Source organism: Oryza glaberrima, chromosome 3 (assembly GCF_000147395.1).
Source record: "Oryza glaberrima chromosome 3, OglaRS2, whole genome shotgun sequence".
NCBI lineage: Eukaryota > Viridiplantae > Streptophyta > Magnoliopsida > Poales > Poaceae > Oryza > Oryza glaberrima.
Window position 1 is genome coordinate 10,944,937 of NC_068328.1, and position 118,515 is coordinate 11,063,451.

Genomic DNA, 118,515 nt, shown 5'->3' on the forward strand with positions numbered 1-118,515 from the left:
TCCGTTGGCGTCGAATAGCTTGCGAGCCCGGAGTGTACCTACATTTGAAAATCCAATGTTTAAAACATTTTAAAAACAAAATGAGGGAAATAAAATAACATTTGAGAATGGTAAGCTCATTTTACCTCTTTTTCGCTGCCCGAGTGGATCGCAAGTTGTATTGCGTGGGTTGCGTCCCCTGAGGCGCGTCGGGAAGCTGCGACATGTCTATCTCCTCAGCGTCTGGTGCGACGTAGTCCTCATCCTCCTCGTCGTCGTCGTCATCGTCGCTAGGTGGAGCCGGCGCCTTCCCCTTTCCCCTCCCTTGCGGAATGCGTGACGATGACGAGCCACCAACTTCTTCACGCTCTTCTATCCTGATGGAGTGTCGAGCAGTACTTGGACGCGCGGATTGAGGTAGTGGTGGTGGTAGTCTCCGCGGTTGGTACACGTCGTCCAATCCAACCGACCTGCAACCTAATCTTGCTGCAAGTTTCCGGCACCTTTGACGAACTTTCTGCATTTAAAAAAAAAAGAAATTTCTTAGGCATAACTCAAGTAATGCAAAGTGCTAAATAAATTTTACCTCTAAAACATTGCAGAGTGTGTTCTCCGTGTCCTCACCACCCCTCGGAGCTTGGAGGGCATGCCCCATTTCATTCACACTCCTGAGGAGCTCTCTCGACTGAAAGCGTGAGAAGATATATGTTAGGGTCTAGGGTGCAAATGGAAATAACTTTGACAAATGCAAGAAAACTTACGACTCTGTCTCTAAGTGGGGCATGCTCCGTTTGATATCCAACTCTAGTCCGGACATCATAGGGATTCCGCCCCTCATCGGATTCGCGGTCATCCTCTATGTCGGCTTCCGTCCAAGTAGGGCAGAGGAACAGTCTATATGTCTTATGCAGCCAACGAAGGTACTCTGAGAAAAGATGATTTTGGTGTATAGTCTTGATGTACCTGTCGTTCCTTCCGGCTGTCCTCCATTCATCAATGTATCTATTATGCTCTAGCCCCCAGTCTTTCACCTTCTTTGTTCTCACCCTGTCATACCTAGACAAGTAGAAGGTGATGAAACAATAGTGAGCATCGACAAGGGTTAAATGGTACAAAATTGAACATTGACAATGAAAGCAAACAAAGATAAGAAATATTTACTTGTGTAATTCAACTCCAGTTGAGATGTCCTCAACTGGCCAGTCTTGTTTCTTCCCGAACTGTCGCATGACATGGTGCGGAAGGTGGTACTCAACTGCCCAGAAACAAATCAATGGGCACTGGTACATGAAATAGTCAGAGTCTCGATTGCACATCGAGTTCAGGGTCAGGCTTGAAGCCTCATTTGTGTGGTATGGTAACCACTCAATCTGCAAAAGTTGAAGAGATGTCGTTGGTTAGTATCTCAATTAAAGAAGTAAATGTCTAACTAGAAGTGATATTGGAAGTACTTACATGTTGAGGCTGTAAGCAGTCCATCTTATTGACATAATGCTTGTATGCCACATCCTGGTGAGCATGTGCAGTGGTAGTACTCTCAAAAAGGTAGGCCACTGTCTTCTCCATGTCTGGCTCATTGTAGGGCCAAGGAGTGAAGCTTTGCCTCCACTTAGGCCTTCCAACCAGTAGTCTTAACCACATCCACAGCTGAATCAATAGCACACAACCACTCATGTAGGATGATGGTGCCTGACGACAACAGGCTTCACAGAGCTGTCTATATGTCCACGCCAACACTGCTGAGCCCCAACTGAAACGGCCCAGATCACCAAGGTTGGCGACCAAAGGAATCCATATCGCCGAAGCAATGTCACCCGCAGCATCAGGAAACAGAACCCCTCCCAACAAGTGCAAGATGTATGCACGGGCATAACACTCAACACGCCATGGCTCAGCGTCGTCGTCAAGATGTGAGAAGTTCTGACTCAGCCAAGACAGGGGTATTCCATTCTGCTTCTTCTTCCCCCCTTTCCCCTGCTCAATGTTCAGTGGAATGCCAAACAGCTGCTCCACTTGTGCACGCCATCCAGGAGTCTCTGTCCTGCCCGTCACGGCATGCCCCCGTAATGGGAGGGCCAAGATCATAGCCACATCCTGTAGAGTGATGGTCATCTCACCACTTGGGAGGTGGAAGCTGTGTGTCTCAGGCCTCCATCTGTCCACAAGTGCTGTCAACGCAGGAGCGTTGAACACTGGCATTCCTCTGCTCATGACCAAGGCCACCCCGAGCAACCCGGCCGCCCTTAGGTACGGGATGTACCTATCGTCGAACACTGGGGGGCATGAGCTCTGACTCGGAGCGGTTGAAGTACCTGCATTAGCAATTGTAAATCAATTAGTTAATATAATGTCAAATACACGCTACCGATACTTATGCACAAGTGAATCGATGCCGATTCATACCCTCCCCGCCTCGATCGCAGCCCCGCGATGATGGGCCTTGTAGTACGCCTCCAAGGCTGGGTAAGTCGGCGGTTGTCCCTCCTCGGCCATCCTACATGAAAAAGTAATAAATTCACCGTTAGTTACCAATGTGACATATATTAACAGAAAATGAATGCGAGAACATGAGTAGGAAAACAAAATATTTACCTCCCTAACACTTATATTTTTTTTTGGACTTCTTCTTTTTTGGACGCTTAGGACACTTAGTTTTCTTGTGACCCTCCTGGTGACACAACGAGCATCTATTTTGCACCGGCGCAGCATCAAGTTGAACGCATGAAGGTGGTTTCCTTCCAGAACCACCCAGACCCGAGTCCATTTTATTCTTGAATCGTTTCGATCTCCTCTTCCCTCTTGTTTTAATCTTCAAATTTGGGTCAGCAACAAATTCTTCACCGTCGGACAAGATCGATAAACCAGCACCAGTCTCGTGAATTCTCTTTCTCCACCAAGGCAAAAGCTAAAGGTACAAGTTGGTCCTGCACATCAGCTGATAATGCAGTCATCAAGGCACCACCGTATTTCCCAGTTAGGAAGGTTGCATCTATAGCTAGTACTGGCCTACAATGCTTAAAAGCCTCAATGGAAGGACCAAAGCACCAGAATGCACGCATAAAAATTTTCTTGGTCACTCCATCAATGTTGACAACCCTATCAGGATGAGTATCGATGTGGTAGACCATACTGGAATTCCTCTGCTTAATGGCTTGCAGCAAAGTGGGCAAACGGACATACGCTTCACCCATTCACCGTAAATGAGCTTCATAGCCTCCTCTCGTGCCCTCCAAGCCTTGCCATACTTCACCCTATACTGGAAAACCTCAAGTATATACAAAGCTAACGTAGAAGCAGAGAGGGTAGGTTGCATTTTTATGGCGTTGCATAACCTATTTGCTATGAACTTTGATGTTAGCTGCCGGTGGCTCCCTGAACCTTCGGCGGTAGCACAACTATGTTCCTTACCTACCCGTGATATCCTCCACATGCCACTAGACCACTTAGTTGCATGGACCTTCCATTTGCACCGTGGGTTTTCACATTTAACAGTGTACCTCCTATTTGCGGCAGAATTGACAACACGGTATGGACGATGGTGCACGATGGCGTACTCCTGGAGCCATAGCTTCAATGCGACCATGGATGGGAACTCTAAACCCTTTCTAAGACCATCCACCTGGAATGGTTCTGGCAACTGATCTAGGTTGATGCCGCCATCTAGTAGTGCACCATGGGCATGTATTAGGTCCCTAAACTCAGGAATGTCCGGCTTCCTCCCAAACACCTTCTCAAACGCACGACATTCCTCTAATGCTAACTTGTCATTATTAGTAAGTGGATGGAATGGACGGTCATCATCAGAGTCTTCAGCAAATTCAACATCATATTGCTCAACACTTGCCTCCTCGTCAACATCATTTCTATTGACTTCTACTGAGACAGAATCGTGACCACCACTCAATTCGACATAAAAGTAATCATCTGGATTCACATATTGGCCTGCTACTTCTGTCGGGTATTCAGGGTTGACTCCGTACGACGACTAATGAACACTCGCCGACAAATGTTCACTTAGATCAAGCCCCTCTTGTACTAACTCCTTTTTCATCTCCCTCGTTGCATCCACATCATCACTACCGCAATGTCTCTTTGATGGTCCTGCCTCCCATAAATCATTTCCAAGCAAAGGTCTCTTCTTCTCTCCTTCCCCCTCCAAGTCTTCTCGTACCAACTCAGTCTTACTTGCACCCCCTCTACGACGAGAATAATATGTCACAAAATTCTTCTCAACGTAATGATAAGAAGGAGATTTGTTTAGATCCAAATTTTCTACGGTACGAACTAACTTTGATGCAAACACCTCTAGAGATCTAAACTGAGACTTTTTTACCAAATCAAAGTAAACTTCCCATTCCAACTGACCTATCACATTTAATATATACTTATGCCCTTGATCAACATCGTATCTCCCATAAAAACGAATCTCCACATTATCCTCGGTCCATCCAAGAACTTCTTTCACTCATGACCTTAGTTCATCTAGAGTTGGGTGGGTGGGAAACAAAATGGTCTTCAATGACATATCCTCAAACTCAACATGTGCACCAACTTAAGGTTCCACCACTCTACCACCGTAGTAAACACGAACAAGTCTATCCATCTACACCAAAAAATCAAATGTAACTTTGCAACAAAAATTAAATCTTCATTCCTAAACGTAGTCCAAACCGACATATTATAACCAATGCATAACTTAAATTGTCCCAAAGCTACTACTCCAAAAAAAATATTTAATCCACCTACAACTATCAACAAGTTTACTAGTGCATTACACATCAAAATATTACAAATACTCCGTCATACAACCCAACCTAGTTCTAGTTAACTATAATCAATTTATATAATGCAACCAAAATTTTCTCACCTTCATATAATTAATGGTTAAAAGTTTAACCTATAGACTATAGCATCAAGTCCATCAAATTAAAATTACTTTCATGCCTCAACCATAATTTTTCATCCATCCATCCAACCAAACCATCCAAAAATTAACATTACCACATATATGGTTAAAAAAATCGTGACACCAATGAGTACATTGCAAACATGTAGCACTACAACAAGCCAATCCTAAGAACAAATGCTAAAAATCATAAATTTGGGTAAAAAAAAGGGGTTCTAGGGTTACCCACCGATCTACAAATTCAACCAATAAAAACGAAAAAAAAGAGGGGTGAATGAAGGAGTCTACCTTTCTCTTCGATTTCCACAAAAAATCCCGCGAAAAATGAGTTCAAATGGAGTGGATTTGAGGTGGGGAGGTGAGGGGGAGAGAGAGGGGGAGAGCTGCTGCTGCTCAGCTCGGGCTGGTGTTTGGACGAAAATGGGAGTGGGGAGGAGATAGGTGGTGGGGCCCACGGGGTTTAAGGGGTCAGCCCACAGAGTAGGGGCGCGCCAGCCATGCTGGCGCCGTGGTAGGAGGGGCGGCGCCAGTGTGGCTGATGCCCCCATTCTGCCCAGTCAGCACCTCCACAACAGCCCTACTGCCACGGTGGCACGGGCACGGCGCCAGTGTGGCTGGCGCCGCCATGTTGGGGTACGGCACCAGCCACTCTGGCGCCCCAAAAAGGACCATTTCCCGTTTAAGTTTTCCTAGGGGTCTATTTGTAAAATAAGTTTTCAAAAAAGACCAAAATGTAAAAATTTCAGGTGGATTTTGATCCCTCGAGGGAATGTCCACTCGTTATTTATATGTCACTCAAATAGTCATGAAAAGTTTTGAAAAAAAATGAGAAGATGTATTAACATATTATATATCACTCTATAAACATGTAACTTCAAATTCAACTTCTACATCTCGCAACGAAAAAAAACAAATTAAACTACAACTGGTTAATGTATATTTACAGTCAAATTTGTTTTTTTCGTTGTGAGATGTAGAAGTTGAATTTAAACTTGCATGTTTATGGAGTAATATATCACATGTTAATACATATTCTCAATTTTTTTCAAATTTTTTCATTACTATTTGATTGACATGCAAACAACGATGGGACATCCCCTCAAGAGATCAAAATAGTTTTCCCTACTACTGATGTGTTAATATAAAACCGAAGAATAAACAAAAGGAGTTTTTTTTTTCTAGCTCCATAGCCGAGTTGTGTTAATATCTCTATTTCAAGGCAAGGCATCTTATTACTGAACTCTTAAAAGTAACCCTATGGTTGATGCCGCAATTAGCATATGCTTTAGCTTTGTTTAGCATTTTAATTACCATCTTGGCCTCAAACTAATATGTCACCAGAAACCTATCCCCGCTCCCCTTGACAACCAGATAAAAAAAATCTATTTCCTCTGTTCTATAATATCATATTCTACTAATATTCATTATATTATGGGACCAAAGATTAGAGTAATACTCTAATCTATACTCTCTTCCAGCCGGAGCGAAAGAGGAGAAACGAAAGCGATGACAAGTAAAATGCATTAATTAAAGATAGCTAGTGACGGCAGCAAGCCTCAGTCGAGCGCGACGCTTTAATTCTCTTTTATATTTTCTCCGGTAGCTCCTACGTAATCTAGGCGTATTATCTTTTTTCTTTTAAAGAAACTAAGTACAACACAGACGTCCATAACTGTAACACCCTAAAAATTCGACCGACAAAATCAAAACTCTAAAAATACGGATTTTCAAAAACTTTTTAAATTAATTGCATCATGCCGATCTTATTCGCCTATTTTATTTGGAATTGATTTCGAAGTTCATTAATCGTGAGTAGAGAATAGTTAATTAGGAATAAACCCTAAAAACAAATTGGTAAAATAAATATAATTAGGTGCGGATAGAAATAAATAAAATATTATCGCGACCATATTTGGATCAATTGAATTTAAATGCGATGGAATAAGAATTAACCCAAATTAAAAATTCAAATAAATTATATAAATAAAATATGAGCAATATTAATCTAGAGTAAATCCATTGATTGGAATGACACAAATATTGAGTAAACTTCATTTATACAAAATTTAGGATTTATAGAATCAAATTTAAATAATAAATAGGCTAAAATCGGGTTAAATAAGAAAAGATACTGTTCATTGCACTCTAGGTGCTCAACGTGGTCCCCTAACCCAACCCCTCCTTTTCCCCCTCTCTCTGTTGCCACCGTCACCACGCGCCGCCGCCCGACGCACCACCGCCCGTCGCGCCTGGCCGCCTCGCGCCCTAAGCCGCCGCGCGCCGTCGCCATCGTCGCCTGCCGCCATGCCGCCGTCGCCATCGCCGCCTGTCGCCGTCGCCATCCCATCGCCGCTGCCGCACCGCGCCGTCGCCATCGTCGCCTCGTGCCATGTGCCCACTGCCTCGCGCCCCGTGCCCCTTTCCCGTCGCGCCGTCGCGTCGCCGCGCGCCGTCGCCACCGCCGCTGTCGCTATCGCCGTCGCCTTCGCGTCCCGCCTCGCGCCGCGCGTGCGTCCCATCGCCGCCTCACGCCGCGCGCCACCACTGCCGCGCCGTTGCCACCACCGTCCCGTCGCCGCGCGCGCGTTCCATCGCCGCCTCGCGTCCCGCGCCGCCGTCGCGTCACCCGCCCCCCTCTTCCCTCTTCCCCTTACTCCCCCTCTCCCCTATAAAAGCTCCACCGTTCTCCCCTCTCCTCACTCCATCTCCCCCTCCTCTCCCTCTTCCCCTTCTCCACGCGCCGCCGTCATCGTGCCGCCGCGTCGCCGCCGCGCTGCCGCCCTCGTGCTGTCGTGCCGCCGCATTCGTGCCGCCGCGCCGCCGCCTCAGTGTGCTGCGCCGTGCGCCGTCGTCGCCGCCGCCGTCGTCGCCGCCGCCGCCGTCGGTGAGCCGCTGCCCCCCCCCCCCCTGTTTGTCGCCGTGGCCGCCGGGTAGAGAGGGAGCCGAGAGAGAGAGAGGAAGGGAGAAGCCGAGGGAGAGAAAGAAGAAGGAAGGAGGAGAGAAACCGGGAGGAAGAAAGAGAGAAAGAAAAAGAAAGGAAAAGAGAGAGAAGGAAAAAGAAAAGAAAAGAGAGAGAAGGAAAAAGAAGAGAGAGAAGAAAAATAAATAAATAATAGAGGGAGATTAGGGAAGTTTAGAAAATTTAAAATAATTAGACTTTAATTATTGATTAATTATAGTCGTAGAATTGCAAAATTTAATATAAATTATGGATTATTCTTGGTAATCTCTATAAGAAATTACCTCGCGGTAGTAATTTGGATGTAATTAATAACTAAACACATAGATGAATTCTTATAGATTATTATAGATTATTTTTGGGTAATCTCTATAAGTAATCGATTCACGGTAGAAATTCGGATTTAATTACTAGGGATTTTAGCCGTGTATTATATTTAATCATTTAGTCATAGACTAAATTAAATCGTACAATATTATAAGATAATTTTAGGATTTTGTCCGATATTTAGCCCGCGGTGGAAGTTTCTAACCTATTAATTGGATGTAATACTCGGGCTAATTAAATTAAAAACTTGTGCTAATAAAATACTTATACCACGAAATAGTTTAGGATGGATAAATTAAGATCGGATTAGCTCTATTTCACGAACAAAAATAGATAATGTAAGAAACCGACTTCCGCGCTCGATATCTTCTTGGATTTACTTGGATCTTTATTTGAATTCTAACCGAATTCAAATCGTTTCTTCGCACGTAACTATAGAGCCCGAGGGAGTTGCGGATCCGAGCGAGGACCAAGACCCGCAAGGCTTCGAGCAAGGCAAGTCATCACTATTCCTTGAACATGTTGATCCCAATTGCGAAATTATTTTGTTTATAAATAAAATTGCATGCAATGATGAACATCCTACTTGTGATTATGCCATGCCTTGATTATTGTTTACCCTTATTCCTTCGTAACCATGTTTACGTATGAGTCCCTAGTCAATTATGACAATTGCTTAGAAATGCTATTCTAGAATCATGCATACTCATATTTATCAAATGCTATATGCTTGGGCAATTACCTTTGGGAAGGTAATTGAGATGCGGCATGTGGAGACATGAGCGCCACATTGCCATGATGTTGATGACATGATTTGTGAAAGGAGAAATAAAATTAAACAATTATTTTCGACTGGGGCGGACGGAGGATTTGGGTGGTATCTGGAAAAGGCTAGTACCGTCCCTGGTCAATTAAGGACCGAGCCATGAAGTTAAGCATGAAACGACCCCCGTACAACCGTACTTCTCATATGGGTATAGACCTAGCGGATTAGATAGCCGAGCGGAGGCAGTATCCCTGCATAGATGGTTCACCCCTGAGTGAGGCAGGTGCGCTACAGTGGGACAGCTGTTAAGGTAGGGCCGAGAGGCGTGCCCTACATCGGTGTCGCCATTGGTAGGACTGCCATGAGTGTGAGAGAGAGAGAACTTAACTTGAACCATAATTTAATATGTGTGTGAGACTTCTCTTTCCCGGGAGCGCCAGAACTCCTCTCACTGCTAGAAACATGGACGCCTAGAGTGCATGAGGATTTAAGTTCATGGAGCGGGTACTGCCAATGCGAGGTTATCGAAAAGCTTTGCCGTGACGCGTCTCATGTGTTGGGACGAGGCTCATGTGTTGGGCAGTCACGAAGTGCGGGTAAAGTGTACATCCACTGCAGTGTGAGTAAACCAAATCTATTCGAATAGCCGTGCTCGTGGTTATTGAGCACCGGGACATGTATTACACTTGGCTAGACTCTAAATTCTTTAACTTGTGTGGGATGGGATATTGCATGATGATTTTTATGCTGATGGAGCCACTTCCTGAGAGGCGGGAATGTGGACGTCCTCAGAAAACCATGATGACTCAATGGCGGGAATCTATCCTTGGGATCACAATAGATGGTGGACAGAACCGTCGTTGTTTAATGTGAACACTGGTATTAAAACTTGATCAGTCTATGCTAGGTCCTAGGCTTGTGAAAAGAATTACAAAACTTGCTTTGCGCAAAAGAACCATAGCCATCCTTTGAATTCCCCTGTCATGTGCATTATTGCTGTGGTGGCTTGCTGAGTACGGTTGGTACTCACCCTTGCAATATACAAACTTAATCAGAGGTCGGAGATGAAGCTTCAGAGGATCCCTACGCTTACTACCAGGAGGGTGACGAAGACGATGGCGCCCAGTAGGTCTTAGTTACGGTTGTTGCCTGTGGCAATGGCGTGCCGCTGCCTTAACTCCGCTGCCTTATCTACTTCTGTTTTTGGAATGTATTCCGGACCGCTCGGTCCGATGATTTAAGACTATGCCTGCGGGCTTTTGATGTAATAATTTGCATTAGACTTTCGTGTATGTGCATTTGGTATTTCAGCTATGAACTCGTGTGTACCAGACTACTTGATCCAGGGAAATGGTACTGTTTACACGATTGATTCATGTTATAAAAACGGGGGTCTACAATAACCCATGCACACTTATCTTTATAAACATATATAAACACATCCTATCTATATGAGTACCTCTGAAAAACTAGACTGACATATCTTGAGATTGACGAAGTCGCCACGAACGTTTCGCTGTCGACAGATACATCGCATACCACTGAAAGAATAATTAGTCGTAAATACGAGTATCCGTGTTAAATTTAGAATTTGAACCCAGGTGAGTCGATTCAAGAGCTATACACTCACTTGGCATCTAGGCGTATTATCCTGATTTTACACGATAAAAAAAAACAATTGCATGTGCTCCATCTATTCCAACCCAAGTTTTATCCTAAATCAAACAAATATACATTTTTACCATTAATTTCTAAATATAGTTTAATAATATATTATGAAAGCTAAAAATATAAATCTTACGTTATTAAATTATATGGATTTGTAATATTGATGGTTGAAGATAAAAATATTGTTTCTTTTTGAGAATTACACGAAGGTAAAAATATTTGACTTACGAAAAATCATTATTTAAACAAAGAGCTAGCGTATTTGTTAGGTTTGTGCGCTGATAGCAACCTAACTGTTGTGTGTTTTTCCGATCTTTTGGGACTACTCGTTGATGCTTTAAATCTAGTACAATATACCATTGGCAGCATAACCCACACCACTACCTAACAATAATTTTTTGGGAAAAAATTATTTTAATAAAAAATCACAAAAATGTGCTCGTCTAAATATTTTTGTCAAAATAAGACTATCGAAGCACCATAGTTAGACAAGTCCCTATCAAATGGCGTCTGTTTGACAACGCGACCGATCAAATGACTGTTATTCGACTAGATCCTGTTGACCCTATCGAACGGTGTTCAATATGGCTCTATTTAAATACCGCAATTCGACATGGCCCTATTTTAGCAAAAATATCCTGGCGATCATCATTTTGGCAACTTTTCATTAAAACAATAATATTTTTTTTTAAAAAAAAAACTACCTACCCACATCTGAACGCACTTAACAGCTAACAAGGGCCAACCCACTACGGTTAATTTGTTTGGCCCCCATGGTTTCCTACAAAAATCTAAATTTAAAACTTATTTTCAAAATTAATAAAGTTTTTAATCAAAATTTATTTTTTATATTAGCATTTAAATAGTTAAGAAAAATATATAAAAGTTTTATCCATAAATTTTTCTTTCTAATATGTTGTGCGACATATTTTCAGTATTTGGTCAAAAACATCAGGGCCTTTGTTGATACCGACTTCTGCTTTAATACCGCCATGAATTTTTGCAGGAATGGAATTGTTTGACGTTTGATTTGCATTTCAAATGGGGTCTAACATGAGCAAGCAAGCAAGCAAACAAACAAACAAAATAGAGAGTGAGACTTTCCTTGTTTTCCAGAAACAATATATTTATCCAAATCATCCAATAGCACATGGTTGCGTAGGAATAAGGACGACTGTAGCAGAGATGGATCGCACGTTGATGTGTAGTTCCATTTTTATAATAAGGAGCATAATCATGTGCAATTATCTACTAGCGGTTAAATTAATGATAGTCTCGTATAGTGAGTTAAAAAATGATGAGCTTACTGTTGGGATACGCGTAGGCTACGATAGCATAAATTAAAATTTTCTATCACGTAAACCAGAAACCATGCAAGTATTAGATCATAGATCGTTACCACTCGACGCGCTGCGAAGCGGAAGAAAACGCTGAGAAGTCGAAGGAACTCTCGCGAAGTAGTGCGCGTCGATGTAGAGGAAGTAGTCGATCGCACCGGCTCGACCTTCTCCTCCTCGTGCGTTCTCCTCGCCGTACTCCCACACCGATCAGCACCGCAAACTAGCGGCACCTCTACCGGTATCCACACGTACAGGGACAAAACGCCAGGCGCAGATGTGCTAGCACCCGCGCGCGGCTAGGGTTTTGCTCAGGGAGGGAAGTGACGGCTAGGGTTTCTCACGTGATGCAATGCCTCCGCCGGTCACACCCCTCACGAATATATAGGATCCATCACTCGGGCCTCCAAGGCCCGTAGGATTCCTATTCGGATCCCTATCCGAATTAAGCTCATATTGGATCTCCATCCAATCCCCTTATTCCGGCCTATTAAGCGTGCGACCCTGTAGGTTCATGTATACTCGGCTGTAACCCGAAAACTCCTTTGCGGTCCACGCGCCAACAGCGGCCCCTAGCAGAACGTATTGACCCACCGGACATACATAAAGATCATATCAGCTGAACCTCTAGTGTATACTTGTATGAACCCCTTTGTCTCACGATATCGATTAAGCTCAAGGCTAGATATGTGCCATCCTCTAATAGCTTAATCATTCACTCGAACCTGTTAATAGATTATATAACTTGTGATTGACTCCTCAATCACCTTTGGCATGACCATGCACTTCCATAATCTACAACATCGAGGGGCCCAGAGATATCTCTCCATAGGAGGGGCAAATCTCATCTTGATTATTCATATCCCACTACATATTTCATAGCATATCCGAAAACTACTTTTATAACTACCCAATTATGGAGTAGCGTTTAGCAGTCCCTAAGTAAGCTACTACACATGTTGAGAATCATGATAATCTCAGGTCTAAGGATTCAACACCGACACTAAATGAGATCACTGATGACACAACATATATGGCTCTTGCAGTGTCTCATGTTGGGTCTATCCAACAACATGTTCACCAACATGTGTCCACATTATTACTTTGGTATCTCTATACCATGATCCATGAGACATGATCATCAATTAATACATGTGCTGATCATATAAACATATTTGTTCCACATATGATATTTGATCAGGGATTCTTTAGAAATAGTAACAAACAACATAAAGAGTCTCATGAAAGAATCATATATTTATTAACCAATAAGGAGTTATCTATTTCAAGGAACAATGTCGGATGAATATGTAAACATAGTATGTGATACAATCATCTCTATGATTGCCTCTAGAGCATATCACTGACACTTACTTCAGTCCAAATGATTAGACATTTAAACGGTGAACGTTGACAGTGTTGGAAAATTCTCTACCAGGACTGGTATTCGAATTGGACAACCACCAGCTTCAGGATTGAACATCTTTCGCTAAGTAAAGGAAATGCGTATGTATGCGACATAGAGAAATAAAATCTCTGACCCGTCTCTGATAGTGTTATTAACACATAGGAGTAGTAGTTTTTTAGAGGCATATTTGTTCGTTAACACGAATTGGAGGTTCGTTTAGTTCTATTCAATATTCATCTGAATATTCTGTTTTTTTTCATTGATACCTGAGTTACGTGCACGTACTAGCTTAACCACAGCATAATACTATATTAGGGCCCCTTTGATTTGGAGGAAAAACATAGAAATTTTAGAGGATTTCAATCCTATAGAAAAATTTCCTATGAAACCCTTTGAAACAAAGGATTGAATCCTATCTATAATCCTTTAAAATTCCTATGGAATGGACAATTCTATAGAGATTTTGGAGGAAATTTAGCAAGAGCTTCAACCTCTTGCTAACTTTCCTTTGAGTCTATATCTCTCATCCAATTTCTGTGTTTTTTCTATGGTTCAATCAAACGGTCGTTCATGTATTTTTCCTGTGTTTTTCCTGCGTTTTGCAATCCTCTGTTTTACAATTACATTCCTATCAAAATCCTACGTTTTTCCTATTCCTACGTTTTCTCAATCCTGCGATTCAAAGGAGCCCTTAAATATTATGAGTTGTGCAGTATACTTTTAAGACGCTCCTCTCTTGCATCGTTTAGCTATATATACCAAGCACGGTAATAGACACTAAAAAAATGCAAAATCTAGAAAATCATCTTTCTTTTATCCCTAGATACTCTCTCTTTTACGAGGAAAATTAGTATCCTGAATAAGCTAGGTAGTATTAAAACTCTTGAAAATCATACTCCCTCCGTTTTATAATGTAAGGCTTTCTAGCATTGTCCATAATCATTTAGATGTTAATGAATCTAGACACATCCCTCCGTTTCACAATGTAAGGCTTTCTAGCATTGTCCACATTCATTTAGATGTTGTATCTAAATGAATGTGGACAATGCTAGAAAGCCTTACATTGTGAAACGGAGGGAGTACCTAAAAGTTTTATAAATTTATGAAAAAATTACTAGATATGGGTGGAGATATGAAATACATTTTTACTAAATCTCAAATCCAAACTCAACTTTATCTGAGAAATAAAAATGATAAACTTTAAGTAATAGTACTTATTCAATATTTTTTTTGTTACCTCCAAATAAAGCTGAGCTTGAACTTGAATTTTGGTGAGAATGTATTTCATATCTACATATATCTTTATTAAATTTTCTATGAATTTACAAAACTTGTAACCATGATTTTCATGAGTTTCCACCACTTAACTCGTTTTCACCGGTCTTCTTTTATATAGTATTGTAGTATTTGTTTTTTATTTGATGTTTTTAACTAACCATATAATGAAATAGAAAGAGTAATAATTTTCTGTATGGTAACTAAAAAGATATACTCCATCCATTTCAAAATAACCGCAGTTATAAGTTTCCGTGTCTAATTTTAATCGTCCGTCTTATTTATTTTTTATGATTAGTGCTTTTATTGTTATTAGATTATAAAACATGAATAGTACTTTATGCGTGAGTTATGTTTTTTAGTTTTTTTCAAAAGTATTTTAAATAAGACAAACAATTAAAGTTGGACATGAAAATTTATGGTTGTGCTTATTTTAGGACGAAGGGAGTAATATTTTAGGACGGTTCTATGATATGTCACATCCATCTAGACTTCCTAATATTTTTGAACGGAGGGGGTACGAGCAAGATCCAAGAGAAAATATACGACAATGACATATTTGTGGTTTCTATAGCGACAAACCAACCCCTATCCCTAGCTTTGCTTCTCAAAACACAAATCCTTTTCACGATTCAAGGATCACCACTACAACACGCTAGGCTGACCAAAGAAAACTTTAGCTTCGTGCGGCCTGAAAAGCCATCCAATCCAATCCTAGATATCCACTACTGAAATCAGACCGCCAGCGACAGTGAGATTCAAGGGCAAAAGCCTGCAACAAGCGTAAATATCCCGAGAAAAATATTTTGTGAAATCTTAAAAATTATAAGTTCTCGTAGGATATATAAATAAACGTCTAAAGGCCTTGTTCAGATTATAGTCAAAATAAACCTTACCAAGTTTTGGTAATGCTAAAATTTTGGCAAGATAGCAATATTACTAAAATTTTGGTAGGATTTCTTATGTGTTGACCAAATTTAGCAACAAACTAAACGTGGATATTTTTTTGCAACTTTACTAAAAAATAGTATGATTGAAAATGACATTAAAGTGAATAGACCCTAAAATTTATCATGAGTAAATGAATAAATCTCAAACATCTTTATTTTTAATCTTACAGTATGTAAGTCATGCAGAGTGAGTCTACCTTAACTAGTTAGATTATTTGTGGTGGAACTGGTTCACTGGATTTAAATTCTAAACTTAACATGGATACTCCCATTTACGACTAATTATTCTTTTAGTGATAGACGGTGTAACTATAGACAACGAGGTGCTCGTGCTTCGTTAATATCAAAGATAAATTCTTTTAGTGATACGCGACGTAACTATCGATAAGTAATATGCGACGTAAACATCGATAGCTAAAGCCCGTAGTGACCATGTCAATATTAAAATATGCCGGTCCATTTTTCGGAGATGAAAATGCGCCCATGGTGCTCCGTCAATATTAAGATATGGCTGCTCAGTCTTTCGGAGTTGCAACCATGGTGACTTTATTTAAATCAAGATAAGCTAGCATAGTTTTTCAAATATGCTCATAGAGCTCAGATATGCACGTATGTTTTCATATGTGTGCGCGTGCTTCTTTCAAAAAAACGCAAGCCACAGCCGCTGACCGTTACCGGGTTCCGGGTCACTGGACCCGCCACCCAGGACCCGGTTTCCTCCTCTCCTCCAACGTGCGAGCCGTGACCCCGGGCACCGGGGCCCACTCCACGTCACCCGTGTATATCATCAGCACGGCGACCCACCTGCTCCGCTCCCGTGCGCTAGAGCCTCGTGCACCAGTGGCCTACCCGACAAAGTGGGCCCCACGAGACAGTGACCAGACACCGCGGTGCACGGGCGGGGGACGCTTCCTTCCTCCTCGGGCAAGCGCAAGCGCAGTGGCATGGCGCGTAAATTCGAGCAAGAGAGGAGCCCAAAAGCTTTACAAGTACAAGACGAGACGAGCCCCCCTCCTCTTCCCTCCCCTTCCCACCTTTCTTCCTCGCGCAACAGCAGCGGGGCGGGGGCGGGGCGCGGCTTGGCGCGACGCCGAGTGGCGCATCCCGTGATTTTGCCGACGTCTTCGCCGCCCGCGGGGCGGGGGGCAGCAGCAGGAGGAGGAGGAGGAGGAGGAGGGAGGCATGGGGAACGCGAGCGGGCGGGAGGAGGACCCCGCGGCGGCGGCCGGGGAGGGGGACGTCGAGGACTCGTCGGTCCGGTCCTCGGAGCGCGGCTTCCCGCCGTACGGCGGAGGGGGCAACCACGTACGGCGCGCGTGCTCGGTGGGCGTCGTCGGGGGCGGCGGGGGCGCCGGATCGCCGCCCGGGAGCCCCGGCCGCTCCCTCTCGCCGCGGATGTTCGTGCCCCAGGTCAGATCACGAGATCCCGCGCCCTCCCCCTCCGTTTGGTGTCTCGTTCGGTTGGCCCAGTGGTTGTGCTCGGGCGCGTGCGTAGTTTTGCCGGGGATGTGGGTTGGGGTGATGTGGAGGTTCGACTGATTAGGTTGGTCTGGCTAGGTCCCAATGCGAGGACTGGTAGCGATCTAGAAGTGGCTCGGCGTTATCATAATTCACTTGTAAATTGGTGTTACCCTTTCTAGGATAAACTGTGTGATCTCTGTGCTAGAATAGGGAGAAGCATGTACCGTCACGGAATGTTGGTTGTTTGATTTGGATAATTAGATGCCTGCTTGCTAGTAGTTTATATGATTGTTTGTGACTACAATGCAGCAAAAAAATCATCTTCAATTCACTATCATGCTTGCAAACTTTGATTGGTTATTCCTATGTGGTACATCGTTCGAGATTAGCTCCTTGCCAAGACAGTTGAACTGTGCAGCTCAAAAGGGAGGCTTCACTGTGGTAAATTATAGTTGCTTGGTCTTGTATTTGAAGAAAAAAAATCATGGGTTTTGCTGTTTTATTTGAAGCTCTGGTCATGCTTACAAACTGAATGATTATTTGTAGTATTCTCACTTGTTCCTTGTCTTGTGATTAATTTAGATGGTGTAATGTTGATGAGGGAAGTTCGTGATGTGAATGATGTTTCCGTGGGTTCATTTCATATGGTTTGCTCTCATTTACAGCACTTTCAGATAACCTAAATAAATCGATGTTTATTTTCAAAATGAATTGGTCTTGTTTACTACAATCCTATGTTTAGTTGTGTTTAAAAATTCGATGTTTTCAAATTTTAGATGCACTGGATAGTATGTTTGGTTGGGGCCTGGCTACATAATGTATAACTTTTCTAATACTTCTGTTAGATTAGATTGATGTTCCGTTCACCTTCCATCAATTTTTCTAGAGCACCATCTGTTGTTCCTGAAGATGTATACAAACCTAATTTCCTTTTATGCTGTGTTTCTTGATGATCTTATTGCCCGTGAAATCTAAATTTGTAGTCCAAAACAATCTTTTTTTTACATGCTACTCAATTATTCATGTGAAATAGTAAAACTGCGATAGCATCTCCCTTCCATCATCAGTGCAACTGTGCAACATCCTGCACCACCTCACACACAAAGATATGCTTTATTATGTGAAATGACATTATTACAGTAGATAAGACACTGCCAAGGTATGCCATTTCTTTAATTAGTTCAAATACAGTATCAATATAGTCACCAGTAAACGCAATTAAGAATTAGCTATTTATTGTTGCTTGAGCTGTTGTGTTGAATATTTTAGTACTGTTGCCATTTTATATCCCTTGGATTTTGTATGCCGTGCCACTGTTTCAACTACTGCGGTTGATTTCATAATACTAGCATATTAGTATTGGTGGTCATTGATCAACAGATTAATTTATGACTGATTGTCCCAAATAAGTAAATATGGGGAAAATATCTTCTTTATATTATAGAATTGTCTATAGTTTTTACCTAGATTTAGTGAATCTTTTTTTTTTCTTTTCCTTGAAAATAGGTATGTACAGTCTTTTCTTTCTTTCTGTTCAACATGGCATTCAGGCCAGCAGTGCTATCGCTTGCTTCATTTCCTTAAGAAACCCGGGATCTATTCTTACATTCTTGTGGTATTCATATTCCCCCATTGCTTTCATATTTGCTCTTGCTGCTACTTGGGTAGTTTTTGTTCTAATCATTGGGCAAATGACAGTTCAGTTTTTTTACCTATACTCACAGGAGTGGTCTATCTTGCTGCATTTTCTTAAATATGTATACGTGTGCAAACTCTAGATCTATGATTTACATTCTTCTTATGTTTCCATATTTCTTTCACATTATTTTTGCTTCAAATTGGACTACTCTGTTCAGCAACACGAATGGTAGTTCCATTATTTTTCCTTTTGTGACACGACGGTTCTGACTTTGGCATGTTATATTCTTTCATTCATATGGCACCAATTTTGTGTGGTCTGTAATCATATTATAGAATGAGATTGGTGTACATCATAGCTTGTATGACGAGTATACTTGTTATAGGAATATTTTATATTCTGACAATACTTTACTGCTTATGTCTTGATTGCATGTGTTCCAAGATCATTTTTCCATCTGATATAGGTTTTAGTAACTCTTACAAATCACACCATGCCCAAATACAATTTTGACCATGATATTTCTGGGCATGCTATTTGGTTCATTTCTCATCTCTTTACTCCAAAAGTTCTCTGGTATACTGTTGTCCAACGCAAATTTTGTCATCTGTTTTGTTCAGAATGATTAATAGGTTTTAATGTGTTGAGTAAGAACTTTGTCAGTATATTGACTACTACAATATTGCAGACACCTGTGCCTCCACTCCAAAGAGCAGCTGATGTAACTCCAGTGTTCAACCGGATCTTAATGAATGAACAAGAAGAGGAATTTGATGGCCCCCCTCAAAAGGAAATTCCTGTCCTGATCGTGTGGACGCTTGGAGGAAAAAATGTATCTGTTGAAGGATCCTGGGATAACTGGAAATCAAGGTATAGCAATCAACTTTAAATCTCTTTTGGTAAAAGGGCAGCATCAGAATACAAGAACTTGATTCTGATAGTGTTTATATGTACATTTCAGGAAACCCATGCAGAAATCTGGGAAAGATCATTCGCTCCTGTTGATACTTCCATCGGGAGTTTATCGTTACAGATTTGTTGTAGATGGAGAAAGGAAATGTCTTCCTGATCTTCCTTGTGAAACTGATATCATGGGCAATGCTGTTAACCTTCTTGATGTTCATGTGAGTATATTGTTCTTTTGCACCAGCGATCTGAATTATGGTCACTGATAATAGAAAAATGCTAGTTTTGATGATGAAACTGATCATTCGAAGCACAACTTCATTTAGCTTAATCCAGGCGCTATAGGCTGTTCGCCAAGCGCTTAAACTGATAGGAGAGCTTGCGAAAATGCCTGCCTGTATAAAATTTTGTTCATTTCTGGTTCATGTATAAGCTTTTGATAAACATCTTAATTTTTTCGCTGGATAAATATCTGCACTTTCAGGCAACGCTAAACAATTTACTCCCTCCGGGTTGATAATACTTGTTGTTTTGGACAAGGGCACGGTCTTCAAAAAACAACTTTGACCACTATTTTCTATTATCATATGTATAGAAGTGTTAACAAATATATGATTTTATTGAAGTACTTTTTAAGACTAATCTATACATATAGTCACCATATTTCGAAGACGAATGTTTTAGAAATTATTCATAATCAAAGAGTTTAAAGTTTGACCTCACCCTTATCCAAAACGACAAGTATTATCAGCCCAAAGGGAGTATATAATTTCATAAGCCACTGCTAATTTAGACAAGCCGCTGTTCTTCTGAAACAATTAAATTACATGACTTCAGCAGGCAATAAGGCATTCAGAATGACTAGTAAGGAACTCTTTTGACACTTAAAGAATAAGAAAGAAAGATAGGACTCTTTATATGCTTTTTCCCTAGCACATTAAGCCAGCAATTGAACTCTTGGCATGTTCTGTTTTGCCCCTTTGTTAAGATTGTACATTATGCATTGTTTTGTTGATGGTGTTGTCATATATGTAGGATTTTGTCCCTGAAAGTGTTGAGAGTGTGGCAGAATTTGAGCCTCCCCCATCCCCAGATTCTAGCTACAGTATCCAGGCACCCGAGGAAAAGGATTTCTCAAAAGAGCCACCGGTTCTTCCATCCCAACTCCATCTGGGTGTTCTCAACTCACAGAACTCTGATGAAAGTTGTGCACGGCCCCAGCACATAGTCCTCAACCACCTCTTCATCGAGAAAGGCTGGGGTGCCCATCCGCTGGTGGCCCTTGGTCTAACCCACAGGTTTGAGTCCAAATATGTAACCGTCGTCCTGTATAAGCCCATTGAACGATAGCATAGTCGCCCCCATGAAGTCGAAGTTAGCTTGACAACTCACTGCGGAACCAACAAGGGCGAGGCCTCGCTTCCTGTAAAAGCACTTCAGGTTCAGGAGTATTTCCGATAACTTGCAGGAACTTTGGTTGGTGTTGTACATGATGTACCATCATGATGTCTGGCGCCCTGGTTTGTTTACCTCCGAGGGGCCAAAGCATCCTGAGTTTTTACATATCAGCATTTCGTTGTTGTTATCGATGCTCAAGGTATGAAATGTGTAGAAAATACCACTTAGAACCGTGGAAATCCACAGAAATCTTAGGTGCCAGAGTTAGATCTTGTGATCCATAGATTCTTAATTATTTTGAACGATGCTGTTGTTTGTTCTTAATGTAATAAAAACAGAGGTGCTCATTTTACTACTACTAGGTGATTTTCCAACCTAGTGCTGTTGTTAGGCTCGAAAAAGCAGCAAAATTATCCGCAGTGTCATCCTGTTCCGCACCGGCTGGAATACTAGGCTGCTTCGCCACTTCATAAGTCGCTGCAAGAGTAGTGTGCATCAAGTTTGTGCGCGCACCAGCAGAGAAAAGGATTGTGCGATGGGCGGCGACACTCACACCTGTCGTGCCTCCGGCTAGCTGTTGCAGACGCGTAGTAGTGGCAGTTTTGGTTAAAATTAACTGGGGAATTCAGTTTGGTTCAGTCAACTGGGGAATTCTAGAAGGCGTGCCTGGCGATGGCGCATCTCCTCCGGTGTTGGGAAACAGTTGGCGACGGTAAAAGAACCAGAAAAGGGGAGCCATTGCTGCTGGTAAGAAGTGTCAAATCTCTTAACACTCCACGGCCCCTCCATGATGCTCCATGTTGGTGCATTGTGCACTTGTGCAGTGCCTCCCCTCCCAACCTCCCATCCCATGGTGAAAAAGAAAAGGAGCGCTGCCGGGGCATCCACGTGGGGTGGTAACCAAGGAGTGCAGCCGCAGCAGATGCAGCAAAACCCAATCGATTGGAGCGGATCATTTTAGCGTCGCCGCAGTGGCTGACTGGCTGGATGGCGGCACGCCCATCAATGATGCCTGTCTCCTCACGCCCTCCGTCTGCCGCACTGCCCCGCGCTGTCTCGAGTGCACAGGGCAACCGTCCTCGCCTCGCCCACTCCCACTCCTCTGCTCCATCTCTTTCACCATGATTCGGTCCGGCCCACCGTGGCGCCGGGGGCTGAATGAATGAACGTCGACGTTATAGTACGTATACTCGGTCGGCAGGGGGGGACCACCCCCACCCCCCCCCCCCCCCCCCCCCCCCCCCCCGGCGCTCGCTGTCGCCATCGGTCGCTCGTCGCCACCTCGCGCCTGTGCGCGCGTGTGCTGCTGCCTCCCGGGCCGCGACGAACGCGGCGGTACGTGCGCGGCTAGGCCATGCATAGCTACCGCAACGCAAACCGGAGAAGCATGGCGCGCGCCAAGGCAGCGGTGAAAACTTTGTTGCTCGTTCCCGCGCCCTCCGTTGAAAAGGTTACGTCTAATCGTCTCACACCTAAGCGACGATCTCGCCGTGAGTAATTGCTCCAGAAATCACAAAAGCGAACAGTGACATACTGCTCTCTACGCTGCAATTATTGGTGCGCTACTCTGGCAGGATAGGGAACTATCGTCGGCGGCGTTTCATGCAGTTTTAGGGGCAGCCGTACGTGAGACTAGATAGGTTCATCGATCGTCTTATAGCAAGTTTAATATTATAGCCCACTACTAGCTGTAATTCATTTATAACCAATCTAATACTAATTCATACCATAGTTGTTTACTATACTATTAATACTTGGTCCCACATATCATACACACATCATGTCTTGGAGTCCGTGCTACAGCTGGCTACATATCTGTAGCCCGCTGCTTTTCTCTCTCCTCTATTAGCTCATTAAAATATGTTTCTAGCTGGCTTATAGCCTGCTATTGTACATGCTCTTACGGATCTAATCACCACGTACATTGTCCGATGAGGTCTCAGGAAGAGGTAATGTATTATGGATGCATCCTGTGCAGTACTAGTAGCTGTGGTTAATATGCGTTTAGATTCACGTGTTAGTGTCTATTGTACTAACAGAATTGTAAAGAATCCCTATTGAATGTGCATTATACTTAAGCTATCGATTTGAATTTAGATCATGTGCAGTATTGTTGATATAATAGCAGTAGTTTATATACGTGGTTTCATATCTATATATCACTGTATTACTAGTGGTATTGTAGACAATCCCTATTGAATGTGTTTTATAGCCATCTATTCTGAGGGTTGCTTCCACCATTTCATATTATATATAAGACACTTTAACTTGTTTACTAGTCAAACTTTTTTGTGTTTGATTAAATTTATATAAAAGTATAGCAACATTTTCAACATAAAACAAACATATTATCAACAATATATACAATATTAGATTTAATGAAATTAAATTGATGTCATAGTTGTTACTAATTTTGCTATAAATTGATCAAACATTAAAAAAAAGTTTGAAAAAAAGAGTAAAATGTATTGGTGGTACACAAACTTATTAGGTGGATGCAATTTAGTAAATAAACATGTAAAATGCTTGTTTGCATGAACTTGTTTAGTTCGTGCGAACCAGAACCAAAATGGCTTGGCAATGTTAATTTTACGAAGGTGATGTTGATTAGTAGGATGTAACATGTATACGTGTAATGAGTATGCATAAAACGTGATATATTTATAAATTTGGTCTCTACTTTATTCTTCAGTGGAAATGATGAATTCCATATATTTCTAATCCTTATATCAATGCTTGGTTTTTCCTACTTTTTTTCTACGATCACTATATCACATTTTATCTTTTTATTGAAGAGGTGTATATCTAATAGCAACCTTCTCTGATATATGTTTGCGTAGTATCCTAATCAAGCCCTAAATCAATAATAAGGTTAGCCATGCAGTATCTTTTTGGCCTTTCTCTGCAGGCATCAGATAAGTTCATATATCAAAACGAGTATTTACAAGTTCGTGCAATAGATTGCACTCACCTGACAAGTTCATGTGTCGTCGATACAATTTACTAAGAAAAAAAGTGTCTCTTTTAATATGAAAGGGATTGAGTAATCTGGAAGATCAGGAATGCAAATGAATTGTATTGCGAAATCACTTGCGACCATATTTAGAAATCTGATCCCTATAATCGCGGTCCCATATCGGTTTGTCTGACTGCCCTCATTTCTTCGTATATATGCCCTCATGCTAGATAGCTTTTTCAAGGATAGCTTCATGAAACCAGGATATATTGGTGCAATTGCAGGAGTACAAAACTGAGCATAGCTGTCTATCATATATCATTACTGGTGTTTTTAGCATTATGGATTCTATATCTAGTAGCCGACCAATCGCTCGACCATAATAAAATCGAAATATCGAATGTAGAAAATGGAACACACGGTTACGAAAACCATTGAAACTTAACAGATAGACAGAGAGATGTTCTTGAACCCTTCTCCTTTGCATCCTTCTGTACTTTGTCATGACTCATGATCTCAGCATTGAATCATTGTTTTCTTTGTACGCTGTGTTTAATTACTATAGGTAGAAATTTCGGCACAAATTAATTAGAGAAAAACAGTAAGTCTGCGTAGTTGATCGCGCACATTAAGATGCAATGAGTGTAAATACATAGAACAAACCGTACAAGACATACTACAATCGTACTACTCCTTTCTAAGATAAACACACAACCACTCTACTTAATGTGCGCTAGAAATTAATATTCGACGATAGTCACGCATTATAACGTTTAATTAGCACTACTATAACACTCCGGAGTATGTACTGAGTACATTATACAACGGTTATTAGCACTGTAAGTTCATTAACTGACTGGAGAGTGCTAGCGTCCGGGCGAGAAGGAATCGTTCGGCAGCTCGCCCGACATGTCTGTTGCGCTAACCGGGCCGTTACCACCGAGCGCTACCGGACACCGCTGCACAGTCCCGCAGCCGGCCGGCACGCTCTCTCTCGCTGGACGCTGGCGCGCTCGCGCCCCCAGTCTTAGTACGTTCACGTACTCCTACTTTCCGGCCGGACTCGCGCCCGGGACGGCCACGGGCACGGGCCACCTTAGTAGCTCTCGCTCTCGCTCTCTCGCGCGTGCAAGTCTCACGGAGATCAGCCGGGAGATCGATCACCGCTCACCGAATCATCGCACTCACCCGGTCACTCGTACAGAAACACGGCCGGTACAGGTGCCGCGCCTACACCTACAAGTATACCACGCGAGATCATGGGCAGCGTACTTGCTCTGTTCCGTGCACGCGCGCCCCGCGGTACAGGTCGGCACGGGTGCTATATATATGTACGTTGGACCGTGGCGCCATGTACCGGCCGCGTACGTGCGTGCGCGTGCGGTGGTGAATGAATCAATGAACTGGTGGCTTGCCATATCGACCTCTCCGTCCGGTTGGTTTCAAAAAAAAAAAGAAAGACCTCTCCGTCCGGTGCGGCGGGGCGTGGGCGGTACGTACGGATGCCCGGTCCAAATTAGCCTAGGATTCGTTTCGACCTCGGAGTGATGGAGACTTTTCTTTTCTGCATGCCCAGCCACCCCAGCCACGGCCTCTTTCGCTTTGCTTTTACCCACTGTACGTATCCACATTCCTCACCGTCTCCTAGCTCCTCGTTAAATGCGGCCGGTGCGCTGCAATCCCCTGGCCTTTTCCTCTCGCACAAAAGAATCGCAACACATGATCAAAGCTACCTAAAGCACTTATCACCAGTACGTACTGGGATCAGTAGCTAATAGCTGTGTGTAATCCCCAAAAGGGGCACTCATCATCCTAGTACTCTCTATATAGTAGCGTACTGGCTATGTGCATGGCCGGTCTAAGTTGGGTTACTGCCGCAGAAAGGAAGATAGAAGGAAACCATATATATACGCATCTTGTAACAGCCCGAGGCTTCCATGTAAGTTTATAATCATGTACAACCGAGCCAAATCTACATACTCCATATACTTGCAGAGAAGGTGTAAACTTGAAGCTAAAGCAAAGAAAAGAACAGCAAACGCCTCATCATCCTAGTTCATGCCGGGGGCTGATATAGTAATTAAGTAGGAGTACCCCGTAATTAACCAATGTGTAGTGAGTTGTGTACTTTCGCCTGCCCCGGGCCCCGGCTAGACCCAAGCATTCCAAGACAGCACTGATGTAAAATCCGGCAACAAATATACCACTGTCAAGTGGTTGCGAGCTCCACGGATCGACGCACATGATTGCGATCATTATTCCTTAATCTCCACACTAGCTAGGCCCTCCCCATTCAAGCCTGCGTGCAGTAGCAGTAGCACTCCCTGTTCCCTGTCACGTTTAATTAATGTCACCTTAATTAACTATTACTCCAGCGCTGCACTGCCTGCCCTGCCTGGTGTGTGTGTGCAACGTTAACGCAGCTCAGCTGCTGCCTCCACTGCAAGCTAGCAAAGCGGCTTAGCTAGCTGCCACACTGCAGCAGAGTGCAGTTTAACTCGGATACACCCGGGACACTTCGCCCAGCTTTTGTCCCGTCTCTTCTAACACCGATGAATACCGGAGATGCCCTTCCCATTATTGTGATTGCCGCGGGGAGCAGCGGGGGCGATTCGGTCATTGCGCGCCACTCCACGCGCGGATTATAATGTCACCCACGCGCGGCCACGCTTCGCTTCGCTGCTTCTCGCTTGGACGTCGTTGACGGCGGCGGTCAGGAGGCGGGGAGCTAGTGCAATGCAGCCGCCGGAGTCAACCCATCGCCACGGCGCGTCCTCGTCCTCATCCGGCGCTCCGCGGCGGCGGAGCGTCGGGTGCATGGCCGGTCTCCTCCGCCTGCTCTCGCCGTACCACCGTAGCCACCACCGGAAGCGCCTCACCGCCAAGAACGCCGCGCCGCCGGTGGTCTGCACTCCGCCGTCTCCACCGCCACCATTCAGGCAGAAGGTGCCGGTGGCGACGTATTCACCTTCGTCGCAGGGACAGCCGCCGCAGCAGCAGATGCATCCAGCGCCGACTCCGGTCCGTCGGCGGCGCTCCTGCGACGCGCCGCGGAGCCCGACGATCGCGCCGGAGCACCGCCGGGCCAGCTGCGACAGCCCCCGCCCGACGCCGCCGGCCATCGTCGCCCGCCTCATGGGCCTGGAGGAATCCGCGCCGCCGTCTCCCGCCGCGACGACGCCGCGGCCACTACCGACTCGACCCCCTCCCCCTCCCCCGGAGACGGCGGCGGAGAAGCGGCGGAAGCTGCTGGGCGCGCTGGAGAAGTGCGACGAGGACCTCAAGACGCTGCGGCGGATCATCGCCGCCGTCCGCGCCGCCGAGATGCGCGCGGCCGCCGCGTCCGACGCCCCGCCGACTCCAGAAGCCACAGGGAAGGGATCAGACAACCGGTGGAAGGACGACGGCAGCCGCGACGTCGATCCGTCGCCGTCGCCGACACCGCAGAAACCGCGGTCCGAGGAGCACTACCCGAGTCCTGACTCCGTGCTGGACGCCATCACCTCCCCGAGATTCCCATGCAGGAAGCGGTCGTCTCCCTGCACGGATCTCGATGCAGATCGCAAGCTCAGCTGCGGTACCCCCGCCGTCGGATCGAAGATCGTGAAGCCCTCTCGCACGCTCGTTTTCTCGGGTACGTACACGCCGCACCTCTCCATGCTGATACTGCTCACGTATTGCATTCGCGAAGTACTCCATCAAGTTGTTAATTTTTTCCAAAGTACGGTAATTAGTGACAAGTCAACATATTTATGTATAGGCGACTATTGCAAGATCAAACCATGCAACGAGCTGCACGCCGTCGCCATGTACCACCACCCGGTGGTGGCCATCGAGGCCATACCGAGGTGGATACCGCCGCCGCCGCCGCCGTCGTCGGAGATCAGCTGGCGGCACCGGCGACGGTGGGGCCTCGAGGCGGCGGCGGCATCCGGGCGGAGCCGCGCGATGGCGGAGAGCGTGGGGGAGGTGTGGGGGCATGGCGCCGACGAGGAGCGGCACGAGGCCGGCCGTGTCGGCGCGGCGCTGGAGCGCGCAATCCTGCACGACCTGGTCGGGGACGTCGTCGCGGAGATGCTCGCGCAGTCGGCGGCGCCAACGCCGCACCCGTTCGTCCACGGCGCCGGCGCCGCCATGTGCAGGAAAAGGCTGGTCTTCTGATCGAGACAACCAAGCTAGGAATTGAACCGCTACAGCTAGCGCGCGTCTGCGAGTACGTCTCCAAGTCCATCTCCATGGGTGTCAGCCACTGACAAGCCCATGATCTCATCATGGCCGCCTTGAAAGAAAAGGATTCGCGACGCATTTGGCGTAGTACACGCCGTTGTAGGTGGAGGGCAATAAAAGTGATGCAACTCTTCACAAAATGTGGGAACTGCCTGTTGCTACTACCGTCCCTACGAGGATGGATTCTAATATCTCGGATGGAAGTCCACTCGTTTCTGTCATGTCACCTAAATAATTATAAAAAAATTCTAAAAAAAATCACAAGATAGATTAATATGTAATATATCACTTCACAAACATGCAAGTTCAAATTCGACTTCTACAAGTTGTAACAAACATAACAAATCAAACTCTAACTAGTATACGTATATTCACAGTCAAATTTGTTATTTTTGTTATAATTTATAGAAGCGAATTTGAATTTGCATGTTTGTGAAGTGATATATTACATATTAACCTATCATGTCAATTTTTTTAAAATTTTTTTATAACCATTTAGATAACATACAGGAAACGGATGGACGTCCACCCGAGAGTTTAAAACAGTTTCACCGTCCCTACCGATCGATGAGGTGAGGGCTCTACTACAGCTGCCCAGCAGGCAAGCAGTACCAACCACACAATGAAGCAACTGACAACGGGCTCGATATGATTATGCTAGCTGCCAGGGTCTAAGTACACCAATAATCGGAGTAATCAAGATTAGTACATGAAACTTACTACGCTATAGTACTATTCCATGAGTGGTACAGTACAGTTTTGTCTGGATTTCTGAAAGTTCATCGAGATATGGAATATGTTCATTAGCCTTCATTTTTATTTTTTATTTTTGGTAAGAGTCTGCTCTTTCTTCCCTTGTCATAATCCTCAATTTCTGACGGCAAAATGCGGATTGCAGAGTGGCATGAGAAATGTTTGGGTGTGGCTAGGTAGCTTGGCACAGTTCAACAAATCTGAGAAAATATACACCACATTTTGTAGGAGTATTCGTTTGTGGGAGTACACCCCCCCCCCCCCCCTCTGTTTGTGAAATAGTAAAAAAAAAAGAAGTGCAGATTCTGAACAAAAGAAAAGAAAAGGGAGATGCTTGGAATTCAGTGATTGCAGCTGGTAGCTTAGGTGCACGGCAGGGCTAGGCCAGCTGATTGGAATATCCTGTACCTACGGCCTGTGGTTGCCTAGACTTTGCTCCATGCTTGCAGCGAGCTTTTGCGATAACTTTGCACGATGTGTCCTCCTATTCAGGGACCAAATATTTACCGTGCCATTGCCGCCAAAAAAACATCAGTACTGGCCTGCTAGTATCGTCGTATGGTGCAGGAAGCTAACGGCCAACCAAAGTGCTAGTGTACTATACTGTTTTGACTGCTTGCCTCGACAAATCTTTCTGAATGAGCATGACAAATACTGTTACTTTTTTTTAAGGGCAAGATGCTAGTTAAACTTCAGTCTTCTCTTCAGGAAAACTTCAGAGAATCTTCCTATTAGAAGAGCAGTGATCAGTGCATGCTTGTGGAGAACTAACTGGCCATGTAGGGCAGAAAAGGTGCGTTTGTGAAATACTGAAATGTGAAGTAAGTAGCCTATACTGAGTAGTAGTAGTTATTAAGAACTCATCACTATGAATTGTTAATTTCAAGAACATTCAGAACTTGTGGTGTGCTGGGTATGTATATGAGATCCGGAGGTTGAGTGGACAGTGCACCTTCTCGGTACAATGATACTGAATTCACGGAATAATGTGGAACCGCAAGTCCGCAACTCTGCAAGCTTACAAGTAGAACTTCTTGGCAAGTTGAAAGTTACTAGTACGTACAGATTTGCGGTATAGAGCCTTGAAGAAACCAAAAAAAGCGAAAGAAAGAAAAGAAAAAGGGAGAAAAGAAGAAGAGAAAGCGAAAGAGAGACGTTGATCAGGTCCAGGCGTCCAGCCCAGCACCGAAGGCTCTCCGCAGCTAGATCTGGGCCCATTTGCTACGGCGAAAAAAGACAGGGATGTGATCTTGCTAGCTTTCGCCAAAGAAAGCTACCACGTGCATTGCTGCCCATTTTACTCGCCGCTTTGGACGCTTTCACCGTGCTTCTCTGCAGGCTGCGATGATTGGCCATGATTGACTGCAGCGGTGCGATCTGCCTGCATGTATAATCTCGCCTTGACCAGATCCCAATCCTCCCTGCTGATGTTGCCGGAGCAAGCGATCCAAATCTCCTCTCCCAGGCTTTTCCCAAAGAAAGGTGAAAGGATGCAAAGCGACCGACCGCCATGAGCGACCTCGCGACTCCTTGCTCTCTGATCAAGAAGTTCGAAGCCTCAAACAGAGAAGAGGAAGGGCTCGTGGGCTTCTGGCGATGTCAACTTGGGCTACGTTACGTTCTATTCCTGACAAGCGACAACGGCATGATGGGCCGGCTGAACACACTGGCCCGGGGCCCATCAGAAGTATTTACGATCTGCGCTGGTGACGTGGCACCGGCCGGATTTGCAGCTTTGAATAATTTTTTTGGAAAGTGAAAAAATAAAAGAGGGAAATCATCACTCCGCGTCCAGACCGCGTCCGGGGTAGTACGGTAATCTCCGGCCTCCTGGAAAACTGACACGGAGCCGGTCCCTCTTTTGGAAGTCATGGGCAGGTTGACTGTACCACATGGCAGCACGTTCCCGCAATTCACAGGCCTTGCCCCTCGACGTTGCACCGTGTGACCAAAATGTCCTCGCATGTTGCCCTGTGTCCTACTTGCTCGGTGCTCGGTATAATGATGCCATCCATGCACGTCATACATATATAGAACTTATACAAGTCCAGATAAAACATAACACCGCGGAGAAAAAAAACGCTAGTAAGAGCCAAATCATGATGGATTGATGGGGTGCACATGTATATACATACCTTCAGACGGAAAGAAGATATTCATGCACTACAAATGTTACAAAATCACATCCTAACATAGTACCAATGACGTGGCTTCTTCAACACCACCGCGCGAGCCAGCGACGGACTCGCGCGCGTCGTCGTGGACTCGTGGCGCCCATGTCGCGTCGCGGTCGGTGACCGCTTTGCCCGTCGCACGTTGCGAGCATCGCAACGCGTCCTCCACTCCAGCCTGTGCCAACGAGACGAGGGACATTAGGAAAGTACAGCCGCGCATATCTTGGTTGATTGATCAGGAGGAGACGGGGGAGCGAGAGGGAGAGAGAGGAATTGAAGGGGGGGTAGTTTGGGGAATTCGCGGGGGCGCGACGTTAACGGGAGGCGTGGACGGCGGAACGGGCCGGTCGGGGAACGGGCGGGCGGGTATAAAGGCCGGCGAAATTCCCCGGACGCGAGGCGACAGATCGCTCCCAGCCATTCTCTCCGCGACGGTCTCGTCTTCCCCACCCCTCGCCTCCTCGCGCGCTCGGTGAGAGAAGCGAAGAAGAAGAAGAAGAGGAGGAGGAAGAAGCCAGGCTAAGCCCCGCGGCATGGCGGACCAGCTCACCGACGACCAGATCGCCGAGTTCAAGGAGGCCTTCAGCCTCTTCGACAAGGACGGCGATGGTAAAAGAACACCCTCTCCTCATCCCTGTTCTTGCAGCTTGCTGTTATTCTGGATATCCATGTCGTTGTAGCAGAATATTTTGGGCGTTCTTCGCTAACCGCTCGAATTTTGCATCGCTGTCTTACACTGTGCGCACTACATAATGTGAAGATCTCGTGTTACGCTTAATCTGGAAAATTTACTCCGAGAATTTTACCGAGCTGTAGAGCTTATTGGGTTAGATTAATTAGTGGCTTCCCTTAAAGATGAAACTGCAACTGTTGCGATGCGCCGCAGCGGCTTGGCATGTCTCGAGATGGGGACCTTTGTGTTCCTCTGCTTTTGCCATTGGATCGCGGATCCGGATGCCTTAGATCCGATCCCAGCGTGCACAAAATTTTGACACGTTGAGAACTAGAAATAATGTAGTTTCAGGATGATTATAGCAGATGGATGGTAGACTAATAGATCCAAAGATCTTTAGCAACGGAGATTAAGAACTATTTTCAGAGTTTACGTGTTCATAGCAGTATTTGCCATGATTATTATATATAGATTGCATTTTGATGTTCATCTGAATTATGCTCTGTGAAAAGCATGAATTTGTAAGGATTACGTGGTTTGTTTACATTGGGCATGTTGCATAAAACCTGGATGATCATGGCTTAGTTGTCAAGCTCGACATAATAATTTATCGGATCGGGTGCAGTTTGATCTGTTCCTACATGTCTTTGATGTAGCTGTTAGTTAGTTGTTTGCTTTAGTTGAAAGCATGTGCTAACTAATGGAATAGTCACTAGTAGCAATGTGAAGATGATCTGAAATCTGTCCGTGATGTCACATTTGGCAGGTTGCATCACAACCAAGGAGCTGGGAACCGTGATGCGTTCGCTGGGGCAGAACCCAACGGAGGCCGAGCTCCAGGACATGATCAACGAGGTCGACGCGGACGGCAACGGCACCATCGACTTCCCGGAGTTCCTCAACCTGATGGCACGCAAGATGAAGGACACCGACTCGGAGGAGGAGCTCAAGGAGGCGTTCAGGGTGTTCGACAAAGACCAGAACGGCTTCATCTCCGCTGCCGAGCTCCGCCACGTCATGACCAACCTCGGCGAGAAGCTGACCGACGAGGAGGTCGACGAGATGATCCGCGAGGCCGACGTCGACGGTGACGGCCAGATCAACTACGAGGAGTTCGTCAAGGTCATGATGGCCAAGTGAGGCACCACTTCCCCTGCCGATGATGGCATAGTACCCTGGGAGGAGGAAACCGTGCATTGCCGTATTAGTAAGGGGATGCAAACACTGGTTTCAGTCGTCTTCCCTGATGAAGAAAACCGAACCGTACTAGTTGTAGTTGCTGAACATTTTTCTATCTCTCCAGTCTCTCCGGTGTGCCATGGAACTTCTTGCTTGATTTTTCTGTGTGAATCTGTTAAGGCTTGCTCTGATCTCTCCGAACCCTGAATTGCATTGCAGTTGAGTCCCGTCTTTTTGTAGCACTGTTTTTCTTTTCCGTCAGATCTGATCGGATCATTTTTAGCATCATCCATCAATGAACAGGCAGTTGCTTTCCGTTGCCGTTATCCTATTGGTTATTCAGATTGTTTTGGACCTCTTGGTTGAAAAGTCAGGTCGCATGTGAAGCATCTCGGAGTGTCTGGCTGGCTGCTGCTATGTTCGGTGAAGTTTGGCCGGGTTTCAGTTTTGGTTATGGTAGGTAGGTGTTCTGAATCGTGATTCGTTTTGTCCATCCAGATGGCCTCTCTGAGACTCTGACCTCGTTGGGGTGGCTGTCTTTTTCGTCAGAGGGGCGGCCTGGCCTGCTTTGCGCGCGCGGTCTTGACTTAGTCGCATGGTCCCATGGAGGACATGTGTGTGTTGGCATCGAGGCTCAACTGGTGCAGTGGTGCTGCGAGAGCACGTGTTTTTGGTAAGGATTGGATGCGAACTGCTTTCGGGAGAGAGGGAGACAGATAGACTAGAACAGTTAGGAATAAGTCTATTTTTCATCCTTTATCTTTTACCTAAGATCGAATCATCTTCCTCAACTGTAAAACCGGGAATAACACCTCCCCTATCCTAGGCCTCACCTGAGTCAATTTGCATCGGTTTTAAAGGATCGGGGAGGTGTTATACCCGGTTTTATGGTTGAGAGAGACATTTCTATCAAGGGTAAAAGATAGGGTTAATTCGATCCATGCGATTGCAAATATGCCATTTCATATAAATGCTATTATAATTCGTCTATTCGTAACCGTGCCACTGAAATTTTACCAAATTGGAACCGTGCCACTGCCGTCACATTTTGCATCCATCTCCTCATCTGCACGTGGGACTCACACGTCAAGATTCATCTTATTCCTTTATCCTCCCCTCTTCTTTCTTTCCCACCTCTCTCCACCACCTCTCAACCTCCCCACTAGTCCATCCCATCCTCTCCTCCCTCCTCACTAGACGCATTGAGTATGGAGGGTGGTGCGAGGGCAACTGTGACGAGGTCAGCGCGAGGGCGGGAACGACGACGGCAACCAGCGGCGACGGTGGAGGAGCAACAGCGATGGGGGCGGCGGGAGCAAAACCCTTGAGCAGCGCTCGGATCGGTTCAGGGTGCACGTCTTAATGCACAATAGCGGCATCCCATTGCGCCCTCCCTGCGCGCGCCGCCATCCTTCCTCTCTAATGACGAGGACGATGACGCCTTCATGTCGTCATCACCCACCGTGGCCCTCTCCATGCCTTCCTGGCTTGCGGCTTTGAATGCTAGGCGGCTGGGCTGTTTGGGGTGGTGGTGGCGGGCCTCCCTCCACTCTGGGTCCTAGGAGGTCGCACAACCGGCCTAGGCCTAGGGTCGGCACTGGAAGGAAGAGAAGGGAAAAGAGATGGGTGATGAGGTGGGTTTCACTGCATTTATTTAATTTTTAGTCAAACACTCATTGACATGTGGGCCCTGCAGTTTTTTTCTAACTTTAATTGTCACGACAACGCCACGTAGGCATCACGTCAGCCAAAACCATTGTCCAAACCGCCTTAAGACTTTTATTTGTACTGGTTTTGGAAGTTGAGGGATGCATCATATCTAGTATTGCGATTCAGGAATGAATTTTAGACTTGACAACTAATTGAGAGACCTAAAGTAAACTTATTCCATTTCGAGCACACTGCTCAGCTCGAACTCATCGCAGAGCTAAAAGAGAACAAGAATCGAGCTACCGAGACGACGGAGCCAAGCAAACGTTGTTGGAATAAGTCCGTCCTACGTCCCTCAACTATAGGCCTGGCCGAGTTTGATTACATCCTTCAATCAACTGCAAAACCGTTTACTGTTTAAACATAATCAATTTACCTTCTTAAGTGGTTTTATTCTTCATGGCACTTTAAATGTTGAGAAAGTCTATATACCTAGTTTTACGGTTGAACCGTAGAAGAACGTGAATCAAACTCCGCCTATAGTTGACGGAGGAGGCTAGACTTATTCAAATGTTGTTTGAAACTCACAAACTGTCAGCCCGTTGCATTGCGGCATCTGATTGTGTCCCGTTACAACCTTCCGAGGCCACAGAATAAATGAACTAACACGGCGACAAGCTCATCCACAGCAGACATCGCGCCCGTTGTTTCATCGGAGCAGCCTACCTATCAACGAACCAACGAATCTTTCCCTCTCTTTTCTTCTTTCCTTTTTCTCTTGTTACAAAAACCTACTCTACGGCGAACACCCCATTGATGATGGCAGAGCAGCTATGTACACGAAGAACCGGTGCCCCGAAAGCCATGGCAAAAACCACGTTCACGCCGCGGCGCCGTTGCCTTCGACCTCGCCGTCGCACTTCCAGACCACGTCCTTGAGCTGGGTCGACAGGGTTCTGTAGAACTGTTGTTTCACAGCAGAATTGATTTTGGTTAAACTTGTCAGTAAATAGCAAGTTGGAAATAGCGAAATTTCCGGTGTCAAAGAATGGCACCTTTTGGAACTCCAGAGTGTCCCCCTTTGCCTTCTTGAGCTCAACCACATGTAAGGATGGAGCTACTTGGAAAACCTATTATTGGTCATAAATCTCAGTGAACAGTGGTTCCTTGATGTTTTCAGTATTTTGTTAGAATGGGGTTTCAACTTACCTCAGTTGCAACATTGAGATTGCCTTTTCTACCTGCTTTCAGGTTCTCCATACGCATCTGGAGTGAACAAACACAAACTTAGTAGGACTCGAGGTATGGAAGTCGGTTGTAAGAACTTTATTTCCTGATAACTTTTGATGTATGTGGGAGTAGTAAGAGAAGTTTCTCTGTGCACATAGTAGGCTATATGAATACCTTGTAATTTTTCTTTTGAATATCAAATCCAAGTGGCTTTGCAGCTTCTTCAATCTTGGTGATAATTTCTTTTGGAGGACATTGTGATGTGAATCTTGTCTCTCTTTTATACTCCTGTAACAATATTTGCACTAATAAGTCCACTGCAATGATAGTTTTTAAAATACTTCACAAAAACAAACTGGTTCTGAAAAATGGGGAACTATAATATTGAAAGGGTTATAATATACTTTACTAATTGGAGCAGAATTATCTGACCTTTTTTGCCTCGAACAAATTGTCCAGATTCAGCGCCTGATTCAGTGAAATGAGTTCAAACGCGTTCATAGAGGTAGGCTGATCTTCAGTTTCTTCTTTGACATGCCGGTCCTGTTAATCGGTAAATGTATAAAAAAAAAGTTAATCCTCTTATTCCTACCACAAGAAGCTGAATGTTTTGAAATAAATAGTCCAATTGACTCACTTCGGAGTCTCCAAAAGCAGCATCGACATCGTCAAAACTAGTTTCATATTTCTCGTCAAATACAGGCGGTTTGTAACCCTTTTTGAACCAAGGATCTTCCAGTATTTGAGAAATGGTGATCCTCTGCACAAAATTCAACAATGGCAGAAATCAGGTAAATTGGGGTTCAATGACTACTTTTTGGAATTGAAAAGGTTAACAGAACGACTCGGTTAAACAATAAAAGATGCAAGGTTGTAAACAAATTTCATTTCAATGTGAAAGATCCACCTAGTCATAGACGCATAAAACCACATTCATTCCACGACTGATTATTGCTTGCTCAAAATGCTTGTAGTTCTGTTTAGATATGTTTTAGCCTACTGTATATCTGAGTCCTTTGAGCAATAAGATCTCAAAATTTATACGAAGCTTACAGTTGTAGGGTTGGGATCCAGAATTCTGGTGATCAGCTTCTTAGCTCCAGTAGAAAACCAAGAGGGACAGGTAAACTGAGCTTCAGAGATCTGTGATCGAGAAGAGAGTAAGAAAAAATAATTGGCATTCACAAAACCTGGGTGTTTTGTATAGTTTTTGTATGTATTACCTTTTTATAAAGAGCAATGATGTTGTCATCCTCAAATGGTAAAAACCCAGCAAGCAGAACATAAAGGATTACCCCACAAGACCAGATATCTGCAGCTGCCCCATCATAGCCTCTGTCCTCAATCACCTACAGGAACAGATCAAACACTATGTTAGAAATGTTAATGTAGTGCCAATGTGCAATCAACATGTGTAATACTAATCTACTATGACAAGAAAAAAAAGATTACCTCTGGAGCAACATAATTAGGAGTTCCACATGTCGTGTGCAGCAAACCGTCCGCCTGTATAGGTGAATTCAATAATATCAGACCAGTGATAATTTAAAAGGCCAAACAAGAACAACAACGCAACTATTATTGAGAACATTATGATACCTTCACTTGCTCGGTTAAAGCACTCAAACCAAAGTCAGATACTTTCAGGTTTCCAGAAGCATCAAGCAGCAAATTTTCTAACTGAAAACGCATGTTAAAGATCAGCATATGCTCATAACAGTTGTTGCTCACTTGTTCATGATCAGGACGTTAAGCCTTTACCTTCAAGTCTCTGTGGTACACACCCCTACTGTGGCAGTAGTCAACTGCATTGATAAGTTGTTGAAAGTATTTTCGTGCTTCCTCCTCCTTCAACCTTCCATTAGTTGCCTTTGTAATTGGTATATAATGTCAGTTAAAATCAACATAACATGATAATATACCATGAATCAATATTCTGACATCGGGCAATCCTTTCATAAGTTTTAGATCTCAAATTGGCACTTACAATGATTTCAAAGAGCTCTCCTCCAGTAACATATTCCAGAACAATGAAAATTCTTGCTTTACTTCCCATGACCTGAGGTAGACATATTTTTCAGCCTAAGGTTATTACTGTTGGCATGAATAAACATATTTTTAAGAGGTTTGATAAATCATGAAGTGCAGGCCACTTTGTGACTTTACCTCGAACAGCCGAACAACATTAGGATGCTTTACTAACTTCATAGTACAAATTTCACGCCTAATCTGCATTGAATTTAGAATGGTATGAGCATAAAAATATCAAATAAATAATTTCTTCCTTTCAAAAATGTATATGTGATTTGTTCCTTGGAATTGCACATATGTAAAACTATACATTTGTGTTATGAGTTCTAACCACAACTTTTGCATCTGATGTTATTCTGTGTCTAAAATCTCTATGGTTAGAACAGTATAATGAAGAGCAAAGCCTATTCAATGGAATTGAGAACATGAACATCCATGTGGCATGGGCAAAACATTTCTTGAATTGTACAAAATGAGGTCCTTTCTTTTTACTTCAACTTTTCATAAAGTTGACAGCAATTAGAAACAGCACAAGGCACCAGGAGGACATACTGAGTTGGTAATATGACTTCAACTGGAAGATCACCATTTGGGTATATCTCGATGTCATGCAAATATGTACGTAGTCATGTGGACACGGAATCATTCTTAATTGAAGTTACATCTTCCTATGCTCCCATGCTGGCACGGCAACATCCAAGGAAGAAAATTTTTTCTTCAGTTTTGTTCCTTGATACAAAGATGCAAGTTGATTGTAGTAAATGTTGATGAAAGAAAATCACATATTTCAATTACACATGTGGTCAATTACGTAAGAAACATACATTTTTTTGGGAGGTAAACTTTGTTGACTATTACAAATGATGGTAAGATTGGCTGTATGGTTTACTGAAAGCGATATAGGAAACTTCGATTTTTGACCACTTTATTCCTAGTGGACTGTTTACCTCAAAAAAGGATATTCCTGGTGGACTGAATCACAGAGGTTAGTCTGATATATGAATTAAAGATATTGGACGAACACAGTGATTGATAAAAAAGCTGATGCAATGCCTTATAAGGGAATTGATTGAGAATTGCTCCAAAAAATAAATGCCTGAGAATGACCTGTTCAACCAATCTGTGCTTCTGAACCTTCTCCTTGTCAAGGATTTTGATAGCAACTGGTTCGTCATTTTCAGTGTTCTTCGCAAACCGGACCTTTGCAAAGGTTCCTTCTCCAATGGTGCGCCCGAGCTCATACTTCCCTACACGGCGCTTCACCTTTGGAGATAATGCAGCCCTCTTAGCCCTATACATCTTCCAACAAATGAAGGTTCCTAGGAACCTTCAAGTTATTCAAGTACCTGCAAGTATTCAATAAATCAGGCTATGAAAAGGATTTACTTAACATTGGACAATTAGACATTGAAATGTCAAGGAACAAAAGCCATAACTAAATCATGATATATGAGAGAAAATTCAGAGAAAATTGGGACAGCCTGACACAAAGTGTGTTGTCATATCTATCGCAAAAGGCAAGTGATATTACAACTTGAAAACCTGAACTATATATGGTGGCGAGCTAGATCTGATCACACAAACATGTGTTTTAGAATGGTGGCGAACTATATATGTGTTTTGGATCTGATCACTACAGTATCAGTGATACCGTATCACAGATGCAGCAGAAATCTTGAAGCAACTGTTCACATGGACAATTCTACAGAAGATGGGTATCAAGGACTCTCAATAGATCTCTTTAAAAAAAATGAAGAAAAAACTACGGAGAATACTGTATCCAGGTTGGTAGCAAGAATTGATTAAAACATCTTAGGAAGTTAGAACTGTTGAGAGTTCTTCAATAGACATACATACAGCTGATAGTAAAATTCACAATTTGACAAGCAATAGTATACATAGATTCACTAAGAACTAACAAGGAGTACCGGTACTCGGCATATCGACAAATTTAGTTATTCATCCTACTGTAATTTAATCATTCTATTTAAAAAACCGGAAGTACATTTCATGAAAAGAATATTCTTTCAGGAACCGGTCTGCCACAAGGAAAAAGGAAAAAAAGAAAGGAGAATGAGGTAGTCATTTGTAAATTCGAAATTTTAGTACCAGGAACAGTAAACAACACCTGATGAAAATATATAAAATGACCAAACAACTCCAAAACAGCGGTGCTAAATTAACTTTGACTTTATCCACATAAAAGATGGCAATGATTAATGACTGATGACAGAAGCTGAGCTGGAGATGCAGCATCTCTGAGAAAACGCACATGCAAGTGCAGCCGAAAGGCAAAAGGACCAGCACAAGGTTATCTTTTGGAATGACTGCATCACTACTAAAAACCTCAAGATCTGCAAAAAGTTCCCCGGCCTTTCGCAAGTAAAACATCGATAGCATCCGACAGAAGCACTGCCATATGTTCAATCATGCAAGTACATGAAAGACCGCATAGGGGAAATCACCAGTTGCCGAATGATGATATGCTATCAGATGGCACTTGTACAGAATCACTAGAATGCAAAACAAAATATCGTCCAAAGAAGAAAAAAAAAGCACTTGTACAGAAGTCCAGATATGTTTTGCTGAAAGAAAAAGGAAAAGCACGAGGATAACTGTTATCTGAAGGGCAAAGACATAATGAGCTGGAAATGCCGAGAACACGCATCCTTCACAGGACAACCGAAATGCAAAAGAAATACACACCAGCAAGCACCTAACTCTTCCCCCAACCCATCCAAAGCAAGCCAGAATCTCAGAAATTGTCCCAACAAGAAGGTCCTAACATCCCCAGAACGCAAAATTCAACCACCACAAAGCCATAGGAGATAGACAAATTCATTCAGGCTGAGAGACACCGATCAACCTTACCTTCAACTCAGAGACCAGCCGGAGCAGCAGCTGGACAGCAGATTCAGTTCTCTCAAGAACAGGAGGAAACTGAGCCAGGTTGGAGGAGCAGAGGAGGATGGAGGAGGGGGGGTGGTGGTAATAAGGGAGGGGGGGGGGGGGGGGTCAAGCATGGGGTGGGGTGGGGGGAGGATGACGTGTCACGTATCGCGGAGGCAGAGGTTAGCAGCGGCAACCCACCGGAAAAGGACAGCGAGGCGAGGCAGCAGCACAGGCAGATGTTTGTTCATTTGCTTTTCGCTTTGCAGGACTTTCATCGGCTCTTTCAGTTCTCAAAGGCTGCATGCCTGCATGGCACGATGATCCTATCTGGTCGCTGTTCTGGCATTTTCGACTGCTTGGTGAGAACCGAGAGGCAGCCACTTCTCTCACAGCGGGAAGCCACGAAGAACTCTGACAGTTTACAATGGCCTTCGCTAGTAAAGTTAATTAATTACTACCTTAAACTTCGTTCAGTTAACAGTCTTTCGAATCCTTACTGCATGCCGTTTCAATTATTACGGCAAAAGCTCAAAATCTTCAGATATCTATTTAGAACCAGTACGAGTTTCAAGTCGCATGCGTGGACAGTTTTTCATTCTAAGGGCAAGGTTAATAGTGTAGTTAATTGTTAGCTCCAAAATTGTACACGTGTTTATGATCTTTTACTTGTGCACAATTGGCTATACAGTTATTTTATTGTTTAATGAACCCAAGCTATTTCATCACATTCTTTTATGTACTACTCCCTCTGTCTTATAATATAAGGGATTTTGTGTGGATTTAACATATTCTAGTCTCTCTTTCTCCTTCGCAAACTAGTAGAATTATTGATGTGGAGTCCATAAATACATGCACCAGTATAGAACTTACCTTGGAGCATGTGTATAGTCAGTGGCAAAATAGTGTCGGCTCACAAGTCACAACCTCTTTCTACTTAGTCTGTGTTTAGTTCCATACCAAAATTAAAAATTTGAATAAATTAGAACTATGTGACGGAAAAGTTGAAAGTTTGAAGAAAAAAGTTGGAATCTAAACATGGTCTTAGCTATCTTCCGGCTCATAAGTTTGCTAGCGTGGACAATTTTCTAATTACTTATAGTGTTCTTGTGTTGATTGGCACGTGTCAGGTGCATAGATATACTCAGGTACTCCCTCCATATAACAACTATTAGCCTTCAAATTTTTTCTCAAAATATAACAACTTCTTCAGACATTCCATTCTTAACCAATCATAACCCTTTATCATTTAATTTTCTCACCTACCTTCAATTCTCAACCAATCACAACTCTCCACCATTTAATTTTCCCACCTACCTTTAATTTTTAACCAATCACAACCTTCACCATTTAGTTCTACCTATTTTCTTAATAACCGTGTTCAATTTTAAAACTCCTTGTATTCTGAAATAGAGGTAGTACTACTAGAACATATAATAATCCAGAAAGCTCTCGTCGATGCTGGACATAGATTATTAATTATGAATATCCACTTTACTACTATATAGATAAGCTAAATATTTTAAAAAATAAAAATAAATACTGCTTAGAATGTCATAAGCAGTACGGGAGAAAAAATTCCAAGAAAAGATACTCTTTTTTAGAATCATAGAGTAAATAGTGCACGACAATAATATAGCAGAGAAGCTTAAAATAGCACAGCCGAGAGTCCTCAGTAATTTTCTATGGGACCTAAATTGAATGGAATGACATAGTCAGGTATACTAAAACTAAATCCCATAGTCCCTTGAAAATAAGTGCAATCCTAAATTGAATTTCCTCAGGTACCCATTGGCACTAGCCGAGCCTTCAAAGTACTGATTTTGATCGTGTCGTTAGCACTCGGCAACAAAAGTAACACTACTACAGCACCGATTTTCCCATGCGGGCTAGCCAATTTTCACGTGCGGGTGGGCACCCGCACGCACCCAATCTAGAAAAATCACGATTTTTACATGCGGGTGGCGCGCCTGCACGGAGAAAACAATGGAAAAAAAAAGAAAAAAGAAACCCTAACCCTAACCCTAATCCATCGCCGCCTAGCCGAGGCCCGCCGCCGTCGCCCCCTCGCGGTCGCCCGCCGCCGAACACATCACAAGAACACACATCACAAGAACACATCTCACAGGAACAAATCACACACAAAAATCACAAATAACAAAGAGAGGAGGGGGAGAGATAGATCCGGTCGCCGACGCATGCTGCAGCTCCGCCAGTCCCCCTCCCCTCCGCCGGATCTGCAAGGGAGGGGAGGAGAGCCATGCGCCATCGGCCGGATCCGCCGCCCCCTCCCCCGGATCTGCAAGAGGAAGGAGGGGAGGGGGCGGGTGCCGCCGGATCCGCCGTCCCCAAGCCTCCCCTCCGCCGGATCTGCACGGGGAGAGAGGGGAGGGGGCGCACGCCGCCGCCGCCACGCCGCCTGCTCTCCTCCCGCCTCGCGTCGCCGGATCCGTCGCCCCTTCCCCTGGATATGCAAGGGGAAGGAGGGGAGGGGGTGGGCGCCGCCGGATCTACCGCCCCCAAGCCCCCCTCTGCTGGATCTGCTAGGGGAAGGAGGGGAGGGGGCGCGTGCCGCTGCCGCTGTCGCCCGCGGCAGCCGCTGCCGCTCTCGCCCGCCGCCGCGCGCTGTGCTGTCGCTGTGGAGGGGAGGGAGAGGGAGGGAGGGGCGCGCCGTGCACTGAGGGAGAGAGAGGAGAGGAGAGGAGTGGAGTGGGAGAGAGGGAGGTGGTGGGAGGGTTAAATGCGGTGGGCCTGTGCGGGGTGTGTGGTTGGCTTAAGCCACCCGCACGGGATATTGCGTTTTCCCGTGCGGGCGACAGCCTGGAGCTTGTCCCCTATTTTTCCATGCGGTTCCACTTACGAACCGTATGGAAATCAAAGTAGTGATCACACGACAACTGAATTTTCGATTTCTTTTTCTATTGCTCAAAACAGTTACTAACTTCTGTTTTGCTTTTGTCAAAAGAAAAAAACTTTTGTTTTGCTTCAACGATGAAACGTGCTATTCCAAGGTGAAGCGTGGCACCTCGAGAAGCCATCGGATGGAAAACATGGCAGAGGGATTATCGTTAAGCAGCTGCACGACTTCTGATAGAGATATGGAGTATATTAATTAGATTGTCAAGAACTAACTGAATTATTGGACTGTATTAATGAATCGTCGGGATATCTTTTGGATTACGATTATAGAGGGGGAACACATCAGGTTGAGTTTTAAGGCAATTAAGGCTGAGTTTTAAGTGTGACGGGCTGAAAAAAAAATCCCTTACTCCGTCGGTCTCACTATAAGTGCACTTTTAGAAGTGTGAGAGAAAAATACTCGAACGCATCCTATTAAATAAGATAAGATATGGTAGGGACAGTGTAGAGGATAAGATGGAGATAAATTTGAATAAAATGTGATAAGTAATATGGTAGGATTGCATTTATTTTATGATAAAATTTGAATAAAGAATTGCACTCATTTTGGAATTGAGGTAGGATTTACTATTAGCACTTTTTCTGAAGTGCTAAGCAGCATGTTTCATGTAAAAGTTTTCTATATAGAATCTTTTAAAAATGTAGGATTGAAAAAACGTAGTAATAAAAACACACGATTTTGATAAGATTGAATATATAAAATAGAGGAATACAAAACGTAAGAAAAAAAGAGAGACAATTGCTCCTTTGACCCTATTCTGAAGTATAACTACTAATTTGACCCTGCTTTTCAAATCTGGAGTTGCTGTTTGGCTTTGGTTTCATCACACCGTTAGGGTTTCATTTAGAAAATAGGAAAAAAAAATTATGCCACAATGGACCAAAATACCCTTGCACACATCAATATTCTCTTATCCTCTCCCTCTCATCTCTTTCACCGGAGCTTGTCTCCCTCTCCTCTTTCTCGCCAAAATGGGAGGGATAGCGGCGGCGGCTCGACGAGGAGGAGGAGCGGCGATGGCTCGACAACGCAGAGGACGGCGGTGGCATGGGAGGGATGGCGGTGGCTCGACGAAGAGGAGGGTCGGCGGCGGTGGTTCGGCGAGGAGGAGGAGCGGCGGCGGCGGCTCGACGACGAGGAGGGGCGACGGTGGTAGGGTGGATCCGGCAGAGGCGAGGCAACCAGGTGACGGATCCGGCGGATGCGTTGTTCTGCGGGGAGGGAGGGAGCGCCGGCGCACGGAGCAGCGGAGCTAGTGGGCTGAGGGAGGAGTGGTGGCTGCCGCCACCGCCGGTGGTTTTCATCGTGCCGAGCTGACGCCGCCCCTCCGCAACCGCCGCCGTTGGTGGATTTCCTCATCACCAAGCCGCAACTGCCACCGCCGCTCATCTCCGCCAGCGGCGGCTCTCCTCGTCGCCGAGCCGACGCTGCCACTCCATTGCCGCTCCTCCGCCGCCGCTCCTCCCGCCGCCCCCCATTGCCGCTCCTCCCGTCGCCATTCCTCCGCCGCACCCCGTTGCCGCTCCTTGGCGGCGCGGTGACCTGCTGCTTGACATTTTTTTTTCATTTTTTTTGGTAGACATAAATTTGCACAATGTATTTGTGTTTGAGGCAATATATACTGATAAGTGTAACTGTCGACGTTTGGTATCGCGACTACGGTATTTGGATGGTATGGGGATCATCGGTACCAGGATATATGCGAGATTGAGGTAAAAGAGATGGAGATAGGGATTTTTATACAGGTTCGGACCCCTTATCTGACAGGTAATAGCCCTATATCCTGTTGGCCGAAGCCGGTGTTGCTCTTTATTCATCTGGATCACACAAATACAATATCTGGGATAACTTATCTAACTGTCATCGACTTGACGGCTAGATAACCAACTCATAGTCGATGACAGGGTAGTCTTCCTCCTCGAATCCGTACTCGGCGAGATCAGAGATGGTGCTAGATCCCTCTTGCCGGCCTCCGTAGGCGCCGGATGGGGTATGTCTAGGCTAATCTCTGATGTTGATATTTGGCGGCGTATTGGTTTGTATAATGTGTGTCTATGGTCGGTGTGTCCCCTCTCCTCCTAGGGGGCTTGTATTTATACCCATAGGTGCCCCCTTGTCCAAGTAGAACTAGGGAGATAAATATGGATACGATCTGAGTAGGCCTTGTCGTTTCCTATAGAACTCTACTCGTTCTTCCTTATCCAGAACTCCTTCTATATACGAGGTTTGTTTCCGTATAAGACATGGTATGTGGTGGGCCCTGCCGATTTAGTCAACTACTATTGGGTATGTGGTATCCAAAACCCTAATAGTAATAAAAAAAACTTTGAGAAACTGGGTTAAATTCATAAGGGTATAAATGGAACTTTTGTCTTGAGTTAACACCGTCATGTTGCCTTCACGGAATAGGGCCAAGTTCCATCTTCGTTTCAAAATAAAGAGGGTCAAATTAGCAAACTCTAAAAAACAAGGTCAAATGTAGTTAGTCTTCAAAATAGGGTAAAAACGTAATTGTCCCTAAAAAACACTAGAACAACCGTTGATACAGATAGCATGAAAAGTATAGAAATAGGATAAGAGGGATGAACTTAGGAAAATTTCCAAGAGGAAAGCTACAACACTTTGCATCGAAGGGCCAGATAGGGAAAATTCTTACAGGATCTACGAAATTACTTCACATATCTTTTGATACAAATGAACCCTAAAAGTTTCTTTGAAAAATAAATAACTATGTTATATAATTTTTAATAATTGATATTCAATCAATCATATATTAATTGCTTATCTCATTTTGCATGTCACCAAAAAGCGAGGGCAAAACTGCCCTCAAACCATCTTTTCAGAAGTTCTGCCAAACCATCTTTTCAGCATATCAACGAACCTTAAGCACGTCGATTTTGGCACACTGGCAAAGCTCTCCCACATATACACAGAACCTATCTTTATCGGAGAAGAGCTAAATATGTTTAGGATATGTTATTCCTCCTTTCCCAACTCATATCTTTTTTTCGCGCGCAAGCTTTTCAAATTGCTAAATGATGCTTTTCTTTTTTGAAAAATTTTCTATATGAAAGTTGCTTAAAAAATCATATTAATCCTTTTTTTAAAAATAGCTAATACTTAATTAATTATACGCTAATAAGTCACCCCGTTTTACGTACGTGTGGGATTAGTTCCTAACAACAAATGCCAAGAGGAGATAATTGGGGTAATCCAAATTGTAAGAAAGGCAAATTAATTTACTAGTCCAAAATAAAAGGACTGGGCGAAAGATGCTCCAAAGTAAAACTTTGGTAAAAATAAATTCCAATCTACCAGTTTCAATTTTCTTGTTGAGATCGAGACAATAACACACTATTTGTATTGCTAAAAAAATGCATTAAAAAACATTGTCCACAAAAGAAAATTTTCATTGGAAGCACCTGAATAACAACAGCAGAGGATGCAGTAAAAACTTGCTGCACATTGACCAGCAGCATGCGTATCATTGGACCCCATTTCAACCGGCGAAAGTTTTTCACAAGCATGTCGGCAACTCGGCATATCACTTGGCAGATAGCACAGCACTTTAGAGCTAGTTTGGATCATGTAGCCACATGCATTGGCAACCAGGCGGGGAGCATGGCCATGGCCGATAGTCTCACGCTGCCAGAATTGAGAAAAGGCATGGACACAAAACTGTCAGAAAAATACGTCTACAGTAAAAAAAAACTATTTCTGTGGTTGATTGACAAAAATACCCCACAGGAAAAAGACCATGAAAAAATCAATTTATTTATCGGTTTTCACACAGAAAAATAGTTTATGACGGTTATTTTTGTGGGGTTTGTATAATTTCATTTCAACATTTGTGGAACTTCCCTAAAAAAAATTCCCTAAAAAAAACATTTGTGGAACGAACCGATAGAAAATATCACAGCCCACAGGTTTGCTCTCAAGTCGAATGCAATACGTTCTGAGTCGCATGACCACTCTAGCTAAGCTTGTTACCCGTACGTGTAGAGAAAGGGCTCTCAAACACACAAGTACACAACGTAGCAGCTGCTGATCGCATCGCTTTTCAGTATTAGGCCAGCCAGCTGCTCTCGCAATCGCAGCTGTACGGACGTACACACATACATGGTTCGGCTTAAAAATCTTTCCTGCCATTCCGTTGCGATCGATCGAGTCCATGGTGGTGGTTATTTTCCTTTTCCTGGCCAGTCACTTTGTCGCCAATTTCCTTATTTCTGGCGTGTGCGCTGTGATGCTTTTTCCCTGCCATTAGTATGTCGAGATCTCGCGTAAGCGAGCAAGCAAATCTTTTCTGTACGCTTCTGCGATCTGTAATGTATATATGCATAGGAGAAGAGATAGAAATGGAATGCAAGAACGAATGACACTGGCTTGACAGATAGAGGGAGAAGGGTAAAACAGAGGAGATGAATGTTGATATTTTTGGCCGCGGCAATTGCTTTTGCCTTTCTCCGGTCGCTGCCTATCCTTGTCGAGCTACTACTTGCTGGATCGTGGTCGAGGCAAAGTTGGCAGTTTACATTTAACGTTGTTGAATTTCTGGTAGAGATTAATGGAGATAATTCGTGAAGCTGAAGGAGCATGCAACGTCACGGTCGCAGCCTGGCTCCGCGCCAGGTTACACCTGAGTCGTCCGGAGTAGGAAGTAGGAAGCTTCCTCGCAGCTGCGTGCATGGCCCTGCATGCAGCAACGGAATGCGTGGTGGTGAATCGGACTGATCAGGCTCCATCCATATCTATTTTCGCTCTGGCATTCTCCCGAAATGAAAAAGATCAGGAAGATACACACAATAAACTCGTGAACGAGAGTTGTATATACGTGTTACGGCTGCTAGCTTAGCTCAGGTGGACAGGTAATAGCTTAGCTAGTTATAGCCTGATCATTTAATTTCGTGTCTTGACAGATCGATCGGGAGTGGGAGTGGGCATTACGTTCTTTTTTTTTAAAAAAAAAACCGTGGGCATTACGTTCTGAGACACGACTCCTAATCAATAGTGCTTGTCATCCTAATTCAAATGCAGCAGAGCAGCAGCATTTTGCCAAACACAGGATAGTAGCGTGGTAGATCAGTAACGTGACGGCCTCGCACGCGCGGGTGTGTGTTTAGTTCATGTCAAAATTAAAAGTTTAGTTGAAATTAGAATAATGTGATGGAAAAGTTATAATATGTGTAGAAAAGTTTTAATATAATGAAAAAGTTGAAAGTTTGAAAAAAAAATTTAGAACTAAACTCGGCCCAAATCGGCTACGCAAATGCAGCCGTAGTGCCGTACCCCCCAACCACGAGCGCACGTACGCTAGGATTACCAGAACAACCGCCCTTTTCGCCGTTTGTTGCGTCGCACACCGGCTCGAACTGGACCGGGGCCCAGGGCACAAAAACAAAGTACCAACCGACTAACGAGACCGAGGACGTCGCGCTCGGCCGGATGCCGGATGGGGCACAGTAGGCAGAGGCAATCGGGAGGGGGGATCCGCGAGGAAGCTTCCGCGCAGCTGCGCGGGCGCAAGCGGACGAGCGGTGCGTGCCCCCGTCACGCAACGCAAGCGGCCGCGCGCTCCCGCGGGCGAAAAGGACGTGGGCCGAGGCCGGCCGCGCGTGGCCCACGCGCGCCCTCGCGCCGCAGCTGGCCGCACGGCCGCTCGCTTGCCCATCAGCCTATCACCCCGTATTCGTCGTACGGTTGGCTCGTCCGCCTCACCCCTATCGACGGCAGGGGAGGAGGTGAGGGAACGGCTCGTCGTGCTTATCTCTCCGCGCGTAAACATACGGCATCTCTCGGTCGGCAGCGCGGCGGTGGAGACAGGTTTTTTTTTGTTTCTCATGGCTGTGTACGTGTGGCCCAGCGTGGCGCGGCATCGGCGTGCACGTACCGCTGATACGATCGATCGATCGGCGAGCGCCAGGACTGACGGGCGCTAGCTAGGCTGTGTGCCGCACTGCACCACTGCCTCCAGGCTCCACCTTTCGGTTGCCAAGGTAGGTGCAGCCGAGTAGAGTCCGCGTTCGAGTCGATTGAGCTCTCTCCTCGATCGAAAGGAAAATAAAATATCGACCAGCAGCTAGATGGAAAAGTCCAGTCCGAATTAGTGAAGCGCTACCTACCGAGCTTACCGTAACCAGAAAATCTACAGCTAGCTGGGGTCTTTGCTAGCCGTGGAGCCGGGCGATGGAGAATGTGGACCAAAAAGTTCCTCTTCCTGCATCGATCTCAGGTTTGCAGTCTTCTGCTCGAACAGATCTACGCCCAGCCACAAGCCGGTACAGACGGATAAACTGTTCAGATTTTACATCACGGTCGCAAAAGCTAGCCAAGCAGCATCACGCTACCCGAATATGCCCAACGATATGGGCCGACTGTAACATGCTGACATCCAGCAGAGCGGTGTGCGGCGCAGCCTTTTTTTTCGCTGCGGACGTAGTACTACTGTTGCAGTTTATTTTTCCGGCCAGGGCCAGAATTGCAATGGACAACTGGACAAGACGGCTGCCACGTTCAGTGAGGCAATGTACGAGAATCCCATCATGGCGTTCAACTATACTATCAACATGGAGAGGCCATCGATCCTTCGTTACGTTACCCTGATTAATTAGTCCGGGCATCGTTCCTTTGAATCCCTGCAGGAGTCTCACTGCATTTCAACTAGGCTAGCTAGGAGTGTACTGCACTGTACGTCCAATGTATTGATGGAGCTAAGTTATTAAGCCAGTGGTATCGTCGATACCGGACGACTAATAGCGTTTTATGATGGTCGATAAATATACTTGAACATTGACGGCTATCTGCAATGGAGACGTCAGCGATTAAACCTGGATGGTCGCCCGACCTAACCTAGGAGCTTGCTTCGCTGCTAATATAGCTTCAATTTATTGCAATAAAGTCACTGCATTACGTTACACTGTTTTTGCATAGTTCAATTGAAATTGAGCTTCAATTTATATGCCAATACGTCGACAATATCTCTTGTTCTCTTTGAGTTCATCGGTAGGTCGACTGTCCACCCTTTTGTGCTAACAAGCCATTTTTTATCCATACATGTCCTCGGTTTCTCCCTAAAGAAACACTTCGGTATATAAACTTAATTAAATTTGTCTACTACTCTTATCAAATCTGTTCATGATTCTCAAAATCCCTGCCGTACCTATTTTGAACAAACATTTGTGCAAATATTAAAGGAACGTCGTCTACGGGACAAAACCGTTTTTGGTGCTAGATCAAACTAATCATGTCACACGGACAAGCTTCCAAATAGCACGTCCAAATCACATCCAAAGCATGTTCCATGAGCACAAGCAATTAATATGGCGCATCCACGGCTTGAATACATTATACATGTTCCATTATATATACTTTATCCGTGTAATAAAGTTACAAAAATATGCTTGCACGTTCACGTGCAAGGCGACCAGATCATGTTAGGATGCCACCGAATCCGGTCAAATTAGAATTTTTTTTAGAAGGTCCCAGCTTTTGATTGAAAGCGTAGAGATAGAAAATTAGAAAATGTCCGTGGTCCACAATTGATTTTGTGCTGGTGCCGTGCAGATCGTTGCATGCTTTATCTTACTAGATCTGTCGATTCCCGTCATGGAATTTCCAATTGCTTGATAGAAATCCTTTACCAGAAAAGAAAAAATAATATCACAAAGAAAAAAACAGGAGAGAAGAAGAGAAGAAAGGCACGATCTAATTTGAGGGAAACAATAAGCAAGGGGTGTACCCTACTTCGGGGCATTGGGCTCAGTAGCAGGAGAGGACATGGAGCTTTTCCACTTGTCTTTGAGGGCCCACATGTCCTGCAGAGAAAAGGCAAGCCACATGGACATGGACCTGTACTGGACTGGACGTAGAGCCACACAGACGGGGGCCCATTGTGCTTTACGGATTGAGATCAAATCCTGTTGGTCCTGCAACTGCACAATAAGTACATAAATTTTGACAATTTAATCCTTTATAAAAATAAATGAACCACCGCCAGAACTTATTTCAAATCTGCCCTTTTGTTCAGCGCCACACCTCAGCGTCAAATAGCATGGAGCTGAATGTACGTTGGTACGCTGACTTAGCCTTCCATCCACAGTGGCACGGCATTCAGCGTTGCTTGACGTGACACTGAGATATCTAAGTTCAGCGCCACATGATTTGGCGTTGAAAAAGAGAGTCATTTTTAAAATAAGTTTTAGTGCCGGTTTATTTGTAAAATTAGTTTTTCCAAAGTGTCAAATTGTTAAAATTTGTGCAATAAGTACTGCAACTAATCAGTTCCGTTCATATTTTGAGTCGTTCATATTTTGATCTAACGTTTCACATTCATTGCTACAAGACGTATACAATATAATACTCACTCATTCACAAATTGATCATCATATAAGTTTATGCATCAAGACCAATGACAATTTAAATCACATCAATCAAGACACCATGCACACATTCTTCCACAATGCATCGATTAAAACCCCATACCAATTATATCCTAGCACGAACATATTCTTTCATACTACATTAATTGTATTCCGATGAAATCCGTGCTCATGCAGTTATATAATGATCAATTTGAGAAATTTTGAGTTCAATTTCATGATCAAGGGACCGATGTATGGACCATTCCAAGGGCGTAGGGAATAGAATGATCACCTCCCATCCATTCCCCATGGGTACAGAGTTACTTATTGGTGAAATTCCTTTCGATAACTAAGAAGTATCTTTCCAATTAAAAACCTAAAAGTGCTGATAGGAAATAAGAGCTTTGACTTGTGATTGGCATTTCATCTTATTAGCTGCCTCCGAACTTATCTTGCGCTACTAAGAACCCCGCCAGGGTCTCCAATCAATTTGGAAAGGAGGGAGTAATATTTTTGCTACAGTAAAATGGTGCTACAGTGACACGATGATCTAGGCCCCTTGCTTTCTCATCATGTGGTACCAGAGCAACCGCTTAAGTTGTAGTTATATTCGCAACTGCACTGGATCCTGATCCGTGTGTTTACGGGCGCATGTTCACTTTGCTACCACTTTCAACTCTACCAAAACATGTTACTAAATTGCTATAAAAATGTATTACTAAAGTTTGGTAGGGTAATAAACTAAGGGCTTGTTCAGCTGTCATTCTTGCGGCAGCGCTACGGCTACAACGCTTGTGTTGTGTGGATCCAGCTAGCTACCATGTAGCTGCAGAAAATACCAGCCGAACATACCCTAAGCATACTATTGCTATTGTTGTTTTACCAAAATTTGGAAATACCAAATTATATCAATATTTGACAAAACGAAATATTGGTAAGTTTGATTTTGGCAATAAACCGAAGAAGCCCTGCATTGCAGGCAAAGCCTCTACTCGAGGGCAATGCTACAGTATGGGTGACAGCCTCTCACGGTCACGAGATGCTACAGTATGGATCGCTCTGCAGGCTGCATTTCAGGTTTTCGTTTTTCCGATCTCTTCATCAGATTATTACGATGACTTATTTGCTCTCTATCTCCAAAAGTACATATCTTTTAAGAAATCTTCTGATGTACCTAAGTTTATTTCTAAAAATATTTAATTTAATTCATTCATACAATCAAGTAAATAATCCACTGTAGTAATCTCTGAATAATCCGTTTCAAACTAGATGGGTAGCTGAAGTAGCATCTAACATGGCGTAAAAGCCTCAAAGGTCATCCTATTTGAAAACAAAGCACTGATATCAAGTAAATTCCACAAAATCTCATACATTTTGGGTTTAAGTTGTACAAAACCATACGAGTTTTGACTTTTGACTTGTTCCACATAACCACATAATCCCTCCGTTTCACAATGTAAGTCATTCTAATATTTCCCACATTCATATTGATGTTAATGAATCTAGATATATATGTGTGTCTAGATTCATTAACATCTATATGAATGTGGACAATGCTAAAATGACTTACATTATGAAACGGAGGAAGTATATTATAATTCTATAGTTTCACAAAATCACACCATTAACTAATTTTTCTTTGATCTACTATACATATAAATTCTAAACCTATAACTGAACTAATGAGTTCATTTAATCCATCGTATAAATATTGTAGCCATCTAAGTTAATTGTTTTTCTTATGCTACAGCATTAAGTTAAATTAATTAATTATGTGGTCCTGTGAGACCTTATGACTAAAATACGTAGGGTTATGATATACATCAAAACTATTATTGTTTTGTGTAACTCGAACCAAAATACCTAGGGTTTTATAGAGTTTACTTTAAGAAAAAAAGTCAATTCTCATTTGAAATGGAGTAGCACTTTCTGCCGAATACATGCTGTGATTATCTAGGTAATGAAAGTAGCACTCTATAAAGTCAAAATACGTGCTACTCCATTTAAAATGAGAATCGACTCTTTTTATAGAGTTCTCATGAGTTCAAATGAAGTCAATTCTCTAGGTGGTACTTCCTCCGTTTCATATTATAAGTCGTTTCACTTTTTGACTACTTGAAGTTTTTTAGGTTTGACCAAGTTTATAAAAAAAAACAACATTTATAACACCAAATTAGTTTTATTAAATTTAACACTATATTTTTTTATAATATGTTTGTTTTGTATTGAAAATGTTAATATATTTTTCGATAAACTTAGTCAAATTTTAAAGTGAAACGACTTATAATACGAAACAGCTAGTAAAGTCGTTTGACTTTTAAAGTCAACATACGTACTCTCTCCGTCCCAAAAAAAGGCAAACCCTGGGTTTTCGTGTGCAACTTTGACTGTCCGTCTTACATGAATTTTTTTTAATTTATGTTAGATGATAAAACATGATTAATATTTTATGCGTGACTTGTCTTTTTAAATTTTTTTATAATTTTTTTAAATAAGACGGACGGTCAAACGTTGGGCACGGAAACCAGGGTTTGTCTTTTTTTTTTGGGACGGAGGGAGTAAGGTTTTATAGAGTTCAATGCGTGCTGTGATTATTTAGGTAATGAAAGTCTAACAGCTAGTAGCTCCATGGCATTTCAACGGCTACATCATCTTCTCCAAATGTATAAAGCACCACATTGATCTCTAATTTGTTTTCACTTTCTCTAAAAAACTAGAGAAGAATGGCATTCCAGTTAATTATATCATCACAAGCTGCCAGCTGATATTGCCAACGATTTGAAAAAAGTTTAGTGCCGAATATGGTACCATTGTACATGGAACTTTAGCTGTTCCATCTCTTCCCTTATGTTTATAATATTTGGCTAGACAAATCATGTACAAGCTTCAGCACAATTAAGATAAGCTAGATACAAATTATACACGTTGACAATATGAGGGGCTTACAGCATAAAAATGATCCTGTCTGTATAAGTTCAACACCAGTCTTGCCTGGTGAAAAAAATGGAAGTTCTTGCTCCACACTTCCACAATAAATGGCGAACATTACCACATCAATAATAGTCTACTCCTTCTTGGTTTTGCTTTCATCTGCTTCTTCCTCTATCTTCTTGGGTTTAGTTAATAAGGTCACGACCCATACTCCTAGCAAGGTTGCTTGGAGGGGTGCAAGCCAATATACAAGTAGGTGGTCGAATGTTGTGTGATCCCCTCGAGCATAGGCCCAAGCAAAAGCCTACAATAAATAGCAAAGGGAAAATTATTAGATATTTGTAAAGGGGATTTTACTGTATCAAAAATTTCATTCAGCAAGATGACAATGCATGCCAGGTATATTTCTTTTCTAAAAAATACATGTCAGAATAATTTCATTAAAAAGTGCATGTCAACTTAGCAATACCTCTAATAGCATCACGATGATTCTTTTGCAAGAATGCATACGTACATACAATGGTATACCATTTAATCAAATCTAGCAGAACGTGTTTGCAGACAACAAAATTAGCGCCAGCACATATCTGTGGATTATACTTCCAATTTGGTTCAGGCAGAAGATACGCGCATTTGCTGGCAGTTTAAACTCAAGAATTTCGTTTCTGCACCAGTCACATCTTAGGTGTAGAAAGTACTTACAGATGCAGGGTTCATGACTCCTCCAGTTATATCTGAGCTAAGGAGATGAAATGTCATTTTCCAAATGCTCGAGATCCATGTCTTCATAAAGAACCCTTTCATCGCCTTCTTCTTAAGAGTCACCGACACTATAACAACCATGAAAGTTGCCAACCCTTCAGCTAACGCTCCATGGTGAACTCCAACGCTTAACGGAGCTCCTTTGCCTACTTTAGGGAGAGCTGCTCGGATGAGCTTCACTCCAAGAATCGACCCAAACACCTGATAAACAAAACAACAAGTACATTAACGAACATGCAGATCTACAAATCAGCATGTCTATAACAAACAGGCTGCTCAATCAAAGCGATTGCCAACATCACTAAGCATTTTTAGCCCTCAAAAGTATGAAACATCCCACCTCCACCATCAATTAGTTAGACCAAATAACTCTGTTCTTCCCTCCAATTCAAATTTCATGTCAAAAGTAACAAAATCTTGTTCGTCCCCTTCCCTCATTCGTCTAGGGCACAATAAGACTATTTTCTCAAATAATTGAATGTGAATGATACACAATTCGCTTAGATTCTGATCAAAATGAGTCTAAGACAGTTAAAACATCTTACCGACTAGATGAAAATATGTTAAACTTTGTAGAAATTCTGGATGGATTTGGGTTGAAAATATTATGAAAATGATATGAGAACTGATGATATAGCATACTTTTATATTGAGCTTTAGAATGTAACAAGTTTTAATGTAATTAGTATGTTTGCATGTTGCGCTTGAGGTGTTTAGTGAGTTGATGTATCATGCTTGCATATTAGGCTTTGGTATGCTTGCATAATAGTTGCTATTCTTACATATTGAGCTTTATACGCTAAGTGGGTTGTAACTATGGATTTGGCAAGAAACGTGTATTATATTCTAAATAAAGCAATGTAAATGGATTGATCAAAGAAGAGTTAATCGTGTCACAAATAAATGCACGATGTAATGTGTTTAAGTTGACCGGATGACCAAATGAGCTTATAGTTCCACAAGTAAATGTACCATTATATGTAAATCAAGCAGGTACTCCCTCCGTCCCACAATACAAGCGATTTTCTGTCCCACAATGGGATTTTCAGTTTTTGCTTGCAACGCTTGACCACTCGTCTTATTTAAATTTTTTTTGCAAATATAAAAAACGAAAAATTATGCTTAAAATACTGTAGATAATAAAGAAAGTCACAAATAAAATAATTAATAATTTTAAAATTTTTTTGAATAAGACGAGTGGTCAAACGTTGTAAGAAAAAACTCAAAATCTCTTATATTATGGGACAGAGGGAGTAGAAGACATGCACACATATGAGAGAGAGAGGCATAACCTGCGCAGGCATCCGTACGAAGGCGGCGAACAGGTAGAGAGAGGGGCCGGCGCGGGATGCGAGGGCACCGGCGAGGACGGTGAGCGGGTTGTAGGAGGCACCGCCGGTGAAGCCCTCGAGCCAGGCGAAGAAGAACATGTAGACGAGGGAGAGCGCCACCTTGACGGCGTCGGCCTCGGGGCGGCCACCGAGGCCGAGCACCCCGTACACGGCGAGCTTCACCAGCGCGCCCGCGCACACCCACATCGCCGCCACCACCAGGTCGCCCACCACCAGCCACGGCCGGATGCGGCCGCGCGACGGCGGCGGAGCGGGCGACATGGCCTGACCGGTGGGGGGGAGGGGAGGTAGGGCCGGAGCCGGAGCCGGAGAGGAGCTCGCTCTCGCCGGTGGTCGCTGCCGGTGGAGGAGCGATGGATGGATGGATGGATTCCTCTGCCGGGATTAAGGGAGGAGGGCGAGCGAGAATTTTAGAGGGTTGCCACCACAACGCTTCAATTTTTTTACTTTCTAAAATTGAGTTTTGAATTCGAGAGGGGTAAAGATTCTCCATGTGATTAAATAAGGAAACGAGTGCTGTGCATGTGCGCAGATTTTTTGCATGGACGAAGTTCACGGAAGAAACAGCGGAGAATATTTTGCTGATGTTGGTCGATAGGAGTACTTCCGTTTTTCTGCGCTTGCAGTTCATTTGCAAAACTGAAAAGAACTATCAAAATTTTGTCACGGTCAAATATTGAGTAAGTTTCGACGTTACCAAATTTTTGATAGTGTAGATTTCCTGAAGTTTATAAATTTGGCACAAGTTGGCTCCAATTCAAATAACTACTAAATAGTATCTAAAGTATCAAATAAATTTGTAAGCCGATAATTGGCATCAAACCAAAATTACAGAGAGAGAGAGAATATCATATAAAAAAGGAACGAATGTAAGTACAAGGCGATCACATACAAAAGGAACCAACGTGTAACGTACAGAGCGAAAATATATAGTACAAAACAAAAGGAACCAATGTTTACATTCTTAAAAAGACAGGGCAACAAAAAGATTCCGTTGCCGGGACTCGAACCCGGGTCTCTCGGGTGAGAGCCGAGTATCCTTACCAGCTAGACTACAACGGATGCTTGAGCGTGATGTTACAGGTATATCAAAGTTGTTTCTCAGCAATTCACGCAATGAGACAATGCTCATAGGCCCGGAGACGGTGAATACATGATAACATACACAACAAATACCAGGACTTTCACTGCTTCTGCAGACAGGCGAGCAGTATCTGTAGTTTATACTTATTCACAAATTTGGATTTCCCACACGGGAATTCCCCTAATGTCTATGCCATTACATTTCGCGCTGTATTCACATGCTTGAATGAAAGCTCGACTCCAATAGTGGGTATTTGTCTGTGTTGGTGTCCAGGAGGAGATCAAACGAGGTGAGGGAGTATGGATCCACAATGACACCCATCTGCTCGCCCGCGTTGGTTATGGGGCTTGCCGCCGGCACCACCTGTAGCATTTCACACCAAAGTTTAAGACCGACACTATAGGCCTGTTCACTTTGATGCCATTTTCAACCTTACCAAAATTTAGTAAAGTTGCCAATAAAGTGGCTACATTTAGTTTGCTGCCAAATTTTGGTAAATATATAAGAAATCCTGCCACCAAAATTTTGGTAACTATGCCAATTGGTAAGGTTTTTTTTGGCATCAAAGTGAACATGCCCTATAAACATTCATACACTGCAACTATGGGAGCTACGAAAGAACCATTCATCATCTCATATTTGGAAGTGCATTTTCATTCAGAAAAAAAAAATCAAATTTCAGTGAATCAAATAAATGTAGCAAACCTTGTCAGGCTGTTGGAAAGAGTTCTCATCCCGCAGCCAACCAGATGTAAGCACCGTCTTTATGGACCCGAATTCCTGAATGCCGTTCTCTAGTCCAGCTACAGCTATATTAAGATTCACAGCTTTGTTACCAAAATTGACAACCTGCAAGAGAGAATTTCCTGGCCGGTTATTTCAATTTCAGTTGTGTCAGCGATGTTCCTTAGTGGGATAGTAAAAATACCTTTATTTTCAAGTAAGTGTTTCCATCGTTAGAATTCTGCCAAGTGAGAGCAGATGCGGCCAATTGATCATAGTTTGACACCTGAATTGTCAAGGGATGAAGTGTTGCACCACTTGAGTCCTTGAAGAAGTGTAGCATCCAGTAGTTTGGACATCCATAGTGCTGCCATGAGTTGAAGACTATGGCATCTGGACTAAACCTATTCAACAGGGCATGCATCATTGGTAAAAGAACAGTTTATCATGAAGAACTACTATATACGTCTCTATCTCTAGAGATACTCCCATTCTACAGTTTGCCTATGAAGTAGGTGGGTTATCCAAAATTCATCCTGTCTTCAGTGGACAAATATGTAGCAGGGTGAGGAGATTAAAGTGTAGACAAAAGCTTGATTGGAGAAGTTGACAATTTACCCGCGATCGTTGTCATTTACAAAGAGTGGAGCACAACTTGCCATCTCGACCACATCACTGCACAGAAACAGCTCGCGAAACAAGTAAGCTTCCAATAAAAGCAAGTATCACCCAGGTGCCAAAACTAGGGCCTGTTCACTTTGATGCCAAAAAAAACCTTACCAAATTTTGGCATTGCCAAAATTTTGGCATAGTTACCAAAATTTTAGCAACTTGCCAAAATTTTGGCAGGATTTCTTATATATTTACCAAAATTTGGCAGCAAACTAAATGTAGCCACTTTATTGGCAACTTTACCAAATTTTGGTAAGGTTGAAAATGGCATCAAAGTGAACAGGCCCTAGAAATGCCATAAAAGAAGCAAAGGACCTGTTTCTTTCTAATCCAATGAGAAATGCAGCTTCTGCTAGAGCAGCTACTAATGTTCCTCGGCCAGCATCATTTCCAGTCACCGCATATTCACTAACAAATGCCTGCACAGTACACACAAGGCACATGACCAGTCAGTTGAAGGCATAAAATATGAGACAATAATTGATAGATAATACCTTGGGTCCACTGCGGGGTGTGCTATCAAACATTCTTGTTTTGGAAAACATATCACCAGATGATGTATAAACCTGCCACAGAGATAATGTCAAAGTCCACCTAAGGTATTCCTGAATTAAGATGAGATTTTGTCTAGGTAAAGACTGAGCAATATAGTAAATTACATGGACATCATATAGATCAGCAGGGTTGACTGCTGAAATGGAAGATATGTCACAGCTTGATATAATTTTGATGTCCGGGTAAGACGCTTTTATTGCAGAATAGAACTTCACGTATTTCTCTACAAAATGAGACAGGCACACGGTTCATCGGTATAAAAAACATAAACCAGCGCTTCTGATGATGTCAGACATGAGAGAACAAAACCTTTGTAGTACGGCTTTGAGCATTCTTGATTCCCTACTGAAATATAATAAAGCGGAAAGGGCTCTGGATGTCCCATTGCTGCACGAACTGAACCCCATGTAGTCTTAGGGTCTCCCCTAGCAAACTCAATGCCATCAACAACATCCTGGAACATGGCACACATGAAGAGATTGAAAGAGAAAGACATAACATGGTTTTTGTAATGTATTTGGGAAAATCAAATGACAAAAATATCTTCAAATGGAGCTATGTACTATAATAAATGCTTCCACCAAGATAAAATCTGTCATATTTTGCATAGTGTAACTAGGAAGTGATAGAATCAGCAACTATGCAAGAAACATGGCATCCATGCTGACATTTGAATTTCTTTTGTTATTTCCAGCTCTCAGGCATAAAGAGCATTTGCCTAAAAGGCATATGCCATTTCTCAATTCTCACAAGATTGTGCTTGTTGTAAGCATCTATTCTGGGATAAAGGCAGTCAATAGGCACCATTTTTTTTTTAATTTTGGCAGCTTAATACTGTGAAATGGTGAATGCAAGAATGTAGACAAAATGCACTTTGCACATGAGAGCATAAGCAATTTTACTTCAGATATCAGCCCTTATGTTTTTCGAAGGACCAGTTTCATAATAAATATTCGAGCACAAACCTTTACAAAAGCAGCTATTGTTGCAGATGGAATTTGTTCGTTAAGGCTGGCCCCTGCAACATTGAAAAGAATATGAACGCAGAAATCAAGGGTATATCACACCTCCAAATATCAATGAAACTTTTTATGCCTTTGCTTATTTTCTAGACACAAGACGTACCATCATTGATCACCCAAACTGGGCAGGCATCAAGGTCTTCTGCCAACTACAATAATGAAACAACGTGTATCAGCTTAATGGTTAGTTGATGCAATTATTTGGCTGCTTTCAGTTCTGAGCCAAGCTGGAGCATTTTACTTACTTGAAGGAACTCAAAAAAGCCTAGTCCATCATCAGTCCAATAATTCCAAACATCATTAAAGTGACCAGGTCTCTCTTCCCAAGGTCCAATGGTTTCACTCCACCGGAATGCGTTCAGTAAATAATTTCCCATGACATAGTTTCCACCTGCAGAAAAAAAAGAAACATATGAATAAGTGCATTATCAACACCAAGCAATTAGCAAACACAATATTTAACCATGATGGAGATTGCAATGCATTTTCTTAGTTGGTCCTTGAGTAACTTGGAGATAACAAAAAATTACATCCTTGTATTTAGTAAAAGAATGGCTCTATATGTAGGGAGATTTTCTTGTTAAAAGATTTCGTAACATATATTTTGTATGGATAAAATATAGATGTTATTCAGTGACAAGCTAATTATCGTTGTTTGCAAGGCACATGTGTGCAAGATGCCTGCATAAGCATGACTGCATCCAATTATTGAACATACAGAAATTACAGAGGAAAAAGATGCCTGCATAAGCATGACTGCATCCAATTATTGAACATACAGAAATTACAGAGGAAAATACACCTTTACATCATTGATCACTAATTTGTTACTTTTGAACCTGCCTGACAGTGTAATACTGTACTAGTGCAAAATACAGTTGGGGACAAAGTATTTGCAAGATGCATGCATTTAGTGCTCAAAGTGATTGGTTGGCTTCAGCAAAAAAAAAAAAAGTGATTGCTTGGCATGCAATCTTAATGTTGAGTATCTTTCTGTATATGCTCTTATAAATTAAAAAATGATTTAAAACAGAGGCATAATAACAGATCCTGCATAATACATTCACCTATATAAATGACTAACCTCAATGTAATATAAAAACACATAGATGACAAACCTGGAAATTTTAAAAACCGAGGCTTCAGATTTGCCAGCATAGTGGCAAGATCTTTACGAAAACCATGCCCCTGAGAGGAAAAATGATAAATATGTATACCGTTAAATCAATAGATCAAAAGTCCTTAACACCTTAGTTGGCTATAATTGAATATATTTTCTATCTCTTCTTCTTAGACCTTTAATTTTCAGTGCTAAAATGTAATTGTGATTATTATAGTTACCACTTGCATTTAGAAAAAAAAAAACAGTTTTTCTATAAATATGTTGACAAATTTCTTCCTCGGAATTTGTCGATTTTTCAACCGTTTGATGAACCTGAGGATTCGGGCTTTTGTTTCTCTGGACGTTCGCAGGCCACATGCGTGGCTCATGCACACGTAGATGACAAACGAAGGGCAGACATAGGGCGGCAGGGCATAGCCGCACATATCCTCGTTTGACGTTTGATGGCATGCATGAATGCCGTCCAAACACCGTATACTGGTAGATGACAACCAAGATTACGTTTGATGGCATGCACAAGTTCGGCCCGCACGTACGCGTCGTACAAACAGACATCGTGAGTTAGCGATCCCTCTTTCGCGTGAGCAGTGCCCTAACGTAGGTTTTTTTAGAGTTACATCTCAATTACATACAAGTTACATTGTAGTTACAGTGTAATTACAATATAATTATACTGTATTTACATTTGACAAATTTTTAGGAGAAAATTTATCGATAAATGTATAGATAGACCCTCAGAAAAAAAAAGTAAACTAATATAATTACATGACAGTGACAACATAACTTTATCTAGTGAAAATTCCTGGCTCCAGGTTGTGACATATTTAGATATACTAGTAATATGCACATGCTTTGCAACGAGTCAGGCCCATATAGTTGGATTGGTTGGGTGGGTGAATTAAGGATAAAGCACGGAGTAGGCCCATATAATTGGGATTGGCTAGGTGGGTGGATTGAGTAGAAAGTATCGGATCCTGTGGTGGTTACGCACACACGAAGGAGCGCATGGCCTGCTGCGCATGGTGAGAAGGGGACGGAAGGAGGATGGCTGCGCTTTTAAAGTAGTAGAGATATGACAAGACAAGTGACAGATAATTACTAATTGCGTGATAAGATTTACTGTTGTTCTGTGCTTCTCATAAACTCCTGTGGCTGTATGGTTGTATGGTGGTAAAATGCATACCATTTCTGCCATAATTCCAGAAAGCAAAAGGTAGCAGCATAAAAAAGAAGTTACCATATAAGTGTCTGATGGCATAACTGATACTTGGTCAAACCAAATTATGCCATTTTTGGTGGTTGTAAGTTGCAGCCTTGAATTAGTATTTCTTTCACTTGACTGCAAATCAAACTCAACCTTTGTCCATCCTGCAAAATCTCCCTTCTCAGCCCTACAAGAAAATTTCATACACGTGTCATTCATTTTCACTATAAGAGGCACATAGGTAATAAATTCAGAATTCTCGGTAATTGAGTGATATGATATTTCTTACGTGATGGTATGAGTGGCTAGATTTTGAAGACCATCTGAACTTGTCAAAGAAACTGCCAAATCCACTGAATCTGATGACCTAATGTACATGCTAACTTTGTAGACCTTTGTTTTTTCAATGTTCTGCAGCAGAGGGAACAATAGAAATTATTATCATTATACTGGAGACAGGTCTACATAGTTCATATGTCAAGGTGGGAAGGACGAGTCAAGGAATGGCCATGTTCCATATAAATGATAATATGGCGTGTCACTAGCATGTAAAGAATCCATGGGATGTAAAATTATCTAACAAACATTTAAATGCAAAATTTCATGTTTCCTTTCAAAGATATTCAATAGACCATACTATAGGCATATGGAAAAGTTCAAACTGTCACACGAGATTCAGAAACCAACTGTTCGCTTGTATTAGATAAGATCATACCATGCCCCAGTAACCAGGATTATAGATACCAACACCTCCTGAAGGGCAAGCATTAGTTCCGGTAGCTCCACAGAGTACTTCCATGCGAAGTGCAATTGGGTTACTGGCAAAACATGATGACCTATCTGTTTCCACAATTATATTTGACTCATCTCCAATTATCAACCATGGGTCAATATTTGAAGGAGTATTAATGCCACCAGCTTCGAAACCTGTAACTTGGACTGTTAGAAATTTGCACAGAAAACATAACATCATAAGGAAACAGAGAAATCCAGGGCTGAATCTTTAAACCATTCACTAAACGAGATCTGAACAGCCAGTAACCAGACCAGTATAGTAAGGGAAAGCAAAGGAGAATCATAGCCCTACTGCAATAATTTTTCTCTGAAAGTCAACTATAAGCAATACACCCTCCGTTTCACAATGTAAGACTTTCTAGCATTGCTCACATACATATAGATGTTAATGAATCTAGACATAGATTCATTAACATCTAAATGAATGTGGTCAATGCTAGAAAGTCTTATATTATGAAATGGAGGAAGTAGCATATACAGAGGAACAAATTGATTGACTTATTAAACTATTTCCAGTGATACACGAAAGGGGGACTGAGACAATGAACATTTTTATCAGATAAACAGAAGTGCCTGTTATATTTCTCAGACCTAAGACAGCAGATTCCATTACCTCTGTTGCTTACAAGCTCTGCCCACAGTCCACCAGCCCCGGCATGGTTGAGCTCCTACAAGTAACATTACCAAGAATCTTCATCTTAAAAGTACTAAAACTAAGTAGATCACAAGTCTATTCTACAAGTTTTGTTGTCATGGTCTGAAAAGCCGAACCAGAACAGTGTAATCAATAAATCTACTTTTATGTACTAGTTTCAGTGCAAATTAGTTCTCACCTGTAGTATCAAAGTTTATCAAAATCAGCATACACTAATTGAACTGGACAGTGGATTTGTTGCATTTTTACAAGCTGTGAATTATGCACAATATGATGCCCCTGCTACAAAGGATGCAGTTGACAATAGCTATTATCCACTAAAGAATAGCAAGTTCTTTGGCATTACTGAAGCATTCTTCTTATGGCACATGGCTCAAAAATGAAACAGCTACTCCAAAGCAATGTATGCACCAACGGTTGAACAATAAGCTCACCTCAAAAAAGATGCCGAACATTTTGTCAGGGATCGTCCGACCATTCTGGGATGAAGCATCCACACTCAACTGTGCAGTTTGACCGGTAACCAGCCCAACAAAGAGCACCTGAGACAGGGCGCAAACGAGAACCAGCATGTGGAACAATGAGGAATCCAAACGACCTCTCCGAACACCCATCCTGACCTGTCACAGCTGAAACCAAAGCACTAGCTCAATACAAGTTCTATGTGAACAAAATACATATACTGCAAACCCAAGAGCGTACTATGTGTAATTATCATGGACAGCAACACTGAAAGAATATGATATAGCAAATAGCTCAGACAAGTACAGCATGAGTAGAAGTAAAACCAACACAAGACAAGAAGAGACGTTAGCAACAACAGGTTGCTGACATGAGCATCCCATTTGCAGTTTACTTCTTATAGTTTGCAATGGGTCGCCGGCAAGCAACACGCAACTGTCGTTTTCTCCATCCATGTAAGCAATACAACCTAGTAGGAAAATACTGTCTGCATTTCCTCTCTCGAATTTGTAAGAATCAACGTTAATTTGGAAAATACTGTATCCATGTAATTCACACTTGGGAAGAAATTAAAGTTTTCGGATTTGCGGGCATATAAAGTTATCAGATTGTGAAAGTGCATGTAGCCTAGTGGTTGCAGTGACCTTAGTAGCACCTAAGGTCCTGAGTTCAAATCTCCATAGGAGCGAATTTCAGATTGGGTTATTTAAGGGCTAAGTTCCCTATTGGATAGGCTAAGTTCCTAATTAAAATGGCTGCATGTATCCGGTGCCGGGTAAAAAATACCTTCTCTTAAAAAAAAACTTATCAGATTTAAGTTATCAGATTTGTAGAGCATATACCACTAGATTTCGAAGAGTAGTGCATGTGAGAACTGGTTTATACAAAAAAAGCAAACAAACGGTACTCGGATAGTACAGGCATTTCTGCAAAATAGAGAGAAACCCGTGCCACGTAGACTCTTTGACGGCGTTGACGCAAACAAAAAAAGAAAATCACAGCGCACAGTAGAACTGTACGCTGTATCCACGATAAATCTGCGAAGGCAAGTGCGCGCGTGACTCCATGAGTAACATTGAAGCAAAGAATTCCCTTAATCCCCGTCCTAATCGCGATACTTAAACCAAAGCGTCGCCTCCGAAACAGCACCACGCACTCCGGCACTCATCGCAAAGAGCAAAAAAAATAACAGCAAAAACAGACGAGCCGCGCGAGGAATCGGACGAGGGGGAGAACCTTTTCGAGGGCCGCGGCGCCACCTCGTCAATGCCGGATTGGGGCGAGAGGGGGCGGCGCGCCGGAGGCGGCATTTCTAGGGCGACCCCGCGCCTCGACGTCGCTGTCCGGGGCAGGCGGCCGTTGGGGGCGGCGGCGCCCGTGGGATCGCGATCGAACGGGTGGACTTGGCGTTGGGGGCGCGAGCGGGAGGGCCGCCTGGACTGGGAGGGTGGAGGGCGTCAGTTGCGTTGCTTGCGAAGCCAACCAAAGTCGTCGTTGCTCACGCCGCGAGCTTATCGCAGATTAGCAGTGAGCAGGTCAACTTGCGGTTGAGTGGGATTGTATTGTTTTTATTCTAACAAAGAAAAAAAATATATTTTTTGTTTTACTCACTCTATTCCAAAATATAAGCATTGGTCTTGTTTGGATCCTCCGAGCTATTAAATAGCCTCTCGGAATTCTGCTATTTAGGAATATTAAACGTAGATTGCCGACAAAACCGATTCCATAACCCCTATGCTATTTTGTGAGATGAATCTAATGATGTATATTAATCCATGATTAGCGGCTGATTACTGTAGTATCACTGTAGCAAATCATGGATTAATATACCTCGTTAGATTCATCTCGCAAAATAGCCTAGAGGTTATGGAATGTGTTTTGTCAGTAATCTATGTTTAATACTCCTAAATAGCAAGATTTCGGAGGGCTATTAAATAGTTGGACTCTAACACGGTCTTCGTGATACTACTTTAACCAACAATATCTATAAAAGTGTGACGTTTTAAATAAAAAGAATTGCATATTATAATAGTTTGTTTAACATTAATTTTACATGATTGATCTTTTTTTCTTTACTATTAATAGTCAAAGTTAAAAATGTTTGACTTGTCACTGTTATAAAAAATGCTTATATTTTTTGGGAGAGTATCTTATAAGGTAGGATGTTTTGAATTATACATATATATATATATATATATATATATATATATATATAATAATTTCTACTATTATAAAAATTGAAGATGTTTCCGCTGATACTTTGGTACGTCGTTCGTATTTGAGTTGGTTTTTAAGTTCGTTCACTTTTGAAAATACATAAGCAGTCGTATAAGAAATCTTTTTAAAACCTCGCATGTTACTTGGGATAGGAGTTGGATTTCTAATTGCTTCATAATTCTTGCCAGGCCATAAGAAAGCAACGTACAAGATATACATCATCCCAATTAGAGTTCAGAATTAGATATCAATACTATAAAAACTAGTTAGGTGTCCGTGCGTTGCAACGGGAAAAATATAACTCTTTAAAAAATTTTACGATTCATCATTGACAAACACTCAAGTCTATAATTTGACCTTGTCAAAAGTGAGTTCTAGGAGGGGAGAGAAGATTTTCCACCAGATGGCATTCACTAATTTGTTCTCCCAGTAAAGAAATTTAACATATGGATTTGATATGGAGCTATTTCTAAACTCAGATATATATGAAGATGAATAGAAGGACCATGCATTGCAGATTTTCAGGGGATAGAGATGGAGATAGAAGAGTATGGTATTTTCACCAGAGTTCAGTGATACCTTTGGGGCTCTGGCTTTATCATCTTATTGTGTATATTTTCATATAGTTAGGAGTCAAAGTTCAATATTTCAGTTTATACTTCACTTCTTTCCGCCTTTTATTTTTCCATATGATGATGGTTTCGGCACAAATAGCCAGAACCCACACATTGAGTATGAAATTAATTTTCTTGAACAAGCACACACTTCTCCTTGTGTTTTACAATTGCCTCGAGTGCAAGTTTGTGAATTTTGACTTTCTTAAAATCATTATGCATATCAAAAATTTGTCATGGTACAGAAAAATAATTGGATGGTAGTGGCCAACATACTATTATTCTTAGGTCACCATTGTTTATGGTTCATTCAAATGGTTTTATATTAGCATAGAAACGATGCCTGACTTCAAAAACCCTCCTGAACTACCATGTTATTAAACACCATCTCCATAATCCATGCTAAACTGAATTACAACAACATTCTGAAATTAATTTACCAAGAGATAAAGGTAAAAGCGTAGTGGATATTCTGAAATATCTGAACTTGAGGTGCTAAACAGACATATATTAAAGACTTCACATAACCTCTCGACTGCAAGTCGTAGAAAGATTAATAGAATTACAAAAATAAATCTGTTACTTGCCTTTCAAAATGATTGAGTGTTGTCTCTGCTAGTTTACTGGCTGAAGAGAGTACCAACTAGCACAAGAACAGATTTTCCATCAGAAGTTCAGAGAAATGTTGTTTCACCGTATCATGTCAGAGAAAACTTCAGCAGATTCCCAAGTGCATGTCCTGAACTTCCGCTTGATTCTTCCTGGACCTACGCTTTCCTGGGATTGAAAAATGGCATGCACATCTCATGATCAATAATATACACAATTTAAATCAGAATCATGTACATCTCATGGTCAACAATATACACAATCTAAATCAGAATAGTTTGCGCTCTCATCGATCAAAGGTTGCCACTTTAATTGCTTTATAATAATTTAACAATATTGTTTTCTTCTCCATAGCAAATTAATAAATCAAAACGATGGAACATGAGGCTCAATTCTTGTAAATCCCTATCATCTCATACTGATATTCTTGTTTTACTTCATTAGAATGATAGATTACATATTTATAGTGATTAAGCATAGCATTATAGAAAAAAAGTAATAGGACAAGAGTGCAAGACCATGACTAATTCAGACATTCAGTGACTATCAGGGTTGGAAATTTCGGCCATTTCGGTGACCCCCGATACGATATTAATTCGACCGAAATTTTTGAATTTGTCAATTTTTTCATGAATTTGGATAATATTTGTTCAAATTCAACTAAATTTTGTTTAAAATTTCAGAAATTTCGGACCGAAATTTCCGAAATTTCGGGATTTTGGTGACCCCCGATAGAAACCCCTGAACCGATAGAGTGAACCCTGGTGACTATAAACTATTGATTCACCGGTTGCTTAGGTGTTCTTCTAGTTGTTGCTGCTCGCCGCCTAATCTGCTAGCTGCTCGGCTGTCAGCGTCGGCGGTCTCGTTGCCCAGTCGCTTGGTGCCTTGCGCCCTTGCCTGCTCAGCCTCCATACGCTGCTCGTCGGCTCGCCACCGCGACGCCCGGCTGTTGTTGCATGCCTGCGCCCACCTCCGCTTATTCGCTATCGCCGGCTCGCTGAAGCACCTCGTTGCTGGCTTGCTGCTTCACCCAACCGCCCAGCCACCCAACCGCAAGTCCCCAACCCTAATCTATGGAGATTGGAGAGAGACACGTGCGCGAGGTCGCGGCCACACCAGAATCGCACGATGATGACGCCCTGGATGGATGAGTGGGGGCAACGTCTTTCGGCGAGGCACCACAGTGGCGATGGGGAGGAGAGCGCGGAGGAGGCGCGTTGGATGCCGGGAGTGGCGGAGGGAGCGGCGGAGAGAGGGATCGAGCCATCGAGGGTGAGAGATCGCGGTGGTTGCGAGGAACGAGGAGAGGTCGATGACTCGGGGGGTGGGGAGGGGATGCGCGTGTCTGCCTACAGCACGCATTCTGAAGCGTTGGATATCTGGATCCAATGGGTACGATTACACGTGTCTCTCATGGCTGGAGTCACCGCCACCACTACAGAATTTTAAAAAAGTAGTAGAGATAAAAAAAACCCATAAACTTTTAGACAAAAAATATCTAACAATAAGACGATTAAAATAGTCTTCACCCATTGAAACGCACGGACATCTTTTCTAGTAGTAGCAGCAGCAACAACAGTAGTACTAATCCCTTCTTTATATAAAGTTAAGACCCAAAACTAAAACCTCAGTGTTCCACGTCATTGCTAATTCTCAGCCGTTCGATCGGTGGATGAGATCGCCTATAAACCGTTGGATGAGAAGGTCCCCGGGTGAGATGTCGAGCAATGCAAAAACCTCCCTATGTAGAAGTATACAATGGTAGCAGCCTAAGAAACCGTCGTGAGATCAGAGGCCATGGGCCATGGTTAATGCCATTTATTCTCCTCCTAAATCTCTCTTAATTCTTCCAAATTTTTCAATAATCACATGGATGTAACTGAACAGAGCCAACGCCATTTGAGAGGATGCTCTAGGCTATCGCATTGTCATCTCGTCGCGAATCCTCTGAATACCAACGCCTCTTACTTGGGGCGCCACTATCGATAGGGTATACCCAGATCATAAGATCTATACATATACTATGCATTTTTAGGACACATGGATTGGTTGATATGAAGATGCAAGCGAAGATATTAAGAGACCAAGGGAGACAATGATTTTTATATAGGTTTGGGCCCCGAATACGGATAATAGCCTTATTCCTGTTGGCCGGAGTTAGTGTTGCTGTGTGTGCGCGCGCGCGTGCGTGTGAGTGCGTGTGCGCGCGTGTGCGTGTGTGTGTGCGCACGCGCGTGTGTGTGAACCTCACTAGTACAAAGTATGGGGAGGAAAACCTAATCTAGTCTGCATGTATATATTGGTGTAGAACTTGGGCATGGTGGTCAACGGCTAGCTATTGTCGGTTTTCTTGGGTTTTGAATTGACAAGATTAGAGGTGGCTTGTATTGTGTTCCTCTCTATTGAGATTTCTCATGGTTTGTCTTAGGCTTGTCACTCTCCCCTCATAGGCCCTTGTATTTATACCATCGGGTGCCTTGTTGTCCAGGTAGAATTAGGGATGCAAGTATGGATACGATCGAGTATTCCTTGTTGGGCCCAAGTAGGACTCTGTATTTCTTTTATTATCCGGGACTACTTTCTTATCTACTCCAGACTTTATTCATATATATATGAAGTTTGATTTCATACGAGACTAGGTATTTGGTGGTCTCGCCAAATCAAGTACACATCTATAGGGCATCCTATATCTAGGACAATGTTACACATTGATATTGCCTCATCTTGAATATGTGTAGTCAAATTTGTTAACTTCAGAGAAATATTGTATATTTTGTGTTATGCGCTTGTTTTCTTTAATTCCTAGTCAGGTTTATCCAAGATGGTTGCCACGAAGAGATGATAGCATGTATGGCTAATGCTACTCTCACTCAACACTACATGTATGCTAGGGAAGGGCCAAATTATCACCAAGATGAAGATGATTACTACTTGAGCTAGCAAATAGTCAGCAATCCTATCTTACTATAAAGTTACAACCCACTAAATTTTAAAGCTCAACATGCAAAGATGCAACATCATCATCCACTAATAACTATACATGTTAAATAGCATGCAAGCATGCTATATTATCTATAATTCTATCTCTACTATTATAAAAATTAAAGATGTTTTTGCTGATATTTTGGTACGTCACCCTTGTATGAGTCGGTTTTTAAGTTCATTTGCTTTTGTAAATACATATCCATATTTGAGTCGGTTTTTAAGATCGTTCACTTTTGGTAATACAGAAGAAATCTTATAAGAAATATGTTTAAAAAAACTCGCATGCTAACTTAAGACGATCGGACTCATAGCTACAGCTCATGATTTTCTAAAAATATATATATCCAAGCGAACTCCTACAGTGAATTTCATCTTAACTAAACCATATAATAATAATAAGATTAAAATAGACTTCACCCGCTGCAACGCACGGGCATTTTTCTAGTAATTTATTAAATTTTAGAGCTTTAAAATGCAAGCATGTCAAATTATCATCCCACATAATTCACATATTATATAAATATGTCTCTCCATCATTTTTTTTATAATACCCTATATACTTATATAGTCCATCCTCACTTAGTTAATGTTCTCTCTCTCATTAAGCCATACCACATCAATTGTTTTTAGCCCTTAGATGATTAATCTATGGTCTAGATTATCTTTCTCATTTTCTTCTCTCATTAAGCCGCGTTACCTCAATTGTTTAGTCCTTACATGATTAATCTATGGTCCAAATTACCTCCTTTTCTTCTCTCATAAAGTCACAACACTTTGTCATCATTCTATATACTATTTAAATTATCATAAACCATATCAACTTATATAGGCTTATGTTGTCTAGCTATTTTATATATTATTTACACTTATCGCTATCATACTAAACTCCCACAGCAACGCGCGGGATTTCACCTAGTTTTCTTGTGTTTAGCTACCATTTTTAACATATATTTTTATTGGTGCCTATGAGACTAATAAAAAGTTGTATCCTACCGTTCGATGAAAAGTTGTATCATTCCATTCATCGTTAGAAATTGGAGATTGCATATGTATTGTAAATGACAAACCAAAAAGAACATAGAAGTATTGATTACCAATGCTACAATTGGATTAATAATAAGGTAGCATGCCTTTTACCACCTTTGTTAGTCTTATTTGTGGTAGTTATGAGGACTTTACTTGTGTGGATAACAAAACCACAACCATAATAACAAAAGAATATATTTATAATTCTATCCTTATGGACAACCAGTGATCAAAGAAAAAGTTGAGAGCAATCTTCTATGAAATTCATAAGTTGGAGCAAATATGGTGATGTCAAAAAATTTGTGATGATATACATTGTGAGACCACACAATAAAATAGTAAGTTATAAGTTGATGAGCCTGACTTGAACATGACAAGGTCAAGAATGAAACTAGTATTCCTATGTTGCTAAATTGATTCTATATAGAAAACTAGAAATATAGCAAATACATGCTAGAAAAAGTGTGATTTATTAGGCATTGTTTCCATTGTTTTCCACCACCATCCTAGAAGTCTTTTTAGTTGTTGGGTATTGATTATATATTCCACATGTATTCACACTTTTTACGTCTTGATGCAACACATCTACTTTCACCCTCCCCCATCGTCTCTCTCCCTCACCCCCTACCCGTGCGCACACGTCTTGTCCACAAGGACCACACCCCATCCCCATCCCCATCCATCTATCTCCTCCTCCCTAATCGATCCCCAACCATTCTTCTCCACACCCATCCATGCGCCTCCTCCCCATCCCCTTCCTCGTCATCTTCGTCGTTCCACGGTGCGTTCCTCCTCTCCATCCCTCTTTGTCACCTCCCTCCTTCCACCCATAGGGCTCCTTCTTGCTACCCCTCTCCACAGGACACATCTCCATCCCCACACCCTACCCCTATTGCCTCTCCCCTTCACCCTGCACACCACCCTGTTGCTTCCCTACATCCGCTACTTGAGACTCCTCCCCTATCACGTATCTCTTCCTACCCCATCACATCCCGTCCTCGATCAGATACACCTCCTCTTGTCACTTCCCTCTATCCATCCCATCTCCTTCACCAAGGCCACCACTCCCCCTCATCATCATCTCCTCAACCACCCCGTGTGTGCACAATGGAAAGTAACCAACACAAAGCATCAGATCCACAGGATTCTATGGTTCATTTAGATCTGGATGAAGATAAGATAATGGTGACATCAGCATTACCATGTCCTTCAATGTCCGTGGGAAAATCGGTTATGAGGAAGAGGGGAAGACCAAGCAGGCATGCACGAGGAACTTCGTTGTCTTCTGTTACCCTAGAAGGTAATAACATTGTTTCTTTAAGACCTTCCTTAGACAAATTGGATATATCTAGTCAAAGAAAGAGAGGAAGACTACCCAATCATGTGACATATAATTCAGAGGATCCTTCTCAAACTTGTATTGTAGGGTGCAAGAAGATGGAGGGTCGATCATATAATTTGCGTAGTGATTCAACAATTTTGTTGAGAAATTCATGTTTGCTAATAGCTGATGGATCGACAAAACAGAAGCGATCTTGGGGACTTGACAAGGATGACTTGCATATACCTTTCTTTCAAATTTCAGATAATCCTAGGGAAGCTGTTGATGATATACTCATGACATTTGGTGGACTACATTGGAGGATCATGCAGTTGATAGATGTGAAAATGGCTTCAAAACAGCTTGTCTTCCAAGCATTGAACCTCATGAGAAAAGCTGGATATCATGTTAAAAGGACAAGAGGGTTGGAGAGGTCCCAGGAGTTAAAATTGGTGACATATTCTACTCTAGAATTGAGATGCTCTTGGTAGGGCTACATAGTAACATCAATGGAGGAATTGAATTCATGTCTGGTGCTTTTGTTAATAAGGAAGATAAGATAGCTACATGCATTGTGTCATCTGGAATGTATGAGAATGGTGATGATGACCCATATACTTTGGTATATAATGGCCAAGGCAAAGTCCACCATAAGCTTGAGAGAGGTAACTATTCGTTGAATCAGAGTTTTATTAGAAGGAATCATATTAGACTTATTCGTAGTGAACCAAATCCATTGGTTAGGCTAGGCTCAAAGGAAAAAATATACATATATGATGGTCTTTATAAGATCGAAGAAAAGTACAGACAAACAACAAAATCTCGTTCTAACTTAAAGTTCAAGTTGGTCAGGGAACTAGGCCATCCTAATGGCATTGTAGTATGGAAGAATACTCAGAAATGGAGGGAAAATCCATCTTGTAGAGATCATGTCATAATGCCTGACATGTCAAATGGTGCAGAAATAGCTCGTGTTTGTGTTGTAAACAACATTGATAGTGAGGATGCTCCTAACAACTTTACCTATTCAACTAAACTTGATAATGGGAATCATATGGTTTCAGCAAACAAGATGTGTGTCTGCAAATGCACAAGCTCATGCCTTGGTGAAGACAATTGCTCTTGTTTGAAAACAAATGGCAGCTATTTACCTTACAACTCTTCAGGAATACTTGTTTGTCGAAAGACTATGATATATGAGTGCAATGATTCATGTGCTTGCACAATTAATTGCTCGAACTGAGTGGTACAGAGGGGTTCCTATCTACACTTTGAAGTGTTCAAGACGATGGATCGAGGTTGGGGCCTTCGCAGTTGGGATCCCATTCCGGCGGGTGCATTTGTATGTGAATATGTTGGTGTAGTTATTGACAAAGATAGCTTAGTTGAAGAAGATGACTACATATTTGAGGTTACTAGACCAGAGCATAATTTAAAATGGAACTATTTACCAGAATTGATAGGTGAACCTTCTTTCTGTGACATGAATGATACATTCAAGAAGTTGTGTTAACAACCAAATTTGGTAATATCGGCATTGGGAAAGAAGATTAGATTGAAGCGAAGTCGGAGGCGGAGATCGAGTTCGGAAATAGAGCAGGGATTGGCTGGAGTCCAGATTGGCTACGATAAGATCGGCTGAGTCTGAGTCGGACTAGGTAAGCCGATGTAGCCGATCCTAGCAATACAACTTGATGTGTGATGTCGGGTTGGATTGAGGTGCTTCAAGGTGATTGCCGCACATGGATAGAGTCCTGAGGAGGCAATTATATCTATTAGTTAGGATGTTTTATGTAATTTCCTTAGAGATATGATTGGGCAAAAGTCTGCCGCAAAGACTTATAGTATCTTAGAGTTTGTTAGAGATAGTAGTCGTGTCCGTTATGGACATATCTTGTAATTCTCGGGTATAAATAGACCCGAGCCCTATGTAACTTTTAACACACGTTCAATACAATCTCGGCGCATCACCACCCTTTTACTTTAGTTTTGTTTCGACGAGTTCTTGCTTTCGGGTTGAGCTGCATCGGTTTCGATCTTCAACAAGAGGTAAAACTTGTTATGACGACTTGTGTTTTCGGGATTAGTGCTTCCATCTTTATGATACTCTGATCTCGTTTATATAATTTGCCGAGCTATCATATATCTTACATAATCTCCGGCAATACCACTATCTAATCTACAATCGGCTAACATCTGTCGGTAGAAGGCAGCCGACCAGGTTAAATAGCGACGTTGACCTAAATTATATAAGATATTTACCACTTTATGAAACTTCCAGTGGTTTGATTGTCTAAATATTGTTCTTCTTTTCATACTTAATGTTGCATCAGTTAAGTTTGATATATTAAGTCGTGCTTAGAATATCAACCTCTAGCCTGCCTTCTGGTTGCCGATTAGGGTAGCATCAGAGTTTCAGCCGATCTTATCTGATTTAACTATATTTGCTCTATATGCTTTATTGACATGTTAAATCTGCCCTTTATGCCAAGATATTGCTGTATTTGAATATATTAGGATTTTGCTTGATATTCTATACCTGTTTTAATATCCTGATATAAAGTAGTATATGAGTATTAGCAGATACATGCTAGATCTATCTGATCGGCTATGCTGTAAACATATATAGTCCTGTTATTACTATATATTTTGGTCTAAGTGATTTATACTGTCTCGGCATGGCGACCGATCTATCCCAATCACTTGATTTAAGTATATATCGATATAAGGAGTATATATCGTTAACATCTACAGCCGATCGAGTAGATTTAGTTCTTTCTTACTTATTCAAGATTGCCGATCGATACACATATGACATCGGCTCAAAGATAAATGATATGTCATCGGCACTTAGCCGATCGGCTATCATTTATAGATTTAACCGCGATTTCTTTGCTTCTACTTCTTGTTGGTTACAGGATCAAATCAACTGGCACGCTAGCACACCCGAAGGAGAGCTTTGGACCTGCACTGGAGTTAAGCAGATCTCTCAGGCCTCGTGTTTTCTGTCAACAAGTTGCCAACAATCATTAGTGCAAAGCAAACTGGCAACGTAGCTCGTTTCATGAATCATAGTTACTCTCCTAATGTTTTCTACCAGCCAGTGATGTATGATCATGGTGATGAGGGCTACCCACATATTGCATTCTTTGCAATCAAGAACATTCCTCCCATGACAGAGCTTACTTATGATTATGGTCAAAGCAATGGTTCGGGGTGTAGAAGGCCAAAAATTTGTATATGTCAATCTCACATGTGCAAAGGTACCTTTGGATAACAAGTAACCACATAAGGGAAGTCGTCCAACGAAATTTGTTGTTAGAGGTCAGTTATTCCTAAGATCTTACTCTATCCTTATTTTCCTAATTTTTTTCCCAACAATCCCAATTCTAAAATCTTACTAAAGTCTCATGGAATTCATGAGTTAGTAGAAGGTATGGTACTTATGAGGATAATGAGTTAGTAGAAAAATTCATCCTAAAGTATTGATGTACTAGAATGTAAAGTAGGCATCTTACCATTTGTTTCTCTTTGTATCCATTGAAGTGAAAATATTTAATGTTTTGCATGTAAAAAATTAATGCATGCTTGTTCATGTAAAGTAAAGTAATGATTCAAACCCATCATGATGGGTCAAATTCTATGATGACATTCATGTCCTACACTTTTAAATCACACACACACACACACACACAACACAACACAACACAACACAACACACACACACACACACACACACACACACACACACACACACACACACACACACATATACACACTTAACTTCTGTAACGTATCATCATGGGTTAAATTATGCCTATACCCCCTCCAAGGGCTGATGTGGTGTGCCAATTCGGAGTCGATGTAGTATAAGTGAATGAATATTGATGTGCTCTCACACATCACACCATCTCTATGTAGGCATGCCACCTCAGCTCCTAATAGGATATGGATGCTTTTGGACGTGTGATGGTACATTAGACACGTTTAAAAGTATAAGTATTCAATATAAAAAATTTTAGAGGAGTATGCATGGTACATTATAGCAAGTTTAAACCATTATAAGCCTGGCAATTTGTTTGACATCATCTTCTTATGAATCTATGTTAAATATTGCCGAGATTATGTTTATATGTTGAAATATTATGACAATCATGTGGGGATGATGATTTGACATGCTTGCATGTTGAGCTCTAGAATGTAATAAATTGTAAATGATGTGGATGCTTGCAGTATCTTTGAGATGTAATATTGCAACGGATGATGATGTGGGATGCTTGCATATTGAACGATAGTATGTAGTGGATTGTAACGATATAGAAAGTATACATGTATACATGAACTCTATAGGAATATTCTTCTGTTTGATTATTCTCCATACCCAAATATTTCATAAAAAAACACCAAGTATAATGAAATGTTGTTTTGTCCATAGAAGATATTCAAATGCTTTCTTAATTGAGGTCCCATTTTTATGGCTCATTCAGTTTGAAGGGGTTTTCTTAGGAAAAGTGGAGGATTCAAATCCCTATAGGAATTAAAACTACTCACTCGTTCAGAATGGATGATTTTATTTTACGAAAATGACTGGAGGATTAGGGTATAGGAAAAGTGGAAGGCATTTTCCTTAGACATACATTTCATAGGGAAAACATAGGATTTTAAATATTCACTAGGACCATTTTTTTTATCTTCATTTGCTAGGTCCAAGGAAAATTAATACTTAAACCTTAATCATCTATAATTTAGGAACAACATAAGCTATTTTGTTTGATTTAAGGTGATTGTTTTGAAAGATTCTTGTATTGAGCTAATTCCTTTGTTCCAAACAATACTTTTCTTTTTTTCCCTACGTTTTCCAATCCTCTATTTGACACGCACAATTCTATCATATTCCTATGTTTTCCTTTCTTATATTATGAATAAGCCCTTGAGAAAAGATTCGTGAAGGAATTTTGTAGGATTCATATATTCCTTTAGAATAGCATAATGCATAGAGATTTAAGAGAAAAGTTAGCATGAAGTCTAATCTCACGGAAATTTTCCTTTGAGCCTATCTCTCTAATTCTTGTATGTTTCATGTTGCTTATCTAAACCTTTTTTTCAGTGGAACGACGATAGAATGCCGATTAAATTTATTAAGATTTGGGGTTTTTTTAATATCAACAACAGTGTTGCCTACATAAATGGTTAAATTTTATGTTTTCCTCCTGTATTATGCAATTATTTGTTTTAGTATGTATTAAAAGGTGTGTTTTATTATTCGAACGTTCCAAACAGGGCCTAAGTATTACTCATTCTGATAATACTTTAACCCAATCGATGAATTTTGATTAAGTTCTATACCTAAAAACTTGCATTTATACGGTTGTGCCATTCATTATTAGATTGATCAAAACCTTTTTTTTTCTCGTTGTTTGACATTTTGAATTGTCTTCTTCAACAGAATTTGTTCTGGGAACTTGGAAGCTGTTGGCTGGGTGTATCTGGTATTCTAGTGTTACACATACTTATGGATAGTGTTTGACTTGAATGGAAGGCATGTTGTTTGCCAAATCATCGGACATGTGCCAAATTTTATTGGAATGGTTTCTTTGGTGTCCTCCGAAAAGAGGAAATGTTTGGTGTAACTCTCCTTTTAGACAAAAAAAATGTGGAGTATTTACTCTCGTTTCAGCGTACTTTTGTACTTTGTGGTACTATTGTCCTATTATATACCGTATTTATCTGCTTCAGTTAGGACTTAACGATTGTTGAACGCCATCTTCAATTGAAATCTGCTTGGATGTTTGTGGCATGCATGTGTTATACATTTGTTGTTCTGCGTTGTTCTTTCTTTTTTTTTGTCGTTTTGTTGGTTGAAGATGTCCTTAGCCATGAGCCATGCATGAATTATAAGATGATATCTTAGCAAAACTTAGGTGATGTTTGGATCCAGGGACTAAATTTTAGTCCTTGTCATATCGGATGTTTAGACACTAATTAGAAGTATTAAACATAGGCTAATGACAAAACCCATTCCATAACCCTAGACTAATCCGCGAGACGAATCTGCCTAATTAATCCATAATTAGCCTACATGATGCTATAGTAAACATGTGCTAATTATATATTAATTAGGCTTAAAAATTTTGTCTCGTGAATTAGCTCTTATTTATACAATTAGTTTTATTATTAGTCTACGTTTAATACTTCTAATTATTGTCCAAATATCCGATGTGACAGGGACTAAAATTTAGTCCCTGGATCTAAACACCACATTAATCAGTAAAGCCATGTTGCTTGTTAAAAGTATTGAGATATCTCTCACAACTAAGTGGCGATGATAATCTCTCCCCCCATTGACTAGTATAGTAGTATTGACATCAGTAAAGCCATGATTTCAGGCCGTGTTTTAGATTCAAATTTTTTCTTCAAACTTTCAACTTTTCCGTCACATCAAATATTTGGATACATGTATGGAGCATTAAATGTGGATGAAAAAAACCAATTGCACAGTTTGTATATAAATCGCGAGACGTATCTTTTGAGCCTAATTACGCCATGATTTGACAATGTGGTGCTACAGTAAACATTTGCTAATGACGGATTAATTAAGCTTAATAAATTCGTCTCGCAGTTTACAGGCGGAATCTGTAATTTGTTTTGTTATTAGTCTATATTTAATACTTCATATATGTGTCCATATACTTTAAAAAAATTGGCACACAATCTAAACACAGCCTCAGTTACATATCCTTGCTCAGGCAAAGTGCTTATGGCTGTGTTTAGTTTCTAAAATTGGGGAAAAGTTTAGGGAAAGTTAGTAGTTTGGAAAAAAAGTTGGGAGTTTATGTGAGTAGAAAAGTTTTGGATGTGATGTGATGTGATGTAAAGTTGGGAGTTTGGGAGAAGTTTGGTGTGAACTAAACATGCCCTATATATTGTTGTTGGATTACTTTTTAAGCTCATATTTAGTTCCAAACTTTTTCTTCCAACTTCCAACTTTTTTATCACATCAAAACTTTCCTACACATATAAATTTTTAACTTTTCTGTCACATCATTCTAATTTTAACCAAACTTTCAATTTTGACGTGAACTAAACACACCCTCCTAAGTCTGGAAGTTTCAGAGAAAACATTTTTACGGCGATTACCGAGTTGGCCGGCCTGAAACATTCTCTACGCCTGGCGCAGTCGCAGAGATGCTCCAATTGTACGTCCTCCACGGCTCTTCACACTGCACTTGCCATGTGAACGGGGCACGTGGTTTTTACGAAATTTTCAACCCCAGTGAAAAAGGAAGCAGGTGCAGCCCAAGTGCGCGATCGCCATCGCCGACAAGGGATCAAATTGCAGCTTTTGGTCTCTCGGCTCGGGTTGGGCATTTTTCCCCTCATCGTTTCGTTTCAACTCCGATGAAAAGCGAGCGCCGAGCAGAGCAGAGCTGAGCGGATTGCATGACTTGTATCCACCACGCGTCGCGGGTCAATACTACGGAGGAGCGACTCGTGTAGCGGTGGACCTCGAAATCTTGACGTTGAAACATGGCAAAACCGGGCCCGTCGTCCTCGTCAGGAAGCTCGAGACTTTTCGGACCTACGAGAAAAGTCGCAGGTTAAGTGTGGCCCTCGCGAACGCTTGTGGTTTGTGGCTATGTGCGGTGTGCTGGTGCTGACGACGCGACGATGCAACTTGACGGGTCGGTCGACTCGTCGTGTTCATCATCCACAGAGTGCATGGCTGCGTTGCAGGCTTGCAGCAGCCCGTGCTATTCTGCAGTACGTGTATGTACGTCCTTGTGTTGTACTGGCCTCGTTCCTTTCCGCAAGAGTTCGGCAGAGTATGTAATGTACAGAATCCATAGTACTACAACTCATAACATGTTTGTTCAAGATTCAGCAACAATAGAGCAAAACAATATGGACCGGATTGTCTGGCCGGAAAAGCAGAGATTGAAGGGCAAAATGGATCAATGGGACATTGAGACGCATCTGCAAGTGCAACTACAGGAATCCATCACAAGAAAGGTAGGAGAGCCGGGAACCTGGTTGCTAATTTGCTACACTAGCTAAGCTAGCACACTCCGACGCGCTCTGCCACCACGGACACACGGCTCACCGCGTGCAGTAATGTACAGCTTCTCTCTACAATTCTACGTCGAACAGACGATGGGAGCAAGCGATCGATGGGCAGGGCACACGATGGCATGCATCATTCATTAGTTACAAGTACGTAGTACTCCTACCTTGGTAATTCAAACAACCTCGTCCTTGCCGTACATGACGTTCCACGAGTCCAGCGTCGGGAAGCACGGCTGCTCCGCGGCAGCCACCGCTGCCGCCGCAGCAGCGGCAGCGTGGAGAGGGTGGGGGACGCAAGTGGCGACGTGGGCCGCGCCCGCGCACGCCGCGGTGTCTGCCGGTAGCAAGGCGGCGGGGTCGACGACGTCGAAGGGCGGTGGTGGCATGAGGAGGCCGAGGCAGGCGTCGTCCTGCGGCTCGACCTGCGCGCCGGTCACCTGCTGCACCATGATGCGGAACGTGGCCGCGTCGGTGCTGATGTACGTGGTGGGCGCCCGCTTCGACGGCCTCGGCCGCCGCTTCCCCGCGCGCCCGCCACCCGCCGGCCCAAGCCGGCACCGAGCCGACGGCGACAACGACGCCCGGGTTTTCAGCACCACGGCGTTCTCGCTCGACACTGCAGGCGTGGGCGCGGCCACGGCAACGCCGCACGCGCCAAGGTCGACGTCGGTGGCAGCAACGTACTGATGCGTCGTCGGCTCGGGGAGCGGCGAGGAGTCGCAGAGGGAGAAGTGGAGCGCGCGGGCGATGGCGGCGGCGTCGGTGAAGGACCTGGACAGCAGCGCGGCCGGGGCCACGCCCACGCAGGAGGCGGCGTCCATGGCGCCCGGGCACTGGAAAGCGGGCAGATCGTGGACGTGGAGGGGGTTGGCGAGAGTGGGGCAGCGTGGGTTGCGAGTGGGAATGGGGGGAGAGTGGCGATGGCGAGCGCTATAAAAAGGGAGGCGGCTGTACGATCCGGCGCCCCGAAAGCGCGTCGGATTTGCGTCGGGAATCGGGCGGATGTGTATGGGGTCCGGACGTCCGGTGCGGAGGTGTCGACCCAGTTTCACTCACGAGCGGACAGGTAGCACGCACGCCGGCTTGGCATGCACGGCGCGGATGTGTACGCACGCACCTCCGCGCCGGACCCGCGCCGCGCGTGGGTTGACACAGTCGCATCGCATCTCGCGCAGCGGCATGGGATTCTCTAGTTTCTCTTTGGGGTCTTGGACTCCGGCCGAACTGTTGTCTCACCGGGTCACCGAGCGTAGTACACTAGTACGATACGACGTGCCCGCGACAAAAATCCGGTCTTGTCAAGCGCGCCTAGCTTCTGGATTAACCATTATTATTATTCTGCTGCATACGCTCAACAGTTCCGTGCACCCCCCCCCCCCCCCCCCCCTCTTGCCCTCCTCTAGAGTTTAGATGGGATATATTCTAGATAAATTTTATGATGATTGAATTAACCCTTGCGAAAAACCTGTAAAAAATTATGCGTCGTCAAAGGAGTCCTTTCCCTTGACGAGTGGTCCTTGAGCCGTTTTTAGTGTACCTACACGAAGAAAAAATGTGTGACAAATAAACGTGGAGCTGCTTTTGTTATTTCGGGACCAGCGTGAGAGTGTAATTGTGTTGGGTGGCTGTCGTCACAAGAGAACAACACGAGCGCCGAGAGTTCAAACGAAATCTAGAAGCGATCTTTCTTGTGCGCTCTTTTGGAAAACATGACGTGCAGTTGTGATCGCCGCTTCGAGATGCCACTTTTGAGCGCGCATTTCTCTTTGGCGTCTCGACGTTCTCCCTCTAGCATAGAGCGGTAGAACGGAAACAGCAATTGGAATTCCGACGAGCAACTGCACTGGCTGAAAATGACCGCGATAACTTTCTGCGACATCAAGTTTTCATCAACTTTAATCTCTTCGGAATCTTATGTGCTTTGTCGCTCATGCATCTGATCTTATGTATTCTGGGCGAAGTAAAGCATCACCCCACACCCCACTTTGTTGTATTCAGAAAAAGGTAAAGCATCGTGCAAAGATTCAGCTGCTAGTGCAGGTACAGGGGATGTTATGTATGCTAGCTGCTAGCACTGTAGTCATTTCTACTGATGAGTATTCTAGTTATACAATCGAGCCTCATCAACAGGCATAAATTACTCGATTGCACCTTTTTTTTACATGTAGCGTCGTCAACTGATTATTTTTTAAAATTATCTATAATTAGAGTGTAATTACACCTTAGTTAAATCGTAGTTACACTATAAATACACTCTATAAGCAGTATGTAATTGAGTTAAAAGAACACAAAAGCAGTGCTTGCTTGGTGGCAAAATAAGACGCCCTTGTGAAAGGAAGGTCACGAGATTGATTTTTTTTTTTTAGAGAAAAGGCTCTCAAGCCCAGCTTTTATATAAAGCATAACGGAACCAGTACATAGTATGACTGGGGATGCCGGTTTAAACAAAACAAGCACAAAAGAAAGCAAAAGCAACAGCTAATCCTGCAAATTAAACTACAAAGACGTCTAGATTTTCAGAGGATGCTGCGCTTCCTGTCTTCTTCCAGAGCTACTCCTGGGTCATCGTCTTCGTCATCTTCAAGCACGAGATTGATTCTCACCCCACATGTGATGAGTGCTTGTTTTCTTCCCCTCGCGCTTACACAAATCTTGGAGCACATCCCATGATTTTTTTTTCTAAGAAGAACTGTTACAAGATTTTTTAGCAATTCCATTTTTTTTTTCATCAATCGCAACTGAAGATTTTTTTTTTTCATCTTTCTCTGAGCATGCTGAATAGCTAGGCATGCAAGGCAAGTCTTTGGTTATCTGTTTTCAGAGAAAAAAAAGGGCAAGTGAACACTAAGGACGTTCACAGTGAGCCTACATGGCATTCGCCCTCAGTTCTCCACGTTTGAAATCCGTCGTCACGTTCGCGTCTGTCGTGATAACTGAATACCACGAAGCCCTGTTGAGCCACCGGTTCTTCGAGCAGATCGCAGACATGCGGCGCTGGGAGAGATGGTCAGGATCATGTTGTGCAGATCATGGCCTCGCCGCGTCATGACTCCACACACGCTCGCACCCAATTTCATGTGTGGCTTTGAACCTACTTGGATCACACACACCACTGTGGAGCTTGTATCCTTCAAAGGGCTTAGGCCTAGCAAGCATGCTATCACCCTACGGACATAAGGGATGCAGGATAGTCATAGTTGTACCCCCAAAATGTGATTGTTGTAAGAACACTAGCTTTACAAGGAAGGTCACTTTTACGATCTTTTTGTTTCGGTCATTGATTTATTGCCTTCCCTCATCCCCCCCCCCCCCCCCCCCCCCCCCTTCCTTCTCCTCGTTGCCTCCTCACCTTTCTCTGCCCCTCTCGTCCCCCTCTTCTCCAATGGCGGAGGACCAAATTTCACGGTGAAATCCGACCTAAGCAGCGTGGATCAAGCTAAATGGTAGTGGGGTCGAGCTCCAGCAACAAGATCAAGGTCCGGTGGGATCCAGGTCATCATTGCCACTAGGCCCCTCTTCTCCACTCATCGAGTTAGTTTTCCCTTCCACAATTCCGTTACCACCTTTTTACCGCCGATATTCAGGGCTTCCTGCGGAGTTGGATTGGGTTGGGTTGGAGGGAAGGGAACCTCGTTGTAGGCCATGATCATAGTCGGAGCAACTGTGCTTTCGTGGGGGAACAGGTGTTCGTAGGAGCATACGACTAATACATACGTGGAGAGGAATCTCTTAGCTGGTAGATTGGGATTGTTTGTAGGATCGAATAGTAAGAACTAAGCCAATTAAAGAGGGGTGAATGATTATTGTACCAAAAACCAAAACTTTTAAAGGAATTAAAAATTACCCTCAAATTCGATGTAGATCGGTTTAACTGAAGTTGATCTGCCGGTCTGACCACACCTGTGCCGCCAGTCTGACCGGTGTTGATCTTTCGGTCTAACCGCCGAAACCTGTCGGCGTCACCGGTCTAATCGGACAGATGCCGTCGGTCTGACCGCCGGTTAGACCGCTGAACCCGAGCAAACACAAATTGAAGAACTCTCAAAGTAGATAACAACTTTATTACTTTTTTCTGTGTTTACAAAGTGCAACAACAACAACACTCCTTACGAAAATCTCGAGTAAACTCGAAACCCTAACTATTCTCTCAACTCAATGCTCTCTAAGGCGATACCGGGAGTCCACACCCTCCTCTCTATTTATACATGAGGTAGGCAGCCTAAAGCCATGAATCAAACTCATACAAGAAGTCCTAATCCATCTAGAAAACTTTTCCACACAAGAAACCAACTTTACAAACTCCAATTGTACCAAATTTGGACTCCTTCCAAATTCGACTCGGCATCTCATACGCACACAATATCTCCATCGTATGCCATACGGAATCTTTACCAACCACATGCATTGATCTTTAGCCTAAGTATCCCGCATGATATCTGACCGTCCGGACGTCATCTTAAGTTGACTCCCGACCCATCACTGGCAATACTCTCCCCGTCTCCCGAGGCATCAAGACACCTATACATGAATCAAACAAAGGAACCATATTTCAAGACCAAGATATGTCCAACTTGACTCATTGTTAGCAAACAACAATATTACATACGCATAGTATCCATCTAGAAGTCATAAACATGAACTATCCACGGATATCCAATGAAACAACCCGAAACCGAAACCGACACAGAGTCAGCCGGTCTGACCGTGGGCTAGCCGGTCTGACTGCTCGATACACGCCGGTTTAACCTGCAACCCATGCCTGGTCTGACCGGACCAACTATCCAGCAGTCCCTGTTCATCACCTGTAAATCCAATCATCTACAAAACCACTTCACCAATAATCTCCAAATATCAAAATCAATAATCTCAAATGCCAATTGTTCATCACAGAATAAGAATCACCTGCACATACTCCCTCCGTCCCATAAAAAACCAACTTAGTATCGGATGTGACACATTATAGTTCTACGAATCTGAACATGCATCTATTTAGATATGTCACATCAGATCTTTGATTCGTTTTTTATGGGATGGAGTGAGTACGTGCATTGTGAATTGCCTGGAGTGAGTGCCGTGTGACCGTCTAACAGACCATGTGAAATCCTTTGGTTTCACGACGTTGCAGGATCAACGTGGAACAGGACCGGAAGCACATGGCGTCCTACCTCAAACTGCACAAAGGCCGAGTTTAGTTCCAATTTTTTAAAAAACTTTTAAATTTTTTCCATCACATCATGACTTTTCTACCTACACAAACTTTCAACTTTTCCGTTACATCATTCTAATTTCAACCAAACTTTCAAGTTTAGCGTAAACTAAACACACCCAAAGACTGAAACCGGTTTGAAGATTCTGTATATACTCCCTCCGTCCCACAATATAAGGGATTTTAAGTTTTTACTTGCAACGTTTGACCACTCGTCTTATTCAAATTTTTTTTGCAAATATAAAAAACGAAAAGTTGTGCTTAAAATACTGTGGATAATAAAGTAAGTCACAAATAAAATAAATAATAATTTCAAAATTTTTTGAATAAGACGAGTGGTTAAACATTACAAGCAAAAACTCAAAATACCTTATATTCTGGGACGGAGGGAGTACTTGTCAGCGTTGAAAAATTTTTGATCATTCGACTACCATGTCAAGCTCAGCTCTCATTAGACAGTACCCCTCCGTCCCATAATATAAGGGATTTTGAGTTTTTGATTGCACTGTTTAACCATTCGTCTTATTTAAAAAATTTTAGAATTATTATTTATTTTCTTTGTGACTTACTTTATTATTCAAAATACTTTAAGCACAACTTTTCGCTTTTTATATTTGTACAAATTTTTTAAATAAGACGAGTGATCAACTATTGTAAGAAAAAATCAAAATCCCTTATATTATAGGATGGAGGGAGTAGTTTGTACTGGAACTGTTGCAGCCATCATGCTACTTGCACTAGTAGCAGCGGGAATGACGATGATAATTGTCACGCTCAAACTATGGTTTAGGTTAATCATTAGCATCTCGCTAGTCACCGGCCATCCATTCCCCTGAACTCGAATGTAATTAAAGAAGTGCTTCATAGACTTTGGGTGCCACTGCCACAGCACTTAATCACTCCCACTAGCACACCTACTACTATATTAATCAAATGGTTAGCAGTATCACGCATTAGCCCAAATGATCTCCAATATCAAAGCAAATGATGTGCCAAAATCAACTGGAGAGGCAGAAGAGAAATATAGAGGAATTTGTTCAGGCTTAGGAGCCACATATACTCACAAGTCATAAGCAGAGGGACGGATCTAGTATGAGGATGACAGGTCTCGAGTCTTCACTACTGGTGCGAGGATCATGGGAGCCCCACGGAGCCTTCACTAAACTTTTTTGATATATATAGATTGGAAGGAGGGCGGTAGTTTTATCTAGTTTGTTCAGACTCTCTACTATTTCTTTCTAGATTCATCACTGATCACAAGTTAGCAAGGTTTATAAAACCGACGAAAAAGGTCGATTTTCATGAAAACCAAACTTCTCAAGTTGGCTCGAGAATACAAACCGCTCGATTTTTTTTTATCAAATTGAAAGATAAAAAACATAGGTTTAAGTTTTTCTTTAGGAAAATGACCGAATTTTGTCGAGAGTCGACGTTTTCCATAAAAACCGTGATTTTTTTTTTCTCGGGATCAGTTTGGTGAAACCTTGCAAGTCACAATAGGTACGCATCTTGATGATTCTTTCAAGAGAGCTGTGTTTGTGTTTACCATTCAGGGAGGTGAAAGCTGAAAATGTGCATTTTTTTTTTACAAAGAACCCGCGAACTCACAACAGATTGTGCGTTTCTTCTTCCAGCATAGCTATGCACGGTATTCTGCACACTTGCGTTTTTGCTGCACACCGAGGATACGTGTGAACTATCGTTCATATCAGTACACCGTTTTATGAGGACATCATGATATCAGTCTGTGGTAATCAAGCACTGTCGCAGCATGATTATTTACTTGAAAATCATCGGGCACGTCACTACGTCAGGTACCACCTTACACTCCTACACAACTCATGCGATGCCTTTGCTTTGACTTGGTTGCGTCTCTAAGCTCCTCCTCCACTTGTCCATTCTCTTTTGCATAATGGCATTGAGTATTCTTATCTAACAATCACCAAGTTAAATATTATTCATCATGCATAAAAGATGTGCACTAAACCGCCAACCATTCATGCCGATGAAAGTGAAATGAATTGATAATTAAAGAAGCATTCTCTGACGTTTAGCAGTAAAGGTTAAGTTTGGATAATATCTTCTGGTCTATTTGATAATTGATATGGATGACTAATACTCTGAACACTGAACATTTCAACATCCATCATACTCTGTTTCCCAAGGGTCTAGTCATGTAGGTCAACAGAAATTGCCTAACATTAGATACCGCAATGTGTTCCGGTCTCTCAGATAGCAACTCAACAACGAAGCCATGGTCGCGCAGACATCGTTGTTTTTTTTTCCCTGAATGATTGATTTGCAGCTCGCCTTTCATGCTTCAGCTTTCAAAAATTCAAGCCTGGTGTTGCTTTACGTTTCATGCTAATTCCAACTGAAAAACCCCTGATCCGCCAGTGTAAACAAAATCTTAATCGCTACAGTTGTCTATGTCTCGTGTGACGTTGCTCTTGCGGTGTAAAGCACGCATCATGCATGCCCCAACTGCCCAACTACAAATCTACAATTGGCTTCTACGGGAAAATAAATCAGCAGCTAGTTTAAACTTGCTAGTCTTCAATAAAAAAGAACTTAGGGTAAAACAAGTCTACTTAAGTACGGAAAATAAATATACTCATTCCGTCAAAATGTTTGACACCGTTAACTTTTTAGCACATGTTTGACCGTTCGTCTTATTAAAAAAATTTGTGAAATATATAAAACTATATGTGTACATGAAAGTATATTTAACAATAAATCAAATGATATGAAAAGAATAAATAATTACTTAAATTTTTTGAATAAGACGAATGATCAAACACATACTGAAAAGTTAACGGTGTCAAACATTTTAAAACGGGGGAGTATTAGGCTACGGCCTACGGCTTATATTCGTCGGGTTACTGTTCATAGGTCAACGGATTCCCCGCAATGTGCCAAACCACAGGCAACCCCTACTACACTCTAGTATTCTATTACTAGTAGTACTTAAATTTGTGTAGTAATAATGTTACGACGAGGTCATGGTAAGGTTCGTTCAGGTGGAGATCTTGAATTCATATCATGATCATTGACAAATCATCACTAGTGTTTGTGTCAAGCTACCAAAATGCGCATTTTCCTTTGATCTATGAGCATGTTTAGTTGGTGAAATGAAAATGTTTAGGTGTAACATCGGACATTTGACGGATGTCGGTAGGGGTTTTCGGACACAAATGAAAAAACTAATTTCATAACACGCCTGGAAACCGCGAGACGAATCTTTTGAGCCTAATTAATCCGTTATTAGCACATATGGGTTACTGTAGCACTTATGGCTAATTATGGACTAATTAGGCTCAAAAGATTCGTCTCGCGATTTACATGCAAGCTGTACAATTAGTTTTTCTTTTTATCTATATTTAATACTTCATACATATGCCTAAAGATTCGATGTGATGTTTTTGGAAAAAGTTTTTGGGAACTAAACAGCCCCTATATTACTTTCAGGTTCTGTGATTATTTCAAGGTTAGGAGGTCATCTGGTTAGGAATTCAGCTAAACATATCTTGACTAGAGAATTGAAAAACGGTGACAAGGCTAAAGCACTCCAAGCTAGGGGTGGAAACCGAGAAGGTATCCGCCCAAGGCTAAAGCACCCCAAGCTAGGTTGTGAAGCGGTAAGATGGAGAAAATGCTATCCGGTATTCTTCGTGGTAGACTTTGACTTATGAAAAAAAAAATGTTTGATAGAACTTGTGGAAGTCTAAGGAGTTTTACCTAGCTGCATGTACGATTGTCTTTTTTTCACCGGACCGACGAAATGACGCCAATCGAATTTATTAGAGAGGGGAGCAAAATGGTACAATCGCAGCACATAATACCGCGGGAGGTAAAGCACAATAACACTCAGGGCATACCTGACCCTGAAACGTTCATCTACACTGTGTACTCCCTCCGGTTTCATTTTAATTGATGTTTTGGACAATGACACGGTCTACAAAATATATCTTTAACCTTATTTTTTTACTATAATATATATAATAAATAAATACATATTTATTTTTATTATAGTGCTTTGAAAGACAAATCTATATATGTTATTCTAGTTTATTTATACTAAATATTTTTAAAGTTATTGATGGTCAAAGTTATAAAAGTTTGATCTCAACCTTATCCAAAACGTTAATTATTATAGAACCGAAGGGAGTACTCTACAACCTATGGCTACCACATACTCCGTTGAGCTTACAGAAACAAACCAGCCATTTACCAGGAACGGCTCTGCTAACTAACTGTCGACAGTTTTCAGGATTAAAAACTGTCAATTTTTTAGCAGTTAATTTCGCGCTAAGATTTGTGCTGAGATATTGAATCCTCCCAAATTGAGTTAAAAACTTCTGCCGAGGGCTATGGGCCTGTTCACTTTGGTGCTATTTTTAACCTTTCCAAATTTTGGTAAAGTTGTCAAAAAAGTGGCTACATTTAGTTTGTTGCCAATTTTTGGTAACTATATAAGAAATCCTGCTAAAATTTTGGCAACTATGCCAAAATTTTGGCAATGCCAAAATTTGGTAAGGTTTTTTTTTTTGGCATCAAACTGATCAAGCCCTAAGAGACATTCTGAAAAAGGCACGCGTTGCGCTCCTTCCAGATTTGCCAACAAACCAGGATTACCGCAGCATCAAATAATTTTCTCTGTTGCTTCCCATAGTTCTTCCTCACCACCAGCCAGGCAGCCACCATTCAAACACATCATTATCAGTGATGGTTAGCGTGAAATCTACCCGTTGGCACTCTTGCTCCTAGACTTGGAAGGAGAAAGGGCAGCTACCCAGTACTTGCAGGTCTCATATGCAACCTGACATAGCGGGCAAAACTGTTGGTGGGACCGGCTACGTTTTTGAAGATTGTCTGCCATCAAACATCTCCCACGCCTGGATAACCATATAAAGAACTTGCATTTACCCGGGAACCTTGCCTTCCGTATTAATTTTCGGGCGTGTTTAGTTGGAGAAAAGAAAATTTTAGAGTGCCACATCGAATGTTTGACCGGATGTCGGAAGGGGTTTTCAGACAATAATGAAAAAACTAATTTCAGAACTCGCCGGAAAACCGCGAGACGAATCTTCTGAGCCTAATTAAGCCGTCATTAGCATATGTGGGTTACTGTAGCACTTATGGCTAATTACGGACTAATTAGGCTCAAAAGATTCGTCTCGCTATTTCCCCCATAACTGTGCAATTAGTTTTTCTTTTTATTTATGTTTAATACTCCATGCATATGTCCAAAGATTTGATGTGATGTTTTTGAAAAAAACTTTTTGGGAACTAAACAGGCCCTTCAGAAGCTACAATAGATTCTCCCTTTAAAGAACATCTTGTAAGCAGGTGCTGCACTTTGACAAAGACCACACAATCTCGTTGGGGAACGAGACCGAGAGCTGTGGATTGTGGCACAAATATCCCAAACATCTATCGCACTGAGGCTTGCAAGGAAAGACCACCAATGTACGATTCTCAAACACAAAATCCAGGAGATGGTTAAGAGGGTTTGTACTAGCTGGCTCTGGTAGACCTGATCGGCTTAGCTGCAACTGAACACACATCCTTTCGGCTGTCTCAAATATCATAACGGGTTGAACAGATGGGCCAGAAGACAATATCTGTAGATTTGCAAACAGGCCAGCTTTATGGGACAGGAGCCCACGAGGCCCACTCTAGGCCCATAATCCATGCAAACTGTGAAAGGAAGCTGAAGACTGTTGGGCCTTGTTTGTACACTTATCAGCTCTCCCCTCATCACACCGAATACATGTGAACATGTACAGCAAGCGTGCAGGGTGCCACTGCATATACTACTCCTATCAATAGTTCAATACTCGATTCCTACCCTTTTTCACGCTAAGAGCGCAAAAAGCCAGTTAATAACCGCCCTTATAACAGTTCTCCTCTACCTCCGACAATTGCACTGTGAAAAAGTCCATCGCGGGCTCGCAGCAACGAAATTCAGTTGGGTCTTACCGATCAGCCGCTTAGTTCTCGTCTTTTCGCTTATACTTATACTTATCAGCTAAAATTTAAATTTTCAACTTCAAATTTGGAGCTGATTTTGAGGTCTTTTCATCGAAATTTATTTACCAATCTTTACTTTTAGATCACTAAGAACATGTATATAAAAATTTTATTCATAAATTACTTTTCGTTTACAAATATACCGTTTCGCTTATTCCGCAAATAAGCAAAACGATGGCTCCGAAGCTACTGCATAGACAGTGGGTTTCATGTGCAACTCCGGGCTCCACCGTGCACCGGCCGGCCCGGTCTCCTAACCACTTCGCGCATCGCACAACAAAATATTCTCTCCATTATAAAATAAACAAACCTAATGTTAACACCTAAATCTAACACCTAAACACAAAAATAGAAAAATATGACCGAACGTAACAAAATACCAGATTTCTTGTGTGAGGCCGATCTAGCCGCCGCCACACTGCCAATCAAACCGGTGGTGTGGGGTCAGTCTAACTGACGGCATGTGGCAGTCCGAGTCCAATTTTATCAGATCTCGGGTTTTCTTGCTTGAGCTGAGGTTTTTCAAGTTCTAATTGGTTTCTACCCTGAGTAAGATGTGGAGAAGGCCCTATAGGACGTAATACCAACACTTTATAAGGACTATGGCATATTCAATTGAGCACACAATCTACTTACACCACTTTGTCAATTGAATCGCTTTTTTCAATATTACGTCTTTTTTTCCTAGTTTCTATCCTATTTCGTCTATCTTTATCGATTTGTGTTATAAATCGTTCATCTTCACTACGAGAGTATGAATTCTCTTTATAGGTTTGTCTCAAAAATCTTACGTTCTGCTCATGAAATGGGTGTTTATCCCCTCCCCCCCCCCCCCAATTCATTTAAATCGGCTCCACTAACCGGTTTTAATTTACAAAATCCAACTTGCCATGGATAGTGTGAATTCTCTTTATAGGTTTGTCTCGAAAATCTTACGTTCTGCTCACGAGATGGGTGTTTATCCCTCATTTCATTTAAATCGTTTTAATTTACAAAATCCAACTTGCCATGAATTTGTTTAGATGGGGACGCTTAGTGACTTTCAAATCACAGCTAAAATATTAGGTGTCCGTTAGTACTGGATGTGACACATAGTAGTACTATACTTTGTTGTTCCGTTAGTACTTGTGGATGTGACACATAGTGGTACTATTTTGTTTTAAAAGACACGAATATTAGGGAATGATTTAATAGCAAAGAATTAAAAGGGGTGATGCTTCGAACCCAGGTCGTCTAGCCCATCACCTTGTGGGGCTAGCCGAATGATCCGTGAATGCTTCTCTAAATTTGTTGTACTATAATATATCACATGTATTCCTCAATTTATTTTCTGTGTGAAGGAGGGAGTATCTATCAGCGGGATCGACGGCACGCCCATTCTGGCAAGTGGCAATGGCGTCTCGTCTCATCAGACTCACTCTCACCCGTATATACTGTAGCGAGGTGTCACGTACGCCTGGCCCATCGTCCACGCATGCATCGCGGCGGCCGGCATCGGCTCGGCTAGCTCGATCTAGGCGCACGCAGATATCGCAGGCACGCATGTGCAATAAAGGCCATCATCGCCCATCGATCGCCGAGGCCTACGTCGAGCTACGCCGCGTGGTTAATTGCACTTGCAGCTCGGGCCTACTACGCCAGGTCAAGACCAGCATGGGCCGTTACTATCATCGCCTGTACTACACCTCCCGTCTTTTATCGATCGATCGATGGGCCATTTTACGTACGTGCCGTGCGTGCTGTGTGCCGCTGCAGGCGCTGAATGTCTCGCCGTGCCGGAAGCCGGAACGGAAGTGGTAGTAGTAGATCTTTTTTAGCCTGCCTGAGTGCCTATACACGCCATCATTGGAACTTGTCTGTGCAGGGCCATATACTCCAGTGTAATGGCACGGTTGATGCGCATATACCACCATACCGGCATGAGTAAAACGAAGTAGTAGTACTAACATGGCGTAGGTTGTCGATCTACAGGGGCTATACACTACTACAGCATTGACGTGCTGGACTGCTGCCCGGCCGGCCGGATCCACCCTTCCAGCGTTCCATTTATGACCTCATTCTTCCTCTCGCCATCCTGTCATCCGGCATCGGCGCAAGACACAGCATTTTCGGGTGAATGGTAGGAGTGGTACTGAAACCAGCTGTGACAGGTGTAACCGTGGCACACACAATTAAACCTTTTCCCAATACGAGATTTTTAGGCGAAATGAACACACTCGGTCTATCATCCATGATCCATCCCTCCTGGCTGGGCTGGGTAGCTGGCCGTGGATGCGTAGTGAACGAACCGGTTGCTAATGAGTGGTCGATTGACCGGGTGAATCACCTGGGTCCGGTCGGGCCCGACCGGGCCCTAGAGTGTGTTATCCTGGAGGCGCGAGCTAAGAATAGCTGTCACCGGCGTTGCGCGCCATCATTGAGCGTGTGCACGAGCCGATCTCCCGGATCTCCACGCACCCATCGGCGAAAATACTGTACTCCGTATTGCTAAGAGCACCCGCAATGGTAAAGTAAGATGCTCTCTATAAAATATGTACATCTCAGTAATAGACTAGATTAATAGTAAACCACCTCAATAGTATGTCTACATGGGTATCTATAGCTCTCTCAAATATTGCCTCGTTTTTCTTTATAGACTATCTCTAAGTTAGTAATAGCTTTGCTCTCTCTCTTTATTTAATATCTTCTAAGTAGAAAAATATGCTGATATAGATCTCTTATAGAGAGTTTATAGATAACTATTGTGGTTACCATAATGCTACCGCCCACACCGCGGCACTGTCACCCAGGCCGGCCAGCCAGGCGCAGGCAAAGCTCAAGATGAATTCATCAACAAAGAGAGCAAAAGCGTGGCGCGCGCCCGGTCCACCCACCCCGCCCTCGCGCGCGCGCCCACCTGTCCGTTCGACCGTCGCCCGCAATCTGCTCAAGCTCTGCCCCGCAAGCGGCACGGCAACGCAACGCTATGCTTGGCTTGCGCGCGCGCGCAGCCTCGCGCGCCGTACGTGCGGTGGACCGGTGGTCTCCTTCCCTTCCGAACGGGGCAACGACGCGCGCGGCGGACGGGTGACGCCGCGGTGCATCTCGCGGCATCGCATTTGATGGTCTTTCCGTCGACGACGCGCGGGGACGAATTATTGTGCCATTTACTCCGTCCGTTGCCTACTAGGACTACTACCAGTACTAGCGCAAAATGTTGCGCGCTGGGTAGGGCGTGGTAGGTTTTGATATTGATTGGGGCCGAGATTCACTGGAGGAGTACTAGTACTTTAATTACTTGGGAAGGCTGCAGTGATTGCACACTAGGAAGGCTTCCCTTGAAGAAAAAAAAAAGAAGATTGCACACTGGAAAGGCAGTGCGTGCGGCACTCAAGTTGTGCGTGTGCGAGAGATGCGCTGGTGATTTGTCGTGATTGCGCCCATTATTAGCCTGCGTTAACACTGCTTAATAATGACCGTAATGATTTGTACCGGAGGTGGAGCACGAGCGCGTGTTTACCCATCTGTAAAGCCGGTGGAGGTCACAGTAATAACGGAGGAGGAAGACAAAAGTGAAGCGAACCAACCAACCACTCGACATGTCTCGGCTCGGCTCTGACGAGCGACATGGAGTTGTAACAACTCTGGAATTAACTGAAGCTCTGGTTAATTAGTTTCTCTCCAGTTTCCAGTCTCCACAGGGTAGGTGACGGATTAATTTTGCTACGCCATGGGGCTAGCAACTGTACGAGTAGTAGTAGTACTCCCTCCGTCTCAAAATAAATGTAGTTTATTACTATTCACGTTCAACGTTTGACCGTTCGTCTTGTTTGAAATTTTTTATGATTAGTATTTTTATTACTATTAGATGATAAAACATGAATAATACTTTATGTGTGACTAAATATTTTTAAATTTTTTATAAAATTTTTAAATAAGATGGACGGTCAAACGTTGGACACGGATATCCACGGCTACACTTATTTTAGGACGGAGGTAGTAATTCATTGCAAGAGAACAAAACATTTCCCAATTCCCACACACGATGACGCGCGCCAGCGTCCAGAATCCGAGCTGGAGCGCTCGAAGAGGATCCGGTACACATAGGGTTCCTCTAGCTAGGGTGTAGCGAGTCAGCCAGGAGCCCAGGACCGAGACCAACATCTACTGCGTCGCCTTGGATCCAAATGCGAGTTACAGTCTGCGGCAGTACAGCGTGGCGCGGCGCGCGCAGCGAACGGTAGCGCGGATCGATCAGCGGCGGCATGCGCCGATCCGGATTCTGGCCGGTCCATCCATGGCATGCACTAGGCACTAGCACCAGCACCAGCACGCACTACCGGCCGGCGCCACGGAGAAGAAGGCGACAACACGGGTGCCGCCACGGGGAAGCCAACACCGGTGCTTTCGACGCCGTCGTTTTGTAGCCTTCCATGAAAACCCCCTGGGACCTTGGCCTCCCATGCAGGTGAGAACATCGATTTTTTTCTTTTTTTTTAAAAAAAAAACAGAAGACGACGACGTGCAGGTGAGGTGTACTCGTACGTGTATAGTAGAAGAGCAGAGGGAGTAGTAGTTTTGTTAATAATTTCCCCTGATGAAAAGCTCTTTGTTCTGTCTGTCTGTCCCTAGTTGTGAAATAAAAATTCCTGATTAATTAGTGAGCCAAAGTTGGTCGGTTCGCTACAGGAGCAATAACCCCCGTGTTTCCCGTTGTATTTAAAGGTCACGTTGCCCTTAATTTATTTATACACAAACAAAACATGCATTGTTAGAATTTTACTAGCCTCAAGTAGTCAGGTTGATTCGCATGATCATATCATCATCCAGGTCCATCGTGCCGTGCATTCTTCTAGTAGCCGCGGATTCAGGTCCATCATAATTTCCGTGGAATATAATTTAGGCACTGCTCCAACGAAACCCTTCGGTACGGGCCTGAACGACGAGCCAATCGAAGTATAAGACGACAACCGTATCGCTACGAACTTAGGATTAATGCAGCGGTGTACTACATCAAGTAGCAACAGTAGCAGAGGCTAAATACCGTCGCGGCGTTGCCGCTATCCGTGCAAGCCAAAGCCGCGGGGTATTCGGCAGCTGACATGTGGGCCCTGTTTGGCAGAGAGAGGAGGGATTAGTGCTAGTAAGGATCCAATAATGCTCAAATGATCTCGCGGTGGTAAATCATAGGCCGGGACAATCTGTCAGTAATTCAGTAATATACTGAACTTTACTATCGTTGGGAAAAGATGTTGAGATCAAAGATAAAAGGAGTACTCCTACTAGCACTGTGGCAGCACTCTTTCCTGGATAATTGCGTGCTTAAAGAAGATAGATCCCTGTGTTTTTCCTAATCTGCGGTGCTGGACCTGCTGATAGCCTGATGACACCTCTGTGGAGGAAGAAGGGCCATGGCTAGTTTTTAATCCTGCTTTTTCAGAAACTTTTTTTGGAAAGTAATTCCTGTGCATTTTTTCCATCCTTTTTACTGAGATGTCAGTGACTGAAACTGTCTCGAAACCTGTGTAAAGGAATGCAGTGTTAGAGCAGGTACAATAGCAGGCTATAAGCCAGCTGCAAATATATTTTAAGAAGATAAATCAGGAGAGAGAAGAGCAGCGGGCTACAGATTTGTAGCCAGCTGTAGTACGGACTCTAAGACGCAGTGTGTCTATGACATGTGAGACTAGGTATTAATAGTGTAGTATATAACTATTATATGAATAAGCTATTAGATTGACTATAGATGAATTGAAGCTAGTAGTTGGCTATACTATTGAACTTGCTCTTACCGGACGACCTTTTGGGTGGTTTTTTTTCTGCCTACTTCATCAGTTCATCTGCACCCTCTCTCTCTCTCTCTCTCTCTCTCTTCTGGACTCCACTCGAGCAGCAGCTAGGGTGGGCACCGTTTCTCTGTCCATTGCTAGCCCTCTATCACTTGCGCCCACACACCCACACACACTCTACGCGACGAGCAGTCGAGCGCAATCGCAAGCATACATAGAGCATGAGCTCGCTGCTTGCTCGGTCCTCTTCTCTTCCTGCCCAAAAGGGTGGAAGCTACATTCTGTCTGCGACTCGTCATTAGTACAGGATTGTTCTTGGATGCGCAACCAGCCAACGACTCACAATACGCTCGCGGGAATTAAGGTCAGCTGGTTTCACTTGCTGTTTTTTGTTGATTCCAATCTGCTCGCCTCTCTCCAAAAGTTGAGTGTGGTTTTTTTGCTTGGATTGGATTCCAGGGCTTAATCCCACTCGGCCAGCGCGGAAGTCGGGAGAAATTTGGGCATCTGCTGCAGCCATTGCTCGATTCTTGGTGTGGTGGCTTCTTGATGGGTTGGTTTGGTTGTAGAAGCAGCCCAAGACGCCTAATTTCCTTCCTGCTCACCTCACATTTGGAGTGATTTGATGTCTTCGTGCAGCATTTGGCCACTTATATCTGGCCTTGCTCTTTTTTTCAGCCACATTTCTCAGTTCTTGGTATCCGGTTGGCACCTCGATGTGTCCGCATTGCTTCTGGAGTCCCAATTCTAAATTAGCTAGTAGGTCACATTTGCAGTGACCTTGGTCTCCTGGAGCCCTGGGTGCAGCAGCCTTGGAAATTTCTCTGCATTTGCCAAGTTTCTTGCCCTCAGCGTGCTCGTTCTTTGTTGATAGATGTCCTAAATCCTGCGTGCCCGGTTGATCTGCTCCCATTTCTAGCATTTTCCATTTCCTGGTGCACCATTCTTCCAAACCTCTGTTCTCGTTCGGTGCCGAAATCCCCAAAATTTTGGTCTTTTACTCGCACTCTTGGTTCCAAGTCTCATAAACCCTACCTACTTCACTTCACACCCAGTGTTTGGAAGACTCAAGATTGCTCCGCCGTTTGCATGAGCAGTGCTTGTATTGGCTTCAGAGCTGGATCTTACAATGCGGCTCCTGATATTGTGCTTATCGATTTGGGCTGCGTCTGCAGCCGCTGCCATGGCTGGTACAGACATGGAGGCAGTACTGGAGTTCGGCAGAGGCATCCGGCAAGACTCATCCGGTCATCGGGCCACTCCTTGGAACCCCACTAGCGCGTTGGATTCTGATGGCTGCCCTCTCGATTGGCATGGCGTGCAGTGCAGCAATGGCCAAATTCTGTCAATTGCATTTGATGGAGCTGGGCTTGTGGGTAATGTTAGCCTGTCGGCTCTTGCGAGTATGCCGATGCTTCAGAACTTGTCCCTGTCGAATAACAAACTGGTAGGCGTCTTGCCCCGTGATCTCGGGTCTATGACTTCTTTGCAGCTATTGGATCTTTCGAATAACATGTTCTCAGGTCAAATTCCGGCTGAATTGACTAAATTGGCTAATTTGGGACATCTCAATCTCTCTTCCAATGGTTTTGGTGGTGCATTGCCTTTGGGTCTCCGGAACTTAAGGAAACTGAAATATCTGGACCTTCGTGGCAATGGCTTTACTGGCAAATTGGATGACATATTTGCAGAATTACAGAGCCCGGTTCATGTTGATTTGAGCTGCAACCGGTTCTCGGGTTCATTGATATCAATATCTGACAACTCATCTGTGGTTAGCACACTTCAGTACTTGAATGTTAGCCACAATATGCTGTCAGGAGCATTATTTGAGAGTGATCCAATGCCTCTGTTTGATAGCCTGGAGGTGTTTGATGCAAGTTACAATATGCTTGAGGGCAATATTCCACCATTTAATTTTGTGATTTCCCTCAAGGTGTTGCGCTTGCAGAACAATAATTTTTCTGGGTCCATTCCAGAGGCGCTCTTTCGACAGACCTCCATGGTGTTGACTGAACTTGACCTCAGCTGCAATCAACTTACAGGTAAATCAGTTCTCCTACTATCCATCGCATGCTTCTCTTAAGAGGAATTATATTTAGTTCACGCTTTGATATGTAGCTTGTGCTGTGCTATCACAATTCCCTGGTGCTTGAACAGACAAATCATAGTGATTAGACATGAAAAATAAATGCATATTTCATTCATTCCATACTGTTTTGAACTACTCCTCCATTTCAAATTACTTGCATTTTAGCTTTGTACTAAATCAAACATTTCTATCTTTGACCATCGATGTCTAGGAATTCTTATAGTATAACACCATTTGAATTATATATTATGAAAGTATTTCTCAAGGTGAATCGAAAGACATGTCTTATGATGTTAAACTATATGAATTTCTAAAAGTTGATGGTCAAAGAGACAAAGACACAAATGTTTGACTTGGGACAAAACTAAAATGACAAGTAATTTGAAACGGAGGGAGTAGTTAATTGTTTCTAAACGATGTATTGCACTAACCAATCATGTGATTAACTCTAGTTTCTGAATTTTCTTGTCTTACACAGGTCCAATTAGACGTGTAACATCAATGAACTTAAAGTACCTGAATCTGTCATCCAACAGCCTTCAGGGAACTTTGCCCATCACATTTGGGAGCTGTTCAGTTGTTGATCTGAGTAGAAACATGCTTTCAGGGAACCTATCAGTTATCCGAACTTGGGGAAATTATATTGAGACGGTCGATTTGACCTCAAATCGGTTAACAGGAACATGGCCAAATGAGACAACCCAGTTTTTGAGGTTGACTTCGTTGAGGATTTCCGACAACTTGCTTGCAGGAGAACTACCAACTGTTATTGGAACTTATCCTGAGCTGATTTCCATCGACTTGAGTCTCAATCAGCTTCATGGACCATTGCCTGGAAATCTGTTTACAGCAGTCAAACTGACCTATCTAAATCTGTCAGGAAACAGCTTTGCAGGGACTCTTCCTCTTCCTAATTCTGAAGCAAAGAGCTCAACTTTTATAGACTTGTTAGTTCTCCCTGTACAAACTTCAAACCTCTCATTTGTTGATCTTTCAAACAATTCTTTGAATGGCTCACTGCCTTCGGGCATTGGTGCTTTGAGTGGATTGGCATTACTGAACCTTTGCCAAAACAACTTTTCGGGGCAAATTCCGAGAGAAATCACCAAGCTAAAGCATTTGATATACATTGACTTATCAAAAAACAATTTCAATGGTACCATACCCGAGGACCTCCCTGATGATCTTGTTGAGTTCAATGTCTCCTACAACAATCTATCTGGCTCAGTTCCAAGCAACTTGTTGAAATTTCCTGATTCATCTTTCCATCCAGGAAATGAGCTGCTTGTTCTTCCTCATTCTGCATCACAAAATGGCCCTGACAGTTCTGGAGGGGGGAGACGCGGTATGAAACGTGGAATTCTATATGCATTGATTGTATGTGTTGTAGTCTTTGTTACTGGGATTATTGTGCTTTTGCTTGTTCATTGGAAGATCTCTAGCTGGAAGAGTAGTGAAAAAGGAACTAGCCAAAGCAAACAACCCGCAACTGTAGGAGAATGTTCACAGAGACAAGGAGAAGCTCCAACACCAGAAATGCAAGAAGTATCACTAGAATCATCATCATCTACAGAGTATGTAGGTAATCCTTTACCTGGTAAGGAAAGACAGCATGAAGCACAAGATGTGTCAGTTCATGCTGATCAAATAGGCAGTAGCTCCACCCTTAAAGACAATATGGCATCTTTGATGCCTCCATTGACATCGTCACCTCCTGATGTGCGCGCGCAGCATCAGCACTCTGTCCTGAGAGTCCACTCTCCTGATAAAATGGTTGGGGATTTACATCTTTTTGACAATCTTGTAGTGTTCACGGCCGAAGAGCTCTCCCGTGCTCCTGCAGAGATCATTGGTAGGAGTTGCCATGGGACATGCTACAAGGCTACACTTGACAATGGATATGCACTGACAGTAAAGTGGCTGAAGGAGGGATTTGCTAAGAGCAAGAAGGAATTTTCTCGTGAAATAAAGAAGCTTGGAACTGTTAAACATCCCAATTTAGTGTCCATGCGAGGCTACTACTGGGGTCCTAAAGAGCATGAAAGGATCATTATATCAGACTATGTAGATTCTACTTCTCTTTCTTCTTTCTTGTCTGGTAAGATGATTTCTTCACTATCTTCATTTTTTAATTCTATATTTTTATGCTGAAGGAGTTCTTGAAAAGGTTCTGATACATCTCTATTATGATCTGCTCAGAGTTTGAAGAACGGAATATTCCGCCTCTATCAGTGGACCAGCGTCTGAACATTGCAATTGACATTGCGCACTGTCTAGATTACCTACATAACGAGCGAGTGATCCCACACGGCAACCTGAAGTCATCCAATGTCCTGATCCAGAACGCAAGTCCATCTGCTTTGGTTACCGACTACAGCCTTCACAGGCTCATGACTCCAATCGGCATGGCCGAACAGGTCCTCAATGCAGGGGCCCTCGGATACTCTCCACCTGAGTTTGCTAGCTCCAGTAAGCCGTGCCCTTCCCTGAAGAGTGATGTGTATGCCTTCGGTGTCATTCTACTTGAGCTGCTGACAGGGAAGATTGCTGGGGAAATCGTTTGCGTGAACGATGGTGTGGTCGACTTGACGGACTGGGTAAGGATGCTAGCAAGGGAGGAGCGCGTTTCGGAGTGCTACGACAGGCGGATCGTGGAAGCTCATGGCTCAGGTGGCGCCCCAAAGGCGCTGGAGGACATGCTGCGCATCGCCATCCGGTGCATCCGGTCTGCATCCGAAAGGCCGGAGATTCGGACAGTGTTTGAGGACCTCTCATCCCTGTCATCTTGACATAAAATTTCTTGACAGTGTACATCTCGTACTTACATCAGTTTGCCGAAATTCTGGGAAGGGTATACTAACATCTGTGAACTGTTTAGGATTTTGTGGTGGTGTTCTGGTCTCTTGAGCATTTGATTGTTTGGGTTCCTCTTCCTTAGAAGCGTCGATTCATTTTTAGTTAGTCCATGATTTTAGCCCTAGATGATTGTGAGAATAAGTTTGTGCATTGTTATTTTGAACATCAGAAAGAAAATAAAGATATGTGTAGTTATTTTTCTCTTGCATGTTGTGAGTTAGTATGTACCTTTACACTGATCTCTGTATAACTAGTCAGATATCCCCCCAAAAAATACTCACTTTGTAAGTGTAACAGAATAGCCGACAAGTTGTGATACTGTTTAATCTTTTGCCACAAGTTGTGGCTGGTATAAGGTTCTCAAGTTGTTGTGTTGATTCCTTGGTGACTTGATGTTCGCACCGTATTTGATTCTTGGACAGATGCAGGTCACCTACGAATCAAGCAATGCCGTCGAAAAGAACTTGCGGCAAGAACATATGCTTTATCACGGGAATGGGCAATGTCCTGAAATTATTTTCTCCAATATTGATGTATCTTTTGTGTTAGTTTGGAATAATGACCGGATAAAAACTCAAGTGTATCCACTAGTGTCGGAGAGTGGATCTCCTCTAGCAAGGAAGCAAGAACACCCCCCACCCCCTAACACACACACACACACCCCCCTTCATATTTGGCTAGGGGGCGAGTTGAGATCAAGCTCGTCCGGAAGATGAACACGTAACATGATCGAGTATAAAGGTTCAGGCCACTCAGAAGCATAATACCCTATTTCTGCGTTTTAGACTATGTGTGATGTATGTGCTACAAAGTTCTGATAGTAAGATGAACTAGGGTTCTACTTCGGCGCTATTCTTTCAACTAGGAAGGTGGCTCGCGCGCATGCGCGGGCACTTATATTATTGTAATGTAAAATTATTGTTTATTAAAAAATTTTGTCTTATAGATTAAGGGCAAACTAAAGTTTAGATAATGTTATTTTATAATAATTTAAGGGTTCTATTTTTCTTAAGGTATCTTAAAAAAACATTTACAGACTTTTTCTTAAGGTATGACTTTTAAATCATTTTTTTCTCAAGTAAATAAGAAACTATTGCTAGTTAATTATCATACAGTCCATCTATATACATACCGTGTAGTATGGCCACAAATGAAAAATACGAGAGCAAGATACTCAAAATTCTTATGATTAAATCGTCTCAAGAAGGCGCATGATATAGTAACAAAGGGAGGGAAGTGTATGCATGGAAAAAAAGAAAAAAAGGGAAAAATAAAAAAAGGGAGGGGAAGCGTACGTACCCATGTACGTAGGTGCATACCTATGCCACGGGACGAGAGATGAGACCTTATAGTATTTTGTTTTTTCAAGATCAATTTAATCTAACGGTTTATAATATTGGACGTACCGATTAAGTGAAAAATCAAGTAATGGATACTTTGCTTTTTTTCTCCTTAGAATTTCTAATACGTGTCAGCTTGAGAGCGTTTTAAGAAATTTTAAAGGACTTAACACATGTAATTAGAATATTAACCACTTAATATATATGTATAGGGCATATGGTAATATTTGTTCCAGCTTCGTGCATGTTTATATACATGTTGAGAGAAATTAATTATGTGGCTAGCAAGCCATTAGATGTCTAATTAGTAGCAATTAATTTTTACACCTATTTACAGTTGTTCATAGTAGCTCTTACATATTCATCTTACGACTTTGATTATCCGTTGATCCCCAATTTACTGATCACCATGACTCGTATAAAAAATATGTACTACTTAGGGTTTAGGACAGCTGAAATTGATGAATTATCTGATTTATGTGATAGCTATTTGAGGGTATAAACAAATAAATTGACTTCTAAAAAGTTAAAATGTTGTTTAAAAAAGACACCATTTAGAAACTTGGAAAGCGTGCAAACGAAAATCCAACTATGGAATCGGGGAAAAAAAAGAGGATCTTAAAACTCCCTTATAACACCCTAGTCTTTGTAAGAGTGCTATTGATGTTCGTTAATATTGTGCTCATATTTATAACATACTGATTTGTTTCATCTATACGAACAAACAGTACAAAATCCAAATACGACATAACACAATACATTATAATTATTCTGTAATCAACTCTCGATTTCAGCTTAAACAGAGTTAGGTGTTGAAAAAAAACACAACCCACAGTGATTAATTCTTCTCTCGTTGCATCACACCTTTAATTTTCTTTTCATGTTATTAACAAAATTAATCATCTCCATATATGATTTAATATGTGGCAAAACGGTAGTGCTGCGGTAGTCGTGATCACCTTAGATGCCTCAGACACAATGCTTTGTCACGCGTGCAAAAGGTAAAGGTGCAGACGTGCATTGTGTAGTGGGCAAAAAAGAGAACTTCGGAATGCTTTATTTATTAGCAAATAATATATCAGATGATTTAAATAATGGGTCCACCGGTTCTAGTGTAAGTGTACATTAGTTAATATAGATTTTAAATTATTAATTTAATGGGTACATAATAAATGGTGTAGACTTTATTTTGAAACCATGCATTATTTGAGAATAATAGTCCAATGTAATAAAAAATAGTTCTGATAATTTAAATAATGGGTCCATTGGTTTAAGTGCATGTATAAATCAGTTATGATAGATCTTAAATTATTTATTGTGTAAACTTTATTTTAAAATAGTGCATTATTTGAAAATAATGAGTACACATGTTTAAGTGGAAACTATATTACATTATTAATTTAATGGTCACATATAATGGTTTAAATTTTATTTTAAAAATTGAGCTAATTTAGTTACCAGTGAGTTGTATGATGGTAGATTCTTTGTGTTGTAAATTTATGATTATTTTAAAAAATATATATCCATATTATATAAATGGAAAAGGAAGAAGAAAAGAAAAAGAAAAGAAGGGTGTACATACATGGCACATATATATACCCACGTACACATGCACTAGAGAAGGAGGAGAGGTGGGACCCCATAGTATTTGGTTTGTTTTAAGATCAATTCATCTAACGGTGGATAATATTGGACCCACCAATTTAAGTGAAAGTCAAGGGGTAGATGTTTTGTTTTTTCTTAGAATTTCTAGGATTTTCTCTAATTTATTAGAGCGCCACGTGGTAGCTTGAGAGCGTTTGTAGGAAGTTTAATGAACTTTTAGTATATAATATTAGTATATAATAGATTATCCAACCCCTTTCTAAGTAGCCGGACTCCTCCTTTTATACCTTAAGGTGAGCTAATGATTACATTCTTGTATGGGGAAGTGACTATGCTCGGTCTTGTCCTTATCCCATCTATCACATCAGTCTGAACATAATCATTGCTGTTGATCGGGCCTGCACTTATGCCTCAGAAGGACTGAGTAGGAGGCCCGGCACAGCTAGAGAAGTCTTCTTGCGCCACATGTCCTGAAACAGGGCTCAGTGAGCCCAGATGAGGACGTAGTGGATTGATCGCTCACCTTATTGCTTCACGGCGAAGTCACACACCACTCACTAGCGCGCGACACGTTGCCCTGTCGCTGTTCCTTCGGGTGACACGACCAGCTTGATTACCTCTCGCCACCTCCTTCTTGAATGTAATTGAGTTGTAATCTCGACCTGTAATTCTCTAGGCACCGCTCTGCTACGGCTTTCTTCCACCACTCACCATCTAATCGTTGGGCCCACCATCCTGTGTAGACCGCCTGGAGGAGATCCTGGACTAAGCCCGGGGCAGTGAGCGTTGCTGACGAAGTTCCCAAGTCGAGCCTGAGCATCAAGCACTGCTAGGCTCACATTTCAAGATGGTAATGACATGCCTAAGTCTTACTTTGGAGCAATATTAGTGCCCCGAATCGTTGTATCTCCGGGACAAATCGCACTTCCGGGCATAGCCTACGCTCGGGGCCCCACACTTTCCCAGGCTACTTGATGTGAAGTCTTGTTAGCTTTGATAAACTTCTTGAAGATGTTGTTGATGAAGGAGTTGATGATGGTCATGGCCTTAGAGGATATGCCAATGTCCAGATTTATCTATTTCAGTACCTTGAATATGTAGATCTTATACGTCTCCACAGTCTTTACCTAATATATATAAATCTTGACTCTTATTGAGGTTTTTCCAAATGAAAACCTTAATGAGCGTTGATGCCCCGGATTCCGGTTGGGTAAGGGCTTGGGTTCCCATTGTAATTTTCGACCTTCGCAGTTTCTGACTTGGTGATAAATGATATATGTGATATAAAGTGATTTTATAGGCCCACGATATTCTAGGGCCCCGGAGGAATGGGATCCCATTTCCCGTTTCAACAACTAGCATAACCAATTATGGGATTTTTGGTTTAGGGCAAATGCATAAATATCACAACAAATATCCATAAAACTAGTGGATACCCCTTTGTTGTAGCGGGATTTTAGAAATACTTTTAAAGAAAACTAGAAGAAAACAATTTTATAAATCGTGTACTCATAGTATCTAAGAGGACAACATTTTAAACTCTAGTGATTGATGTGAAATTACAATTGTATATGACACATAGATGATTATGCATCAAGTATGAGAGGGATCCAATGGATCTTACTCTTTTAGCTAACATGGTTTAATGTGCATTAACATTTATAACAATAACTATATTAAATGATTTGAAAATGCGCATGACATAAAAATGGTTGAAATCAAAACATAAGAATGATTCAAAGGCATATTAATGTATCTCAATGCATATTAGCTTTTGGTTCCAACTATAGTATACCCCATCCATTTCATATTATAAGTCGTTTCGACTTTTTTCCTATCTGAACTTTTTAAAATTCGATCAAGTGTATATAAGAATTTAGCAACATCTGAAACACCAAATTAATTTCATTGAATCTAACGTTGAATATATTTTTGATAATATATACATATAGTGTTGAAAATACCATTATATTTTTCTGTAATTTAATCAAACATAAATAAGTTTGACCAGGGAAAAAGTTAAAACGACTCGTAGTATGAAACAAAGGGAGTATATGATATATAGATTTGAGAGAAATCATTTGAGAGCTGAAACAAAGTGCTTGGACCTATAGTAGTATATGATATGTAGATCCTGTTTAGATTGGTGTCATTTTAAACCATACCTTGTTTGGTAAAAATGACAAATATATGGTTGCATCTAGTTTATTACCAAATATCGGTAACACATAGAAAATTTTGACACAACATATTTATTCCATCCTACCAAAATTTGGCAATTCTACTAACTTGTCGAAATTTTGACATTATCAAATTTTAGTAAGGTTGATTTTGGCAGTAATCAGAATAGGCCCATAGATTTGTGCTTGGACCTACAGTAGTTTTTTTTTTTTAAAAAAAAGTGGACCAGTAGGAATTGCTTGTTTATTTATCAGGATCCGGTTCTGATCTTAATTCCTTGCTTCCGATGCATCGCACGAATCTCACAGCACGGGCGTCCTCAAAACCCCCCAAACCCCTCTCCTTCCCTTCCAAACAAATCACTCCAATCCCCACATCGGCAGCACATCCCCCTTCGCTCCCCTCTCCTCGTCGCCCTCCTCTGCCCTCCCCTCCCCTCCTTCCGGAACCTTCTAGATGCTTCTCACGCGAAGGTTCTCCTCCGCCCTCGCGCGCTCCCCCCTTCTCCCCAGGTCCCTCCCTCCTCCGCGGGCCGTGCCCGCCACCCCTCCGGCGCCCCGCCCGCCGCCGCGCCGCCTCATGTCCTCCTCCTCCTCCGGCTGGCACCACTCCTCTCGCCCGCCCCCGCCGCCCCCCTCCGGCGCCGACAAGGTATTGGCTCATGCAGTCGTGTGGCTGATTGCGCCGCTGTCGGGTCTCGTATCCACCTAACGATGCGATGCGCGCGCGCTGTGGCATTGCAGGATCAGCTGTTCCGGGGGCTGGAGGCGGCGCTCGGCACGACGTTCAGCTCGGAGCCGCTCGCGCCGCCGCCGCAGCCGATGATCCTCGTCATCAGCGGGCCCAGCGGCGTCGGCAAGGACGCTGTCATCCAGGTTAGACCTTGCAATTGCAATCATTATCCTACTTGTGATGTGTTGGGTTCAATTTTGCCTTCGGCTTTACAATGCTGGGTTTGGGATTGTTCACCAGAGGCTGCAAGAAGAGAGGGAGGGGATGCATTTCGTTGTCACCGCGACAAGCAGAGCGAAGCGGCCCGGTGAAGTTGATGGGAAGGACTATTACTTCGTCACCAAGGAGGAGTTCCTCACGATGATTGAAAGGAAGGAGTTGCTCGAGTACGCACTTGTCTATGGGGAGTATAAGGGGATCCCCAAGCAGCAGGTAACACACACCAGAATGGTGTATTGACTTCACCCTGTTCACATTGATGTTGATACGTAAGTTGCATGTGTAGGACTGGCTCAATTCAGGAAAAGGGAATTTCTATTATTTGTGAAATTTTGATTCTCATAATGTTCTGGTTGTGCTTTGCATATGCATTTATACTTATTTCAAATGGGTTAGCGAATATCTTGTATGATTACTGGAATTTCGTTACATTTACATTAAATGGTACTTCCTCCATTTCACAATGTAAGTCATTCTAGTATTTCCCACATTCACATTAATGTTAATGAATCTAGATAGATATATATGTCTAGATTCATTAACATCAGTATGAATGTGGGAAATGCTAGAATGACTTACATTGTGAAATGGAGGGAGTACTAATAACTCACTAAAGATTTTGAGTAAGCTCTTCTAAATAGGTATTTTGGTCGAGAGCTTAAGCCAATACTTTTCAGGCACTTTAGGGTGGTGATGGACTTGAAAGGAAAGGGTGCTGTGCATCATTTTTATGCTAACAGTATTGCTTTGGTTAGCAAAATGACTTCTCATCTGCACTTATTCTGTTTGAGTTGACTGTTGACGTAAAGTGTCTTCAGAAAGGTGACACTAATTTTTCAAATTGTGCTAATTAGCAACTTTACTGTATTGGTAACAAATGCCAGTCTAACACCCCCCAACCACATACACACACACAACAAAGGATCTGTCAGATAAATCTATACACATCATTTTTTTCATGTATCTGAAAATAAGCACCATAAAAATATTTCAAGTACCTTTTAAGACAAATGTATATTAGAAGTTGTGACTAGTCTAAGATATTGTATTTCTTTCAACTGTTGTTTTTTTATGTATTATTGTGGCAAATCTGTAGTGAAGTTCAAAACGTTTCACTAAGTGCATCACAAAATATTACTACTTACTTTTTACTTGAAGAAGTGATATTTTGCATATGCAATGTATAACAACTTGATAATCTAAATAATTACTGATAACCGAGATATTGGATTCAACACACATGCCCATGGCTTGGAATACCAGTTTTCCTAAAACATTTTCTGTGTACCAATTTTATAATGAAGCATGTTTATAACAAAAACTAACAACACTATGCCTATTTTTGCCCTTGACATCAACTTCTTCAGCGATCTTTGTCATGCATATTTAAATTGTCCAATGGCTGTATAAAATTGCCAAGCAGGATAGTTCAACCCATTTACACTAGTTTTAGTCCCTGTGCGTTACTACCCAAAAAAAAGGTTGTTTTTTTTTGCAAAAACATCAAGCTGTTGCCCCAGACACACATCATGCTCAGCCTACAGCACATTAGCAAATGTGTGGCTGTGGTCTGTGTTGCTGTCTGTCGTTGCGTTGGGCTGCTCCTGGCTAAATTGGACCTGTCAACTTGCCAAGAATGTTAGAGAGGGCCTCACTAGGGATTGTTTAGGAGGGGGATGTGGTTTTTTAGGGAATACAAATACAACTTTTGATAAACTGATTAATTTGTTGAGGTGTTTCCCCCTTTTTCTGTTAGAGATCTTATCGAATGGGGAGAGGTGAGACGACATACGATCACTTACTATCTGAGTCTTTCATATAAGTAAAGGAATGTTACAAAGTAGTGTATACCGAATTGTTTATAAATTATATTATGAGAATTGGCCTGTTCATGTCACTTTAATCAAACTATTGTTCCAAAGGAAACAAATAAGTTAAACCAGTTCCTTAGCCTGTATAAATTATTGTCTTCTACTACAAAAGAAATGGTTGCTTGAACCTTTTTTTGAAACTAAAATGGTTGCTTGAACCTCCTCATGCTGGTGAGGGTTTCCAGCATATATCGAATCATTAACGCTGTAAATTTATGCACCTAATTTTTGTCTCCAGCATCTTGTTACTTCTGTTGTATGCAACTGCAAGCTACTTTGAGTCAATTGGCAAAATGAACAAGGACATCTTGGCATTCATGTATCCTAGAAGTTGCTGTTCTGGTATGCTTAAGTAAAATTGGGTGAATGGTCCATTTGGATAAACTAATCATATTATACTTTTGGTGCCCAGATCCGTGATTACATGGCGAAAGGTTATGATATTGTCTTGAGAGTGGACATTCAAGGAGCAGCAACCTTGAGAGAGATTCTTGGCGAATCAGCAATTTTCATCTTTTTGGTTGCAGAGAGTGAAGAGGCACTTGTCAAAAGGCTAATTCACCGCAAAACAGAAACATCAGATATGCTTCTTGTCAGAGTTGCAACGGCCAGAGAAGAGGTGAAACGCATGAACAATTTTGATTATGTAGTTGTCAATTCTGAAGGGAATCTTGAGGGGGCTGTTAAACAGGTGGAGTCTATCATTGATGCTGAGAAGGCTAAGGTCCACAAACGTACGGTTAATATCTAGTCAATGCTCATAAGTCACATGCTCTTTTAACGGTTTGGAGGAAAATTACCTGGTATTTTTAATCAATTCAAGTTTGAACTATTGTGGAGGAAATCGCCAGTGACAATCTGACCTGACTCTTACAAAAAAGGCCAATTTGACTTACATTAAATTTGTAGCTGTAAGTCAGAAAGTGAAGTGCATGGCAAGTCATTGGAGTTAAATACTGAATATCCTGATTCAAGTGGCTTATAACAGCAATGTACTTGTGCAACTCTTTCTGGGTAGAAGTAGGTACTTCTTATTATTTATATATTATCTGTATTTTATTTGTTTGTTCGAATATTACAAACTACTAATAACTGCTTGGGATGAATCCTTATGCTACGGATATTTCCTTTTCCATATTTGATACTAGTAGGCATTTTCTTGTGAATCGCTGACCGTCTAGACTCAAGCTTTACTGACGATATTAACTTGTTTCTTATGTTCAGGCAGAACCTAATGATTTACAACACTATGACCACATGGTTAACCTCGTGCCGAAATAGTAAACCTTGTTGTAAAGAATTAAAGAAAGATGAACAGGCATAGCAGAATACATCGTAGAAAAACCAAAAGCTCTATCCGGTACTGCGGTACACAACATAGGTACAATATTTAACCATCTCAAAAAAAGAGAGCAAAGTAGAACATAGGCACAATATTTAACCATCTCAAAAAAAGAGAGAAAAGTAGAGTATGGAACGAAATATGAATGAGAGAACACATCAAATCTCAAATCAAAACACAGCAACAGAAGGGCAAATCCAAAATCACACAACATACCGAAGAAGAATGAAGCTCACCAGAATTCCCTCCTCGGATTAATCGACGGCGAAGAATGAAGCTCACCAGAATTTCCTCATGGCGAGGGCGCCGGCCAGAACCCCAAACACTAACAAACCGCAACGACGACGATGTCATTGCCTCTCCTCACCAAAGGGGCCGTCCTCTTCCATCACGATCCGATCCGCTCCACTCCGGCCTCCGGGCGACCCGAAAAGGCCGAAACCCACAGCCACGCCAAGGCCTACAGATCACAAGCCCACAACTCGGTGGCACGTACCAGGCCCAATACCGTGTTTGCTGGCCCAATAAACGCCCGCGACCGAGTGGTGTGGTACTGTGGGTACTGTGGTGGTGGTGGTCGTCGTCGACTCGCCCGCACGCACACGCCCGCGGCCGAGCCACTCTTCTCCGCACGCGGTGCCCGTCTGCTACTCTGCCGTGTTGGCCGCCGCGCCCACCTTTCCTCCCCCGCCCCTTTCCGCTAAAGCCGCCGTGTTCATCGCGTCGGCGACCTACCTACCTACCCTCCTTACTCCGAACTCAGGCAGGCTCTCGTCTCTTCTTCCTCCCTCCTCCCTCTCTCGCCCCAAGCCCTAAATGGCGGCGCAGGGGATCGCGGAGGCGGTGCAGGCCTACACGGGCCTCTCCCCGGCGGCGGCCGTCACCATCCTGGCCCTCATGCTCGCCACCTACCTCCTCGTGTCCTCCCTGTTCGTCGCCCCGGACGCCGCGCCCCCCAAGCCGCCTCCGCAGCGGAAGGAGGAAGAGCAGCAGCAGCAGCAGCAGGAGGAGGCGGGGGCGTTTGTGCCTTATCCGGACCCTGTACAGGTGGGCGAGATCACGCTCGAGCAGCTCGCGGCCTACGACGGCAAGGACCCCGCGAAGCCGATCCTCATCGCCATCCGCGGCCAGGTCTACGACGTCACGCGCGGGAGGTGAGGATTGAATCTTACTGCTACTAAGCTCTGATTTGGTCATGGTTTACGGCAGACTAGGATTGCTGTTGAACTGATTTCACACTGCTAAGACACATCTAAGCTGGAACAAGTAGATGAAACGAATAGGCAGCAGCATTAGTATAGTAGCCATCAAGCAAGTTTCAAAGTGGTAAGAAACTACGAGCTCTTCCAAGTATGTGAAATCATGGACCATAGAGTGCTTGTGAGTAGGTTATCAAACTGGTGGTGTGACATTCCATTTGTTCAGACATGCGAGCCCTGAGGTAGTAGGTCGATGGGTCTTATCAGCTTAGTAAGCTGTTGTTGCAATTAAATTGGTTTAGGGAACTCTGCACGAGTAACGGGGAAATTGCCTATTGTCTATGCAAGTTTGAGCAACAGTCATCAACTTGGCATGGTTTTGCTGGTTCTCACTAGGGTTATTGTAAGGATGTTGTTGTGCGTTTGATTATCCTGGATTAAACTTAGACTAGAGAGTTGAAGTTATATCTACCACCAAGGGCGTTGGTTCAAATGACTTGCTGCATATCCGCAACCAACAAATGCTGTAGTGGGACATATGTGGCTCTGTAAATATTGGATCGTCTGCACAGGCCTCAAACCTCTGGTCCACTTTAGTTAGCTATGACACCATCCTAGCTTCCTTGATTGTTCCTAGTGCTTTTACTTAGTGCTGCCTGCTTAATGTGTAAAATATCGGTATTGGTAACATTCGTCTCATGGAACTTCCTAATTCAAAATATAACTGCTCGTACATTGTGGGATAACAGATCCATGTATGCCTTGTACTGTTACACAACCTTTCAATGTGAAAGCAAAAGAAATTTAGTGGGTACTGTCGAACTTTAGATGAAAAGGGTTGTGATACTCTTGTCTTGTTGGATCATTTCTCTAAGTTCTAAAGCTAAACTCCTTTTTTTACTTACTGCCTAATTGCCTATTTATTGCTCTACTGATTTGATGAGCTTTAAGTTTTCTTTTGTGCACCAGACAGATGCTTAAATGTGTTGCCTAATATTAGAGAATAACTAGACCATTTGTTTGAAACAGCTGGCTCGATACACTACCATATTTAGCATTTGTTGTATTTCACTCTACCATTTTTCCTATGCTCCCTTACACCTATTTTGATGTACTATTTCTTTGTTTATTTCTCCTCTGATTTCTTGTAAAAAAATATTTTTTATGCTTGGATGCTTGTAGCCTTGTCTCCACCAGACCACCTTACTATTCCTTAAGTTGCATATTTTCTTGCTGTCTCATTGATCCCAATTTATCATGTGTGGTCTTTCCTTGTTTAGTCCATGTTTGTCTAGCAAATGGTATATTCTAGTTGGCACATTATCTGCAACTGTTGTTTAGTAGTGAACTGTTTGTCCTGCAGCCTGCAATTAGGAGTAGATAGTCTGCTATTTCAACAGACAACAAGCATATTCCTATTTGTTGATGCTGTCTAGACTCTAGAGCTCATACTGTAGTTTTCTAGTTGGGTATCCACTATCCCCATGTACTGCCAAAGAATTAGGTATATGTACCTGAAAGTCTGGACCCTTTGTACAAATATTCCACAAGTGCCATGTTGTGGATTAGAGTCATAAACGCACTGGTACTTGCGCAATATACTGCAACAACTGTCAATACTGTGCTTACATACTTCTCAATTTCCACGTCCACATGAGGTTTAAAATGAGATCTCCTAATATATTACATCGTGCATAAAAGAAATGCTTGTATTTTGTCAGAAGCATAGCTCTATCTGATGCTTATTATAATTTGCTCTTGAACAACAGCTCTGAGATGCAGTTAGATCCTACTGGTGCTTGTCATCATGCATCAATAGTTTTATTTTCATTATTCATGATTGTGTTCTCAGTTTTTTTTTTTTAACTCCCAGGCTCTTTTATGGTCCTCAAGGACCATATTCCTTGTTTGCTGGGAGGGATGCAACTCGGGCCCTTGCATTGATGTCGTTTGACCCTATTGACCTCACTGGAGATTTGGATGGCCTTGGTCCAGACGAGCTAGAGGTCTTGCAAGATTGGGAAGATAAGTTTAAAGAGCGGTATCCTACGGTGGGCCACCTTGCTTCAGAAAATGCAGCGGATGGTAACCACGGTGGCGCAGCTTGATCACGAGGAAGGAATGCTTTACTCCATCGGTTTGTCAGTTTCTCTGTTCTTTTTTACTGGATTGCAAGTGGGTAGATCTGATCATATGATGCTCTGGTAGGCTCTGTTGCTTGTGTGCTGTTGTCGTGCGTGACTAATGTACCAGCTTTCCCCATCTGCTTTTATTTTGGTTTGCAGTGGATGAGGAGGAAATTTTGAGCGACTTGACTAAAAACTTGAGCTGTGACTCTCTTGAGTGCTCAGACCATGTGTATATGCTTTCAAGTTTATGCCATAATTTGCGGCTTACTTCTCGCAAGTCGCAACAATTATCTTGCTGGCAGCTAAAGCACGCCATGATTTGCCAACCATACTTAAGCTCCACTCCTTTTAGCATTGTCGGAGAACAGCATCAGCGTCATGTCCACTCTTTACCAGATTCCGCCGCCCTTTCCACACATGATGCCTGTACGATTTCTCCCCTTTCTTTCGGCACCAGCACTGGAATCTCGATCCAGGCAGAAAAGACCCCGTGCCTTTTTCCCCCATTTCGTTCTCATCAGAGTGCACTACCCCTGTTTGACATGTGCGACCGAGGCGCCTAGCTAGGCCAAAACTGCTGCTCATCATCACCATCTTACTACTTTAGATCGTACTCCAACCTATATAGCCCGTGAAAACACCGTGGGAGAGATTTATTGGATTAGCATCAGCAGCAAGGGCGGCGACACGGCGCGTGTCCGCTCATGCAGATGCAGCGGCCGCCAATAATTGTCGGAGCAAAGGGCTAGCCGGGAGGCGCGCACACCTCGTCACATGGCGTGTCCCCGAGCAGAGATGAGAGATGGTGAGGATGAGATGGCCCCCCGCGTCGTCTCCTCTACTGGCGCGCGCCCGCGCGCTGCACGCAGGTAGCGCCATCCACATTCCTCGAGCCGCGCCGTGTCATGTGGAAACAGCGAGCGGCCACAACCCACCTCGTCGTGCTCCTCCTCCCGGTTTGGTTTCGTTTGGTTTGGTTTGTTTTCCTCTCCTCCGCTCGGACGCCGATCCGTCCCCGTGGCTCGCGGCAGAGTGTGTGACTCTGCACAGGACAGGATGGCCACCCTGCCAACCGTGTACTTGCTCTGGATATTTCTGGCTCCTCCGTCCTCCCGGAGCTCTCTCTCTCGCTGCCTGTAGCTGTACTCCAAATTGTGTGACGACCAGGCCACCAGGGACCTGGTTTTCAGTTGCTGCTAATATAACAAAATATCATGTGGTAGGCTGGTGGATATAATTGCAGGGAGATGTATTTTATAAACCCTCTCCTTTTTCGAGGTGTTCGCCATTTTGCTTGCTTATGCAGGAGCACATCGGTAATATATCATGCAAAATATGGAGTGAAAATTAGGCACATTGTGTGTGAGATAATTACACAGAAACTATCTAGAATATAACTCTAACACCCCCCCCCCCGGCAGTCGCAACGTCAGAACAACGGACGTTAAGACTGGATCGAAATTCATTAAAAACTGGACTAGGCAAGCCTTTAGTGAATACGTCAGCGTATTGTGATGTAGTTGGTACATGTAGAACTCGAACTGCTCCCACAGCAACTCGTTCATGAACAAAGTGGAGATCAATCTCGACATGCTTCGTTCGTTGATGCTGAACTGGATTTGTTGAAAGATATACAGCACTGACGTTGTCACAGTAAACTAAGGTTGCCTTGGAGGGTGGAGCATATAATTCATGGAGTAATTGTCGAAGCCAAGAGGTTTCTGCTACTGCATTGGCAACTG

The 118,515-nt window shown here is 42.7% G+C and overlaps 9 protein-coding genes, 1 non-coding gene and 1 pseudogene across 13 annotated transcripts; 7 read left to right on the forward strand and 4 right to left on the reverse strand.

The window, feature by feature from the left end:
• Window positions 1–16,619: 16,619 nt before the first annotated feature.
• On the forward strand, window positions 16,620–21,337 carry LOC127767623 (SNF1-related protein kinase regulatory subunit beta-1). The gene is made up of 4 exons (XM_052293018.1): window positions 16,620–16,985; window positions 19,364–19,545; window positions 19,637–19,799; window positions 20,617–21,337. The coding sequence occupies exons 1-4, from the start codon at window positions 16,758–16,760 to the stop codon at window positions 20,929–20,931; spliced, it is 888 nt and encodes a 295-aa protein (XP_052148978.1). The 5' UTR covers window positions 16,620–16,757; the 3' UTR covers window positions 20,932–21,337.
• Window positions 21,338–26,594: 5,257 nt separating this feature from the next.
• LOC127767036 (uncharacterized) lies at window positions 26,595–29,035 on the forward strand. The gene is made up of 2 exons (XM_052292240.1): window positions 26,595–27,569; window positions 27,696–29,035. The coding sequence occupies exons 1-2, from the start codon at window positions 26,672–26,674 to the stop codon at window positions 28,094–28,096; spliced, it is 1,299 nt and encodes a 432-aa protein (XP_052148200.1). The 5' UTR covers window positions 26,595–26,671; the 3' UTR covers window positions 28,097–29,035.
• Window positions 29,036–31,474: 2,439 nt separating this feature from the next.
• LOC127767037 (calmodulin-1) lies at window positions 31,475–33,168 on the forward strand. Its single transcript, XM_052292241.1, has 2 exons — window positions 31,475–31,698; window positions 32,529–33,168. The coding sequence occupies exons 1-2, from the start codon at window positions 31,623–31,625 to the stop codon at window positions 32,900–32,902; spliced, it is 450 nt and encodes a 149-aa protein (XP_052148201.1). The 5' UTR covers window positions 31,475–31,622; the 3' UTR covers window positions 32,903–33,168.
• Window positions 33,169–35,113: 1,945 nt separating this feature from the next.
• LOC127767035 (CBL-interacting protein kinase 31) lies at window positions 35,114–40,844 on the reverse strand. 3 transcript variants are annotated; one of them, XM_052292237.1, is made up of 16 exons: window positions 38,960–39,073; window positions 38,677–38,824; window positions 38,405–38,581; window positions 37,988–38,050; window positions 37,809–37,880; window positions 37,583–37,690; window positions 37,421–37,501; window positions 37,274–37,327; window positions 37,045–37,170; window positions 36,875–36,964; window positions 36,459–36,581; window positions 36,254–36,364; window positions 35,996–36,109; window positions 35,801–35,857; window positions 35,647–35,721; window positions 35,114–35,555 (listed from the first exon to the last, which is right to left on the reverse strand). In XM_052292237.1, exons 4-16 carry the CDS (start codon window positions 38,027–38,029, stop codon window positions 35,472–35,474), a joined length of 1,137 nt encoding a protein of 378 aa, XP_052148197.1. In that variant the 5' UTR covers window positions 38,030–38,050; window positions 38,405–38,581; window positions 38,677–38,824; window positions 38,960–39,073; the 3' UTR covers window positions 35,114–35,471. The 3 variants fall into 3 exon arrangements, with proteins under 3 accessions (XP_052148197.1, XP_052148196.1, XP_052148199.1); XM_052292236.1 differs by lacking the exons at window positions 38,405–38,581; window positions 38,677–38,824 and adding an exon at window positions 40,724–40,844 and having other exon boundaries at window positions 38,960–39,198; XM_052292239.1 differs by lacking the exon at window positions 38,677–38,824 and having other exon boundaries at window positions 38,405–38,533; window positions 38,960–39,099.
• A 13,906-nt stretch (window positions 40,845–54,750) lies between these two features.
• Window positions 54,751–66,858, reverse strand: LOC127766956 (alpha-L-arabinofuranosidase 1-like). 2 transcript variants are annotated; one of them, XM_052292141.1, is made up of 20 exons: window positions 66,598–66,858; window positions 65,334–65,528; window positions 64,858–64,912; window positions 64,165–64,376; window positions 63,739–63,860; window positions 63,483–63,636; window positions 62,241–62,310; window positions 61,368–61,513; window positions 61,226–61,271; window positions 61,066–61,118; window positions 60,410–60,554; window positions 60,205–60,323; window positions 60,040–60,111; window positions 59,861–59,964; window positions 59,492–59,548; window positions 59,079–59,277; window positions 58,856–58,999; window positions 57,007–57,222; window positions 55,655–55,915; window positions 54,751–55,256 (listed from the first exon to the last, which is right to left on the reverse strand). In XM_052292141.1, the coding sequence occupies exons 2-20, from the start codon at window positions 65,511–65,513 to the stop codon at window positions 55,086–55,088; spliced, it is 2,526 nt and encodes an 841-aa protein (XP_052148101.1). In that variant the 5' UTR covers window positions 65,514–65,528; window positions 66,598–66,858; the 3' UTR covers window positions 54,751–55,085. The 2 variants fall into 2 exon arrangements, with proteins under 2 accessions (XP_052148101.1, XP_052148100.1); XM_052292140.1 differs by lacking the exons at window positions 54,751–55,256; window positions 55,655–55,915; window positions 57,007–57,222 and adding an exon at window positions 57,975–58,513 and having other exon boundaries at window positions 66,598–66,854.
• On the reverse strand, window positions 58,056–58,128 carry TRNAE-CUC (transfer RNA glutamic acid (anticodon CUC)). The gene has a single exon. It is a non-coding gene; the product is annotated as a tRNA-Glu (tRNA).
• Window positions 66,859–73,922: 7,064 nt separating the features above from the next.
• LOC127764981 (histone-lysine N-methyltransferase, H3 lysine-9 specific SUVH3-like) lies at window positions 73,923–75,649 on the forward strand (annotated as a pseudogene).
• A 5,499-nt stretch (window positions 75,650–81,148) lies between these two features.
• Window positions 81,149–83,090, reverse strand: LOC127767687 (calmodulin-binding protein 25-like). The gene has a single exon (XM_052293100.1). The coding sequence runs from the start codon at window positions 83,019–83,021 to the stop codon at window positions 82,374–82,376; it is 648 nt and encodes a 215-aa protein (XP_052149060.1). The 5' UTR covers window positions 83,022–83,090; the 3' UTR covers window positions 81,149–82,373.
• A 16,192-nt stretch (window positions 83,091–99,282) lies between these two features.
• On the forward strand, window positions 99,283–104,800 carry LOC127767488 (probable inactive receptor kinase At5g10020). The gene is made up of 4 exons (XM_052292840.1): window positions 99,283–99,571; window positions 99,667–101,252; window positions 101,778–103,397; window positions 103,499–104,800. The coding sequence occupies exons 2-4, from the start codon at window positions 100,337–100,339 to the stop codon at window positions 104,086–104,088; spliced, it is 3,126 nt and encodes a 1,041-aa protein (XP_052148800.1). The 5' UTR covers window positions 99,283–99,571; window positions 99,667–100,336; the 3' UTR covers window positions 104,089–104,800.
• Window positions 104,801–109,643: 4,843 nt separating this feature from the next.
• On the forward strand, window positions 109,644–113,220 carry LOC127765497 (guanylate kinase 2, chloroplastic/mitochondrial). Its single transcript, XM_052290409.1, has 4 exons — window positions 109,644–109,932; window positions 110,025–110,156; window positions 110,254–110,445; window positions 112,516–113,220. The coding sequence occupies exons 1-4, from the start codon at window positions 109,738–109,740 to the stop codon at window positions 112,852–112,854; spliced, it is 858 nt and encodes a 285-aa protein (XP_052146369.1). The 5' UTR covers window positions 109,644–109,737; the 3' UTR covers window positions 112,855–113,220.
• Window positions 113,221–114,035: 815 nt separating this feature from the next.
• On the forward strand, window positions 114,036–117,063 carry LOC127769061 (probable steroid-binding protein 3). Its single transcript, XM_052294761.1, has 2 exons — window positions 114,036–114,599; window positions 116,518–117,063. The coding sequence occupies exons 1-2, from the start codon at window positions 114,262–114,264 to the stop codon at window positions 116,750–116,752; spliced, it is 573 nt and encodes a 190-aa protein (XP_052150721.1). The 5' UTR covers window positions 114,036–114,261; the 3' UTR covers window positions 116,753–117,063.
• The last annotated feature ends 1,452 nt before the right edge of the window (window positions 117,064–118,515 follow it).

Excerpts from the sequence above, each read along its gene's own strand:
- LOC127767623 (XM_052293018.1), top strand. The coding sequence starts at position 16,758 with ATGGGGAACGCGAGCGGGCGGGAGGAGGACCCCGCGGCGGCGGCCGGG. Across the intron at positions 19,546-19,636 it reads TGGGATAACTGGAAATCAAG|GAAACCCATGCAGAAATCTG; the intron begins GTATAGCAATCA and ends TGTACATTTCAG. Across the intron at positions 19,800-20,616 it reads TTAACCTTCTTGATGTTCAT|GATTTTGTCCCTGAAAGTGT; the intron begins GTGAGTATATTG and ends TCATATATGTAG.
- LOC127767036 (XM_052292240.1), top strand. The coding sequence starts at position 26,672 with ATGCAGCCGCCGGAGTCAACCCATCGCCACGGCGCGTCCTCGTCCTCA. Across the intron at positions 27,570-27,695 it reads TCGCACGCTCGTTTTCTCGG|GCGACTATTGCAAGATCAAA; the intron begins GTACGTACACGC and ends ATTTATGTATAG.
- LOC127767037 (XM_052292241.1), top strand. The coding sequence starts at position 31,623 with ATGGCGGACCAGCTCACCGACGACCAGATCGCCGAGTTCAAGGAGGCC. Across the intron at positions 31,699-32,528 it reads CTTCGACAAGGACGGCGATG|GTTGCATCACAACCAAGGAG; the intron begins GTAAAAGAACAC and ends CACATTTGGCAG.
- LOC127767035 (XM_052292236.1), bottom strand. The coding sequence starts at position 39,151 with ATGTATAGGGCTAAGAGGGCTGCATTATCTCCAAAGGTGAAGCGCCGT. Across the intron at positions 36,965-37,044 it reads TCATTGCTCTTTATAAAAAG|ATCTCTGAAGCTCAGTTTAC; the intron begins GTAATACATACA and ends TCTCGATCACAG. Across the intron at positions 36,365-36,458 it reads CTGCTTTTGGAGACTCCGAA|GACCGGCATGTCAAAGAAGA; the intron begins GTGAGTCAATTG and ends ACCGATTAACAG.
- LOC127766956 (XM_052292141.1), bottom strand. The coding sequence starts at position 65,513 with ATGGGTGTTCGGAGAGGTCGTTTGGATTCCTCATTGTTCCACATGCTG. Across the intron at positions 63,637-63,738 it reads CTAGCCACTCATACCATCAC|GGCTGAGAAGGGAGATTTTG; the intron begins GTAAGAAATATC and ends ATTTTCTTGTAG. Across the intron at positions 60,324-60,409 it reads CTCAAAGCCGTACTACAAAG|AGAAATACGTGAAGTTCTAT; the intron begins GTTTTGTTCTCT and ends CTCATTTTGTAG.
- LOC127767687 (XM_052293100.1), bottom strand. The coding sequence starts at position 83,021 with ATGGACGCCGCCTCCTGCGTGGGCGTGGCCCCGGCCGCGCTGCTGTCC.
- LOC127767488 (XM_052292840.1), top strand. The coding sequence starts at position 100,337 with ATGCGGCTCCTGATATTGTGCTTATCGATTTGGGCTGCGTCTGCAGCC. Across the intron at positions 101,253-101,777 it reads CAGCTGCAATCAACTTACAG|GTCCAATTAGACGTGTAACA; the intron begins GTAAATCAGTTC and ends TGTCTTACACAG. Across the intron at positions 103,398-103,498 it reads TCTTTCTTCTTTCTTGTCTG|AGTTTGAAGAACGGAATATT; the intron begins GTAAGATGATTT and ends TGATCTGCTCAG.
- LOC127765497 (XM_052290409.1), top strand. The coding sequence starts at position 109,738 with ATGCTTCTCACGCGAAGGTTCTCCTCCGCCCTCGCGCGCTCCCCCCTT. Across the intron at positions 110,157-110,253 it reads GCAAGGACGCTGTCATCCAG|AGGCTGCAAGAAGAGAGGGA; the intron begins GTTAGACCTTGC and ends ATTGTTCACCAG. Across the intron at positions 110,446-112,515 it reads AGGGGATCCCCAAGCAGCAG|ATCCGTGATTACATGGCGAA; the intron begins GTAACACACACC and ends TTTGGTGCCCAG.
- LOC127769061 (XM_052294761.1), top strand. The coding sequence starts at position 114,262 with ATGGCGGCGCAGGGGATCGCGGAGGCGGTGCAGGCCTACACGGGCCTC. Across the intron at positions 114,600-116,517 it reads TACGACGTCACGCGCGGGAG|GCTCTTTTATGGTCCTCAAG; the intron begins GTGAGGATTGAA and ends TTTAACTCCCAG.